The 131,021-nt window shown below is 38.1% G+C and overlaps 10 protein-coding genes across 12 annotated transcripts; 6 read left to right on the top strand and 4 right to left on the bottom strand.

Annotated features, from left to right (window-relative positions):
- Positions 1-17,060: 17,060 nt before the first annotated feature.
- LOC126597534 (serine/threonine-protein kinase RUNKEL-like) lies at positions 17,061-23,228 on the top strand. Its single transcript, XM_050264326.1, has 11 exons — positions 17,061-17,287; positions 17,394-17,483; positions 17,613-17,665; positions 17,788-17,863; positions 18,032-18,093; positions 18,193-18,271; positions 18,366-18,425; positions 18,537-20,183; positions 20,462-21,331; positions 21,835-22,957; positions 23,042-23,228. The coding sequence occupies exons 1-10, from the start codon at positions 17,240-17,242 to the stop codon at positions 22,945-22,947; spliced, it is 4,098 nt and encodes a 1,365-aa protein (XP_050120283.1). The 5' UTR covers positions 17,061-17,239; the 3' UTR covers positions 22,948-22,957; positions 23,042-23,228.
- Positions 23,229-26,163: 2,935 nt separating this feature from the next.
- LOC126596938 (classical arabinogalactan protein 27-like) lies at positions 26,164-26,790 on the top strand. Its single transcript, XM_050263647.1, has one exon. The coding sequence runs from the start codon at positions 26,223-26,225 to the stop codon at positions 26,649-26,651; it is 429 nt and encodes a 142-aa protein (XP_050119604.1). The 5' UTR covers positions 26,164-26,222; the 3' UTR covers positions 26,652-26,790.
- A 13,485-nt stretch (positions 26,791-40,275) lies between these two features.
- On the bottom strand, positions 40,276-42,939 carry LOC126596305 (acyl carrier protein 1, chloroplastic-like). Its single transcript, XM_050262847.1, has 4 exons — positions 42,746-42,939; positions 41,611-41,718; positions 40,862-40,984; positions 40,276-40,534 (listed from the first exon to the last, which is right to left on the bottom strand). The coding sequence occupies exons 1-4, from the start codon at positions 42,800-42,802 to the stop codon at positions 40,406-40,408; spliced, it is 417 nt and encodes a 138-aa protein (XP_050118804.1). The 5' UTR covers positions 42,803-42,939; the 3' UTR covers positions 40,276-40,405.
- Positions 42,940-46,190: 3,251 nt separating this feature from the next.
- On the top strand, positions 46,191-49,711 carry LOC126596304 (vesicle-associated protein 2-2-like). Of its 2 annotated transcripts, XM_050262844.1 has the most exons (8): positions 46,192-46,595; positions 46,747-46,817; positions 47,020-47,101; positions 47,496-47,611; positions 47,693-47,875; positions 48,213-48,545; positions 49,049-49,126; positions 49,393-49,711. In XM_050262844.1, the coding sequence occupies exons 1-8, from the start codon at positions 46,541-46,543 to the stop codon at positions 49,507-49,509; spliced, it is 1,035 nt and encodes a 344-aa protein (XP_050118801.1). In that variant the 5' UTR covers positions 46,192-46,540; the 3' UTR covers positions 49,510-49,711. The 2 variants fall into 2 exon arrangements, with proteins under 2 accessions (XP_050118802.1, XP_050118801.1); XM_050262845.1 differs by lacking the exons at positions 49,049-49,126; positions 49,393-49,711 and adding an exon at positions 48,672-49,021 and having other exon boundaries at positions 46,191-46,595.
- A 451-nt stretch (positions 49,712-50,162) lies between these two features.
- Positions 50,163-54,843, bottom strand: LOC126596302 (sodium/hydrogen exchanger 1-like). Of its 2 annotated transcripts, none has more exons than XM_050262842.1 (15): positions 54,570-54,843; positions 54,001-54,244; positions 53,657-53,775; positions 53,116-53,213; positions 52,822-52,881; positions 52,693-52,739; positions 52,411-52,605; positions 52,256-52,302; positions 52,019-52,085; positions 51,817-51,917; positions 51,599-51,700; positions 51,341-51,479; positions 51,188-51,250; positions 50,885-50,968; positions 50,163-50,784 (listed from the first exon to the last, which is right to left on the bottom strand). In XM_050262842.1, the coding sequence occupies exons 2-15, from the start codon at positions 54,175-54,177 to the stop codon at positions 50,404-50,406; spliced, it is 1,680 nt and encodes a 559-aa protein (XP_050118799.1). In that variant the 5' UTR covers positions 54,178-54,244; positions 54,570-54,843; the 3' UTR covers positions 50,163-50,403. The 2 variants fall into 2 exon arrangements, with proteins under 2 accessions (XP_050118799.1, XP_050118800.1); XM_050262843.1 differs by lacking the exon at positions 54,570-54,843 and adding an exon at positions 54,360-54,489.
- A 4,235-nt stretch (positions 54,844-59,078) lies between these two features.
- Positions 59,079-65,970, top strand: LOC126597028 (uncharacterized). The gene is made up of 13 exons (XM_050263780.1): positions 59,079-59,464; positions 59,742-59,964; positions 60,095-60,181; positions 60,457-60,503; positions 61,723-61,780; positions 62,247-62,360; positions 62,786-62,911; positions 63,372-63,483; positions 64,188-64,276; positions 64,750-64,833; positions 65,047-65,168; positions 65,298-65,511; positions 65,654-65,970. The coding sequence occupies exons 2-13, from the start codon at positions 59,883-59,885 to the stop codon at positions 65,704-65,706; spliced, it is 1,188 nt and encodes a 395-aa protein (XP_050119737.1). The 5' UTR covers positions 59,079-59,464; positions 59,742-59,882; the 3' UTR covers positions 65,707-65,970.
- Positions 65,971-70,469: 4,499 nt separating this feature from the next.
- Positions 70,470-73,617, top strand: LOC126596275 (tubby-like F-box protein 3). Its single transcript, XM_050262801.1, has 6 exons — positions 70,470-70,962; positions 71,648-71,735; positions 71,993-72,122; positions 72,211-72,390; positions 72,622-73,095; positions 73,330-73,617. Exons 1-5 carry the CDS (start codon positions 70,654-70,656, stop codon positions 73,091-73,093), a joined length of 1,179 nt encoding a protein of 392 aa, XP_050118758.1. The 5' UTR covers positions 70,470-70,653; the 3' UTR covers positions 73,094-73,095; positions 73,330-73,617.
- A 1,205-nt stretch (positions 73,618-74,822) lies between these two features.
- LOC126596274 (inactive beta-amylase 9-like) lies at positions 74,823-77,350 on the bottom strand. The gene is made up of 3 exons (XM_050262800.1): positions 76,961-77,350; positions 76,070-76,552; positions 74,823-75,969 (listed from the first exon to the last, which is right to left on the bottom strand). The coding sequence occupies exons 1-3, from the start codon at positions 77,183-77,185 to the stop codon at positions 75,088-75,090; spliced, it is 1,590 nt and encodes a 529-aa protein (XP_050118757.1). The 5' UTR covers positions 77,186-77,350; the 3' UTR covers positions 74,823-75,087.
- A 26,319-nt stretch (positions 77,351-103,669) lies between these two features.
- LOC126596011 (probable serine/threonine-protein kinase At1g54610) lies at positions 103,670-107,558 on the bottom strand. The gene is made up of 7 exons (XM_050262433.1): positions 106,874-107,558; positions 106,279-106,563; positions 105,838-106,155; positions 105,411-105,638; positions 105,128-105,228; positions 104,602-104,713; positions 103,670-104,272 (listed from the first exon to the last, which is right to left on the bottom strand). The coding sequence occupies exons 1-7, from the start codon at positions 107,252-107,254 to the stop codon at positions 103,976-103,978; spliced, it is 1,722 nt and encodes a 573-aa protein (XP_050118390.1). The 5' UTR covers positions 107,255-107,558; the 3' UTR covers positions 103,670-103,975.
- A 4,423-nt stretch (positions 107,559-111,981) lies between these two features.
- On the top strand, positions 111,982-114,920 carry LOC126596012 (uncharacterized). The gene is made up of 9 exons (XM_050262434.1): positions 111,982-112,201; positions 112,311-112,414; positions 112,512-112,684; positions 112,965-113,058; positions 113,258-113,369; positions 113,486-113,574; positions 113,708-113,793; positions 114,306-114,370; positions 114,469-114,920. Exons 1-9 carry the CDS (start codon positions 112,012-112,014, stop codon positions 114,573-114,575), a joined length of 1,020 nt encoding a protein of 339 aa, XP_050118391.1. The 5' UTR covers positions 111,982-112,011; the 3' UTR covers positions 114,576-114,920.
- Positions 114,921-131,021: the final 16,101 nt, after the last annotated feature.

Raw genomic sequence — 131,021 nt, 5'->3', positions numbered from 1 at the left:
CATCATGTAGAGGTTGAGGAAGTCAACTCGTTGACACTGATTTTGAGAACACACTATTCTTAATAAGGTAGGAACTTGCATAAGGAATTAAGTCTCACAAAAAGCCCTATGGCTGTGGTAAAAACCAGAGTAAGGATAATACCCATATTATAAGGAAAAATGTGTAAGCAATGCAAAGTCAAATGAAACGTCTACAGAACGTCATCAAGGATATGATCAACCCAAGGTGGGTGCCTCGTCAAAACCTCGTTATGTAGCAAAAACCCAGTGGGAAAAAATGCTCATAATCGTAGGGAAAAAGAGTACATTAAGATCAAGCAAGTATACTTCAGGATACTCCCCCTGAATTTAACATATTTTCAAAGAGAACTAGCAATGTTACAACTCAGAAAGTTTACGCATACCAATTCCTTGAACAAACTTATGAAACGTCGTCTTCGGTGCAATGTGCTTGGTGTTGTCTCATTTGATGTAACACTTCTTGAGTTATTCGATGCATGATGTGTTGTCTTCATAGATCGTTGTCAGGACATCAACGACGAGGTAAAGATCACAGGATCTTCAAATATGACCCACAACTACTCTCAACCAAAAGCATTCATAAGTTGCTTTATATAAGTTGAGAATTTCAGCATGGTTAAACGAAATGGCAATTAAGGTATGTCTAGTTGACCTACAAGAGATTGCGGTGCCTCAAACGGTAAAGACATCACCCGTTTCAGAACGCGCGTTGTACGGATCAAATAAGTATCATGTGTCAGTACAACTAACAAAGCGAGAATCAACTCGAGATAAGGGGGTGCAACATCACTCGAGGATTCGTAGGGATAAAATAAGCCCAGATCCGTAGTACCCTTAAGGTAACAGAAGATGTCTTTAACACCAGTCCAGTGTCTGCGTATTGGTGCATTACTGTATCTTACCAAAAGATTAACAGCAAATGAGATGTCGGGTCTAATGCATTGAGCTAAGTATAATAAAGCGTCTATCGTACTTAGATAAGGAACTTCAAATTCCAAAATATCTTCATCATCCTCATTCGGACGGAAGAGATCTAGTTTTGCATCTTGTGATTGAATGACCATAGGTGACACACCCTAACCTGGAATGTCCACCTGGACTCCGAATCGAGTTGTGATGGTCGACACCAGGAGGGTGATGAAGCCATAAAGTGTAGTGATGTGGAAAATGTAAATAAATTTAATTATCTAAAGATGCCTAAATATAAGAGTGCACTTGTGAGCGAGAATAAACTCATTTCACACGTGATATCAGAGCATACGTAAAGTACAATAAAATATGATGATAATTATACCGTCGGTAGTATTCCCGCAACAACAGTTTACCAAAAATCCTCGTCGACACAAAAGCTCAGCCATTAAAACCTGGAGGGGCGAAAAATAAGGGTAAGTGGGCCTAAAAATAAAGTTTTATAAAAACCTTTTTGAAAACGTAATAACCCCTCACCATAAAACAAGTATAGTTTCCAAAATATACATATTACGTATAGTAAGAAAATACTTACAGTAGCCTGCAAAATCTCAAGAATTCAATACAACACAATGTTTCGTAGGTAAGTACATGACGTATGTATTCACATAATCTCGCATTAGCAAACATACTATATCGAGTGTTCATCGACATATGCTGACACACGAGTTCATGCAGATATATTCTGACATGAACAAGACTGGGTGTAACAATGATATACGCTCTAGTACTACAATCACATAAAGACTGGCGCTATGCGCAGCACATACGAGTCCTAATTGCCTATAGCAATCTAGGAAATGACTGGCACTTACAATGGATCCAAAGTAAGCGTACGGTGCGATATGCACATACATGTGAAAGATTAGCCCTGACCCGGGCGAGTACTAACACTGGTGTAGCAAATGATGAGCAAATAACATAAATATAGTCGGGCCACAGTAATTTGATAATTCACATCGACATAATAGTAATAAATAAAATATTAATCATGGCCATAATTAAAACCCCATAAAAGTACACATACATGTGCATCCCATATGATTTATAATAATTTTGTAATTTTCCGTTATTTCGCTAATTCTTATAAACATTAGTCTAATCTAGGCATGCGTAGGAAATTCCTTTTCAAATGTATAAATGGAAACTAAATAAATATATAATATTTAAAAGCAAAGACCCACTCACAGATAATGTCGTCGGGTGTAACCCGCCTCGTAGGCATCGAAGATCCTTGTGATGTGTTTACCTAGAAACGAAAACATTTACGTAAATATAACGTACTAACGTAATTACGCATTTTCGTACAAAGTACGACTAATAAAGGAACTATTTTAAAATGGTTGAATTTTAGAAAATGGAAGACGAATTCAGGTCTAACACGTTGAGAAACCTAAGAAGGGACCTCAGGTTCCTCCACACGCCGCCACAAAGTGGCTACACTGGCAACCACGCACCGTACGCACCACCATGTTGTGGCTTCCCCACGCGCATTCTTCATGAAACCTGCAGTTTTTGCAGGTTGCAAGTCTAACTTCCCGAGCACCAAACAAGCTCATTTCTTAACCAAATTCGATGGTACAAAAACCAACTTGAAGATAGAAATGTAAGGAATCGATCTATACCTATTGGAAGCCCAATCATGGTTGGTGTTGGTTGTGAAATTGATCTGAAAGTGGTCAGATGGCCACGGTTTACATTTCCCAGAAAACTGGAAAATCCTCTCCCTCATCCAATCTACACCAAATATTTCCCTAAATCACATACAAAGGTTAAAAACGGTACCTAAACATGTTTAAAAGGAAAAAAAAAGAATGATTTCGAGACTTACATGGTTGCACAGAGAACAGAGAAAGAGCGAGAGAAAGTCCTTTAACATTTCTCTTCATAATAAACATCCACTCATCATTTCATCATCATCATCATCACCATTACCAACCTTCGAACCCAGTACATTGAGGAATCATGCAAGCGCAATTAACCACTATGTTAAAAAGAAGGCTAGTGATGGTGGTGCAGTGTCATTGTGCATGGTGAGTGCATAAAGAGTTGAGTTGAGAGAGTTTTAGAGAGATAGAGGTCCGAGAGAGTGTTGTAGAGAAAATGAGAGACTGAGACAGTGAGGATGCACCGGAGTGAGGGAATGAATGGTGTGGTTGGTTACTGCCCATTTTTGCCTCTCTACTTTCAAAGAAGAAGATGAAAGCAAAGGGAGAGAGAGTTTTAAAATAATAAACATAGTGAGGTGTCAACAAGAGTGTGCTCCAAGGGTTTAAAAGAAATGAGAGAGTTTGAAATAGAGGGATCAAGATTTTGGGAGAGAGATGACACGGGATATGAGGAAAAAGTGAGGAGTGGGTGTGGGACCCACAACATATAAATTCTTTATAGGAAAATAATAAAATAACTAAGGGTTAAATATCTGGAATTGTGAATTTACCAAAATGTCCTTCAACTTTGTAAATACATAAAATCTCCTTCGTAACTCCAAATTCGATTTGGTTTGCACTTACGTGTTCGTACCGTCGAGTAGTATAAAATATGCTAAAAGAATGAGTCATACGTCTCTTTAAACAATGGTCAACGGAAGTCAAAATCCTTGCCCCTGGGGGTATTTTCGTCAATTCATACTTTTAAACCGACATAGATTCTCATCATTCGCTGAGGCTCAATTTTTATACGTAAGGGCGGCGAAATCAACATATATACTGCACAACCAAAAATGTGCATATGCGATATGTCGGGTTCGTATCCGGTAACCAACTGAATAACGCTATATGGTTAGGTCGCAACATGCCTTAGGTAAACCAACATGGATACGTGCAATATTGCATAGCCCCAAGCAACAATCGAGAGCTTGGTACGTATGACCAACGATCAAGCAATCATTTGTAAGCGCTTAATGAATGCCTCTGCCAGGCCGTTCTAGGTGTGAACATGGGGTACTGGATATTCAACTTCAACCCCAACCAACATGCAATAGTCATCAAAAGTTTTAGATGTGAATTCTTCAGCATTATCCAATCCAATATATTTGATTGGATAATCAGGGTGGTGAGCCCTGAGCTTGATAACCTGAGCCAACAGTTTGGAGAATGCATCGTTCTTTGTGGACAACAAGCACACATGTGACCAACGTGTGGAAGCGTCAACCAAAACCATAAAATATCTAAATGGTCTGAATAGATGGTGAATCAGTCCACACATGTCCTCCTGAATCCTTTATAGAAAAATAGGAGGATTCGAACGAATCTTGTCATAACAATGCTTAATAATAAGTTTTCCCATGGAGTAGGTTTGACATGCGATTCCTTGAATCGAACATAAACTTCGGGTTAGTGGATGCCCGTGTGATGATTTGAGGATACGGCGCATCACTATTTGTCCAGGGTGTCCCAAACGATCATGCCAAAGTGTAATTTCGTGCGTGATCCCAGAGGTAGGGCCGGCCACATAGTGGCTTTCTATAGGGCATATGGTCATAGCATACAGATCACTCGGGATACGCTCCATCTTCTCTAAAGTATGCTTCTGGCCATATTCGTAGAAAGTTAAGCACATAAATTCAACTCCATTTTCTACATAGGTTTCAGCATGGTAATTATTATCTCTAATGTCCTTGAAACTCAACAATGTTCTTCCAAATCATTCGAGTGCCCCATCAATGGTCAAAATTGTACAATTGGACAACATTATACGTGCCTTACCGTATCATTCGATTAGGTTAGATGGGCCAGAGAAGGTTGTCAGAGGTGCATTCTTAGGTATGAAGTTAGTGAAATAGATATGTTCACGCAAAACGGTGTACGTGGTTGCACTATGTGACAAACAACTAACTTTCCCACTAGTCATACCTAGAATAAAAATTAATTTGAATCGGTCTCATGCATAAAAATTCTTAAAAACAAATATCCATTCAAAATAATTTAAGTATTCAAGGATGGTAATTAATTAAAAACTTAACATCTAAAAACAAATCACTAACAAATAATCCAAACATAAAGGAAAATTGTTCAAAAAATTAAACCAAATACAAAGGGGGGTTCGGCCACTAGGTGGAATTCGGCCCCATTGTCTAAATTTCAACTAGAAAAATAGTTTATGTCTAAGATTCTAATCTTCCATTGGGGTAATAGTTTCTTGAAAGTCAGAAACCTTCATCTTGGTACTCTCCAGTTTATCCACTTGCACAAAATTTGATTCAAACTTCTTACGACGAGAATGATATTCAGTTACAACCTTATGGGGAGCTAGGCAAACATGGGACCAATGGTCCTTTGAACCACATTGATAACACATGTCATCATCCATGGTTTCAAGTACTTTGCCCTTATTCTTGAAGTTTGGGGCCTTGGGAGCAAGGTTAGAGCGTTTTGGGCTCGGTTTCCTTCCTTAGATGGGCATTGCCTTTGTTGACCTTGACGGGGTGGCTTTTAGCCGCCCCTACCACATCTATTTTGGTGTTTTGGGAGTTTGGTTATGCTATAGTGTGTTTCAGGCACAACAGTCACCCCAATAGGTCGAGCTTAATGATTTTTCATCAACAACTGATTCTGTTTTTCAGCGATAAGTAAAACAGAGATCAAATTTGAAAACTTAGTGAACTTATGAGCCCTATATTGTTGATGCATAATAATATTTGTAGTAGAGAAGGTCGAATAAGTATTCTCCAAGAGATCCTCTTTGGTCAAAGTCTTGTTACAGAACTTAAGAAGTGATCGAATTTGACAAATTTCATAATTATATTCATTCACAGACTTAAAGTCTTGGAAGCGCAAATGTTGCCAATCATATTTTGCTTCACGCAAGAAGATGTCATTTTGGTGATCAAAACGATTAGCCAAAGCGACCCAGAGTGCTTGTGGATCCTCCTTAACAAGGTACTCGGTTTGTAGTACGTTATGAATATGTCTTTGGATGAAGATCATGGCAGTGGCTTTCTTTGCAATAAGGTGGAACTTCACATCTTGGACCCACTTGAGGTAGTTTCTTCCAAAGAAAAGCGGTAAAGTTGAGTTTGTTCAAATTCGACATGTTCCTATCACAAAATAAATGGATAAGATGTGATTAGTGTAATGGAGAAAAAAATTAATCCATTCACATAGGAGTAGAACATTCAGGTTCTAATAGACATGTATTGGTTTAAATTTGCATGAAAAAGCTTCGGGTTTTCATGGGTGATGTTTTTAAGGAAAACTTCAGGTTTTCAAACAAGGCATGTTTTTAGAAACTTCAGCTTTTGATATAATTATGAACTTCAGGTTCATATGTTCATGCAGACAAACACAAATATATATTTAAAAATATGCAACAAGAAAATATGCAAATAGAACTTCAGGTCTATAATTATAATGGAATTAATTATTTGGACTTCGAGCCAAATTTAAAGTGTGGGTGAAAAATTATAAAACCCAAAAGTACCTAAAAAAATAGGCAATTAACACTCGAGGCCCAAAAATTTGGACCAAAGTCCATGGGTGGGCTGAGTGAAATGGTGTCTCACAAGGTCCAGGCCCAAAACTAGGCTGGGGTAGGCACATGCTTAACATGTAGGCAGGCCCAGCATCATAGAAAACAGGTTGCAGGTGCAAGCCCAAAGACAAAGGCCCAAACGGGCTCTGATCTGGTGCTTCGTAAACATGTGTACCCGAGGGATGCAATCATGTGCGTCGTTGTACATGGGAGCTATAACAGCCACGCGGGATGTGATCCTCTGTGGTGCGAGACATGCGAACACCGCGGCCACAGAGGGTTGATGTTGGACCAAGAAGAGCTCCAAAGCCCAAAGGGCTAGTGGTCACCGATAACCGGCCAAGCTTAAGTGGGCTTGGGGTTTGAACCAGACACCCTAGCGCTTGCTAGGTGAACTCGTTGAAGAAAGAGATCGGAACCACCGCTTCAAGCAGTCGTGTCATGGTGCAACAATCACGGCAAAAAAACCGTGGGTTCGATGACGAGGTATAAAGGTAAACGGAGATTAGAGACTCTCAACGTGTTTAGAAAACCTAGAAAAATTAACTCGGAATTTCGAAGAAAAACTAATGAGATTCGAACGAATCTCAGTCAAAAACCCATCGGGGGACTATTTTCAGGTCGTCGAGACGAAGATCGAAGGTCAGGATGGGGCTGCAGGCCCACCTATGAGGGAGAAGACGCCATGCAAGGCGTTAGGTTTTTTTTCTGGGTTTCAAACCAAGAACCCATAGCTTCGGCTTCGTGGTCTCACATCTCAGCTTAGCCATACAGGCTGCAGGCCTGGGGCTAGTGGCTCGACGACTTGGCAGCTCACCAGCCACGGCTCACACGGTGGAGGAGTTTAGAACGAAACCCTAATCCATATTTTAATAAAAAAAATTCAATTTCAGATTAATTCAATGCATATTCATATAAATAATTTAATGCATGGACATATATTTGATACAATTCATGGCAATATCAAATTCATATAATTCAATAATTATGGATATAATGCATACACAATTTATGTAGAATCTAAAATTTGAAAAATATAAAGTTGAGTCATGCATTATGGTGAATGTTCATGCTATTAGGGCTGCAAAAATATCAAGATAAAAATCATTATTTTGGAAGAACCTGATTGCGTGATGATATTGGTGAACTGGTTTGATGCAGAAAGCTTCCACGTCAGATTCCTAGGCGCAGTGGTAGGAACGTGCTGATAACGTGTTGTGGCCTATGTTTCACTGACAGTGGAAGGGGTCGGCAACACAGAGAGAGAATAGAGAGATATGTGTTTGTATGGTTGTGTAGAGGATGTTGTTATTCCCCATACGCAGTGCCTTTATTTATAGTAATAAGAGATAAAAGAAATCATTCACCTCCAAGGAATACAGGTCGTAATAGGGAATAATAACTAGAATAAAATCTAATATAGGATTTACACAATCACACTTAAACAAGAAGTTTATAACAATAAATAATATTTAAGATAATACATCCAAAAATCAACTTAAAAAAAGTTAACAAAAATAAATAAAAAATTACCGCCGCTTAGTACTACGGTCTAGTGGTATTCCTCTTCACTTATAAGTGAGAGGTCTTAGGTTTGATGTTTGCCAAAGGTGAATTTGAATTATTGCTAGTCCACTGTAAGGCTAAACCTACCCCCTCCCCCTTAGTATAGATAATATCATTTGTTAAAAAAAAAAAATATTACCACGTAATCAAATTACTACGAGCTCGTTTGGATGTGCTTTTAAAATGACTGAAAACGATTTTGGTGAAAATGTTTTTAAAACCATTCTTTGGTAAAGATGCAAGTAAATCCTGAAAATGGATTTAAAGTGCTTTCTACAAGAAGCACATTATAAGTCAATCTTGTAGGCTTTTTTATTTTATTTACTAGGCCCATTTTCTCTGAGCATCATTCCCCTATGAAATTAAAATAAATAAATAAATAAATAAAATAAAAATTCGCATGTGGATCTACCTCTTGCCTGAGATTTATTGTAGTTGTTCGGGATCAGGGGGGGTTCCATTAGATTAAGTAAGAAGCATCTTTTTTAGAAGATATCTGGTTGTTCAAAAAGCTTCCCTCTGTCTTCTTGCCCTTTTTTATACGATGCGTGGCATGCGAGAGCCATGGTCAAATGGAATTTGTCCTTAAAATGATGCTTTTTCCAGGAAGCACTTTAATGGCGCGTTTACTAATCCATAATCAAATTGAAAGAAATTGAATTGAGGAGGAATTGAAATGAGGTGGAATCAGAATCAGATTCCTGTTGAAGTTGTTTACTAAAACTGTCTGAAATCGAAATACAATTCCATAAAGCTGTTTACTAATTCAGCAAAATCGGAATATAAACTAGTCTGATTACTAAAATGCCCTTGTCTCAAATCAAATATTTTATATACTTTTTTAATAACATTTGATATAGTATATAATAGTAAGAAAATTTTTAAACATTTTAAACCAATTTCACACTAGTATATATGTTTTAATTTACTTAAAATTCTAACTTCCATATGTTTATTTTCAATAGAACCTTTTTGTTTATTAAAGAGTAAAAGCTGAACAGAAAAAAAAAGGTTAAGCTTCTGGAACCTCTACGGTTCCACAAAACCCACTATTCTCTCCCTCTGCATCCTTCTCAATTTGTTTCTCCGATCATCCCCAAACGCCAACTCTCGCCACTCCCGATGCGTCAACCTCCCTTTGCATCTCTCTCTCTATCTCTCTCTCTCCTCTTTCGGACTTGGAACTGGGGCTATCGGGGGTTTGTTGGGTAGAATTTTGGGGTGGGTTGGTGATGGGTATTGGCAGTCTGGGAGGTGCTGCGGTGGTGTGTGTTGGTTCAGGAGTGGGGATGGGTGCGCTTTGAGTGGTTGAATCGCAGGAGGCAGATGGAAGAAGGGTATTTTCGGTTGAAAATTCTGATTCCGGATGTTGGCTTTATTCCGGAATTCAAATTCCTCATCGAAGTCGATAATTCAATTCTGGGAATATCAAGAGTTTGATTCCTGATTTTGGGTGGAGCCCACTAATATTTTGCATTCCCAAAATTTGGTAAACGCCGGAATCACCCACGGAAGAATTCCCTTTCTTCTACCTCCACCCCGGATGTGTAAACACGCCATAAGTACTTTTGGAACCCAAAAACATTTTCTTTAAAAGCATTTTCAATCATTTTAAAAGCACATCCAAACGAGTCATACATGAATAAATATATACGCCCATATAGAGCCCCGAAAGGTATGTAGCCCCTCTTTGGGAGAAATTCATTTTAGAGCCTCACATAATTATAGAGCTCTAAAATTGGCTATATCCATCACTTTTCCAGCCCCTATATAAAATTCTCATTGAGATGCTCTTAGTCCTGGAGGGGGCAAAACAGAAAGTGTGAGTGGGCAAAAACAAGCGTTTAATAAAATCTTGTTTTTCTTCTATACATAATAATCCTAGTTGTAAAAATTGTATAGTTACCAAAAAATCATACTAAGTATAAGTATGAAAATCAAGTACCGAATAAAACAATTATTTCCAAGTATACAGTAAAAACCACAATATTTTCAAGATAGCTACAACAATATATAGTATAGATTGAAAAAAAAAGCCCACTCACTCACAATAGTTGTAGCTGTCTTGTCACACCCTTAATTCGGGGTCGGTTGAGAACTCAAACCCAAATACATCGCGTGAGCTAAAAATTTAAAAAACAAACAAACAAACTTCTATTATACAATAACTCCAAAAGCCTTAATTGTTCAAAAATAAATAAAACTCTTAAATCCCTCGTCTAACACAACCTCAGCTCTTTTAGCACCTGTCTTGTCAAATAACTCATCTGAAAAATAAAAGGGTGATGAGTGAGCAACAACCACTGTCATCCAGTGAGTAGAATATGTACTATGTCAATCAAACTTGCCTTTTTACTCACACTGCAACATAATATAATATCAAAGTCTTCATCATATATCATGTCATGTCACATCATCCCTTCAAATGTTGGTTATCCTTCATAATATATAGCTCACCATATGAACCCTAAATAGTTCATTATGCCTTAATGTTGCCGTGTGCCATACATTTATTCCTTGGATAACCCAATACTAAAGTTCACATGCCCCATGAACAATTCCAAATAATTCACACCACATTATATAGTAACTCTGAAAGCAGTTCAACAAATCAAACATGCTTGTATAGAAAATATATGAACTTTGGGAAATAGAGAAACCCCACAATGGTTTGTGCTTTTCGTTTATCAGAAAATAAAAATATTTGAAACACATTACATAAACCACTCACCTTAATCGATAGCTAGAATCTCGGCAAAACAAGCCCACTAATAGTCTTCACACACAAGCTCACTAACCCTAGTCTCTGTCTATGTCTCTATCTTATATATATGTATTACGTGAGCTCCGGAGCATGCACTGCATGCTAGCTCAGCTCCTATTTATAGGGACATAAGAGCAACTCCACTCCTAAAAACCCTCTAGTCAAGAGTCAATTCAATCCACCAAAATGAATAGTAATTGATTGCAATGAATAGTAACTGCCCAATTGCATCTCCATCCATAAACTGAATAGCCTAGTCAATTCGTATTAATATATTATTAATTTTTTATAAAATAATTAAAAAATAATTTTATTTTTAATTTCGGATATGATTTTTAACTAACCTTGTAATGCCACATGTCGTTATCCAAAAGTACAATTTTTGTTGAAGATGGTTATGTAATTATATATCCAAAAAAAAATTTGCATTCTATTTTTATGTATTTTTAACACTTTTTATTAAGTTAATTAATATAGACCGTTGGATTTCAAAAAGATTGAAATCCAACAGCCTAAAAGTACACACATGGCAAATGGTAAGATTCTAACATTTTCTTTTTCTTTTAGGTAAAAAAATCTGGACCATTGATCTGGAAATCGAAAGGTCTAAATTTTACCACATCACTAACCGTCGGGTTTGACTTTCAAAATTTTTTTACCGTTGGAAATCCAACAACCATGGGTGTGCCAAGTTGCTTGTCTATCGAGTCCCCTTAGTGCACCTGCCAGCCTGGGGCCCACCTCTGAAACTCGTCAGGAATGTGCTCCCACTCAAGCGTGTTATCCGCGTTATTGGTGTAAAAAAAAAAAATTTTGCATGTGGCTGACGTCAGACTGGCGTCAGATTAACTGGGTATTGGGTCAGTGGATTTTCAACTGGTTGAGACACTGGGCTCTGTGTATGGGGTGGAGTGGGTTTTTTTTTTTTGGAGTTTTAACGAAAAGCCCGCGGTAATGTTCACTTTAACAAAAAACCACATTCTTACACTAAAAAGTCAATTATGGTACTATTCACTTTACCCTTTATTTTGTCCTTATCGTTAAAACTCAAAAGTTTTCAAGCCCTTTTCATTAGTTTTCCTTTTTTTTTGGGGGGGGGAGGGGAAATAGTCTTTTGCCACCACCAACTTGGTGCTAAACCTTTGTCGCTATGTAAGGACATCTCTAACTGAGGGCTGGCCCAGAGGGCTCGTTTTAGCCCTCTGGCCCTCCAAGATTCCCCAAGATATTAATATTTTAATGAACAGTACAGGGCCATATTGGCCTCCGTCTCCAACCGAGGGCCAAAGGGCTAGAGGGCTCGTTTTAGCCCTGTCACAAAAAACCGTCTCCAACCGAGGGCCAAAGGGCCATAGTGCCAAACATAATTTATTAATTAAAAACTACAATTTAAAATCAAATCTAACAGCTAAGTGACGTCAACGTGATGTCAGCTAGCCGTTGGTAGCTGACATCATGCTGACGTCAGCTAGCCGTTGGTAGCTGACGTCAGCTGACGTCAGCTAGCCGTTGGATTTGATTTTTTTTTTGCTATAAATAGGGTGGATATTGGGCTATAATTCATACAACTTTAAATTCAATCTATTTCAATTCAATCTCTTGCAATTCAATCTCTTTCAATTCAAGTTTGCAATGAATTCCAACTTTGGATCTTCATCCAATTCCAATTGGGGGTCCTCATCCAATTCCAAATTGGAAGTAAAATGGGCGCAAATGAGACGAGAAGATGAGGAGTCTGATGAAGAAGTTCAAGTAAGGCGCAACAAACAAAACATGGCAGCAGCCATGGCTGCGGCCATGGTGTGTCAGCCAACTGAGGAACAACCTCAATGGGGTGGCTCTGTTGCTGGTCGCTCTTACAAACCACGAAACAGAGCGATGACGCATGCCACTCTGATGAACAACTACTTCAACCCCAACTCGGTGTACACAGAAGAGGATTTCAGACGTCGCTTCCAGATAAGGCGTTATGTCTTCGAGCGTTTACTTCGTGATGTCCAGCAGGTCAATCCATACTTTCGACAGAAGCGGGACAGAGCAGGCCGCCCTGGTTTCTCACCTCATCAGAAGGTTACTATTACACTCCGAATGATGGCATATGGCTCCTCAGCTGATTCGATTGATGAAACCCATGGTATGTCTGAGTCTACATGTCTTAATACTCTTGAAGAATTTTGTAACACAATTGTTCAGGTTTACAAAGACGAGTACCTCCGAGAGCCAAATCAAGAAGATCTGAATCGGCTCCTTCACAAAGCTGAAGACCGTGGGTTTCCGAGCATGATAGGGTCATTAGACTGCATGCATTGGGATTGGAAGAATTGTCCCACTGGATGGCAATGAGGCTTTAGCGGAAGGTCGAGAAAGCCAACTGTTGTGTTAGAGGCAGTTGCCTCATATGACACAAGGATCTGGCATGCTTTCTTTGGAGTCCCTGGATCTCAAAATGACATTACAGTTCTTGGGCGTTCACCCTTCTTCAATAACTTGACGGAAGGTAAAGCACCTCAACTTGACTAGTACATCAACGGCCGTAAATACAATATGGGGTATTACTTGGCAGATGGCATCTACCCAAAGTGGGCGACACTTGTCCAAGCAATTCCAAACCCTAGGAATGATGTAGAAAAGTTGTTTACCTTACACCAAGAGGCATACCGGAAAGATATTAAGAGAGCTTTCGGTATTCTACAAGCACGGTGGAAGATTATCAGCGAACCGGCAAGAGGGTGGAGTCGAGAAAATTTGAACTCCATCATGATGTCTTGCATCATATTACACAATATGATAGTGGAGGATGAGCGAGATGGGTATATTGATGGAGAGTCCGATGATGACCAAGAAGATCCAAATAGGTCAAGAAGGGTTCTAACAAAAATATATGATGGGCCTAATTTGCCTTTCAATCCAAGAACTGGTAGTATCTCTATAAATGAGTATATGAGGCGCTATAGAATGATACGTTCTCGTGCCACAAATAAGTACCTACAACAGGATCTTGTTGCACATCTTTGGGCCAAAAGAAGCATGGAGTAGGCTTTTAAGTTTTATGTTGTTAAATGTTTTTAAAAATGTTGTTTAATTTCATGTTGTTAAATGTTTTTTTATGTTGTATAATTTGTATGTTGGTTAATGTTATTTAATGTTGTTTCATATTGTTTAATGTTGTTTCTTGTTACTTAATTTAATTTAATGTTGTATAAATGGCCTAGGAAGTTATAGGAAAAAAATAGAATTGAAAAAAAAATATGAAACAAATTTTGTGAAATAGAAGTTATAGGAAAAAAAATGGAATTTAAAAAAATATGAAACAAATTTTGTAAAATAGAAGTTATATGAAAAAAAAATATGAATCAAATTTTGTAAAATAGAAGTTATAGGAAAAAAATAGAATTTAAAAAAAAAATTGAAACAAATTTTGTGAAATAAAAGTTATAGGAAAAAAATGAAATTTAAAAAAAAATATGAAACAAATTTTGTAAAATAGAAGTTATAGGAAAAAAAATATGAATCAAATTTTGTAAAATAGAAGTTATAGGAAAAAAATAGAATTTAAAAAAAAATTGAAACAAATTTTGTGAAATAAAAGTTATAGGAAAAAAATGAAATTTAAAAAAAAATATGAAACAAATTTTGTAAAATAGAAGTTATAGGAAAAAAAATAGAATTTAAAAAAAAATTGAAACAAATTTTGTAAAATAGAATTGAAAAAAAATATGAAACAAAATTTGATTCATATGAAAAGGAAAAAAAAAAGGGAAAAAAAGAAGTTTAATTTCATAAAAAAAAAAAGTTAATACAACGGCTACTAGCCGTTATATTAAAAAAAATTCAAACTATTAGTGTCGGTTATAACCAACACTAATAGTAATTAAAAAGAAAAATTTTGCTTTTGAATAACTATTACTATCGGTTATAACCGACAATATTAAAAAATTCTTCTTTAATGTTGTCGGTTATAACTGACAGCAATCGGAAAACATTAAAAAAAAAATAGCCAGCCCGGGGCTGGCTAGCTGGCCGAAAGCAGCCAGCCCTCCAGCCCTCTCTGATCCCGTGGAGCCCTCCCAGATTCCAGAGCCCTCTGGCCTAGCCCTCGGTTGGAGACGGTTTTAGGACTATTTTCGGCCATCTGGCTCTCTGGACCATTCGGTTAGAAATGGCCTAAAATGACATTATCAACTCCGTGGCCAGCTCAAGTTACTTGCATGGAACTAATTGGTTTGCATAATTATGGATTGGACACCAAATTAAATAGGTGTCCATATAGCTTAGTCAAAGGTGGCATTTTGAACAGATTGTTCTTATTGTAGGGTAGGGTGTTGGGTTCTCACCCATGTGTCTCGGGTTTGAAACTGCCATTCCATTAAATTATTATATTAGTTTTGAATCCTCCCGCTCTCTTTAATAATAATACTTTTTTGAAAAAAGGTAGAAAGCAATCCGATGACAAGCAATTAAAACAACCAGGAGGATCCTTGCCGAATCCTCTTTGTGAGGATCTTGGAGATCCTCCAATTACATATGTTCATCGTACATCGTGCGGTCAGAAATCATTATAAGTCTTTTTATTTAAAATTGAATATAAACAGTACCTAACAAAAACTGGTCGCACGATGTACGATGAACATTTACGATTGGTGGATCCCCGGAATCCTCACAAAGAGGATCCGACGAGGATCCTTTCTCATAAAACAATTCAAACATAAATTTCTAGTATAATTCCCATGAGCTAAACAACTAACTTATAAGCTTACTTTAAAAATATAGGTTCTCGCACATCTTGCTAAACGCGCTAAAATAAACAACCCTTACTTAGTAAGTAAACGAAAACTATGAAGATTACCAAAAAAACAAAGATCAAGCTGCCAAAATCGGTATTCGAAAACCACCGACCGCTGCCATACACTGTCATGGGTCGCCACCACGCGCCGCCATGCACCAAGAGGTGGTCGACATGCGCCGGTGGCTGAGTTGATCAACGAAAATGCAATATTCTGTCACCGCACAAAATATTTCATTACCGGAAATGGAATATCTTGTCATAGGATGAAATACTCCGTCATAGTTAACAAAAATAGTTATAGAATATACCCGGAATATTTTGACCCGAATTCAGAAATGGGTCCGGGTGTCGGGTCGCTACCGGATTTAGACAGAGTATGGTTCAACTTGAGCCGAATCTGGTTTGCGGGTTCGCCAGATTCCCTGCCAGGTTTTTTTAGGCTTTAAAAATCTAGGAACACGTGACAATTTCATGCACACTCATAACATATTTTATGCATATTCCAACAAAAAAATAATAGGCCTAATTGGATAAATGGTCCCCGTGGTCATAAGGTATTCGGATGATAGCCCCTGTGGTAAAAAAATTCGGATTTAAACCCCTGTGGTCTAAGTCTGTTAGGATTTAAACCCATGTGGTCTAAATCTGTTAGGATTTAAACCTTTCTGTTAAATAATGCTGATGTGGCTGCCACGTGGCTGCCAAATGGCTGCCACGTGGCAAAATAATAATTTTTAATTTTTTTTTAAAAAAAACCTGAATTAAAAAAAAAAAAAAAAAAAAAAAAAAACAAACAAACAAACCGGATCTGCAAGAAGAAGAAGGAAGAGGGAGAGGGAGGAGGGCGCGAGGAGACGGCTCCGGCGAGGGGGGAGCTAGTCTCCGGCGGGAAGAAGAAGAAGAAGAAGAAGAAGAACAAGAAGAAGAAGAAGAAGAAGAAGAAGAAGAAGTCGCGCAGGGAGACCGGCGGGAAGAAGAAGAAGAAGGAAGAAGGAGAGGGAGGAGGGTCGCGCGGGGAGAGGGCTCCGTCGGGGGGGGGGGGGGAGCTGGTCTCCGGCGGGAAGAAGAAGAAGAAGAAGGAGAAGAAGTCCGGCGGGGTGGGGGAACGGGCGGAGGGCGGAGGGCGGAGGGCGGGGGGGATTTTCTGGGTTTCTGCGTTTTTTTTTTTTTTTTTTTTTTTTTTTTTTAATTCAGGTATTTTAAAAATTATTATTTTTGCCACGTGGCATATATGTGGCAACCACGTCAGCATTATTTAACCGAAGGGCATAAATCCTAACAGACTTAGACCACAGGGGTTTAAATCCGAATTTTTTTACCACAGGGGCTATCATCCGAATACCTGTTGACCACGGGAACCATTTATCCGATTAGGCCAAAATAATAATGTGTTTGTGCCACGTGGCAGTCATTACTGCACCCCATCTTTCAAAATTTAAAATTGAAACGGGTGGAAAGATACTGTTTGAGTGTTCGGATACAGCTCAAAAAGCGGGTTTTCTCTCTCTAAAAGTTCCTCGTTTAACATTTCAATGGGAATCCACATTCCCGCTCATTCCCTTGTGCCAAACATTTGACCTTTCTCTCTTTCTCTCTCTCTCTCTCTCTCTCTCTCTCTCTCAAATTTGAAATCTGCAAACCCTAGGAAGCAAAGCTCAGAGATGAACCAGTACCACATCTACGAAGCCATTGGCCACGGAAAATGCTCGGTAGGATTTGCTTCGCAAGCTCTTTTGCGTTTCTCCGAAATTGCCGATTCAGCGACTTTTAGTTCAATTTGTTGCTTAATTAATCCGATTGGCGTTGGATTTGCAGACTGTGTACAAAGGGAGGAAGAAGAAGACGATTGAGTACTTCGCGATTAAGAGCGTCGAGAAGTCACAGAAGAGCAAGCTTCTCCAAGAAGTAAGTGATTAAGTTTAGTAAGCAAACTATGAAACAAAATTCGGATTTAGCAATGTATGGGCTTTAATTTAGTTTGGATAATTCAAATTCGAAGACGATTTAGGTTATAGAGTTTTCCATTTGATGCAGGTGAAGATTCTTCACACTCTAGATCATCAAAATATCCTCAAGTTTTACTGGTGGTGAGAATTCTTCGTCGGATAATTGCTTGCGAAATATCAATACCTGTTTATCTTTGATTCGAGATAAGAATTGAATTGTTTATTTGCGAATTTCCTATTTTGTGTGCCGCTATAAAATGCAGGTATGAAACTTCTGCTCACTTGTGGTTGGTTTTGGAGTATTGCGTTGGGGGCAATTTGATGACACTATTAAACCAGGTAATTAATCACTTAATCTGAGCCTCGCATCAAAGTTATGTGTAGAGTTTGTGGATATATTATTTTGTACAGACGGAATCATTGCTAATTTGGTACCGGTGATAATGTTTTTATCGAGATGATTCTGTGTTTTTAGAACTGTGATACTGATAATGTATGGAAATGCAGGATAAGCAGCTACCTGAAGAGTCAATTCATGACCTTGGGTGTGACCTTGTTAGAGCTTTGCTGTAAGGACCTTGAATTGCTTCATTTTTTTGTCCTTGTTACGAGTCTCTATTTCTTTACTTCATTTAATTCATGTTCTCGAAATGTTCACTTCCGGTTAGGTTTTTACACTCAAAGGGAATCATATACTGTGACTTGAAACCATCAAATATCTTGTTAGACGAGAATGGCCGTACAAAGGTATAAGGCAGGCTATTGTCCTTGCATATTTCTCTCAATTTTTTTATATGTTTTTTTTTCTCTTCATCTGAACTAGTATGTTTGCACAATGCAGCTCTGTGATTTTGGATTGGCGAGAAAATTGAGTGATATATCACAAATACCTTCTTCTTCAGTAGGTTTTCTTGCCACAACATGTGATTTTTATTTTTTTTTTGGATAAAGTAATCTGAAATTAGAAAATATGAGAATATTAATGTAGCTTTCCCTTCTTGTATATGTTTAGTTGCCACAAGCGAAACGCGGGACACCTTGTTATATGGCTCCTGAGCTTTTTGAAGAAGGGGGTGTCCATTCATATGCATCTGATTTCTGGGCCCTTGGGTGTGTACTGTATGAGTGCTATGCTGGGAGGCCTCCTTTTGTGGGTAGGGAATTTACTCAGCTAGTAAAATCCATTATCTCAGATCCAACTCCGGCTCTACCTGGAACTCCTAGCCGTTCTTTTGTCAATCTAATAAATTTTTTACTCATAAAGGATCCAGCAGAAAGAATACAGTGGCCTGAACTTTGTGGTCATGCTTTCTGGAGGACTAAGTTAACTTTAGTGCCTCTACCTCCTCAGCCTGCTTTTGATAATATGCTTGAGCAATATGCTCGGCCGTGTCTGTCGGAGCGCAATGGTGATAAATCTTCCCAAATCAGAACTCCTAAATCTTGCCAAAAGGATGTTAAAGGAACTTTTAAGCAGGATGAGAATACTATTTTAGGAGCAAACGGTCATGAGACTCCAGTCAAGGGTACACCTGGAAGCCGCAGAACTCAAGCAAAGGTTTCTGGCAGAGGGGTTGGTGAAAAGCAAAAGGATCCTTCTGGTGCCACGAGGGGTGTGAATCTTTTGAGGCTCTCAAGAATTGCAAAACAGAACCTGCAGAGGGAAAATGAGAAGGAAAACTACCGCAGGCCAGTGTCTACTAATACTGAGAATGATTCTGAAGTCAAAATTGAGAACACGGACATGGAACTTGACTTTAATGAGAACACGGAAGATGACACACATGATGAATCTGATGGGTCTGATATCCAAGCTTGTCCACCCGACAACAAATTTTCAAGTCAGCACCAGGGTAAAATGGAAGAGATGGAAAACAACTTGAACCAATCAGATGCCCTGCCTGTGGTTAGTACACCTGCCTCAGATGAATCCGGAGTTCATGATCAGGAACCATCTCCCCAGAGTATTGAAATGGCTGCAATTCCACCCAGTGCTAGTCCTCAAATTAAAAATCAGAGATTTAAAGAAGGTTCAGGATCTGCAGTTGACTATGATTCTTCAAAATCTCCAAATAACCTTTCACAAGTTCTTTGGCATCCATCAGATCTCTCAGTCAGACCTGTGATGCCCAGCAGAAAATCTGACAAAAATTCGGAGGTAATTCCTTCTCTTCCCTTTGAGGCACTGCAAGCCTCTGACTTTGTGAAGATCTCTAAAGAGCAGTTGGATGCACTCAACAGTAAGATTATAGCCATTTTTAATGGGAACAGTAGCATTGGCGAGAAGCAGAATGTAATTAGATACCTTGAGATGTTAAGCAATAATGCTGATGCTGCAAATATCTTGACCAATGGACCTATCATGCTTCTGCTTGTTAAAATGCTCCGGTTGTCCAAGGCTTTGGCTTTGCGTGTCCAACTTGCTTCACTGGTTGGTTTGTTGATTAGACATTCTACTTTTATTCAAGATGATTTGGCAGATTCAGGAATTTTGGGTTCACTTGCTGATGGCCTCAGAGACAAGCAGGAAAAGGTGAGGAGGTTTTCAATGGCTGCTTTGGGTGAGTTGCTATTCTATATATCCACTCAAAGTGAGCATGCAGACAGCAATCCAGCAGAGTCTCCGTCAAAGGAAAGCCGGTCCACATCTGGGTGGCAGGTTAGTGTCGTAACTATTGCAACTTGTACCATTGCTCCTGATCATATAAAGATTGACTGTTATACTCTAAATAGCCTGTACTTTTATTCTTAACCGAGTGAAATCTGGAGTTGTATATGCTCTAGTAAACCCTCATTTTTTATTTCCTCATCAATTGGAGCTAAAGAGTATGTTCTACCAAGAGAACTGTTATTACTGGATGTCCTTGAGTACTTTCCCTTTTTTTCCCTTCACTTCTACTCAATTTTGTCACTGATAAGTTATCCTCCTTGGGGCAGGTTTCAAATGCATTGCTTTCATTGGTGTCATCAATTTTACGAAAAGGAGAGGATGACTTAACTCAGTTATATGCATTGAGGACAATAGAAAATATTTGCAGTCAAGCAGGGCCGTGGGCAGCTCGTTTGACTAGCCAGGACATGATTAATAACCTGTGTTATTTATATAGGGCTGCTGGAAAGCAGGAGAGCATGAGGCTCACAGCAGGATCATGCTTGGTCCGTCTTGTTCGTTTTAACCCACCTAGCATTCAACCAGTAATAGAGAAGCTCTCCTTAAAGGACATAGCATCGGCACTTGTGAAGGGCAGCCTGCGTGAGCAGCAAATAAGCTTAAACCTCTTAAACATGGCCATGCTTGGAAGTCATGTGTTCACGAATGTTGGCAGGTACCTCCTCCCATTGATGGAGGATAAGAATCTTGTCCCAAGTCTTGTGTCTCTTATTGATCAGGGAAGTGAGGTTTTGAAGGGAAAGGCACTTGTTTTTGTTGCTCTTCTTTGTAAGAGCAGTAGGAGGTGGCTGCCACATTTTTTTTGCCACGCCAAGTTGCTTTCTGCAGTGGACAGGTTGGTGAAAGAGAAGGACCGTTATGTGCAGCAGTGTTTAGAGGCATCTGTGTGTGTTGTGGCGTCTGCTATACCCAGTTTACTGGATACTATTACTGGAGATATTCAGAAAATGATGGGAGGTAGGCGCCATGGGTATCAATCTCCCCTTAACAGTAGAGCTGCTCCAAAGACCAATGTTTATACGTTTCCCGTAGTTCTCCATCTTCTTCGAAGCTTGTCATTTAAGCGCAAAGTGGTTAATGAACAGGTCCTGCAGCAGTTGGCAAATCTAATGAAACTCGTGGAGACACCATTTCAGGTTGGTAGCAGCCTAACCAGTCTGTTTAAGTCATTGCTAATCTTGTTGTTGCTATCACAATGCTTATAATTATGGTGTAAAAAACAGTAGTACTAAAATACTTTTGGCTGATTAGATCAACTAACTGTTAGTTACTGGAACTTGGGATGTTATGTAACTTTCCCAGTGCTTAGGTACAGTGTCTCGGCAAGTGATCCGAGGTTGTTATAGGTTGGTAAATGCCTGGGCAGGTGACAACCTGATCATTTCCACTATTTAACAGTCCCCTTTTTCTTCTTAATAAATCACTAGTAAAACCATGTCATTAGCTTTTAAGTTGGCATGTGGAAGGCTACAGCATAAAAGTCCATTAGCGTGGAGTCTGGACTTATGCTAAATTTCTACTATGTGGGGTGAAAGGTAGTTTAGTCCCAACTTATGACGAGAAAAAGTAACAGATTAATGAAAAGAGAACGTAATACGGTAACATTGATACTGATAAATAATTTGTTATTGATTCATAGGGCAGGGATGACTTTCAGATTACCCTTCTCCGAATTCTTGAGTCTGTCTCAGAGGAGTCGCATGTGATTCTTGAAAGCCCTGACATTTTTATTCGTGAGGTTCTCCCCAGTTTGGCTGTTCTTTATAAGGGTAACAAGGATGGTGATGCCAGGTTTCTGTGCTTGAAAATTTTGTTTGACGTGATGGTAATTTTTTTGAATGAACAATCTGAAGATCAACAAAGGTCCAAAGAACTGGAATCCATATCCAATAAGAATTTTCTTCCTCTCTACCCTTCCTTGATTGAAGATGAAGATCCGATTCCCTTGTACGCACAGAAGCTTCTTGTGATGCTTATTGAATTTAATTACATCAAAATTGCAGACATTCTAAATCTTAAGATAGTCTCACAATGCTTTGAGTTTTTGCTCGGCGATCTTTCAAGTGCAAATGTGAACAATGTCATGCTATGTCTGGCTCTGACATCGGCACCTGAGATGGAAACCAAGTTACTTTCTCAACTGAAGGTAGTTAGGAAAATAGGAAACCTTCTAGAGTTTGTATATGCAAAGGATATGGAAGATTTTCTGGAACCAACCCTTGGCCTATGTAGGGCTTTCCTTGTACGGTCAGTGAGTGGTAGAAAAGGCTTCATCTATTCAAAAGAACCTGATCTTCTGGGTGATGCGTCTTCTGAGGCAAGTGGTGCTGATCAGCAACAAGGCATTAGAGATATCATGGACTTCGGCAGCAATGTTGGCGTCTTACTAGAGTTGAGTAGATCATATGGAGGAAATGTGGCAGATCTGGCCTCAGAATGCGTTGTCTTGTTGCTCAAGGCAGCTCCAAGGGAAGCCACTGCTGGTCTGCTAACTAATCTTCCAAAAGTTACTGCAGTCCTCGAGTCTTGGCGTAGGGGCGCATCTCACTTATTGGTGCTGCGCATGCTGCATGCCCTTGGTTATTCCTGTAGGCAATATTTGTTACACGCAATGATACTGTCGATATCTATACCCGAGATCTCAAGAATTGAAGGCATAGTTTCTGAGATTAAAAGTTCAGGTGTACATGTTTTAGCCACTGCTGCTTTCCATGTGGCTGTGGAGTTGCAACGGCTGCCTCGCTGCCTGTAAAGCACTAGCGGTAACATGCTCGTTTCTTTCCCCTATTTCGTATCATCTTAATTATAATCTCTCGAGTTTAATGATTTCTTCTTTTCGCATGCAGTGCTATGCAAATCAATCGGCTTCTCCTGAGCGCTTGATAAAGGATTGACAACTTATGAAGGTGAGTTTATTTGTTCTGCATTATATTAAGGCCAATCCAGCTCTGGTTGGCTTGCCATTATACAATCTTTGTAAACTTTGTATCTCCATTGGAATACTGTTTCTTTTGAATATCTCTTTTTTCTTTCTTTCTGGAATTTACTTCACTGCAATTTGATCAAAACCTCGTATGCTAATCGGATAAATGCTGGTTAGTTGTGGTACGAAATTGTTTAGCTGTTCGATTAATCCCTTCAAATTTACCTAGGGGGTGTGAATCCATCAAATTTATGTGATCAGTGAAATCATGTACACGAAGGTTGTGCATTCCTTGCCTTTGTGACAACGCTTGTTCTAAATCCTTCTTGATTCCACTGATACACTGCTCATTGTATTTCACGCAAAGATTTTGTTGCGCGTATATTGGGCCCAAATGCACCAACGGTTAGCAATTGCTCACAAATGTGCCTGTACTGCGTAGTCGTATCATTACTTATTGGTGATTAACGTGTTTTTTTTTTTATTGGTGATACATCATTTAGTTTGCAAATTTAGTTTCCTTAGCATTATCCTTGTAACAATACAAATCAAATTAGATATCGACAACCTACAAAATTTAGATCCACTGCTCATGCAACGTTTCGATTTCATCCTGGAAAATTCCTTTGGTTGGAACGTCCGTTGTCAGTAAATGGTTCCTTTGATCTTATCTTTTTGGGACAAGGATTCTCTCCGGATCCTCTTTGTGGGGATCCGGGGATCAATTAATCGTATCTGTTCATCGTATATCATGTGGTCAGTTTTCTGTAAGTACTATTTATATTCAATTTCAAATTTCAAATTTAAAATAATTTCTAACCTCACGATGTACAATAAATAAACACGATTAATTGATCTTCCGAATTCACACAAAAAGAATATGGAGAGGATCCTATTCCTTTTTTTTGGGGTTGGGGTTTTGTTGAGGGGGGGGTGTTTGGGGTGATTGGCATGATTTATGTTCATTTTATACATTAAAATTTTTTAGAGTAAATTGTAGCAATGATCTCTCAACTAAAAATTCATTACCATTAGTCTCTCAACTCATCAAAATGTGTAGCTATGGTCTTTTTTGTCAACTTTGTTAGAATTTTGTTAAAATAAGTTATGTTGGAATGACCATTGTTACAATTGGGGTCCCTCAATCATTAAAACATGTAGCTATGGATCTATTTGTCAACTTTGTAATAATTATGTCAAAATGAGTTATGTTGAAATGATCATTTCTACAATTGGTTTAATGTTGAGGGACCATTGCTCCAATTAGGATAAAGTTGAGGGATTATTTCTCCAGTTTGATTAAAGTTGAGGGACCAATGGTAATGAATTTTTAGTTAAGAGACCATAGCTGCACATTTTGATAAGTTAAGGGATCAATGGTAATAAATCTTTAGTTAAGGGATCATTACTTCAATTGAATTAAAGTTAAAGGATCATTACTATAATTTACTCAAATTTCTTATGTTTAAAAAAATATAAACTGTCTCAAGGAAATCTAGTGATTGTTTAGCTCTTTGTTGTATCTGAATTTATAAGGGAAATAATTTTCTCACTCGCCTTTTATTCTCTTGCACTTTTACCAATGCTTGTCTTTGTCTCCTATTTATCGTTAATTTATTTAATTTTGTAGCTTGAAACAAGTGAAAAAGCGCAAATGAATAAAATACAAGTGTGGTAATTGTTTCGCTTTTGCAATTCTTGTTTTAAGATGGATTATATGGATTAACAAATTATGACATCAATCAACTTTTCCATGAAGTATTATCTTTAAACGTTCCCTAGTACTTTCCTACGATGCTCATGCCTTATAATCGTCAAGTAAATGATAATATGATTGGTGGAGTAAATGATAATATGATTAGATGGAGTAAAATTAACTCACCTAATAACGATTGTATAACATTTGTGCTTATAATACGCATTATATCAGTTGTACCATAATAAAATCTTTCTGATCTATGAGATGCACAACAATCAACAATTTACTCATATCTAAAAGTTCCAAACAAGAGGTTAATCAACTTGATGACCGTGCAATATGGGGTGAGTGATTGTTTTGTAACATTGAAGTAATCAAGTAGATTAGGACTTAGGGTTTCGGATTATCAGAAAAGCAAGGGGACAGCAAGGTCACAGACCAAAAGGGGAAAAAGAAAAAAATCATCTAATTCCAATTAAAAAATCTGGTCAAGTGATCTCCGATCTTTGATCTTTGTCTCTTCCCTACAAATGCCAACCTGTTTTGCTCAAATCCATCGAAACTCCACTCTACCCATGTGGCACATTGGTCCCACCCAAAACTTCTAATCATCTACAAGGTACTTGCTACTCAATTGTTAAGTGCATTTACCCGCACCAGAGTTCTTAAGTTCAATTATTTTTTTTTTTCACAAATAGTTTTGTATATAAATATAAAAAGTAATATTTCTAATCATTATTTTCTCTAGGGTAATCCTAACTTTACTATACTTAAGTGTCGTGAAATTTGTATTTGCTACTCTTAGTTTTTTTTGTCCTAGTTTCTTACCTAAACTTTGATTTTTATGATACTTTAATACTTCAGTTAATCTTCTTTTCATTAAGTTTTCCATTAAGTGATAATGTGTATAATTTTGGGCTACCACTTCTTGGCAAATATGGTGGGCCAAAATTATGTCACGTCATTATTTAATGGAAAACTAACAAAAAACCTAACAGAAATATTAAAGTGTCAGAAAAATAAAAGTTTAGGTATGAAACTGAGAAGAAAAAAACTAAGGGTTGCAAAGTGTGAATTTTCACAATACTTGAGAGAGTAAAGTGAGAATTATCTTTTTTTCTCTGTATACAAATGATATATTTACCTAAGGGGTGAGAGAATAAATTAGTATAGAATTTGTCAACCATTAAATTCGAACCTAAGAGTTCTTACTTATAATTGAGCATAAATAAATTGCTAGTACTAACTACTAAGACAACTTGTAGTCATCCTTTAAAAAATCCAATCATAACTTCCACCCAAAGTACTTTTTTCTTTGGTTAAACTCCAAAAGCACTTTCACTACACAAATATATAAACCACACTCCACTAAATTTTGTGAGCATTGATATCTTCATCATTAGAAATGGCCTCTTTTTGGTTAAATGTAGCCCTCATGATGGCTCTCATGGCCTCACCTCTTCTTTCCTTCAATTCAAAAGCGTCAAGCATCTCAGCTTCCCCAGCATTCTTCACCAATTCCCCTCCATCTTCTAATCTGCAAGGACTCGTACCTCCAGAAATAGCTCCACTTTTGCCATCTCCAGGTCCTGAGGTGCCTACCACTCCAACTGATTCCTCCATACCCACCATTCCCTCCAACCCGAGCCCTCTGAATCTCGACGACCCGCCTTACCCTGCACTTTCACCATTTGGGTCATTGCCAGCTTCTTCAGGAGCATCTGCAGATTTAGTTTGGACTCTAAAGGTTGCTACTTTTGCATTTTCAGCTGCATGTGTATTGGTTCATGCAGTTAGTTTCTTAGGGTGTAAGTATTTGTTGTGGGATACATGATTCAATTGTCATTGGTTGTAGTAAAAATTATCCAATATATACATGTATAGGTTAAGAATTTTTAATTGATGTTGAGTAATATTTAGAGTTTGTAGCTCGAATAATTAAGAGAATTTATTTTTGTGTTTGAGATGTTGCATTCAATTATCCAATTCTTCAACATCGATTCTATAAAACAGAAATGTTTTGTGTCCTGGTGTACTCTCACCACTCCCCAAAGACTATGAGTCAACAACACTCGTAAGTGATAGCCAAAAATATTTTCACACCTGAGAAAATTACAACACCAAAAAGTAAAGTGACACATAATTTTAACTAGATCGAAATCGGATAATTGAAAATAAATCTATTTGAAAGTGCATGTGACATCTTAAGATCTACAACAGCTAACGAGTCATATGTTGCCCTAATCAAAAGAAAAAATAATATTGGTGTTTTAGGTAATCTAATCTGTCTGTTTTTGCTGTCTTGATCCTTAAATACCAATAAGATTTGTTGATCCAAAAAGTAACGGCTGAATTTTAATATGAATGCATGTCTAGTGAATTGTCAGACGCCAATCAAAGTGGGTGGGTGGGGGCACAAATTTGAGCAAAGAAAATGTCCAACTTGGTGGGTCATGGGGCTTGATTCATCCAATGATTAAGTTTTCTTGCGTAAAATTTGAAGTGCATATATGAGTTAGGCTAACTCCGCCTATGTCTTACATGGCCGGTCCCAAGCCCGGATAAAGGAGGAGGGGGAGGGCGTCAGGTAGTCGACAGCCGGCACTCCATGATCACGTCGAATCCTTATGAAAATGAATCCAGAACAAAATCGCGCTAAAGCTAGGGCGTCACCCGTAAGTGGCGCGCTGTGTGGCCTGAGCACAGTGATAAGTGAGCAAGGGTCGCTGTATCTCCATCGGCACCCGGATGCAGTGTTAAATGAGCAAGGGTCCATAGAAACTTCTTTTCGAACGACTCCACTCAAAGTTGTTTGGGAGCATATGCTCCTATCAACTTTACCCGGGACACACAAAAGAAGTACTTTGATCCTATTAGACGGGGGAGGGTGAAGAAGCTAGGACAGAAGGGTAGAGTTCAAGAGAGCAAAATGCGTTTAGGAACGTGGAATATAGGAACCTTAACGGGAAAATCTATGGAAGTAGTGGAAGTTATGGTGAGGAGAAGGATAAATATTATGTGCCTACAAGAAACTAAGTGGGTTGGTAGTAAGGCAAAGGATCTAGAAAACTCAGGGTTTAAACTTTGGTATTCGGGCACAAATAGAACGAGAAACGGTGTTGGCATCATCGTGGACAAGACCTTGGTACAAGATGTTGTAGATGTCAAGAGGGTAGGAGATAGAATCATGGCAATCAAGATTGTAATAGGACAAGAACTTATCAATGTGATTAGTGCGTACGCACCTCAAGTAGGGTTGGATACGAGTTCGAAGGAGAAATTTTGGGAAGATCTTGGAGACTTGGTGCAAGGAATTGCTCAGACGGAGAAGTTATTTATAGGAGGAGATTTAAATGGACACGTGGGCAGGGAGACAGGCAACTATGGAGGTTTTCATGGTGGCCATGGTTTTGGGGAGAGAAACGAGGATGGGGAAGCTATCTTGGATTTTGCAATGGCATATGATCTCTTCTTAGCCAACACCTTCTTTAAGAAGAGAGAAGAACATGTGATCACCTACAAGAGTGGGTCGTCAAAAACACAAATAGATTTTCTTCTAATGAGGAAAGGGGATCGTATAACTTGTAAGGATTGCAAAGTTATACCAGGAGAGAGCGTGGCTAATCAACATCGCTTGTTGGTGATGGATGTACATATCAAAAGAGTAAGACAAAAGAACAAGACTTGGAAGTGCCCAAGGACTAGATGGTGGAATCTAAAAGAAGAAAAACAAGCCATTTTCAAAGAGAAGGTAATCACCCAATGTGTGTGGGATAGAGAGGGGGAAGCTAGCCAAATATGGGATTTCATGGCTAGTTGTATCCGAAAAGTAGCAAAAGAGGTATTAGGAGAGTCCAAGAGCTTTGCCCCACACCAAAAGGAATCTTGGTGGTGGAATGAGGAGGTACAAACAAAGGTGAAGGCTAAGAAGGAATGTTGTAAAGCCTTATACAAGGAGAGGACTGATGAAAATGGTGAAAGGTATAGAAAAGCGAAGCAAGAGGCGAAGAAAGCTGTCAGAGAAGCTAAGTTAGCGGCTTACGACGATATGTATAAACGACTAGATACCAAAGAAGGAGAGTTGGATATCTATAAACTATCTAGAGCAAGGGAAAAGAAGACAAGGGACCTAAACCAAGTGAGGTGCATCAAGGATGAGGATGGAAATGTTCTTGCTACAGAGAACGCGGTTAAAGACAGATGGAGAGGTTATTTTCATAATCTTTTCAATGAAGGACATGAAATGAGTGCTTCTTTAGGGGAGTTGAGTAACTCAGAAGAGTGTAGAAACTACTCTTTTTATCGTCGAATCCGGAAGGAAGAAGTGGTTGTAGCTTTGAAGAAGATGAAGCATAAAAAAGCAATAGGCCCAGACGATATACCAATCGAAGTGTGGAAACTTTTGGGAGAGACAGGTATAACATGGCTCACTGACCTTTTCAATAGGATTTTGAAAACGAAGAAGATGCCAAATGAGTGGCGAATGAGCACTTTGGTGCCTATCTACAAGAATAAGGGCGACGTACAAAATTGCATGAACTATAGGGGTATTAAGCTAATGAGTCATACAATGAAGCTCTGGGAGAGAGTCATTGAGCATAGATTGAGGCAAGAGACACGGGTTTCGGACAACCAATTCGGGTTCATGCCAGGGCGCTCAACCATGGAGGCAATCTATCTCTTACGAAGATTGATGGAAAGATATAGAGATGGGAAAAAGGATTTACACATGGTCTTTATAGATTTGGAAAAAGCGTATGATAGGGTCCCAAGAGACATTCTTTGGAGGATTTTAGAGAAGAAAGGAGTACGAGTAGCATATATCCAAGCTATAAAGGATATGTATGAAGGAGCAAAGACTGCCGTAAGAACTCATGAAGGACAAACCGAAAGCTTTCCCATAACTGTAGGATTACATCAAGGCTCATCCTTAAGTCCTTACCTTTTTGCGTTGGTAATGGATGAGTTAACACGACATATTCAAGATGATATTCCTTGGTGTATGCTTTTCGCAGACGATATAGTGTTGATAGATGAAACTCAGGAAGGGGTAAATGCAAAGCTTAACCTTTGGAGAGAAGTGTTGGAATCTAAAGGTCTTCGCCTAAGCCGATCAAAGACAAAATATATGGAGTGCAAGTTCAGTGTAAATGGAGGCCAAAACGAGTTAGGGGTGAGGATCGGAGATCAAGAAATACCAAAGAGCGACCGTTTTCGTTACCTAGGATTTATCTTGCAAAAGAACGGAGAATTAGATGGAGATCTCAACCATAGAATACAAGCTGGATGGATGAAGTGGAAGAGTGCATCCGGCGTGTTGTGTGACCGCCGTATGCCACTGAAGCTCAAGGGAAAATTTTATAGGACGGCAATAAGGCCGGCGATGCTGTATGGCACAGAATGTTGGGCGGTGTGTTGATGCACAAAACCGGAGGTCTTGGAACAACGTACATCCGACCGTGAATCTGCATGAAATGTAAATGACACAAGAGTTATCGTGGTTCACCCCAAGGTTTGGGCTACGTCCACACTGATTGTATTATATTTCTCTGTTGAAGAGGGAGAGAGAGCTTAGGGGATGTGAGGAGCTTTGAGAGGGGGTGAGAGGCTTCAGAAATGGCCTCTGAGAGTGAGAGTGAGGCCTCTCCAAATTGTGAGGGTGAGGGGTCCTTTTATAGAATAAGGACTCCTCACTTATTACATATTTGCCCCTTCCTTTATCCCATAATTACATTTAAGTCCCCTGAGTATTTGTACGAGATCTAAATACGAGGCCCTAAATATGGTATAAACAGTAGTCCCCCAAGTCTTCAGTCAAGAGAGTCTTTTGGCTGGAGACTTGAAATTCAGTCCATGTGTGGGCCGAAGTAACTAGATGTTATCTTGAACTGATGCTCGATATGAGACGGTGCTCAATCTGAAATGATGCTCAACTGTCACATGTTGCGAGGTTGCTCGGCTTGTGGCTTATATTGCCTTGGTTGGCTCGGCTTGTGGTGTTGAAGGTGAGGGAGTCCCTTTTATAGAATAAGGGCTCGTTCCTCAATACATAAATGATGGGCTAGAGTTGATGCTCGCGGCGAGGCGGTTGCTCAGCTGGCGGCGTTTCTCTCTAATGAAGGTGAGGGAGTCCCTTTTATAAAATAAGGGTTCACTCCTCAGTACATGAATAATGGGTGCTCTCTAATGAAAGTGAGGGATTCCCTTTTATAGAATAAGGGCTCACTCCTCAATACATAAGTGATGGGCTAGAGTCCCCCAAGTATTTTTCATGAGTGCTCTCTAAAAGTGAAGGAGTCCATTTTATAGAATAAGGGCTCGCTCCTCAATACATAAGTGATGGGCTAGAGTCTCCCAAGTATTTTTTATGAGGCCCAGTTGAGGCCCAATATATGGTACATAATGTAGTCCTCCAAGTCTTCGGTCAATAGAGTCTGTTGGCTGGAGACTTCAAATTGAATCCATGTATGGGCCGAAGTGGCGGTTGTTCGGAGGCGGTATTTGTATACCCTGCACTGAAGCTTTGTAGGTGAAGCTTTGTAGGTGAAGCTTTGCAAGTGAAGCTTTGAAGCTAGAGCTCTGTAAATGAAGCTTTTAAAGCTAGAGCTTTTGTAAATGAAGCTTTTGAAGCTAGAGCTCTGTAAATGAAGTCTTTGAAAGCTAGAGCTTTTGTAAATGAAGCTTTTGAAGCTAGAGCTCTTGTGAATGAAGCTTTTGAAGCTAGAGCTCTGTAAATGAAGTCTTTGAAGCTGATTTGACATGAGTGATGCTCATGCATGTTTATGTTGATTGACATGAGTGATGCTCATGGATGTTGACATGAGTGATGCTTATGGATGTTTATGTTGATTGACATGAGTGATGCTCATGGATGTTTATGTTGATTGACATGAGTGATGCTCATGGATGTTGACATGAGTGATGCTCATGAATGTTGACATGAGTGATGCTCATGAATGTTTATGTATGATTGACATGAGTAATGCTCATGTATGACTTGAAGTACTGGGCGTACTTTTGATCACCTGATTGGTGGTATTTTGGGCTTATGGGCCTTCGCCCTCCACACAACATTCCAGCCCATTTATTTTGGGCTTTGCCTTTTTTTTTTTTTTTTTTTTTTTTTTATTTTAACCCTCTGATGGGGTTTATACATATTACCCTCTGATGGGGTTTATACAGATGTTTCCGAAAGATAAGGAAAATAAATTACATCATTATGGTGGGGTGTTTATTCCATGCTTTTGCAGTGTTTTTCTGCTGCACTCTCTCTGTCTTTTCATCTGGCAGACAGAAGGAATCATAATAATAGGAAAATTTTTGCTTTTCTTCTTTTCTCTTTTCCTTTTCTTTTTCACTTTTGCTTTGCACCTCTGTCTTTGCTTTTCTCCAGACATCCCTTGTTTTTCTTTAAAGAAAAAGAATATGCATGATGAAAGTGTGGGTATCCTCTAGTCGACAAAAACCATCCATGTGGGTGGTCGATTAAATCCTTCAGACTCATCATTGCTCTAGTCCACTCATCTTTGACCACCATCTCTAAAAGTACAAACCCAGAGTCCTTAGGTGTAGACCGGATCTGTAATTGCAAGCGGGTCAACCCGGGCGAATCAGGAGGCGTCGCTGCCTCTCTCTTCAGATCTTCCTCGCAGTTTTGGCGAGAACGTGGTTGCGTCTCTCTTATTCCAACTTTCTCGATTTCATGCAATTCCTGAGCTTTAGACGCCATTTCCAAGTTTAAAGTTCAAAACTTTGGCCTCCAACCCCTTCTCGCGCTCCTCAACCTCCTGCTGCCGTGTCTGGAGCGAGTTCCGCTCCGAGTAAAAACCATCATAGAGCTCCTCGAACCGAGTCTTGGACGAGTCAATGCGGTCCAAGAAGTGTTTCCACTGCTGGGCCAGATTCCTCTGCTTCAACTCCGGTTCATCCTACCCGGACAACATCGATTCAATCGCTGGCGTTTCTGCAACTTCTGAGTTGCGATTTTCAGTTTTGCTGCAATACGACGATGTATCGGCTATGGCGGAAGCTTCAAGCTTTCTTTTCCAGCTCGACGTTCTCAGTCCCTCAGAGCATATGCAGTGCTCAGTGGGTTAATTAATTGCAAGATGTTGGATCGGGACGGTGTCGTTTTCGATTTGGTCTTCGTCGTCCTCGGAGTCGATGGCGGAGACTGGCTGGTAGAACTTGGCGGCGGGTGCATCGTCGTCGTCGTCGTCGATGTTGGTGTCAGAATCGCTTCCGTTCTGGTAATCTGTGATTTGGATGACGTCAGGCGGAGCTGTGGCGTTCATTGTCGTCGTTCCCACTTCCAGCGGTGAAGAGAACCAAAAATCTAAGAAGAGTGAAAGCGTTTTGGGGGAAATAGACCGGAAACAAAGCCTCTTTTCCTTTTCCCCATTACAGTGAGTAACAGATGCTCTTAGGCTCAGATCTGAACCAGATCTACCGCTGCGGCGCCGCCAGCAGAGTAATCGGTGGTGTTGGTCGCTACACCAACTGAAACCGAGCCACAAGTCGTGTCGCACATACAGAAAGTGGTACGTGCTCGGAGTTAGAGGTTGGATGCAAGATCCCAACCAGATGCGACGCCACCATAGAAGTGGTGGTCGGTGTTGGTCGCAGCACCAGGTGCAACCGAGTAATCGATGATGCTGGTCACAGTAGTAGCTGCAGCCGTGGTGGTGAGTGTGAGGCTTGTGAGCAGCAGATGCAGAAAACCCAGAAAAGGATTGGCCCGGAGGTTAGGGTCCTTGCGGTAGAGGATTAGCCCGGAGGTTCGGGGGAGATGGGGCCGGGTCGAATGTCTCCTGCGGATCCGGCGGCACCGAGAGAGAAACAAAACACACGATTTTTCCCTTGTTCGGTGACAGGGCTAAAGTCAAGGGTCTTGACGGCTTGCCTGTTCTTCTTCTTCGCATCAGACTTAGCAACCCTGAGGCTCTTATGGACGGCATTGAGCCTGGTGAGGGTTGGCTTTCTTGCTTCTCTATTTTGTGATCTGGGTTTTTCTTATTTTCTGGAGTTTCTTTTTGTTTTCGTAGTTGTTGGATGGAAGAAGAAAATCACAAAAAGTAAGAATCGTGAGAAGAGTTGTAAGGCAGCCATTTGATAGAACTGGAAGTTGTTTGCAGATTCACGGTGGAGGTGAAAAAATGAAAGAGAACCGACATAACTTTTTGTATCGATTCCCACAGACGGCGCCAAATGTTGATGCACAAAACCGGAGGTCTTGGAACAACGTACATCCGACCGTGAATCTGCATGAAATGTAAATGACACAAGAGTTATCGTGGTTCACCCCAAGGTTTGGGCTACGTCCACACTGATTGTATTATATTTCTCTGTTGAAGAGGGAGAGAGAGCTTAGGGGATGTGAGGAGCTTTGAGAGGGGGTGAGAGGCTTCAGAAATGGCCTCTGAGAGTGAGAGTGAGGCCTCTCCAAATTGTGAGGGTGAGGGGTCCTTTTATAGAATAAGGACTCCTCACTTATTACATATTTGCCCCTTCCTTTATCCCATAATTACATTTAAGTCCCCTGAGTATTTGTACGAGATCTAAATACGAGGCCCTAAATATGGTATAAACACGGTGAAACATCAACACGTACACAAAATGGGTGTAGCGGAGATGAGGATGCTTCGTTGGATGTGTGGGCACACGAGAAAGGATAAGATTAGGAATGAGGATATCCGGGGTAAAGTAGGAGTAGCCGAAATTGAAGGAAAGATGAGAGAAAATCGGTTACGGTGGTTTGGACATGTGCAAAGAAGGCCTACTGACGTTCCGATTAGAAGATGCGACTATGGGACAGAGGTTCAGGGCCGAAGGGGTAGAGGAAGACCTAGGAAAACTTTGGAAGAGACTCTAAGAAAAGACTTAGAGTACTTAGATCTAACGAAGGACATGACACAGGATCGAGCACAACGGCGTTCTAAGATTTATATAGCCGATCCCACTCAGTGACTTGGATTTTCCAAGTCTCCAACCGAGAAGTTTTCCTCACTCGGGAAATTAAGGGAACACTACCCCAACCTACATGCTCCACTCAGAAAGCTTCAACATACAAGCTTTAACAAAAGAAAATTCAAAGAACTTAGCGAATAAGGCTTTGGTGTATTTAACACAATACGTTGAAATGAAGGAAAGCTTATTTATTGATATCCCCGATAAGCTACAAATATGTACATATACATGAGTCAAAATAAGCACACAAGAGGGAGCCTTCACAAAGGTTGCTTAGGAGAAGTCTCAGCAGTCGGTAGAGCCCCAGAAAGAAAAGGCACCGGAGGGGGATCATTTGGAGCCTCAGTACTGGACAGAACCCTAGAAGGAGGAGGCATCAGAGGTTGATCATTTGGAGCTTCATTACGCGGTACAGCCCCAGAAGACGAAGGCAATAAATGCCTTTGGAACAAACCCACAAATCTCTGATGATCAAGTAAAACCTGACCATCAGTTTCCTTCATCTGGTCAAGCTTCTTCTTCATGTTTGTAGCATAGTCATGTGCGAGCCGGTGCAACTGTTTATTCTCATGCTTGAGCCCTCTAATCTCCTGTTTGAGACTCATCACTTCAGCCGCCAATGATTCAACTTGGCGGGTTCGAGCAAATAGGCGTTGGGCCATATTAGACACAGAACCTGCACACTGAACACTGAGAGCCAGCGAATCCTTAACAGCTAACTCATCAGACCGTTTGGAAAGTAGTCTGTTATCTTTGGGAGTGAGAAGGTTCCTGGCCACCACCGCAGCGGTCATATCATTCTTCATCACGGAATCCCCAACGGTAAGAGGACCAGTAGGGGAGACGAAGGATGGGCGCCATATGTTGTCTGGAAAAGGCGGGGCTGCCTCTTCAACAAGGTTCAAGTCAAAACGACGGTCGGAGGGGCCAGACATTTTCAAAGGTGTTGAAGAGAGAAGAGGTCGGACAAATCAAGATCTTAGAAGTGCAAGAATGAAGCTTCTACTGGTGGAGATTCAAGTGTGCTTTGGAACTTAATGCCAGCCCCTATAAAAATCTGCACTCGACGAAGCTTCAGAAATCGAAGAGGCGCCTGCTCAGAAATCGAAGAGGCGTTTGCTTTCTCAAAAGCTGGGCTGCTTAGAGATCACGAGGGTTGATCTCAGAAATCGAAGAGGCGTTTGCTTTCTCAAAAGTTGGGCTGCTCAAAGACCACGAAGGCCGATCTCAAAAATCGAAGAGGCGCTCGCTTTCTCAAAAGCTGGGCTCCCCAGAGACCACGAGGGTCGATCTCAGAAATCGAAGAGGCACCTACTTTTCCAGCCTTTTCCAGCCTTGTCAGCACCTGTCACACGCACACTCAGTTTTGCGGAAATTATGGGCATTCTGTCAAAGACTTCTGGGGAAGTAGAAAACACATGAATCTTACTGTTCAATCACCCACTTCTCACACGCAACAATAGCTCATGGGTACCACAGATAACTTTGCCACAGTTCTCTGCCAAAGTTGAGCATGTGAAGCTTGCAGCTCCCACTACATCGCTCTGACCAAGAAGGGTAAAAGAATAGCAAAGAAACAGCACTAACAAAGTTTAGACCCATAAATTTTGAAGGTCTAGCTACCATATTATTACCCACAAGGGTAAAGGAACAGTACCACTGCTGGATAATTGGAAAGTCCCTGTGTGTCAACCTCTGTGCTTCGTGGCAAGGTAGACTAGCAAACATGCCCAACCTTTACTCACATTCGAGAAAACACTCCCAATAAGATTGCTTGCTCCAAAATCGAAGAGGCACCGTTCTCCGAATCTCGAGAGCCAGACTCCCAACATGACTACTTTCTTAAAAATCGAAGAGAGGGTAAAGGAACAGTACCATTGCTGGATAATTGGAAAGTCCCTGTGTGTCAACCTCTGTGCTTCGTGGCAAGGTAGACTAGCAAACATGCCAAACCTTTACTCACATTCGAGAAAACACTCCCAACAAGATTGCTTGCTCCAAAATTGAAGAGGCACCGCCTTCCGAATCTCGAGAGCCAGACTCCCAACATGATTACTTTCTCAAAAATCGAAGAGACACTGCTCCCCGAATCTCGAGAGCCAGACCCCCAGCATGATTGCTTTCTCAAAAATCGATGAGGCATCGTTCTCCGAATCAATCGAAGATGCGCTCGCTTTCTCAAAAGCTGGGCTGCTCAGAGACCACGAGGGCCGATCTCAGAAATCGAAGAGGCACCTACTTTTCTAGCCTTGTCAGCACCTGTCACACGCACACTCAGCTTTGCAGAAATTATGGGCATTCTGTCGAAGACTTCTGGTGAAGTAGAAAGCACATGAATCTTACTGTTCAATCACCCACTTCCCACACGCAACAATAGCTCATGGGTACCACAAATAACTTTGCCAAAGTTCTCTGCCAAAGTTGAGCACGTGAAGCTTGCAGCTCCCACTACATCGCTCTGACCAAGAAAGGTAAAAGAATAGCAAAGAAACAGCACTAACAAAAGTTTAGACACATAAATTTTGAAGGTCTAGCTACCATATTATTACCCACAACTGTAAAGGAACAGTACCACTGCTGGATAATTGGAAAGTCTCTGTGTGTCAACCTCTGTGCTTCGTGGCAAGGTAGACTAGCAAACATGCCCAACCTTTACTCACATTCGAGAAAACACTCCCAATAAGATTGCTTGCTCCAAAATCGAAGAGGCACCGTCCTCCGAATCTCGAGAGCCAGACTCCTAACATGACTACTTTCTCAAAATCGAAGAGAGGGTAAAGGAACAGTACCATTGCTGGATAATTGGAAAGTCCCTGTGTGTCAACCTTTGTGCTTCGTGGCAAGGTAGACTAGCAAACATGCCCAACCTTTACTCACATTCGAGACAACACTCCCAACAAGATTGCTTGCTCCAAAATCGAAGAGGCACCGCCCTCCGAATCTCGAGAGCCAGACTCCCAACATGATTACTTCCTCAAAAATCGAAGAGACACTGCTCTCCGAATCTCGAGAGTCATACCCCCAGCATGATTGCTTTCTCAAAAATCGAAGAGGCATCGTTCTCCGAATCTCGAGAGCCAGATACCACAGACCACTTTTTCAAAGTGCTCTGACAGAGTTAAAACATGTGAAACTGGCAGCTCCCACTACCGTGCTATGACCAAGCAGGGTAAAGGAATAGCATTACTACTTGTTGTTAGGGAGACTCCTATATATGTCGACCTCCATCCCCAACGGACAGGCAGACCTGCAAAAATGCTCAACCCTTCATCATATCTGAGAGGGCACTCCCAACGAAGCCTTTCAAAATATTCAGCTTTCTTTCCCCCCGATAATACCTCTGCAAACAAGCTATACTAGAGCAAGAATATCTCATATCATCAGGGTTAAAAGCAAGAGTATCCCATATCATGCTTTTTCCCTGTCTTTTCTTTTGGCCTTGTTTTTACCTGCAAGACAAGGAGAAAGAGAGCAATCAGTCAGCACTTGGAATCAAGCTTCCAGCCAGGAACTGACTGCCTGGAACCCCTTACCTGATTACTTACCTGGCATTGCTCTCGAGTACTCATCTTCAACATCTTATGTTTCCAGGGAAGATTCCGCATCTGCTTGAGGAACAGATAGGGCAAGTGCGAAGGATACAAGGAAGCATGTGGAGACAAGCGTAACAGCACACGTGCCGATACATTCATTACTCTGTCAAAAGCAAAAGTATCCCATATCAGCAGGGTGGAACGTACTCTAGATTTGATGGACTTGTTTTGACCCTCAAATTCTTCAGTCGGCCTTATACTCTGGAGGAAACCAGAAAACCCTCCAGCTCAGTTCAAGAATAAGCCTGTGGAAAGTTACTTCTTCAAAAGCAAAAGTATCTCATATCATCTCTTCTCATTTTTCTTCTCTTTATCCTTCATGCTGCTGCAAGATGGGGAGAAGGTGAACAATCAGTCGGAGCTCTGATTGCTTACCTTGTCTGTCACCTCTTTCAGCAGACCCCCTAGCTCGGCGACTTGGGGGACTCCTACTACATGGTTTGTATCGCGCTTGACCAAGCCTGAAACTACAAGTAAGCTTCAAGTGAAATTGATACATTACCTTGTGCATCTCCACCAGTTAAAGATACCACCCCTGGATGGAGGAAGAGTACTTCCAGAGAAGATGCCACATCTACCTATGAGACAGATAAGGCAAGTCAAGACGACACCACACTCCGATACTTAGAAGTTTCGTGATTACGAGATCATTCTCCCACAATATTTCCTAATGTCATTTGTACTAAATCATTCACTTGTACTCACTAAATGAGAGCTTGAACCTATGTACTTGTGTAAACCCTTCACAATTAATGAGAACTCTTCTATTCCGTGGACGTAGCCAATCTGGGTGAACCACGTACATCTTGTGTTTGCTTTCCTATCTCTATCCATTTATATACTTATCCACACTAATGACCGGAGCAATCTAGCGAAGCTCACAAAAAGCGATCGTTTTCGCTACCTAGGATCTATCTTGCAAGAGAACGGAGAATTAGATGGAGATCTCAACCATAGAATACGAGCTGGATGGAAAGAGTGCATCCGGCGTGTTGTGTGACCGTCGTAGGCCACTGAAGCTCAAGGGAAAATTTTATAGGACGGCAATAAGGCTAGCGATGTTGTATGGCACAGAATGTTGGGTGGTGAAGCATCAACACGTACACAAAATGGGTGTAGCGGAGATGAGGATGCTTCGTGGGATGTGTGGGCACACGAGAAAGGATAAGATTGGGAATGAGGATATCCGAGGTAAAGTAGGAGTAGCCGAAATTGTAGGAAATATGAGAGAAAATCGGCTCCGGTGATTTTGAACATGTGCAAAGAAGGCCGACTGACGCTCCGGTTCGAAGATGTGACTACGGGACAGAGGTTCAGGGCCGAAGGGGTAGAGGAAGACCTAGGACAACTTTGGAAGAGACTCTAAGAAAAGACTTAGAGTACTTGGATCTAACGGAGGACATGACACAAAACCGAGCGCAATGGTGTTCTAGGATTCATATAGCCGACCCCACTTAGTGGGAAAAGGCTTTGTTGTTGTTGTTGTTGTTGTTGTTGTTGTATATATGAGTTAGGCTAGTTAGTCAACGATTTTGCATCCAAAGTCTGAATTTTCAAAATCATGTTACTTTCAAGGTGAGTGTTCGTCATTATGCACCCGAATCTGAACTCTGCAAACTCCTTTACTTGGTCAATTAGTCACCATGGTAATTTGTCCGTCATTCTGCACCCAAGTCTGTCATTCTGCACCCAAGTCTGAATCTCAGATCCCCTTCCCCGTAATTAATTAAAATAAGAATTTGATTTGTTGAAGGGGCTCTGAATTTGCACAAATTAGTGTTTGTTATTAAATCGTACAAGCTGGTGCTTGTGGCATTGAGAATTGTCTCGTCCATGAGATTTGAACTCAAACAATTTTCCATTGTTTTTCTCGAGATAAAAGTAAACAAATACAGAACATTAGAAACGCCACTAACGATCAACCTTCAAATTATGAAAGTACCAAAATCATAGTATAAAACTCATACAAAGAAACTAAAAAAGGGAGAAAAAGGGTCCACAGGTTTGTGTTGGTTCTCTCTAAAATTCATTAAGCACTCTTCTTCGCAACGAGATCCTCGATCAGGTCAGCTGCATCTTGAACAGTGGCGATGGTCTGGGCATTTTCTTCCTCCACGGTGATGCCAAACGCCTCCTCAAGTCCCATCACAATCTCAACCTGTATCAATGGGTGGGAATATCTCAATCAGGATAACCAAGTAAACACAGAAAAACAAACATCTGTAGCAAGTTGCAACCAGTTTTGCACAAAGAATCACGTCAAAGGACGTTGTAATCTGAAAGTTGCAAGGAAATTTACTCTCTAAAACTAATTAGAGAGGGTTTAGAGCAAATCGGATGCCATAGTCTGATGTATCCATCCACGCTATAACACCCCTATCATTCTATAATTCTAATTGCATTCTAGAAAAGGAAAAACAACAGAAAGCTAAGGATTAATTGACATCGTAGAAAATGAGAGCAACAAAAGATAATTGGTAATTACTGTGTCAAGAGAATCGGCGCCAAGTTCTGTAAATTTTGAGCCAGCAGACACATCGATGTCTTCAGCTAAGGCCAGCTGCTTCTTCACTATGCCACACACCTTGGTGATAGTCTCCGGTTTGGCCTGCAAAAAGTTTTTATACCATATTATTACAATTATTACACAATAGGCATCTGAGATATTTCATTATCATAGACCGCTAATCATTGTTACCTACTTATACTCGACAGAGTTAGTACCTCTAAAGAACACAGAAGCTTTCTTAGACAACACAAGGCTAAGCATCATATCACGTGGTTATGATATTCAAACAATAATTTGTTTCGTAGGTTAAAGACAACTATGGAAGAGTGTAGGAATCATAGCGAGCCAAGAGCAGATAGATACAAAGCACTGGCTATGCCATTATTTGTTATCAGGCCCTCCTTTAGCAAAATAAAGAAGACAATCTGAGGTCTGTGTTAGAAGAAACAGCACTCTGTGTCTTAAGAGGACCTCAACGGATAATTTCTTTAATTACAGAAATCTTCTAAAAAGTGGAGCGGAAATGTTATGGCAAAAAATGGATTTTCCAACATGTAGAACCAGCACTTTATTTTACCAATTCAAAAGAAAATGTACATTTATAAATTATAATCTAATGCCACATCACAGGAAATGAAGATACATCTAGAATGCAGAAATTTATGCACGAGACAGATGACAACAAAAGTAAAAGTTACAGTAGCTTTATGATCAATTAAGCTTACTGCACAAGAAACTTGGAAGCGCCCAGGTCGAGAACTGATGGATGGAAAGCGCTTTCCAGTAATGGAAAAGGAAACTGATTTCAAACCAGAGCTCCTGCTGCTGGGTGCCTGATTCAACATTCAACCATAAAAACAAAATGTCACGAATGAAATGTAACGTATGAACTTGAAAAAAGAGCAGCATCTAAGAAATGTTGCAAATATGAATTAAACAAAACAGCAAACTAACTACAAACAAAGTTCTAGAGGGAGAGAACTCATGGAGTGGAAGAAAACCAACTCAATACCATCTTCCCTGTCTCTTCGAACTCTTTAAAGTAATAAAACCATGAGAAACACATTGTATCCCTTCGGTAGTAATTGTACCATAAGATTCTCCAAGTTCAATACACGCAAGTGTCCTTTTAGAACTAATTAAAGTAAAAAAACACGAGAAACACAACATATCCGTTCAGCAGTACTTGTACCATGAGTTTCTCCAAGTAAAACGCATGCAACTGTCTTTCGATATCATTAGCTTCGATAAATCAATCACTGGCATTGGTTAATCTGAACTAATTGTGTAAACCAACTGAGCGAATTGTGTAAACCAAATATGATGTTTTGGTTAATCTAACTCAATGCATACAGCAACCAGCACAATCCAATAAACGATTTTCGAAACAAAGTTATTTACTGTTGTGCCCGAGCTAGAACTAAAACAAAATCATGAAGTTCAAAAGCTGCACCATCATATCAAAGACTGATAAATAGCTTCAAATCACCAACGGGACCCATCAAATGTCTAACCCAACTAGGAGCATGCAAACATTTTCCATTTCCAAACTTCAAATTAGCAGATCAAAAAATCAATTCAGTCATAAACGTTATACTCAAGCTACTCTCAGATCATTCAAAGCTCAAACTTTGTGATCAGAAAAATTAAAATTTCAAATCAAATCAATTTCAGTCAATCAGAAATGAAAGCAAAATCTTCTAGATTTACAGTTGACCAAAAACAACCAATACCCAGATTCACAAATTCCACAATCTGAGGATCCAAATATACACCCACAAACCCAAACCCAAATCCGAAACACAAAACAATAAAAATAAAGAGGAGGGGGGAAGAAAGACGGAAACTTTATCTAATTACCAGAGCGGGCTTGAAGGAGGTGGAAAGGGCAGTAGAAGCTCGGGCGAGGGAAGCCATTGGAGTCGACAGAGGAGAGATCTGATATCGAAAGAAGTGAGAAATGGAGGGGAGAGAGAGGGGCGGAGAGCACGAAGAGTGTGAGTATACCGTAGAGAGAGCGTGGGGGTTTATGATTTGGCAGGAAAAAGCGAGTCTTTAAACAGGGTTTTGTAAATGCAGTGGACTGCTTGTTTGTTGGTGTTTGTTGGGATTTGTGGGCCTTTTTCTCGCTCTGTTTTCATCGAAATTGGGGGATGTTTGGGCCCTTGGTCTTCTATTTTCTTTCTTGCTGTTTGGCTCCTGGTTCAGGATTCAGGGAGGGTTATATGGATATCATGATCTTCTGTTTGGCTCCCTTCATCTTCCCTATTTGCACCACCAAGTACTAACTATAAAGGAAAGTAATCATTTAAAGTGGTCTATGGTAAAAGGACTAACAATGAGGAGGAGCGCAACCATGTTAGCTTTGGCTTAAGGTTACTTGGTTTAAACGAAAGAAGTGATCTTTCTAGCGATTCAGTTTTCGAAGGATTTCAAACCTAACCTTCCAGTATGAGAGCAAACAAACAAACCTAGTGAAAAAAAATTAATCACACGAGGTGAGTATGATTTGTGCTATCCTCTTGCACTTCACCATCAACACTCTCCTCGTCATATATCCTTCATGTGTACATAATTTGATTCAAGTCGGTGATATATTCACACTAGGCACATAAATTGTTTAAAAATCTTCAATAAATGTACATACTTTTGTTTGCTTAGTTCAAATTGTGGGTGCATATAATTTGTTGCTTTAGAGCACAATGAAGTTAGGTAAACCAGAATTATATGGTGTGTAGCCTTTGGCTTTTGGTTGCTTTTAGCTATAAAATTCCTAATTAACCAACTGAACCGTGGCTTAAATGTTAAGGAAGATTGTCTAGTTGTTAGGAACGCCTAACTTTGCCTACACTTGCCTACATACATTGCCACCGCTTCCTTCCATAACAGTCTGTTATGATGGGAAAGCAATTTTGGCTCGTTTGGGAACTTGCAGTAAGATTAAAAGCTAATTTCAAGGGGAAAAGAACGTGAAAATTGGGGACGAAGATTCTCTGAGTTTAATTTCCGTTTAGATAGGTGAAATTTCACAATTTTAACTATGACGAGAATCGCAAATTCATATGAAAAAAAACCTTGCGCACATCAATTTTCATGCGTCAAATTTCACGATAAAATGGCTGCATAATTCACTCTGTTCACTCTCCAATCTTCACGATAAAGGGTGATGCTTTTTGTTGTGAGATATACCAAAGAGTGTTAGTAAGTGTGTTATTTTTGTGTGTGGAAATAGTTTTTTGTTATTAGACAAAATATATAGTTAAATGAAAGGATGTAATAAAAAAATTTAGAGACGCTGCTACATGTGCTGTCTTTTGCATACTTTATTCTTTGCAAGGGATCCAAAACTGATTTGCTTCTTTTGTCCACATAAGTACCTCTTGGTAAAGCATTGCTTAATTAAATATATAATTTGAGTTTTTTTTTTAACAAATTTAAATATTATTGGATTTGTAATCTACAAGTCAATTTGCACATATAGAATGTGAAGTAGCATCAAAGTGGAGATAAAAACACATATGAGTTTAGGGTAGTGCTTTCTACATACTCATTTTTATTTTTTACTCACCATTTTTAATTTTCACTCGTCGAATCGAAAAAATAGAAAAAAATTAAGAGAAAATTGTAGCAATGGTCCATCAACTTTAATCAAATTGGAGCAATGGTCTCTCAACTAAAAATTCATTACCATTGGTCCCTCAACTTATCAAAATGTGTAGCTATAGTCATTTCATCAATTTCGTCAAAATTTTGTCAAAATAAATTATGTTGGAATAACCATTTATATAATTAAGGTCCCTCAACTCATCAAAGTGTGTAATTACGATCCTTTTCGTAAACTACGTCAAAATTTTGTCAAAACAAGTTATGTTGGAAGGACCATTGTTACAATTGGGTTAAAGTTAAGGGACAATTTCTAGTTGATGGACCATTGCTCCAATTGAGTTAAAATTACAGGACCATATCTACAATTTACTCAAAAATTAATGACAAAAAAAAAAATAAGGGTACGTGGGAGGTAAAATTGAGTGTAACTAGCACCTTGCATGAGTTTAATGAATTAATATCTTTTGAACCGAGTTTTATTGGGTGCTACATGACACCACACGGCACCAATCCATGGACTGTTAAATTTCATCTAACGGTGGAGAATTAATGACCGGATGACCTTCTTCAGACTATTATAATGGAGCCATTAGGAAAGCTGGGAAAATCATCAGAGAATGGTCGAAATTCGTCTGTGCGCCAAATTGACAAACCCAACGGAGGATTTGACGATTTGTGAACATACAAGTCATTGAGTTACCATGTGGGGTTGTACAAAAGATGTAGTCACTGCTGTCTAGAATCCAACCCTCCCTCGCGACCCTTTCGTCATCAAATGAGTACCGCCACAACTTCAACCCATTCCAAAACAAAGAAAAATGACAAAATATTTGTAGCTCAAGTAATTATGAACGTATATCTCTGCATTTGAGATCCTGTGTTTAAATTATCCCTCATTTTTACAAAAATAAGGAAAATGAAAAGGAGGAAATTATTTAATTTTTGACTTCCAGCCTTTTCCTTAGAAAAAGGAGAGGAAAAAGGGCAGAAAAAGAAGAAGAAAAGCATTGTTATTTTTTTATGGCTTCTCCTTTTAAGCTTTTTACTTTCGGTGGGGTAAAAAGGGCAAGGGAGCTGTACAAGTCCATGTGGTGCACGCTGGCCAGCTGTCTTGTCTAAGTTTGGTGGCTTTGCCTTGCTACTTTTCTTTTACCCTTGAATAAGGCAACGTTAAGATTTGTGGTTAAAAACTTCTTAACAATGTCCGTGTGGTAAACTTCTTTTCTTCGTCTCACTTTCCATTCAAATGATTTCCAATTCGGATCAATATGTTCTTTCACTTTTAAGTGTAAAAAGTCGATGCAAGTCTAAATTTAAGATCCAACAGGTTTAGTAATATCTTTTATTCAAGCGATATTCTACTTTAAACTCATCTAAATCAAGAGAGTAGAAAAACTCTCGATCAAGTGCATAAGTCTATATAAGTTATATAAGCATACTATATGCGCTTATATATAGAGAAATACTCTTACGTAACAAGTGACGCTACATGACGAACATATATTAAAAGATTGAAGTAATTTTCGAACAAGTAACAAATATTCAATAGACGAGTGATGCTACTTGAACTATATGCATTGGTTACAATTAAAACGTAATCACAAGCATTTACCTCACCATTTTGGGGGGGGCAATTGGGTCAATTTGGATTGCTTGGGCGTTTGCTAAGAAAGAAAATGAAAGAGGGAAAAGCGGGTACAACCGTTCAACTTCAACAGTTGAGAGAGAGGAGAGAGGAGAGAGGGGAGAGAGAGAGAGAGAGAAGAGAGAGTGGCAGTGTTCAGTGGTGATATTTCAGCAACAGCACCACCATCAACATCTCCCCCACAAATCCTTACTTGCCTTTCACTGCTCTGCTTCACCTTCTTCAAATAGTCGTTCGCCATCACCAACCCACCAAACCCATTCCTCCACTCCAACACTTTCTCTCTCTAGAATCCCACACACACACACACACACACACACTCTCTCTCTCTCTCTCTCTCTCTCTCTCTCTAGTTTCTTCATCTGGGTTCTTCTCATCCGCCTGCATTCTCTCAAGAACTGCCGATGACGACGGCGCCAGAGCTTCTGGAAGTTCATCCCCGCGAGCTCAAATTCACATGTAATTTCCACCCCCACTTTTAATTTTCTGGGGTCGTAACTTTAATTAGTAAATTAGTATAATCTCCAAGAACCAAGTGATTGCACTTTCTTGTTTAATTATTACTATTATTGTTATTTAATCGTGTCTTAATTTTCTTTCCCGATTGCAGTTGAAGTGAAGAAGCAGAGTACGTGCTCGATTCAACTCGGAAACAAGTCCGACCACTATGTTGCTTTCAAGGTATTGCACTTCCTTCAATTTTTTTGAATTATTTATTGTTTTTTGTAGATTGTGTTTTGTGTGCATGGAAACATATATGATTAGTCACTTTTGATGAAAATGTGGCCAAAATTGAGATAAATTTGGGTTTGATTTGAGATTTAGGAGATCAATTGGGTGTGCTTAATGTTTTGGTTTGAAAATTGGCAAAATCTATATGCAGGTGAAAACCACTTCCCCAAAGAAATATTGTGTGCGGCCGAATGCAGGCATTGTAAAGCCCAAGACAACGTGTGATTTTACAGGTCTTGTGTTCATCTCTCTTCATCTTGGGTTTTTGTGTTTCTCTGTAATGTGTTGTTGTCGCTGTGGTTTCAATCCCAATGCATACATTGATGATATGTTGCTTCACGCAAAAGCATTATCCGTTATGTTGTTTGATTGTTAACACGGATCAAATGTTGGAACACAAATTTACTTGATTGGAATTGATGGCCTAGCAGCGTTTCACCATGCAACATGTACTGTAATGAGTTTGTTTTTATAATTAAAGTAGATGATCAAGGGCTGTACTGAATTAGTAGAAAATAATGTCAAGCCGAAACTTACATCCTCACTGTTTGTAGCCTGTTATGGCTGACCTAAAATCTAGTCTTGAAACTAAATGGATTTTCACTCTCACCTTTTTATTCAATGCAGTTACTATGCAAGCTCAGCGTGTTGCTCCACCTGATTTGCAGTGCAAAGACAAGTTCCTAATCCAGTGCACTGTTATTCCATTTGGGACAACTGAACAGGAGATAACATCCGAGATGGTAAGAAGTTACAAATTATTGGGTGTCTCTTGGTCTAAGTTGTTTGGTAAAATTCTCCTTTTAATGTCTCCTTTCTGGCAGTTTTCAAAAGGTAGTGGACGATACATTGAAGAAAGGAAGCTAAAAGTGGTGCTCGTTAGCCCGCCCCCATCCCCAGTATTTGTACCAGTTAATGGGGAGTCGAAGCAAGATCCATGCTATGAAACATCGGTGAAAAAGGATAGAGTTCTGACCGAAGTTGAAAACATACCTCCGAGTCATGGGGTAAGAGCAAAAGCAATAACGTTGTTCGTTGAACTGAATTCTTGACTGATCTCTTGTACTTCTTTATTTGTTTGGTATTCCTCTTTTATTTATAGTTTACTTGCTCTGTGTGTATGTGTTCGAATATTCATTTATCTTGATTATGTGCGTGTGTCTGTTAGTGCCAAACGATATCTGCAGTAACATTTTGATGTGGTGGGCAGAAAAATAGATCCAAACCCTGCTTTCTAGCAAGATCAGTTTGTATTGTAATCAGTTCTGAAATTAGACTTGTCAAAAAAGAGTTGTTCTCATATTGTAATAACCTTCGCACCATAATCTGTTTTCCTTGTGCCAGGTTGCTGAGGATGTTGACGTGTTTGAAACTTGTAAGGACATGGATGAGTCAAGAGCAGTTAAGGATGTGGTGGCATCGAAACCAGCCAAGGATGCGCAGGAATTGAAACCAGATAAGGATGTGGAGGAATCAAAACCAGCTAAACATATGGAGGAACTGAAACCAGTGAAAAATATGGAGGAACCGAATCCAACGAAAGATATGGACGAGTCGAAACCAGCCAAGGATACGGAGGAATTGAAACCAACTAGGGGTGCTGCAGTACTAAATTTAACAAAGGATTTTGAGGAACTGAAATCAAAGCTAAATACGGTGGATTCAAAGCTAAAAGAGGTCTGTTTTTCTCATCTAGATATCTTTATAGAATGGTAACCATGAAAAACTTATTTTTGATAAAAGGACTTGTAATTCTCATGAAAGGATAGTTGGAAAAAGATCTGAATTTAAGAAAGCTGACAGGAATAATGTGGGAAGAGGTTACTATTTAAACACGTTGAAGTGCTGTAGTTAACTGATATGCGAAATGTTGAGGATACATTCGACATTAAGATTTCTCACAGCCTCCCAACCCCGCTCACCCTCTCGTCCTTCCTCTTCCGCATTCCATATCCCATTGTGGTGGACTAGGCTTATAATGCATCAATTCTTCTCATTCCTGGGTAGGAAGATCATATGATTTTATCCCATACAGGGCCCAATTCCAGGTGTGCATGCTCCTCAAATTTCCATTGGGTGGAGCCGACTTTCTAGTACTCATTGTAATGCTAAAATTCGTATAACCCCTCCTTGAAACTGTAAGGAGAAGTGATTTCATATTTGTCATGTATTCTTTGCAGGCTGAACTCACCATCACGAAGTTAACTGAAGAGAGTAGCAGGTCCTCTCGAGAGAAGAGTATGCTTAAACATGAATTGGTGAGTAATTTATTCCGTGAATCCTTCGCTTTTCTATTATCTTAATCTGAGGATAGCTGCATAAGCTGTAAATGTAGTGTACGCTCTCGCCCATAACTGCCTTTGAATCAAATAGAATGAAGAATGGGAGAGATATGGATGAGTAGTCATTTTCCATCCAATCAATTCATTATTTTGTTTCAGTCTTCTTTTTTGTCATAATCAGAACCTTGCTGCTCTTTTGTGCCCCGGTCTGGAGATATGATGTTCGCCTTTTCTCTTTGTAGGAATCGTTGAGGAGGAGGAAGAACAATTTAAAAAGGGTTACGGTTGGCTTCCCTCTCTTTCATGTTTGTATGGTTGCCCTTATCAGTCTAGCATTCGGATACTACATCCATCCGTAGAGAAAATTTTCTGTGCCGAATATTAGACAGTAAAACAAAGTTGTTTCTCCTTCCGTGACTGAGTTAGAAGGATCTGCGTGCATGTTTCTGACGCCATAGATGTTCTTCAATGTGATGTGTAATATATGGATCCATCTGAATTCTCCATGTAAGAACTGCTCCTAAATAATGTTTTGTTTTGTAAAAAATATCTTTCTGTGGATGCCAAGTTTATTTGAAGCTTATGCTGCCAGAAATCGAGTGATCAGATGAGTGTGATTACTTTTTTGAATGTTAATAAAAACAGTTGATAAACATTCGAAATTGGGTTGAGAAGTACCACTAAACTAAGAGTTAGTCGGTAATCTCTCTTTTCGGCAAAGACGTTCGGCCAAAAGGGCATTTTCGTCCATTGATGATTGGTACAGACTACAGAGTGCCTTGGCATTCAACCATAGAACTAAGGGGCAATTTGTTTGATATCACGATATCTGAAAACGACAACTCATGTGTACAAACGACATTAATCTCTTCCATACACGATGCAAATGATGGCGACGAGCCGCAAGCCTTATCTTGTTTGTCATATAACGGTTGTCAAGATACATTAGATCCCTATATGCAAGATCTAGCCATTGATTTTTAAGATCACTCAGTAGTACGCACATGCAATCTCCGAAATCGAAAATTTGAAAGATCATAACAATAATATTCAGTACAACACCAATCGCACAACTTACAAGGCCATCAGCTGTGTTACGGAATTAACCTAATCAGCAACCTATGCAGACACGAAAATTTCAAAACCACCACACGAAACCAGCAGCTCGATAAACAAATGCACACCGCAGCCACTCCCAAGCCCGACCTATAAATTACATAAATTAGTGCTCATTTGTGAACGCGTGTAAATAGTTATACACGTGTGTTAGTTCCTTCTCGACGCCAATGATGACCAATTTCTTCAACAGGTGAGCCTGGAACGACAGGCACAAAACCCCGCCCGCCAAAAACAGGCCTCATGAAGGCATTGTCAAATCTTCGCCAGTAATGGTGGACAGTGTGAGAGGAAGCGCCTAGGAGCATTCGTAAACTAGTTGGACGGGGGATGTCCACGGGCCCTATGTTTGCCTCTGAATCTTCCACCCCGCGGTTCACTTCTGAATCTTGGCCATTGCTGAGTAGTGACGCAGTGATTGATTTAGGGCTAGATGGTTCAGAAGATATCATACTCGAGACGTGTTTTGATACAGGAAGCAAGATTCTCACAAGTGGTTTAGTCATCAAACCAAACACCTGCATAAACAAAAGGATAGTATACGAAACCAGTCATTTGCGGGTTTATATACAAAATGTGTCCCGAATGAGTCTGGTTTTTAAGTCGCCGGTGTCTTACCACTGTACTGAAAAGAACAACTGTGATGGTACTGGTGATCATGGTCGCATTCGCACGCAGGTCCGTGTGGCCAGAGCTTCTAAACTGCACACGCATTCACAACAAAATATCAACTTTAGTGTGACAAAACTTTCCCAAGCTTAAAACTGCTCAACCACATTGTAAGAGCAGCATAGAACAAGGATCACAAGTACACAGTCACGAATTTATTCTCACTTTCGTCCAACTGTCTTAAAACTCCCGAAGACTATAAATATCAGTTTCATAGGCAACAGAAAGGACTGCGTAACGTTCAACCTTTACCTGATTATAAGCAAGTGCCATAGAAACAGAGCCACGCATAAGGCCCGCCCACCAAACTGTAACCTGAAAACCGGGAAATGCATGGAGATCTGTAATATTTCATTTGATTCAAAGAATGTACACCAAAAGAGATCAAATAAGATAAACTCTTACTTGTTCCTTTAAACTGAGCTTGTCTTGTGGAGATTTTTTAGTCAAGTTGGATAAGAAAGATAAGGGGAAAACAAAGGCGGCTCTTCCAACCAGAACCAGCGCCAACAGAATCGAACTCACTGCTATGGATTTTCCGGGGCTGAACAAAGAAATGAAGCAAAGCAAAATTAACCTAATATCGGAGAACAAGTAAACATGATGTACATGACGTAATGAGTTTAGAAGGATGCCAGTTTCCATTTTATGCATGAATCATACCTATCACTCACAAATCTCCACTTGTCAATGTCCAGGGCATCCATGCCGACATAAAGAAAGATAAAGATCTCAGCCACAAATGACAGAGTGGCAAAAGTATGCCTGCATTAGTTTGTACAGAGAATTGAAACATCAGAAATGATTTCCATAGGTGTTGACGGATCGAATGAGAACGCCTCTCAATTGTCCAGGAAGATGTTTATGGATATTTAACGTACTTGGTTGTCACTCTTGAACTTTCAGTCACGTTATGCCATGTGTAGTGAGACATAACAATTCCACAAAAGAACACAGTGAGAATGGCACTCAAATAAAATAGCTGCAAGATAGATCAACATTTTATTTTATGGTCAGAGCTCCTTTTCGATAAGAAAAATAAATAAATAAATTAGATGATATACAAGTTGTTAGAAATCTTACTTCAGATAGTATGTATGAAAAGTAAGCCATGAGTATCATAAGAGCGACTTCGCGATCAGTTGAGTGCCTGATTATTGTAAATTAGAAAAAACAAGTATAAGAGCACTGCTCAAAGTCACATTGAAAACTAAGTCTTTCAGCGTAAAATTATACAAACTTGAGTTTGTTATTTTTGCTCTCATTGATTGAAAATGCTATTAGAAGAAAAATACCAGTAAGACACTAATTTTTACAAACCTGCCGAAGTAGAGCTTCTTGATGATATATGCACTCAATAGTCCAGCCTGCAGGAAAATGGCGTAAGAAAAAAAGAAATGTGTAGGGGGAGAGAGAGAGAGAGAGAGAGAGAGAGAGAGAGAGAGAGAGAGGGAGAGGGAGAGGGAGAGTCTTACTGCGACTCCTAGCATTGTACTTGCAGCAAACAAATACAAAAAGTTTCCAAAAAATTGCAAAGCAGTGCTTGTATTGATGTTAGAGAGGTCGAAGCTCTGGATTGCATTGAAAAGAACTATTGATGTAGCATCATTAACGACACCCTCCCCAAAAACCAGGCTGTACAACAAAGGCGTCTCATCCTGATTAAGCACCTGCATTCGACAGTCTAGATCAATTCAGTGGTCGTTACTAAGTCTAAAACAGGAGCACATCTTCACATGACACAAGACCATGCATACCTGTAAGGTGCAAACAGAATCGGTTGCAGAAAATATTGCGCCAAGTGCTGCAACCAAGGGACTGATCAACTTAAGCAGAAAGTAATGAAAGAAAAACAAACAGCAACCAATTGAAGTCATAAAGTATACCGAGATAATCTCCAATCTTGAGGGAACCAATATTGAACTTGTGAAAAAAGTGCATTGCACCTGGTTCAAAATAGAAAAGAATTCATGACCACAAGTAAAACCATGATTGAAATTATCCGCTGTTCAATCGAAATCGAAGAAGCTTGTTTGAAACCAATTATAGTGAAGAGGCAGTCCTGCTCAAACCTTAAATGATGTATTGTTTCAAACAAGTGTATATATATATAGTTATATACTCATATTTTAACGAATATCCTAACTACGAAATCTAAAATCCTCAGGTTGTTGAGTTACCTAAGGATATGATGGAAAACGATATGAGAGTGCCAGCAGCACCAAAAGTCATGATAGTCATGAAGTTACGAAAAAATTGCTTCTTCTTTACCTGGAACCTGATGACATATTGGAAAGAAATATCAATTATAATCTACTACCACCTGTTGAATAACAGTTCAAAACTAGATTTTTACAAAGTCCATTAATTTATTCTTTGAAAGATTTATACTGATCAATTCATTATGCAGTAACAGGCAATTTGCACTTCTAATTTGCATGATTAAATGATGACAAATCATTGGTAGCCTCTTTCCCAAAAATAGATACCCCTCATTGACTCATCGCTCGCGGCTCAATCATGGCACATGTTAAGCTTATAGCCGGAAGCTCCCGTTTTTTGAACAGAACTCTGGTCATTTCATACCATTTACGTTAATTAGAAAGTTGTCTAATTGTTTAGCAAACCATATACCAATTGTATACTTTGTGAAACTAATTACACCTAATAGACAAACCCGTAATTACAACAATTACATCCATAAAACCGAATTTAACTTACCCGGCATTGAAAATGATAGGCGGAAGCAGATATATAAAGAAGAGATCTTCACTGAACACTAATAAATGTGAGCTTTTTCCTCCAGTTGTGAGCAAAATTACAACTCCAGTGCACAGTCCCTGCCCACCAAAATAAAAAATTCCAACAATATGATTTCCAATGCTCCATAAAACACACACACACACACACACACACACACACACATACATAATACATATAAAGATACCAAAGTGATTTCCGCACATCCCTTTATTCTCCTTGCTCACCCTCTTTATTTCCGGCAGTTGTACTGAACATATATCAAAAAATCATATACAGATATCGAAAAACCAAGGCCGACTCACAATGGCAAGGGCTGTGATGGACTCATTCATCCATCGACTTTCCTCCAGCAAATGACCGAGTAGAATACAAGCGCAGAGAAGCGCCACGAAAAGGTTCATAGAAACCACCGATTTGTGGTCAGAGGACATCAGAATTCCCATTGATTCCGTTGCAATTGAGCTCGCATCGACCGCCATTACTGGCAGTACTAGAGCTCAATTCAATTCAAGTTCCACTCCAAGTCAAGCCTCCGCTTCAGGGAAGCTGAAATGTGGAAATTTGTAAGAAAAATATCTTAAACTTTTAATTTTATTCGAGCGATATTCTACGCTAAGTTAATCTATATTATTCGAACTTGAGTAATGCTGATCTGACTAACCCAAAAAGGAAGAGAATCTGAAATCAGATATTTTATCAGTGGAAAATATCTCCATTTGTGACTGTTGATAACCCCCAAGTCAAATTTTCCTCCATTTTCTCGCCAGCCAAACAGAGAACAACTATTTCACCTTAAATTGTGGAAATTGAATAAAAAACAATCAATTAAAGCTTAAAAAAACAGATAAACTCAGTTTTTTTATTCACTCACCAGTTTTTGGTGCTCAAAGTTTTGATCTTGAACAAGAAAATTGAGCAGACAAACGATCCAAATTTGGATCTGGATTCTGAAATTCCAATCGCAAAAGCTATCAAATTTCAAAGCTTTAGAGAGAGAAAGAGCAGAGCAGGAAAAGGAGGAGTGTTAAGATGAGGAGGAGAGACCGCCAGGGGGAGTTGGAGCAAAAGTGACCGTTGATTCAGCAGGCGGTATTGAGATGGAATCAAACAGGAAATATTTCAAGTTGTTTGTTCTGTTGTGCATCATTGATTCATTGTGTTTGTGTTCCCTTGAACGAAGGATCTTTTTACATTTTATTTATTTATTTTATTTTCTTGGTAGGTCACTTTTTTGTTTTTGCATGTCGACAAAACAGAGATTAAATTAAATTATTTTTTTAAGAAAGTTCGTTTTCATGCTTGCCATCTGCGCAGTCTAATGAATGAAATGGGGATCTTCAAAAGTTTTTTTTTTATTTTTTTATTTTATTCATTTCATTGTGCATGGTAATATGCTTTTGTTTTATGTCAAAAGCAATCATAATTGATAAATTTTAATAGGATTTGTCTTGAGTGGTTCTAATTCTAATTACGCTAAATGCTCTCTCGCTTATCATATTGTGCAAGTAATAAGACGTAAATTTAATACAATATCAATGTATTTAGTAGTAGACAACTGACTCGTCTACCTAAAATCTTAACAAAATCTAAGTAGGTTTTTCTCTCTAAATTATAGAGTAGGCAATGTGGCAATCACTATAAACTAAATTATCAAGTACAAACTAATAAAGGTACTAATAGCTTTTTTTAATGCCTAATTTGCAAAGTATGTATGAAAATATTGAGTAGAACCATTGAAGAATCTTAACGTATGGGCCAAGCCTTGCTCCCCCGCTTAACGGGTTCCGCACGTTCACAAGGCACGATGCTGGTGGAGGGTTCGTACAGCCACCATCATAGAAATCATAATACCCACACCAGTCTCATCAAAATATTTCCCACTTATTCTTTGGTGGTTAAATAATCGGTCAGACTATTTAAACACACAAAACTAGTACGTTTATTAACACGGACTCTAATATAGTGGAATTTACGTAGATATCAGACCATGATAAAGCTTATCTGTATTAAAAAATGTGTCGATTTTGTGTACTCAAATAATTTGTTTATAAATTGTGAGCCGTGACATTGACATTCTAAGGTAAGAGAAGACGGTAAAAAATGAGAAATTGAAGCTGATACCCTAAAATGAGAATTGTATGTTTATTAATTTGTGGTGCATGCTGCTTGATGATGCATTGATGCCCCATTTGTGGGTGCAAAGCTGTGATAACTGCTTAGCTTAATGCCGGAACCTTTAAAGATCGATCAATATATTTATATACAGTGGCCGATCGAGTAGTGGAAGAAGAAGAATCATCATTATATTGGATCAATCAATCGTATGGTCCACAATCATAACCATTCAATTGACACGTGGTTACGTATGCACGTCATTGGGTTAGAAAAATTTTCAGACGATCACACTATCACATGCAATGGCAGAGTCATAATTTTAAAACAATGAGGTCATGATTTCAACCAAGAAAAAAAATTTCATTGCACCATTCCGTCGAGCATTTGGTGATCGCTTATCCAAATTTACCAACATTCGTCAAAAGCTTGTGATGACATCTATCAATAACTCTTGTGTTCTTCTAACATCTGCATATGTCAAGGTGTGCCCAAGATAGCAGACTGTCAAGACCTGCTTGCCAAGACTTTTCTAGGGAAGCGTTATGTGGAGAATGTGGTGTGCACCACTAGGTTGCACACAAGAAAAAGGAGAAGGAAGACATGGGAAAGAATGAAGAAGCAACAATAGGTTTGTAATTCAACGTTGTTCACTCTCATTAGTTGCGGTCAAAGATAAATATACCCAAAAAAAAAAAAGAATTCATGGATGAGGAAGCTGTTGGGGTTATGAGCAGCCATTGACCTCAATCTAACTCCGCTACTAATTAATCACATAACGTGCTATAGAAATACTCACATTAGAATATAGTGATACATCATAAAAAGGTGTAAAGATCACATAAAGGAAAATTCGATTGGAGAAATTTTTGACGGGTAGAATGGCTTTAGGTGGAATGGGCTCACAGTTGTCACAGTGTTACAAACCACTAATACAAAGATAAGAGAGTTGTACCCATAACCTTGTATTAGTGACTCATGACACCGCTGACTCATGATGCCACTGTAACGGTGAACTCCTTTCATATAAGTCTCCCTCTTCTAATAGACCAATAGTAGTACATACTACATTGCATCATGCATGGACCCATTGTTTGCATGAGTTTCCTTCCTACCCAAGGTATACCATGAGGGGTACCCTATATCAACCAAAACCCTTCTCACTGATTCTGTTTCCCAATTATGCTTCTAGCATGGATATATGCCTAACCATGATTATTGTGTTGATCTTGTCTTTGACAACACTCCTAATTTTTTCATTGTTGGGGCGTGAGATTAAAAGTTATCTCCCCTTTTTGTGCATGATGTCAGAATTTTAAAATCCAGTGCTTCGATCTCTTCGACCAAACCTAAAGAAGACTTCGATAATTCAACTTTAGCTTCTGAAGGCGTAAAAAATGTGTACGCTGAGAGGGTTATCTCACATCATGAAAGTAAAATCTTGCATCGCATAATAAAATATAATTTCACTTGAATGTAGCATGTTTGCAGTCGTCAATCATCTGGACTGCTCCAACCAACTATAAATACACTATTTTATTATTCTATACCTCTCACGTATAATGCTGAAATCAAACGACTGTGAGAATAACAGTGTCATAAACATATGGAATTGGATCCTATCCGGATTCACTTTGTGGGGTCATTCATCGTGTATCATGCGGTTAGAAATCATTCAATTTTTTTATTTAAAATTAAATATAAATAGTATCTGACGAAAAATGACCACACGATGTACGATAAACTGCTAGAATGTGAGGTCAACGTGAATCCAGAGGGGATCCTCTTCCTAATCATATAAACATATTGTAATATGACACTAATAAGATTGCCCAAAAGCTAGATCTTATCATAATGGGCCTAAGAGGAACATCACGAAGACCAAATTCAACATAACTTCGTCACCATGGCCTTAACCAGCCCAGAAGGTTGATTTACCACCATCTTCAATGGGCTTGGATCCCATACTCCATGTCTAATAAGCCTGTATGGATACTTGTTGGGTTGGTTTACCACCATCTTCAAATTCCAATAAACTCAATTTGGTTTTCAACCCAAGAGAAATGAAGGTAAGAAAAAAAGAAAAGAAAAGTTGGCGTTGATGTATAAAACTGGGTAGACTTTGAAACAACGTAAAATGTTTAAATTGTGACATTCGATAGGTTGCTCCAGTCACCTAGTGAGAGTAATATGTAAAGATATGAAGATAGTTTTGTTTTGCAATTACATAAGTTTGGTATTTTGTGAAGGTAAAATTTATCGCGAAGAATGTTACAATTATGGTGTCAAAACAATGCTAGGATAAAAAGGTTTTACGAGAAGTAATCGTTGCGCTTCCTTATTGTATCTTTGCACTATTTTATTATTAGTATTATTTTTAAATTGAATAAATCAATGCAAATTTTAAAACAAAAACATAATTATGGGTACAAAAGCGCTGTGTATAATGCGGAGACGATAAAAAAGAGCTTACCAAATGTTATTACTATGAGAACAATTTACATGTCACAAATACACTGTCATACATCTCCTGCAACGAAACAAGGGCATATAAAAAAAATAAATATTTATAAATATTTTATTGTATTGGCATGAGAGTCAAAACATCACCCAATAGAATTGTTGCTATCTTTTTTTGCCACTTTTGTAGTTGCTGAAATTATGTGGTATGGTTCAACAACCATCCTGATTGAATTATTTGGTCCTACTCGTTATCAATAGGATCAAGAATATTTCTAACCAGAAACATATGGAAAAATTGATGCTTGGTTAGCTAAAAATCAAAGTTTAGTAATAGTGTATCGGTACTTCTCTTGAATTTATTTATTTATTTTTTCTAAAAAAAAGATTAGCCGGTGATTTCGGCATGACAATCCACCTCTTCAAAAGCCGGAAGACTCACAGAAGCATTTTAGCCTTCTGCTGGCCACCATCATATGATTTACTAACTCCAAGAATCAAACTCAGAATGCACCGTATAGAATATGGGCTAAAATTTATAGGAAAATTAATGAAAATGACTTGAAAACTACTCAACGATAAGGACAAAATAAAGGGTAAAATGAATAATAACAGGTTTGATTTTTTAGTGTAAAAATATGATTTTTCATTAAAGTGAACAGGATCGTGGATTTTTCGTTAAAACTCTCCAAATTTATCCCTAACCACTGTTCCTGGTGGTTCTTCTCCTGATATTTGTTTGAAAGCCGTGGGGGCCGAGGTACACGTGTCGGCAGTTGGCTTACAATTTCAAACGCGCAGCCAAACAAATTCAGGAAAAAGACAAACATCTCTCGGCCGTCCCCAGCTTTGCCACCTCTTCTTCTCTCCCTCTTTTCTTCTCCCCCTCTCTGTCGGAGGAGCAGAAAACGGAAAATACAGAAAACCCACCTACACTCAATCATCGTTTTCCAGTTTCAAATCTCACTCCAAAAAAAGAAACAAAAAAGAAAAGTGAAATTCTCTCTCCCCTTTCGTTCTAGGGTTTCCGCATTCGCGCATTCTCTTCCTGCTCCGCCACTGCGAGCATTGCCTGCTCCGAGCTCGCGGAGACTTTCGATTGCTGCCGATTTGGATTCTCCGATTCGGTGTCGTTTCCGATAATTGCGAGGGCTTTTGTTCGGAGGAATCTTGCGAGCGCGGACTGAGGTGTAGGTGAGGCTCATCGGCTGCTTTATTTTTTATTTCGATTGTTTGAAGTGGTTGATTAAGCATTTATTCGAATTGATCTTTAGGTTGAAGGTTTTGATAGGGTTTTGGATTGCGGTCGCACATTAATGAATCCCTTTTTTATTTATTTTTAGCTAAATTTGGGTTTAGAGTACGGGTTAATTTGAATTGCGAAAAAAGATGGATTCTTTCGTGCTTGTAATTGTGAATTGGCCATGCATTTTGAAATGTGCTTGCTATATGAATTTATTTTTACTCGCAGGCTCACAATCCGCGTAGTGATTTCGGTTCTTCTGTGGTAATGCAAGGCTGGATAATGTTCGTACGGTTTTACATGGACTCATTTTTTCGACAGTGGAAGTGAGTAGTGCTGATTGTTACCTACCAAAATATACGAGTCTCGATGGTCTGTCCACTTGGAAATGGGAGGATGGCCGTCATGGCAAGGCTTCTGGCGGGCGTGAATGTCTCACAGAGCATAACAGGTACTATATGACCTTTGCATGTAGTCTTGTTCATTATGTGGGATTTCTACACTCTGCCTCACTATAGTCTACGGCATTGCGTTGCCTGTTTGGTTTGTTATTAACCTCATTCCCTGTATGCTCCGTACAGAAGGAGTTGGCCATCACAAGTTTGCTGCTCAAATAATCTGCAGAGAATTAAGTGAGGCAAATGAAGCTAATTTACTTGATGAAGAAGGTGATATCTTTAATTAATTCGGACACGGCTTTAATAAAGAAGTGTACTTGTTCCACGGTCACGAGGTTAATGATAATCGACTAGGAACATCTTTTATTCGACATTAAAATACTATATATCCATAAACATAATTAAGACCATTTTGATCAACTTTAGCAGATTAATGTGCAACTTTAATTATTTTCATTCTGTTTCTAAAAATTTAGTTTTCCAGATGCATATGCATCACAGTTCTTGGTTCAATTTTGTTTAATGATTTCCATATGGGTCTGCAGATATGCATGTGTTTGGTTTGAAGCCGATGGATGATCCTCTACATTTGGTAAGGCTTAGATTACATGGATTTGCCCATGTATTCTGAGTATTTCTGCTTTTGCACAGAACAAACTTGTACCTAATCATGTACGTATGTAATACTGTTCAAGCTGGCACTTTCTTTATATCTCCAGTCATAAACATTAGAAACTTATATTTACTACCTACCTGTGTGCTTGTAATACAATAGCGGTCATAAGACTCATAACTTCCTCTTAACTGGAAATAAGGGAGACCTTAACCATCTGAGTCTCTAGTGACTTCTTTTGCTAATAAATGAACATGAATTTATTTTCTGGGGGTGAATAAACTTCAAGTAGTGGATAGTTGCAGTAACACATTGAAGAAAGTAAATGATCGCGAAGTCATCAAAATTCAAATTGAGTACACTGGATCAGTGTGATGATCAGCAATTACTATGGTCTCTGTCTGTAACAAAAAATAATTCGTTTTATGTATAAATAAGTCGATATGAATTATGGTGCAGTGACTGAGTGGAACTTTATACAGTTTTCTGTGTGATTGCTGTAGGAACCTTATGACTTCTTGGATACAGTAACTAATATGGAATATGATTTTGTGGTTAGCAGAAATGTAGGTAAAGTACCTTGGGGTTTATATCCAGGGACCAGGGGTTGAATCTGGCCTTTACCTTGGTTTGAGGTCTTGTGGATGGGAGAGGACTACCATCCACCGTCCTTTACTGCACTGAGAAATTAAGACATTTCTCTCAGGTTTAGATTTATATAGGTCAAACAAGTATCGTCACCCGATTAGTGACTACTTTAGCCTGTGAGAGTGTTTGTGGCAACTATAAGACGTCTGCTTCTATAATCTGAAGACACTGTTACTCCAAGTATTTATGTGAATGCATATAATGACTAAAATCTTTATCTGATCCCGAAGGGACAAAAGTACTTAAAGTTGCGCCTTTTGTCTCTCTATGGTCTATTAAGTATCAAAATGCCATGGTAGAATCTTCAAAAAAAAAAAAAAAAAAAACATGATATTTTGATTATGCACAAGGTGCCTTTACTAGATGGATTGTGTTAGATATGAATACTTTTGCGTTTTATATAACTTATCTACTTTAAGTAAAAATAAAATAAAAAAAGGTACCTAACTTTACCTAACTGATCTGTGTAATTGTTTATATCTATGTGTTTGTGTGGTTATATCTCTATGCATAACCTCTATCCAATTTGATTATTTAACATACTGTGAAGGTATGTTGCAATGCTTGTAAAAAACCGGTCAAGGCCAGTCAGTATGCAGCTCATGCAGGTTTGGAGGTCCTTTTTTCTGTTATTTCCTTCAAATAGTTTTTTTTGTGTTACTTAAACCTTTTATATGCAGACACACATGTTTTTTCCCCCTTGTTATATGTGTATGTGTGTCAGCGCAGTATTCTTGCGCGTTATAATTTGAAGCATGCTACCACGTAAAAAAGTACTCAATGCTAGCACCCAATGGAAACCTTTGGATGTGAAGTAGTTCTCTTCACAATATTTATTGCTCAAATGTTTGTATGTGGTGTGTTGCATGCTTGATGGAGAAAAAAAATGTGTTGCATGCTTGATGGAGAAAAAATGTGTTGCATGAATATTCACGTTCCAATCTAGGATCTCTCAATGTGGCAGAGACCTTATCCATGTTTATTGGACTGCATGTAGTGTTTGCTAATTGGTTCCTTCCTAACTCTTTAAGTCTGCTGGTTTAGCCTGGTGCTGAAATAGCCCGAAATTTTCAGAACTTTGCAGGTTATTAAATTCTACGCAGGAAACTACTTTGGAGCTTGATGGAAGTATGGGGCAAAGGAAGCCTCCAAGGAAGGAGAGGAAAAAGTCATCAACTGCTCATGCTAGTATCCTTCTTTTTATTTATTTATTTTTTTTTTGAGAAGAAACAATTTTATTAAAGAATAGAGAAATACACATAAGTGGATAAGAAGTCCACCAACTATATTAGAAAGGAAAATCCCAATAGGATTTGGCTACAGCAGCCATTTCTAGACCTAGCTCACTCCTTTTTATTTATTTTAATAGTAAAGTTTAGTGTTTCCTTGTTCTTTCTTACATTTCTTACTGATGCCTCATCTCATTTCTCTTATTCATTTCTACTTGAACCAAAGTGTAGTAAAGTGTTATGGAAGAGTTAATAGCAGTTATTATGTTAACACAATTTTCTGAGTGTTCTGCAAGTAGCATCTTGGTGGTATTTTTTTTTTCTGAATCAGAGGATACCGTTTTCTAATTGCGTAACAATTCAATGGTTCTTAACCTTTTCTAGACCAGTCCGCTTTAGTTGGAGAGCTAGAACGATCTGAATCTGTAGATGCAGACAATAACTCTGTGTCACAATTCCAGTTGGATGGGCAAATTGGAATGAATCCTGGCTCTTTTATGGAGGCAAAAAGTAACTCTTTCTTGCGCTTATTCTTGTCTTCAATTTGATATCTTGACTTTCCTCATTTCAAAATTCTGCTTTGTTTTATCACGTTTTTCCTTTCCTTTCCCCACTTGTTACTTTTTCACCATTAGGGTACAATTTGGCATTTAAATCATGTTCCTCAACAAATTAATCAGGCTATAACTTAGGGCCTGGTATGTGAAGTATTTGGCGTATTGCAGATTGTGTGTATATATAAGATTCTCCCTGGAGTTTAGTTCTATTCTTGGTATCATCTAGCAATGTCACTTTCTTAAGTTGATTTGCTCAAATCTGCACTCTTCCCTCCTTTATTTTCTTCACTAGGGAGGAGTGCATAATGACTTTTTCAGAGTGCAAAAAAGATCTCCCAAATAAAGTAATAAAATAAATTATTATACAGCTATTCTGCATAAAGATTTGTTCAATTATGTACCATTTCATACAGTGAATTCAGCTTATGCGGACGCAACGTACATGATGGATGGTTCTGGAGTTAGTCCAGGAAATACCAATGGCTCAACATCTGTGACCCTTCCACCGACAAAACGATTTAAAATGTATGTTTTTTATTCTTGTAACCATTAATCATCTTTGCATTATGATTATATATACATATCTTAAGTACCTAAAAAGTCTCTATTTGAACTTTGAACATATATTGCACATTACTGTTCTCACTGTTTTCCTTTAGTCAGTTTCTTTTGCTTCCCTAGTTCCTCTGATCTTATGCACAGCCAAGAACCACAGTCAATTTTCTTTCCCTCTTTTAAGGATTTTGAGTACTTGTGCATTGTGTTTCTGGAGCAATTTAGAGAAATGGACTTTTAGTGGCTTTTGACATATTTCCTGTAGTGGGGTTAGAATAATGTCTAGACAATGTGCGCTTAGGAATGTGATCTAGGTGAATTCTTCTTTTAATCGTTCCTGAACCTGTGCTTCCTTTGGCTTCTTCTAGAGATAAGGGCCGAGTTGCTACTTTTGTTGATGCCTTAAATTGCAAATTTTTTAATCTTTATTTATTTTTGTTTATTAGCTACCTACCAATGGTGGGTAGGGTGACGTTGCAAAGTTTCAAAAGTGGGATACATTCTTGCATCCTTTATATAAGTCAAATGCAATGGCTTATTGGAAATGTTCAGTTGATCTATTTCTTTTTATTTTTTATTTTTGTATTTATTATAGAAGAAGCCTTTATATGCTGTTAGATATTTGTCTTTCTTTTCCATTAAATGATGCAAAATGCCTTTTTCCCCACTTGTAGGATACCAGGTCATCAGCTGCCACCATCAGATGATATAGGAACAGCATCTGCTGTATCAAAACTTGCAAGTACTGAGGATGCATATCCTTGTGAGGATCTTTAATTCTTGGAATTTTTATATTACATTTTTATGTAGCTTGTCAATTATCGAATATCCAACCACTGTATTTTATATTATACTTTTAAATCCTCCCTACTCTTAAAATTTAAAATAGAGGGTCTTTGCATTTATAACTTTTCATGTATTGCTATCCTCATTACTTGGGAATGAGTATATCGCAACCATTTTTCATAGTATGAGAAGTTGGATATAGTTGATTTTGATGTTTGATTCTCATTACGCATTAATTCAAAGAACTTTTTGATTTCCACCCCACGCCCTAGAGGAAACGAAGAACTGAAATAGGGAATAAACTACAAATGGATTTCATTGTTTCATTATTTTATATATGCATAAATATGGTAACTATCACCTCTGGCGTAACTAAAACTTTATTGATTCTCTAGTTGCTTCTAAATTTATGGTGTATTCACTAGGTATGTATTTCTTGAATGTGTGCAGATAGGGATTCTCCAAAAGGAGCCATTTCTGCTCTTAAATATAAGAAGTCCGGGCAAGCCCTTGACTGCTGCCTGCCAATTAAAGGTATGCTAATAATAGTGTCCGTTTGGTCAGTTCTTTTACTTTCGATGCAAAGATTAACAATAAGGTCTTGGATTAAAGATGAATCATCATATGTACATTTTGAACTTCAATCAACTTCTTGGGAAAGTTTATCCTGATGACCATTCTTTCCCAATAATCTACTGTACGTGCTCTCTGCTCACACTATTTGACAAAGAGTTTTGTGTTAATCAGATTGTCCTCTTCCCCTGGCTACTAAAGTATATTACTCTCAAAGAGGCAATCGGCTCCGATCAGATCTTAGTCATCTATACCATGAGGCAATGGCATCAACTGAGGAGCTTTGTGGTGACATGGTGAGTCACTAGTATTAAGGTGTTAAATGAGTATCAAAACAAGATACGCAAAATTGTCTCCCCCTTTTTCCATCAAACTTTTTAGTGACAGGCAGCTACTCTGAGATATAATTACTTATTGTAAAACAGAGAGACTCACAACCTTTGCCTTCTTTGCGGAAACCTGACCAAATTCTCGCACAAAATTCAGAAGTTTGTTTGGAGAACTCAATAGGTTGCCTGCCTGATGGTGATTTCTCAAATCAGTTTCCTGTGGATAATGTTCCAAGGCCTCAGGTGGCTGGCGTTGGTTTAGCAAGAAGCAAAATTCTTTCAAAACCTTATTCTTTTGCGGGTAACTCAGGTATTCTTGAATCCTTTGTAAGATGTTTAGTCTAGTGTTTCGTTAGAAGTGTACATTAGATTCGATCATACTTGTTTGTTCTGTAACTACTTCCACAATGGTAAATAAATCCTTCACCCAGACAGTTTCATTGGTTTTGTAGGACAATCATTGGGGACCATGCAACAGAAAACTGGCAGCGTTCCCGTTATATAGGAGTCCTGGTAGGAATTTTTGCCTCGGTTAAGGTTTAATTTTGACCTAATACTTGAGGTTAGGACTTAGGCTTCATTTCGAAATTGACTAAACTCATCATTAAAATGTTCATTCTAGGCCTCTACATAATAGTCAACACTGAACCATGTTTGTATATCACTTGCTGTGCATGCTGTCCTAAGTTTCCGTCGAACAAATGCTACTCTTGAATTTGTAAATATGACTGCTTGGAATGTTTTAATTGATGCAATATTCTTTGTGTTACATTAGTTTCGTTAATATCGTCTTCCTTTTACTACAATTCTTCTGTACACTCTTCGATCTGTTACATGGAGAAACATTTCACCTCATCGGTTTTTTTTCCTCTCCCGTGGGCCTGTGGGTATGGAAAGTTTGGTGGAGATGGAGACATGTTGCTCCAATTCAATCTGAAATTAAGTGGGAATTCTCAGTTGGTGGGGCCCTGGTAAGTTTCCATTTGACATTTATGCAATGAAAGACGCACAGGCCTAATCCGTGATAACAGCAGACAGCACAAGACGTCTGTGACAGCAACAGATTTAGGCTGCTTCTTGTTATTGTGGTACGATATTTTTAAATATCTTGCTTAATTATAGAGGTATTTGTCAATTTCCCCCCACCCCATGAATTTGTATGGAGCTGCCAATTTTCTCCTTGAATTTTAATTTTAGCTAATTACGCTCCTGAACTTTTATAATTGGCCAATTTTCCCCTTGAACTTTAACTTTCATCGATTACGCCCCTAAAATTTTATAAATAACCAATTTCATCCAATTTTTCATTCTTTTTGCCCTCATACAATTGTCATGTGTTGTCTGCGTGATCAAAATGAATGGAAAATTGGATGAAATTTTTTGAAAATTTAGCATCAAGGGAAGATTTGGTTATTTACAAAAGTTTAGGGGTTACTCGGTTAAAATTAAAGTTCAAAGAGGAAATGGATAGCTATATATAAGTTTGGGAACAAATCGACAAATATGCCATAATTATATTCTAGATATTTTGATTCTTTAGATATAATGGCATGTCAGTTAAAGTAATGCTAAATTATGGCCGTCCCTATTCTTAGGTGTGTGATGGATCTTGTTTCCAAAAGCATGTCTAGATATCAAGATAAAAGAATTACCTAGAAATGCTAATCATGTCTTGGATCTCTTTAATTTGATGCTTTCATTTGTTTATTGGAACAAGAAATTGTTAATCAACATCTTTATCAGTACAACTTGCAGGAGCAATTATTTACATTCTAAAAAATTTATCCTGTGTTTTTCACTTGGGAAAACACACAGGAGAAGTTGCGTCTCAGAGAGTGCATGGTGAATTTTTTGGAGTGTCAATAAGAATTCCTTAAATTCTATACCAAGTGATTGAAAGATGATTTAAGGCTGATGTAGGTGTAGGTGAAGGATGCTTTGAGAATATCATGTTGGTCATGTGATTAATAAGACTGGCATCCTCTTTTTGCAATAGTGCCCCCATTTAAAAAGTTGGGGAGTGTCACTTTCCTAATCCTACCAATTGTTATGTGGGGCTCTCACTTTTTTTTGTGAGCAAATAAATGAAGAGTGGGTGGTTTTTGAGGGTATCAACACCCCTTTATGTTGTGGACAAATCACAATTTGACGTGTTAGAAACTTTTTTTTTTTTTGTGATTGTAATGACCTGTTTTTGTAACTTTTTCTTTTTGTGATCGTAATGACCTGTTTTTGCATCTGACTGTGATTTGCAGATGTCTCTAATGTAATATTCTTAAACAAGAGTCAAATACAAACCTTTGTGTAAATCCTAAATCCTAAATCCTCTCATGGGAGAAAAAGGTCAATTTTGTTCCTCTTCACATCAGGTTTGGCTCCTCCCAAAGAGGATCTCATATGTGTCTCAAAGCATTAGCATTTGCCAGTTGGTTTGTCTGGTGGTTTCTGATTTCAAGCGTCTCCGTTTAACAACCGACAAACTACGTGTTCCTCTCCAATTCAAGTGTCTTCATTTACACATGTTTTTTTTCTTCCCCTCATTTGTTTCCTTTTGTTTCATCCCTTTATCTTTACGAACTCTGCTTTCCGTTTAAGTCTCTTGTGGAGAGAACTTACATAGAACTAGTTCCCTGGTTCATGAGGTTTCGACGTAACAATATGCTTTGCCGTGCGTAAGTTTTTTCTTACGTGACAATCTGTATTGGACCGAGGTGCTAAAGATGTGATGAATTCATTCTATGTAAGTTGTTCTCGTGAGAAAAAAGGTCGAGTTTAAAATTCATAAAAAGAAATTAAACAATAAGATAAAATATGGAATTTAGGTTAGAGATTCCCGTCAAAATTTGTACTAGGGTCCTAGGTAATATGAAAAACAAAAATAAGGGCTGTCACACTCGTAGAGTACGTAAATTTCGGATGCTACTTTTGCAAGAAAACAAAAATTCTTGTGTGTATAAAGAGGAAGGGAAAGCCAATTTGTGGATTAGTCTGTAGACATTGTTTTATATTGCATAGATTCCACCTACTTGATCAGCCGGCAACTTTGTGCTATCCGCGGCTCCGCCCATCGAGTTAGACTGTGATTATATATCCATTTTGGGCGTTGTGTCTCTTGCCTAAGATTTTATCGCCTGACCGAGCTTGCGGATTTCATTTTCAAGGAACTTAACAAGATGTATAAAGTATGAATTGAATTTGAAATTTTCCATCTGACTTCTTGAATTGCATTTTCACCAGGCAGCAACTGAATTAAATGAGGCTATTAGACCAAATTATTATTATTATTATTTGGTTGGAGACCAAATTATTAGTTGAAATATGGGTTAGGCTTTGTCTTGCTTAGAGTATTTTCAACACCCTGGCTAAATGAGGCCTTTTGGCTGCTTTAACAAAAAAATGCAGAAAAATCAAGCTCCAACGGGCTAGGTAAATGACTAGCTATCTTATATAGTTAGGAGCAAGGTTTAAAATATCAATATTATCCCGATATTTCCTTTGAAATTTCCGTGTTTTTGGACTACCGATGTTTCCAATATTATCGATATTTTAGACTTTGATAGGAACTCTATGTGGTATTAAGTCACTCATGTATCTTACCATGCAATGTATAAAGTGTAAAATATTGTACTAATTCATTATATATAAATGATTATGGTGTGTTTAAACTTCTTTCATTAATTACTACATATTTTCTACACTCACAATGTTTGCCAGCTCGCTATATAATCAACTTAAATCAGTTAAATCCATCATGCAATGCATTTCCTTCCAATTTTTTGTGATAAACTAATAAATAATTGACTAAATAAACATCCTGCAAAGTTTCAATTAAAAATTCCAAATTTTTCTTACAATTTCCGTGGTTTTTATTCAATTTTTATCAATATCAATAATATCCCGATATTTCCGATATCATCGATATTTTAGACTTTGGTTAGGAGTAGAGATCCTTAATTTTTTGCTAAATATCTAAAAACTATAAAATTAGATTGTTTGTGGGTTTCGAGAGAAGAAAATGGGGTCTGGTTGTCAAGTTTTGAAAAAAATATAATACTATATTAACTTAAGCTAAAATAGCTAGTATTGCTGAAATTGGTGAAACCCAAATTAACATTTGATTTTTTTTGAATAAACGATTGTATTTACACTAAGGGGAGGGATTGGGTATAACTTCACAATGGACTAACAATAATGTGATTCAAATTCGTCTTTAGCGAGAATCGAACATAAGACCCCTCACTTACAAATGAAGAGGAATATAACTAAACCGTAAATATTAAGTGACAACATTTAATTCATTTAGCTAGCTACAATAATAAAAAAATTAATTAGTATTACTGGAGATGGTCTTACAAACGGGGAGAATGTAATTAATTTTTTTCTTTAGGGGGAAGATATTCTTCATTAACATTAAAGTAGGAAGGAAATCAACTAATTTGCATTGAAACAAATTTCCCCAAATTAAAACATACTGATTATTTATTCAAACACCAAACCAAAGTTAACCAAATCCGATTAGATTAGATTAGATAGCACTTAATTTGGTGAATTAGTTTGGTTAAATTGATTGGACTTCAATAATCTTACCTACCGCTGAAGTCCAACCTAATTAAACATCCATTCATTTTTGGAATAAAATTAGAGTACAAGTGCTATCATTTGATGTTACTAATTCCTTTATTACATAATGGTAAACAAAATTTTATATTTAAGAGTATGATTTTAATAAATAAAGAATAATGCGAGTCACAAAAAATTTCACTTTAAATTTGTGCATCAAATAATATGGCACAAAGCCAATTGATACTTCAATTTAAGTTGGAATTTGAAATTTATATGATGTCGAATGTGCTACATTAATTGGTACATGAATTTGGTGTACGTACCACTGTCCCTAAATAAAATATGCATTCTAACATAAGTAGTTTGTAACATGTTGGTTATGACGGTTACACCAAAAATTCACATACGTATACTTGGATAAATAAAAGAAAAACAGAAATTGAAAGGTGCATGTTATATAAAAGAAAATTATTTGTGACATGATAAAAATATGGTTGACATTGCCTAATCCATTTTTTTCCCACATCAGGAAGAATATAAAACAAAATCACGTTTTCCATTTCACAGATTTCATTTTTTGTTGAACAATTTTGAATAATTAAATTATAAAATCCCCCGCCCCCCACCACCCCAAAAAAATAATAATAATAATAATTAGAGAGTATAATAATATGGACCCCAGAAAAGAAAAACAAAAGCTTTTCCCACTCACCAAACAACAAATTAGAAACAGTATAAGATAACTGAGAAAAATTATGAAAAAATACGCCTAAGGTGCTCTGCCCGCTGGATTCTTGTTCAAAATTCCCACATCCTCCATTTGAAATCCAAGTCCAATTTCTCATCTCATCGTCTTCTTCTTTGTCCTGGAGTTTGAATCAGTTGGGAAATGTCGATAAGGAGTTTAATCCAGGACATCAGGTTCTCGCGGTCGCAGCGGGTGGTGCAGGTTTCGGCGGCGAGGCAGGCCGGCGAGGCGGTGGGGGAGCCGTTGAATCAGGTATGCTGGGCTCAGATGCCTCAGGAGTTGCTCAGAGAGGTGCTGGTGAGAATCGAGGCTTCCGAGGACGCTTGGCCGCTGCGGAAGAGCGTGGTCGCCTGCGCCGGTGTCTGCCGGAGTTGGAGGCACCTTACCAAGGAGATCGTCAAGGCGCCGGAGCTCTCTGGGAAGCTGACCTTCCCCATCTCCGTCAAGCAGGTCTCGCTCTCTCCCCCCTCTAGGAAAAAAAGGAAAAACTTTATATTGATTGAGTTCTTTTTCTTCTCTAATTGTTTGAGTCTGTGTCCAATATTTACATTTAGGGTGCAAATTTTATTGATTTATTGATTATGACTGCATTACAATTGGGTTTCGGTCGAAATTTCATTACTTGATTTGTTTGGGATGCTTCTGGAGTGTGATTGGAATTTGGAGTGAAACTTTTAGCATAATTCTTGGCCCTTACATGCAAATTTAGCCAAATTTTCAGTCGTTGTAATGTTTGGAAAGCAAATTTCTAGCCAATAAGTAGAGGTGGCAAATCAACCCATTGGGTTGTTAATGACTATCATCACCACTACCAATCTCACCTCTATATCATGGTGATATCAAATTAAACGGGTCTTAACGGCTACCCATTAACAACCATATGGGTTTATTTGCCACCTCTAGCTTTAAGTGGCTAAAATTGCAATTTTTAGTCTTTAGTTACCATGTAGTGTAAATGGATTAATAGGCGAGTGGAAGGGTGTAAAGATCATGTGAATCATGTTCCGAATTCTAATTATGTTGGATTTTCGGGTTGGAAAATCTTGGGTTTTCCAATTTTTTGATTTATTGTTTACTACCTTCGTAATCGCCGTTGTACATATGCTCAGTATATGTTTTTCTTTTCTGGTTGCAGCCTGGTCCGAGGGATGACCTCGTCCGATGCTTTATCAAACGGAACCGTTCCACCCAAACATATTATCTTTTTCTTGGTTTGACCCATGGTGAGCATTTTCTAACCGAAAAAGGAAGTTCCATTGTTTTGAGTACATTTTGAATTACGTGAAACTTTTCTAGGTTGTCTTTCAAAGATGTAGATTTTCCATATTTGCTCTAATTTTTTGTTAGGTCTTGTAGGTATTGATTCCTCTCTTAAGAAATCAATTTTGCTTTCTGTAAATAGTGGACCTGTCCTCTTCTGGTTTCCTCATTCAGCTATAAGTTTTTGTTAACTGTTTTGTTTGTCTGGTGTCAATGGCAGCTCTAACTGACGAAGGAAAGTTCTTACTTGCTGCGCGAAAGTTTAAACGCCCCACCTGCACTGATTATGTCGTCTCACTACATGTTGATAATATGTCTAAGGGGAGCAGTAACTATATCGGGAAACTGAGGTGTGCTGAAAGATGTATATGATTTAACTTTTTTCTTGTTCCCCATGAACATAATTGTTGACACACTTTCCCCCCTCTCTCTGTGAAGATCAAACTTTTTGGGAACAAAGTTCACAATCTTTGATGGGCAGCCGAGTCATTTGGGAGACAAGATTGCAAAAAGCCGCTCCACTAGGCTTGTCAATTTGAAACAAGTTTCCCCTAGGGTCCCTGCTGGCAACTATCCAGTGGCTCAAATCCAGTATGAACTAAATATGATGGGCTCTAGGTAAAATTTATGCTTCTATGACAAGTTATTGAACCATACTTTAGAAATGAAATTATAAGAGAACATCTAGATCTAGTATTCCATCTGCATAGGTGATGCTTTCATTTTTTTTCCTATAATTCTTCGCAATACTCGCAACAACATTGTGTGTGATCATAATGTTTTCGGTACACTTAGGGTGCATTTTCTTTTTTACAAACTGAGGATACTAAAGAAAATATTTATAAGCAGGGGTCCAAGGAGAATGCAGTGTACCATGGATTCGATTCCATCCTCTTCAGTTGAACCTGGAGGAGTGGCCACCACACAGGCAGAGTTTTCACATAATAATGCAGAATTATTTCCATCCCTCCCATTTTTCCGATCGAAATCAAACCGCGTGGAGAGTTTCCTGTCAGGGCCTTTGGCCAGACAGAAAGATGGGGTGCTGGTGTTAAGAAACAAGTCTCCTCGGTGGCATGAGCAACTTCAGTGTTGGTGTTTGAACTTTCATGGACGAGTAACAGTTGCTTCAGTGAAAAACTTTCAGTTGGTGGCTTCTCCAGAAAATGGACCCGCAGGACCAGAACACGAGAAGATCATCCTCCAATTTGGGAAAGTTGGCAAGGATTTATTTACCATGGATTACCGGTATCCAATATCAGCATTCCAGGCATTTTCAATCTGCCTCAGTAGCTTTGACACCAAGATTGCTTGTGAATAAAGGTATTGATTTATTAATTTGAAAGCTATTTTCTGTGATAGTAATTAGTTAAATTTGAACCTAACTTCACCAACTATTATATGCTTGAACACAACTCTTTCACCCTAGACACTCGTAACACTTCCAGAGTCCATACGATTGTTTGTGTTTGTAATGTTGATGGAGTTGGTTGATCTTTAGGTGCCAATATCTGTTTAAACGAGCATGATTAACCCTATCTTTTTCTTGCGGTCCAGGAGCAGCTATAGTGGGTTGATTCAATGAGGCTGTTCGCTGAAGGTGTCGTAGTGCTGGGATTGGCAGGCATGCAGCATGCTCAGACGCCCCAGCCCTTCTTGGATCATGATTTTGCCAAACCCCGGAGGAGTCCCGGAATTTGAAGGTGGAGAGCTTCGGTCCTTTGTCATCCACCATTTGCTGTAAATTTTACTTCTTAAATGTACATAGTAGCCTATTTTTACAAAACCCTGTTTACCTGAAATTTGACCACATTTGATTTTATATGTACATTTCGTTTCGTCCAAGTATAGGCTGTTCAATCCCCCGTTGGATTCAGACTTCCTTATAACTAGTTTGCTTTGCAAAGCTTCGTCGATGAAGGACGGTGGCTCTTCCACCGCTGTCCCAAACCTTGCCCGTCTTTTCTTGTAGTCTTTGCTATGTTAATGGAACGACGTGTGTTTCTGCTAACGTAGAAATTTATCAAAGAATCTACCGTATTTTGACAGTGGTACCGATTTTGCGAGTTTTCTGAACAGCGCCGAGTTGGGTTTTATGGGGTGATGAGGCACAGCATACTTGTTGATCAAACTCCAGCATTTGTGAAGTGTTTGCATGCCATTTGGTTAGATTAGGGTAATCATATTTAAATCCATTATTTTCTTTTGCACCCACTTATGTGGGATTCAACACTCATCCTCACGTGTAATCCCATTTAGTGGTTCACACGTGAAGATCCACATATCGTCAATTGAAACTCAGGTCGGCTATATGCTAAGAGTCCAGACTTGTTTTCAATGAAACTTAGAGGCTGGCTCTCTGTTAATAGTCCTGGCTTGTTCTTGGTGACAAGCTCATTGATTTGAGCGGCCCGAACCTTGGCTCTGATACCATATTAAAAAATTTTAGATTGACAGGGCCGGGAGAGCCTCACTCTAACAACATCGATATTGTTCCCAATTTTACCACATGCCTAATCCGTCAGGTGTGGAGTTTTACCACAAAAGACCTTGGTATTAGTTAGAGTAGGGTAATCATATTTAAACCCATTATTTTCTTTTGCACCCACCAATGTGGGATTCCAATAGTAGCTTGTACCAGAGAGAATAAAAGCCTAAATTTGCTCATATGACCATAGTTTTTGGTACAACGTAATGCTGTGATATGCTGCTGTTCTTGTTATGATTTGAATTATATCACTGCTCTACAAATCCCCAACTAGCGCTGCCTAGGCCCTACTTAGGCGCTAAGCGGTTAGTCACCGTTTCGATTAATGTTTAAACATTTGAAAATTAAGAAATGACACCTAGACCTGCTGAGGTGCCCACCTTGACCACCTAGGCACCCGCCTAGCTCATCCAAACTCATCTCGGTTGCAACTCACTTAGACAAAATTGGAAAACTTTCATTTTGCATTTTATTTTTTCAATAAATTATAAGAAACTTGTTGAATACTTAAATGAACACACATTATATGCTTGTTTTCCATGTTTTCATTATGTTCCAATACTTCATAATATATGTCATTCTATTTTGTAGTTTATAATAAAATTATATATATTTTAAGTATAGACACACAATTATTTACACGAAATATAATACATTTACTTAAATTCGTCTAGTCCACTTAGGAGCCTAAACATTAGGCCCCAATCCCCGCCCGACTAGCGCCTAGCGTGTTTTTAGGACCTTGAATTATATACAATTCTGAGTCGGATACACGTATAGGAGACAAGTTTTATATATAAAAATACAACCACAAATTCTAACTTGTATTAAGCGGTTTGCATGCGGACGACTGATTCCGAATTCGTAGGTACGGACTCAACAGCTTCTTCTTCAATTGGTAGATCGTCTGACTGCAGCTGCGGTTGGTTAAGGCTCCGAACAAACTCAGAAAACGAAGGAAAATGATCGGGCGAGAAGAAATCAGCTCCCATTCTCTGATAAGTGAACAGGTTGATTGCATTCTCTCCCAACAAATTCTTCTTTATCTGTTGAAAGCCTTCGCGAGCTCCCGAAACTGATGAGTTTTGGCCTGAAATCTCAACCCCATGCTTTCTGCAAGCGGTTTTAATTTGTGATAGTAATAACTCGGGACTCGAAAGGGAGTCCTGTGGCTGATGTTCGTCCGATAGGTCCATTCCAGGCAATATAATTTTGCACGAATTCCTTGCAAACATCTCGGCAACTGCTTGGTAACCATCTCTAGAGGATGTGTTATAGAACCCAGAAGTCAGCTCAGAAGGGTGAGACCTTGTTTTGTACCAAGAGTGCATTAGCGGGACCTTGCCACAAATTTCCACTTCAGTGTCACTGAAAGTTGAAGAGACAAGGTCGAGGAGGCGGTCTCCGTGAGAAATAAGCTGGTTTGAGTACCAGGAAAGGAAGAAATCACCATATGGAGACTCCCATGAACCGCCATCATCCTTGAAGAAGTTGTTTGCGTTTGGGGACTGGTCGTAGCTAGGAACATCATGAGGACCACCAAGACCCCACAAAGGGTTTCCGGCTGCTTCAGCGTGTTGCTTAAGCATGCTAAGCATGTTTTCATCATAACATTGGAATTCTCCAACCCCGGGAATCTTGTTCTTGCCTAGCCGGCGCTGAGATGGATATTGAAGCTCGCCATCTGGTCCTAAGCTCATTGAGATGCCCTGAAATTGACAAAACGGGAGAGATTGACAGTTTAGTACGCATACAAAACGTGAGACAACTAATGTTTCGTTATAAAGCTTAAGCATCATGGCTTCTTACCGCGATTGTGGAACCCAGGAAAGGCTCGAACGAAGATTTAAAGCTTTCACAGAAGTCTTGGTAAACTTGGGTTGGAGTCTTTCCATTCAGTACAGGAAGTTCATCCACAGCAAGCGATAAGCACTCTTTGTAATGCTGCCCCGACCGGTCCTTGAAAAAGATACTAGGCTGGGACGCGCCAAGGCGAGATACCCACGCAGGGAGTGGGATCTTGGGTTGTTTAGAAGCATGGAAGCAGAGTGAGACATGGAGCTCGAGGCCGGCTTTCTGAACCATCTCCGCAACGGCAAGATAGCCTGACCACTCATACTTCCCCATGGCTTCTTTCTCAACCATTCCCCACCAGACCGGGAGCTCAACGCCGTCCACCCCCAACAGCTTCAGAGCCTTCAATCCGGCCGCAATCGCTCTAGCATGGTTCACCGCGTTGCAGTCTGAAACCGTATCTAGAGGTAGCCCAACAAATAATCTCACTCCATCGTTCTGCATAGTATAGCACATCAGAAAAACAAGTCAATTAAGTTACACAAATCATGCCGGAAAATCAACAAATAAAACATTAGACTTCTCAAACATGAACAACTATATACTAAAGTTAAATTAAGGATTGTTTTGTTTGCTTCGAAAACATGTTCCAACTGAAATTCTAGTCTTCAAACGAACTAAGGACCTTAAATTCCTTTTATAATTTCATAATTTAAGATCAAATATATAATTTTATAAAAAAAGGTCAATTATATGAATCAAAATTTTAAATTTAACCACAATCTCACAAAAACAACTCCAACCTAAGCAGTTATTTGAAATTTAAATTCCTGTTCCATTTTCCTCCAATTTCTCAGAAACCAAACGAAAATCTAACACAACAAAATTGAAGAAGAAACCACTTACCGGTTTTGATTTTCTGGCAGGTCCCGAAACTTTACCGGACCGAACCGTTTCGGATTGTACGGCCCTCACAGTAAACTGAAGCCGGGGATTTTTCCAGCTCGTGCTCTGACCAAAACAGACGTTGGTCTTCAAATTTCCGTTCAATTCACAAAACCCAAGCTCCGTTCGCTCCAACTCGGTCTTTCCGATCGCCGCCTGAGAGCCGCGAAACACCGAAACCTCCATTTCCCAAACACCCGGCTACCCGAAAGACTCAAACTTTTCACAACCCAGAAAAGAAACAATTGAAAGATTGGTTTTTGTGGCTTTAACTTCTGAAAATCCAGAAAGTTTGAGAGCTTCCGAATGCAGATGATGACGAGTTTTGAGAAGTTAAGTAACGGCAACCTGGAAGCTGATATTTATATCCACCCCAAATGTATACGCGTCTTTTTTTATTTTTTATTTTTAAAGAAAAAAATTGAAATGCCAAAAGAATCTTCCACGTGTCGATCGCACAGGAAGCCATATAGGTGGTTTGAAAATTTCTTTTTTATCTTTCAAAATTTTGTGCTTGGATGCATTTTTGCTCACACCTTATTTATCATCGTTAGATGAGTTTAAATTTTATTATTTGTTTCTATTTAATACACATATCTCCATAATCTCCCAATTTAAATTCACCTATGGTGAGCATTATCGTCACCTGAAGGTGTCGAGTAAAAATATTCCACATAAATTTTGGTTATCCAATCCAAATGGTATTGTTAGGTTACTAATAATATAGGACAGTCATGTGGTTGTGGTTGTGTTGATATGTGGCATTGAGATTATGTGTTGTCTCATTTAAGATTTAGAACTGGTTTATCCATTTCTGTCATTCCAAAAACAAATAATATCCTTTCAACAAAATTTTGTGTACATCCGATGGATCTTGATACTATTATTAAGAATTCACGTTGTCATCTGTCAATCATGGTATATAAAGAGATATTATACAGATTTTGTCTGTGATACATTGGAAATATATGATAGAGTGAGAAAAATAGAACGAATAGACAAAGCTAAAGAATGAGGATTAACATCGCCAGCCTAAGAGAAAGCAAAAGTAATGCGTAAGAACCCATTGTCTTTGATAATATAGTCTACCAAGTAGTCTGACTTTTTAAATATTTTTCATTGTTCGATCTTTTAAAGTCAATTTTCACAATTTATTTCTCATACAACTAAGCAGTAAGAAAAACTGAATATATTTAACCAAAAATTCTGAAATTGTCATCCCATACTAGAATTCGAATTAATTAATAATTTTGTGAGTTGAGGTGTGGAATACATAGATATGTGGAGAGATATCATTTGTGGACATGGACAAAGATTAGAGGGAGAGTAGTCATAGTCAAGTAGTCATTTTTTTTTGGGACAAAGAAAACATTCCATTAATGTAAGGGAAAATACAATTTGTGAGAGATGGACCTAAGTTCAAACAAAACACAAAGCCTTACATAAAACAAAGCAGGACATAAAAGGTAAAACAAACCCAAACCAAGTAGAGCACCAACCCAAAACACAAAGGGAGACCCATACATCATTAGGCTCGTAGGCAGTAAAAGCAGAAAAGCAACAAAAACCCTAATCTTCAACATCTAAAAGACCGCTGCTGTCGCCACCGCAGCTTCCACTGCAATAAAATCCGTCGCCCTAAAAGAAAAAGAAAACCCGAACCATAAACTTGATCTGAGAGGGTTGTGCAGAATCTGTCCACCAAGAAACAAAGCCTCCACATCCACACCTGCAAGGAATGTCACAAAATGTAACAGGAGGAGGGGGAGGGCAAAGGGGGTGTGTAAAACACCCTTGTTCCGAAGAAAATCGTTCCACACTTCGCCCAAATTTTCCTGCAAGCCTGTTCGGCAGTGGGATGGGAAGGCTTGGTCTTGAGTAAAAGAAGAGCCCAAAACTCCATGATCTAAATCGTGGTTAAGAGTTGGAAAAGAAGAGTGGGAGCCAGAGGAAGGACGAAAAAGTGGGTGCGAAGGTGAGGGAAAATGGGGAGGCAGAGAGCAGCTTCTGGGTGAGAAGTGGGTAGAGATCTAAGACAAAAACTCAGAGATTTGAGTGGTGATCACAAACGAAAAGGCATGCCAAGGACCCACAAACCGGCGGAGCCGATTTGGAGCGGTGGAGGAAAGGAAGAAAAAAGAAGAGGACATCAAGAAAGACGGCTGAGGAAGGTGTAGGAAGGTGGGGAGGAGGCTAGGAGGAGGAGAGGAGAGGGTGCCACTAGCCTAAGCCGAAGCAAGGGCCAGTGGCGCCATGGATGCTAGGGTTTGGAGCTCTTTCAGAAAGAACAAGTAAAGTGAGAAGTCGGGATGGGTTGAAATTAGGACGCTGTTTTTAGTAAAGGCTCTCACTCTGACAGAGAGCTCAGTCAAGTAGTCATATATAGATTGAGCAATTTCTTGAATGAACCGTTAACTTGACACAAATATAATATGTTTCGAATTAATCTGTTAAGGAGTCTGGTTGTTATCGGGTCACCCGTTAAGACCTGTTAACTAGTCGGGTTGTTACCGATTCACCCGATACGATATCGTTTGCTTGATTTAGATACTAAGCATATCAATTTCTTGCATGACAGTTAACCTGACGCGACCCATTAACAAATTGCGTAGTTACGGGGTCATTTGTTAAGAACCCGTTAAGATAACATGTTTGACACGACAAGATCCGTTAAAATAACAAATATGACACAAAAACAACATAAACACGACAAACACGACTCATTTATCAAGCGTAATAATAGATTTTAAGTTGAGTTGGGTGGTGGTCTTGGTTTACATGGAATACTAGGCAGCCACCTCATTCCAAATTCCATCAACCACAAAAAACCCATTTCTCTTCTCTTTTTATTTTTATTCAGAAGTTATTCAATCATTGTATCTTGTTTTGGGATATTGGAATGGATGTTTGGATTGGCGTGGCGTCGCAACTGGTAAATAATTCAGGAAGCCAAGCAATTCTTTGCGGTGCTGACTCAGCTCCAAGCCAGACTGCTTCCTATTTTATTTTCATGGACACACTGAGTTCCTATTTTTGATGCTCAGTTTTTGTTTTTGTTTTTTTCCTTCTCTTTTTCGGATGAGTTTGATTAATTGCCAACCGCACACGTCTCCGTGATAAGAACGTGTATGATATACTATCGTTATGATGATGCTTTGTTTCAATAATGAAATGCGTTAAATATAAGTTTTTTATGATTTACTCATTTGTGCATATGAATTGTGTGCATAATTTGCGCACGATCCATGTAAATAAAGTATTGACACCGTAACTCCACCATATTAAAAAACGATCCTGGTTCCACCTCTGACCATATTAATAATATATATAGTAGTGATATGTCATCAATTCAGATCATGCGCACATAAGAAAATCTGTAAAAGAAAAATTCACTTTCACATGACCCACAGCATCACCAGCCCTCAGAGATGTTGTGGTTGTGGGTTTGAAAAGTTGGGATCGGAGTAGGAATAAATAAAAGAGAGAGCATCTGGATTTTGTTTGGTTACACATATCCAGTCATCACAAAGCAAATAATGCTTGCAATTAGCCCAACTGATGCCTGCAGTTTTGAGTGAAACTTCTGGAACATGTATTTTTAGCCTTAACTTGCAAACTCCGACATGATATCAGCCTCGATCAGCCACTTGTTTTCGACGTGTTTGTGGAAGGTTTGGTGCATTGTTTTTACTATCAATGCGATGAAATCTGAACTTTCTTCGAGATCATATATATAAATCTAGCTAACCCACGAGTATTAGGATCAAAAAGTTGTATTAATTACCATATCTCCTCATCTCTAGCTTACTGGGTTCAATTATCACCAGCATCATCGGTATTGTCTTTACTTAATTACCTATCGCTGCATGTAAGGTTTGTCATAATAGGGTTTGGTGTTAGCAGTTGTAGAATCTCCCATATATTAATTATATGTTATTTTGTCATATACCAGATGTGAGATTCTATTCTGCTTACAATATATGATAACTTCTTGGTACAAATAATGCAAGGTTATATGTGTTGGGAGCTAAATCACATATAGCGAGAGGCAAAGGAAACTTGCATTGCTACTTTGCATATTGCTGATTGATTTCTATCGTTATAATTTTGATTGTGATGCAAAACGTGAGTCGTCTTTCTAATAATTTCATGATGAAAATGATATAACACCAATTGCAATGGTGACAACGAGAACGTCAAGAAAGGTAAGCTCTGACGTTTGACACGAGTTTTACGTTGGATAAGGGATTGGCAAACTGTCGGCAAATGTTGCATTAGTACTTTTTCTATGCAATGTAACTATCGCTTTCCTTCTTCTATGCACATATTATGGCAAAGCATGTATCATCTTTCATATTTCTCTTGTTCTAATTAGTAGTGAGAGCGATCGAACTAAGAGATTAAAGTCTTGCATTAAGTGCTTAAAATATTATAATAAATATGAGTTGAGTCAGTTGATTATGGCAGTGTGTGATCCTTTGTATTCAAGTTCGAATCATTTTTATACAAATTACTATGTATATAAGAGCAGTTCCAGAGTGGGAGCCCTCCCTCCAAGCAATTCACTATTCAATCCACCTAGTGAACAGTAGTGTGGGAGCCCTTCCCCTGGTAATAGGTAATAAAATATTCGTATTTTATTTATTTATAAAATAATACAAAATAATTTTATTTGTAATTTCGGATAAGATTTTTAATCGTTCTCGTTGCGCCACGTGTCATAATCCGAAAAGTTATAAAATAATACAAAATAATTTTATTTGTAATTTCGGATAAGATTTTTAATCGTTCTCGTTACGCCACGTGTCATAATCCAAAAAAGACAATTATTGGTGATGGATTTCCGATAAGATTTTTAATCGTTCTCGTTGCACCACATGTCATTATCCAAAAAATACAATTATTAATGATGGATTTCCGATAAGATTATTAACCAATCACATCGCGCCACATGTCATAATATGTTTACAATCTTTGAGGATAGATTTCCATCAGATTTTTAACGAATGACGGAATGCCACGTGGCATTATCTACAACCTAATTCTTTCTGAATCCTCCATATAATCCACCATCGATCCTCACAAATCTCACACCAATTTTCTCAAGATCTCTATCATTATTCATAGTTTATGCTTCCTTATTCACCTAAATCTCTATCATTATTCATAGTTTTTGCTTCCTTCGTACAATGTCTTCTTCTTCCTCAAGGATGATGTGGGAAATCGATTAGTAAGAGAAAGAATTGATTAACCAATCAGAAGGAATGTTCAAATGTCAGGCGGCCCAAAATGAGAGGGAAAAGGATGAGGAGTGTAGACGGAGAGACGACGAATCAAGAATGGCAAGAGCCTCACATTCCCGTTGAGTCATCCAAGCTGTGGCTCAGATCTGCAGGCCCAGCCGTGCTGTAAACATAGAGATAGGCAACTCTCTTGGACGATTATTTTGTCCGTAACAGTGCATTCCCTGATCCGTACTTTAGACGTTGTTTTAGAATGGAACATCATTTGTTCAACAAAATCATGGGCGCTGTTTGCAACCATGATTCTTACTTTGTGCAAAAGTTGGATGCTTTTGGTGCTATGGGTCTCCTACCTGAGCAAAAAATTACTGCTGTCTTGCGGATGCTTGCATATGGAGCATCTGCAGACCAAGTGGATGAGATAGCAAGGATGGGAAAATCAACCATTCTTGAGTCCCTAATGAGGTTTTGCTCGGCAATCGAATCTATCTACACCGCATAGTACCTCCGGACACCTACTAATATGGACTTGGAAAAGCTTATGAAGAAGGGAGAGATGTGAGGTTTTCCAGGGATGATTGGAAGCATTGACTGTATGCACTGGACTTGGAAAAATTGTTCAAGTGCATGGCAAGGCGCTTCTGGGGACAGAAAATGATAAAAAAGTATCATTTTGGAGGCGGTGGCATCTTTTGATACATGGATTTGGCACACCTTTTTCGGGGTTCTAGGAGCTTAAAATGACCTCAACGTCCTCGCCCAATCCCCAGTGTTCAACGATGTCCTGCAAGGAAAGGCACCAAAAGTCACGTACTAGGTCAACATACGTATGTACGACGGGCCATACTACCTAGCAGACGACATTTACCCAAGGTGGACATCGTTTGTCAAAACAGTGCCACGTCCACGAAGTGCAAAGGAAAAACACTTTGCGAGCTGTTAGGAAGGGTGCAGGAAGGATGTGGAGCTTTGTTTTGGTATCCTCCAAGCTCGATGGGCGATTGTCAAGGGTGCTGCCAAAATGTTTGATGTAGAGTCACTCCGATCCATCATGATGACGTGCATCATTCTTCACAACATGATTGTGGAAGATGAGTACGATTATGATCCTATTGATGAATATGAGCCAGACACGATGAACAATTCAAGAACACATATATATTATGCTCATGACGGCACCGAAGAACCCGTGCAACATGAGCCATTAGAAATGGATGGACGTTACAATGAATTGGTCATTCAACAATATACTGCACTTTAAAGGCCATATATGTGGATCAAATTTCTTCCTCCTTGATCTTGGACAAAATTGCACCTACAAAACAATTAACACCTTAGGTCAAGGCTAAGAACCTCATGCGCCCACGATGAATGGGGGGGCTTTGGCTGAAGAACCTCTGATGCCAAAGTTAGAATTTAGAGAGAAAAGTGTTTGAGAATTCTAGAGAATTTTAGCAAGAGTTGGAAGTGTCTTTTGGAGAAGAGAATAGGGCTTTTATAGTGGAGTGTGGCTGGTCCCCTTTAGAGAAAAGGTGGCCGACCTTTAAGTGTTTTTTTGGGTGTTATTTGGTGATTCAATTAGCAGTTAATATATTAATTAGGTATATATATATTAATTGGCTAATTATCATAATAAAAGAAATGTTTTGGGAGGTTATGTAATGATAACTTAATTAATTAGATAAAGAAGGAAAGAAAGAGGTAAATATATATGGAATGAGGTAAGTTTTGGGAATTACCTTATAAGAGGGATTTGATGAGATGGTTTTTGAATTGTTACCTTTTTTGGGCACTTTTGACTTGGCTGAGAGATGATTGCTCGTTGCTCGCGCATAGGAATCCCGTTGTACCTTAAGGGTATTTTTGTCCTGTTTTGTCCAAAAATCCACGTGTCGCCTTGTGATTATTTTTGGCTCCACAAATGCCCCTACACCTGCTGGGTTGCTCATAGGAAAGCGCAGCATGTGTAGAGATCTTCTTGTTCTAGGAAACTTATGACTGCTTCTTGTTTTGATGTAGATTCCCTTTTTAATATGAAATTAGATCCTTCTAGGAAAGGGAAATAAATTTCTCTCAAATCTTATTTAAGTCTACCTTAAGTGGATTATTAAATCAACTTTTGAGAGCGATTTATTCTACCATACAAGAGAGAAAAAGCTTAGAGGATATTTGTTCCCCCTCCTCTAGCCATCTTTCACATCTTGCCTGTGCAAAGAATCGTCTTTCATTGCTTGCTTTGTCTTCTCCGTGCCGCACCAACGTAAGAAAAATTTAATTTTCCTTGTCTTCTTCTTGGGAGCTGCTGCCACGGGGCAGCCGTCAGGGTGGCGCGGCACATCGGCTGGCAGGGGCCAGGAGTCGACTTGGCATGTGCCAATGAGGTGGTGTGGCATGGGCCATTACTTATGCTGCTCGGCTTGATTGAAGCTAAAGATTGGCTCTACATGGGCCGAGAAAGTGGCGTGGCATGGGTAACGGTTTGGGGTGCCACATCTGGGCTACTTGCTAAAAATGAGGAAACTGCTTGAGTTTGATTTCTCAGCTGTCATAGATGGAGCAGTCAAGTATAAAGCTGCCAAGATCGGAGCTGCTGAAGATGAAGTGTCAGATGAGTGAACTGTTAAGTGCAAAAGTGGATGCTGCCCCCTGACCGTTTGCTGCCTAGTTGATCTTCAAGCATTCGATCTTTTAAACTATGTGGCCTTCTCGCACTAGAGAGCTTACCAAGATGGGTGTCAGGGATTTAGTTTACCCTCTCGCACTGGAGAGCAATTAGTTTAACTTCTCGCACTGGAGAGCAATTAGTTTACCCTCTTGCACTGGAGAGCAATTAGTTTATCCTCTCGCACTGGAGAGCAAACCTATATGGGTGTCGGGGAATTGGTTTACCCTCTCGCACTGGAGAGTAATTAGTTTATCCTCTCGCACTGGAGAGCAGACCCTTTTGGGTGTCGGGGAATCGGTGTCGGGGAATCGGTTTACCCTCTCCCACTGGAGAGTAATTAGTTTATCCTCTCGCACTGGAGAGCAGACCCTTTTGGGTGTCGGGGAATTGGTTTACCCTCTCGCACTGAAAAGCAATTAGTTTATCTTTTTGCACTGGAGAGTAGACCCTTTTTGGTGTCAGGGAATTGGTTTACCTTTTCGCACTTGAGAGCAATTAGTTTATCCTTTCACACTAGAGAGCATGGAAGTCGTTGTCGTGAGTGCAGCTGATGAAAGCTGGACTGGTGGACAACTGAATTAATCCTCATGTTGCGAGGTCTTGTTTGGCGAACTACTTGAGACTTCGAACTGTTTGTGGAATCCACGTAAGGGTATAAGCGCAGTGAGCTGCTTCTTGAATTATTGTACCATCATTAGGTGCTTCATCTTGTGCCTTTTTTAGGCTTGGTTGGTGCGAGAAATTATGTAATAGCTTGGTTAGGAGCCTTTCTACTTCTTCCTGAATTTTTCTTTGTTGGGGTGGCAGAGCTCTCGACTGCCCCCGATCGTGATGTGCTGGTCTCAGCTGTTCTTCCATATGTTCGGTTCGTCTATGCCACGGCTGCGGTGGGTGTGGTATGTTCTTAGTAGCCAAGCGTGTAATTCACAGGTTGCTGGTTGAACTTAAGCCGGATTGAGTGGCTGTTTCTTTCATTCTGTTGTGCTGCCTGCTCCGATGTGATGTGAAGGATACTCCTTGCGGGCCTAGCTGCGAACGAATACTTCACTTGGAAGACTGCTCATGTTGATTATCGGAGTGCGTCCTCAACCGTGAATGTATGCTTATCCATGGGCCTAATCGATAGTGCACACTCCTTAGCGCGCTAAGATGAAAGTATACGTTATCTCGATGGCCCAATCGGGAGTGTACTCTGCCCAAACGCTCGGTTCATGAATGGTCGAGTGGCTATTTACCGGGATGCTGCTGGAAAGGTTCTTTATCTGCCATTGTCCTACTTTGGGACACCTCGTTTGCGGTACGTTGCATCTTGGTGCGCTGCAAGAGTTGATTCATCAAAGTCGTCTGTTGTGTAAGGGCGCTCGCCAACTCTATGACTTGTCGAGACAAGTGTTGTTCGCCATTTAGATTGGAAGAGCTTGGAAGGAATGTGCCTCATTGAGCAGTGGAAGTGTGGTAGGCTCCGAGCGCGAGATTTGAATTGGGAAATGTCAAATCTACGAAGAAACGTGGTGGAAATGCCCCCAGTTCGATGGTTGGTTCGGATGGTTGAGATAGTCTTGGGCCGATTTGGGCTCCTTGGAATGCCACAGGAGCAGGTTAAGCCGCGAAAGCAGACTGGGCCACGAGAATGGGCTACTTGGCGGGAGCAGGCTGGGCCACGAGAATGAGATGCTCGGAGGGAGCAGGCTGGGCAAAGAGAGTGGGCTGCTCGGCGTACGATGCTCGCGAATGCGAGGCTTGAGCAAGGCTTGGCAACGCATTGGGCTCGTGTTAGGCATGGAGTGACAAGGCTCGGGTCATGGCTTTAGTGGCGTGGGCCTTGGATAGCACGGCTTGGGCAGTGGTGGTGGAGCCATAGACCTCGCAGCGGGTGATTGCCGTGGTGGCCATCGTGGTGGTTGCCATGGTGGAGCCTTGTGGTGGTGGTGCCGATCCCCCTAAGATTGCATTTAGTCTCGTGGATTGCCGTGGTCCCGTTTCTTGAATATTGGAATTTTCACTTGTGGAGTTTTTTACATTTCTAGCCATTGTATTTCTCTTTTACGTTTTATCAAAGAATTTTTGCAAAGAAAAAATTCTAATAATAAGAACGTACGAAAAATACAAGTGGACTAGAAAATAGAGAAAAAAACATTTTTGCGCGAGAGTCTTCTACGAGTATGAATCTCAACTTTCAATGAAAGCACCAATTTGTGGATGCAAATTTCTTCCTCTTTGATCTTGGACAAAATTGCACCTTCAAAACGATTAACACCGTCGGTCAATGTCAAGAACCTCATGCGCCCACGATGAATGAGGGGGGCTTTGGCTGAAGAAACTTCGATGCCAAAGTTAGAATTTAGAGAGAAAAGTGTTTGAGAATTCTAGAGAATTTTAGCAAGAGTTGGAAGTGTCTTTTGGAGAAGAGAATATGGCTTTTATAGGGGAGTGTGGCCGATCCCCTTTGGAGAAAAGGTGGCCGGCATTTGAGTGTTTTTTGGGGTGTTATTTGGTGATTCAATTAGCAATTAATATATTAATTAGGTATAAATATATTAATTGGCTAATTATCATAATAAAAGAAATGTTTTGGGAGGTTTTGGGAGGTTATGTAATGATAACTTAATTAATTAGATAAAAGAAGGAAAGAAAGAGGTAAATATATATGGAATGAGGTAGGTTTTGGGAATTACCTTGAAGAGGGATTTGATGAGATGGTTTTTGAATTGTTACCTTTTTTGGGCACTTTTGACTTGGCTGAGAGATGATTGCCCGCTGCTCGCGCGTAGGAATCTTGTTGTACCTCAAGGGTATTTTTGTCCTCTTTTGTCCAAAAATCCACGTGTCGCCTTGTGATTATTTTTGGCTCCACAATATATGCACAATGCCCGGCTATATGACTTGATAGAGCACCAGTAGGCATTGAAACAAGCTGAAGATAATTAAGTTCATTTAGTGTGTTTGGTTTTATTTGTTGTGTTTATTTAATTTTAGTTGGTGTGTTTTTTTAGTTCATTTTTTTTTATTATTTGGTATGTTTATGTAATTTTATTTGGTGTGTTGTTGTCATTTGAATAAATATTCTCTTAGTATAAATAACTTACCAAATTAAATAAATTTAATCTCACTTTAAATAAAGTACTGAATTCAATAAATTGGAAACAACATAAAGTACTCTATTCAATAAATAATAAATTACAACCCAAAGTGATTGGAAAATTATGGGCTCCGATTACAAAAACTACTGTATTCATCATCACTTAGCCAATTTGTGGTGCTAGGATGATCTTCTCTTGTCGTGCTAGGACCATCTTCTCTTGCTCTCGCTTCTCTTGCACGCCTCATTCGCACCACATCCACTTTCTTTGACTTCCAAAAATATTTAGAATTTGGAGACTTCCCTTCTAAAGGCGTGTTCATAATTTCACGATCTCGTTGAGCCATTCTTTCTTCTCTAGCATGTTCCATTTCTTGCCTAAGTAGCTCTCTTTCTCTATGATTAGCTTGAAATTCTCTCACAATAGCTGCAGCTTTTGCTTCCTCTCTAGCCTTATCAGCCTCAAACTTCGTCATTTCCTGCGCCAAAGTCAATTCACCTTGACAAGCAAGTTCTTCCATGTATTTTGCATAATCATTCTTGGAAGCACTCCCTTTTCTCTTTGAAGCCTTCTTACCTTCAGGCCTAATTGGATAACGGGTTGAACTCGACGCTTGTTCAGGGAGGGGCGTTTCGGGCACTTCTTATGCATCATCTTCATGAACATGCAAGCCATGATCGGGTGTAGAGTGTAGAGGGGTGTTGTTCATGAAAACTTCTGGACTGACAGACACAACTCTGAATTTAAGACAATCTTTGACAATATTCCAACATTCCCACCGGTTGAATGATTTATTTTTGCTTTTGGTTTTGGCACCATACCAAGCTTGTGCTTGAAGTTGCTACACAATGCGGAAGAAAAAATAATTATAATGAAAGTAGGTAACAAATAAATAATACAAACAAATAATTATAATGAAAGTAGGTAACAAATAAATAATACAAACAAATAATTAAAATGAAAGTAGGTAACAAATAAATAATACAAACAAATAATTATAATGTAAATTTGGGTATAGTACAAACAAATAAATAATATATTGTTACTTGATCCGTGTAATTTTCCCCACTTCGAAGATTAGTACTAGCTTGTGCCAAGGCGTCCACGTACTAAACGATTGGCTAAGTAATTTCCAACGATTGGACATCGATTCTTTGGTTCTTGTCCCACCCATTTTCTTAAGATAATTGGTATGAATAAGACTCCACATTTCTCGCAACTGCATCTCATTACTCGTAAGTGAACTATGAGTAACTTTAACGCAGCTAGTACACAACGCAACATCTTCAAGAAGCGACCAATTCGTACCTGTAGCAGTAGTCATTTTGTTGAAAAAAATTGGATTGAAACTTTGAGAGAAAGATAGGAATTTGATTGAAAGTAGTTGAGAAAATATGAAATTGTGGTGTAAGGTAGATGATAATGAGAAGGTATTTATAGAAAAGTAAAAACAATTTTTAAAAAAAAAAATCATTTTTTTTTCAGATTTTTTACAATTTTTTAAAATTTTTTATTGAACTAATTAATCTCTGCCGTTGGATTTTAAAAAAAATTGAATTCCAACACTTCAGATAGTGCCACGTGTCACAACGATACCTTTTTTTAATTTTAAAACTATTTTTTCTTTTATTTATTTATTTATAAAGCAAAATAATATCAACCGTTGATCTCAGATCCAACGGTTCATATTAAATAAGTTTATTTTTATTTTTATTACCGTTGCAAATCGGACGGTCCAATTTAAAGAGCCGTTGAGATCGAACGGATCGTGGTAAGCCACGTGGCTTCCTAACGGTAACATCGGCAGACTGCGACGCGGGCTCGACTTCTGAAAAGGTGTCGGCTGACGCGCCCCCACGCGCGGATGAGGTGCACGCACCTGACAGAAAAAAATATATAAAATTGGGTTGACGCCAAGATGACGTCAGCTCTGACGTCACATCCACTCGGGCTCGCGGGCTGGCAATTCCTCACATGCTTGTTGCTCGGGCCTGGCCTGTCCTGTCCTTCAGGCTCCCACATGCTGGAGCACTTCACTCGGGCTCTACAGCCCTATTCAGCCTTTCCCCTGAGCACCAGCCAATGCTGGAACTGCTCTAATAAGAACATCGTTTTGTTTAAAGAATTAAGTTCTTAAAAGATCTTAAGTCTCTCAACCAATTACCAATTGATTTTGGATTTGCTTAAAATATATCATTATGTGGCTAGTTTTGTACTTTTCTAGACAAATATTAGCTTCATTACTATTTTAAAATCTCACGTACATCTGTTGACAATTATTCATATGCGTGTGAACAATTAATCACACATCCAAGTTTAATATCTATGAAATCCACATCAATCAACGATCATGAGTCAATGATCAAACTAACCTATTTGGAAAATAGGGCTAAGTAATTAACTTAGAATACTTTAGGGGAACAAGAAAAAGAATGAGCAAGTGTAATCATTCTCTCCCTCCATGAGAGTGATCATTTTTCTGTATTTATTGCAAGTAAAGCAATGAAGAAGGATCCCGACCCATGAGACAGAGAAGGAGGAGTAGGTGGGCCAGGTGGCTCAAGGGAATCAAAAAGTGAGGCCAGAAGTGGGAGACAAGTGGGCCAGCCAGTCAGTTGAGGATGATGGCTAAAGCCCTAACTGGATGATGATTGATGAGATAGGTAACCACTGCGTTTTTTCTTTTTATATTATTGGATAAATTACATAAAACTACCTCAACTATTGGGTCAGTTACAATTTCATACCTCATCTTTAAAAAATTTCAATGTCATACCTCATCTTACGAATTTGTTACAATTTTATATCTTTCATCAGTTTGTCTGTCAATTCTTCCGTTAAATAGTGGCGTAACTTGAGACAGGATCCACTCTCTATTAAAAAGTTAATTAAATATTAAAAACTAAAAAAATAAAATCATTTAATAATTTTTTTTTTGCATGGGGGACCCACCCTTTCTTCCCAGCTCTCATCTTCCCCAAACCCAAAACCAAATCCCACCCCGCTTCCGAAATATCTTGCGTCGACCACTACCGCCACTATCCCTTCGACCTCCCCCATTGCTTCTATGGCTTTGCTAACCACCTTCATGAAGGAATTATTTTGAAAAACATGTTCATTTGAGCAACATCATATAGCATGCAATTAACAATTAAAAGGCGGAATCATGCTTGTATGTACTCAAAAACAAAACATGACCATGAAATTCAAAGCCTAGTAGATTGGTGAACCAATAATCAACTCAAAAATAAGTGAGTTGAAATTAATACCTTTGTAGATTCCTCTTTGCATAAGCAAAGGCTAATCACCCAAAGAGATAGGGCCTTCATTCCTTGCTTCTTAGATCCATGGATTTGGATGGAAGAATAGGTTCTCCAAGTTCCCAAAATTGAGAACCTCTAAGTCTCTACACCAAGGAGAGATTGGATGATGAATGAGTGACCTTGGAGGATTAGATGACTAGCTAATCACCTCCAAGGTGTTGGCCTCTTTAGAGAGAAAATGGAGAGACAATTCTCACCCATTTTCCCCAAAAATAAACCCTTATTTCACTTAATGAATATTTGGCTATAAAGTCATTTATATAGTCACTTCTTTAAGTGACCTAAATAACCAAAACCCTAATTCATTCCTTATGGCCGGCCATTTAGGGATTTTTGGGCTTTTGGGCTTTAATGAATCTTTATTCATTAAATTGTCATACAACTTAAGTTAATGGGCTTGACGTTCGAAGCCCATTGGGCCTTAAGGTCCAAAACTATCCCGTGGTCTTTAACGAACTTATTCGTTTGATTAATTAACATATTAATTAATCCTTGCCATAAATAATTAAACCATTCAATTAATCTTACTCATTTCATTTATTTCGTCCATCTCTACCTTACACGGTGTACGATCCATTAGGTTCCTTTTAGCGAGGTAGTGGGCGATTAAAACCATTTTACATCGATTGTGAATTGAAACTATTTTCAATTCTCCCTTTAGTGATTACACACGTTTAGGGCTTCCACAAACCATGAGTGACACCTAGCCGTATGTCATGGTTACCCAAGCTAATCAGAAGAGGTGGAGAACCTATTCAGTCTGGGATTACAAATGCAATACGGTCTTTCTCTAATCTAATACTCTTGACCACATTGTTTGGTTTGATAGTTTATTTTCTCATGTCTACTATCCAATGTGTGTCTTGTGCTTATATGATTACCTTGAATGTGATTAGGAACACATTCCCAAATCTCATTCATACTCTGGCCAGAGATTCAAATCATATCAGAGAGTATTCTCCCTCAAACAGTTTGAAGGTTAGAGATCCCTTGTTGCGCATTCACTTGTCTCCATAGCTAAGCGGCTTGACCCCAACGATGCCGTGGACACCCTCCTGGTGGGATGACTTTGACATAATCAAAGATCAAGGTCTTAACCACAAGACAACTATGATGCCTCAGGTCAAAGGACTACTTTGCATTATCCCAACCATGAGTTCTCATGTGACATGGAATATGAGAACTCTTCGTTGATCGCGTTCAGTGAACTCATTCTCTATTGAGCACCTACCGCACTTGTCTTGATGTCACACACACCAATGATTCGAGACTAATCACTCTCCCTGAGAGAAGACATAGTACGTACCGATCTTGACGGACTGTCAATGCCCAATTGGCAATCCTATGATCAGGAACGTTTAGGATGTGTCTACGAAAGAATGGTCTCAAGAATCTAACTTCATTAGATTACATTCTCCCAATCACAAATTCCTTGGACTTTATTGTTTAAGCATATAACATTTATATGAGACGGCTCAAACAATAATGTATGCCCTTTATATGTAAAACTAGATTAGTTTAACATGTGAAATGTCCGTAAAGTATCATCACATGATTGGCTTTAGGGCACATTTCCAACAATCTCCCACTTGCACTAGAGCCAATCAGCTTGATCATCAATGATGATATCTCTTCTGTAGTCATTTCATAAATGGCTGAATAGTAGGCCTAGGCAGTGGATATCTATATGTGTTATCCACAGAAGCAACCTTGAGAATAACAACGTCACCATTATACATGATTCTCAATCATGTGGTTCAGTCTCTCATTTGTGTTCGGATCTTGATGAGACCTTGATTCCCAGGCTTGAGCTATCGCCCCATTAGTGTCATACACTTTCTGGTTGGAACCGAATAGAGAGTTCATAAATGAACTTTCCCATCCAAACAACATTGTTGTAAACTTCTATATGGCAATATATCTTGCATTCATAATGGAACACACTAAAGTCATTACTTTAATGTTTCCATCCAAATATCTCTTTAGTCATAATAAAGAGATATCTGTTTATCTCTTCATTCATAATGAAGAAACATCCAATGATGGATTAGATTCATAATCTAATACATTTACGCTTCCATTACGTTACTTTGATTCTTTCTCGATCTTTGAGGAATTTATCCTTTAGTATTTCTTAAATACTTAAGGACTCACTTGACAGTTGCCATGGTTCTGATCCTGGGCTTGCACTGATATCATCTTGTACCGTTCTAGGTACAACTCATATCAATGTTTTTCATACAATATGAAATACATAAATCACCTTTCTGCGTATGCATAAAGGATTCTATTTACGCATTATTTCTTTGGGAGTCAAAGGGGCACGTTCCCTTTGAGAAGGGCAACTTGCTAGTCTCACTAGAATCGTCCTTCTTATTGAAGTTTATCATCATATGAGAAACTTCCTAGCATCCATTGTCTATTATTAGGCATTGATATAATCCAATTATATCATGAAATATATCATTATAGATTTCCATCCCATGTATATAGACTATATCTCCCATATACATTCTATCGTTATATAATGTATTAAAGTCATAACTTTAACAAAGAAGTATTCTTTTCATTTCCAAAATTAATATATCATATATATTTAAATTTTTAGGAACATGATTAACTCCCACTAATCTTTTGTAAAACTAGTAAACAAAAGATTCATTTACATCTTTATGAGAAATCAAACGATTTGAACCTTTTCTCATAAAATGCAAATAGCTCCCACTAACTTGCTAAGATCCATGATGGATGGATCTCTACAACTTACATGTCTTGTGATTCATAGTTTTAGACATATATTATCAAGACTATCTTAATAATGGTTTCGGAAACCCATATTATGTCAAAACATTGAATCACCATTTAGTTGTAGCTAGCAATCTTCGAATTTATTGAAACTAAGACTACGTCAAAAAATGGTTCCTTTAAAGTCAACCATTCTATTTGATTGTAGTCACCTTAAGCTACCAATTAGCTTTCAAGGTTTCATTATTTCGAGTCAAATGGTACCTTACCATTTCCTTGAGTATATATCGTATATGCACTCAATGTAGTCATAAAGTTCAAAACCATTCAACTGAGACGGTTTATAAATCTTTATCGACTACCTTGGAGCTTGTGGTATAGGAACTAGGTTGTTATATTTGTTGATTACTTTCTTGTCTCTCAAAGAACCCATTCTTTGAGTTCTATCTCTCGTTCATTTGCTTTTAGGCAAATCACATTGTAGAATTACAATGAACTATCCAACAAAACAACATTTGTTAGTTGGTTTATAGAAGCGATATCCAAAAGTTAATTTAAGGATATCATACAAGATTGTTATCAAACAAATATTGCTTGTTAGCACACAACCCCAAATCTTTAACATGCTTAAGATTTGTCTTTCTTTCCAACTACATCTTATGGAGTCATGAAAATATTGGAAGATCTTCTTATTGACAATCATATTGTTTTAGAAGTATATATCCTATATATGGGTAATAGATAACATCTAACGAACTAAATCTTATTCAAGTTCGTTCTTCTCCTAATGGAGAAATACATTATCTTATGATGCTATTTTCCTTGATATCTTTCAAGGAAACTTATCTAAAGTGTTACCTTTCCTTGGATCAAATCTAAGGAGGTAAATACTTTAGATGTCTTACTCATCAACTTACATTACTTGAATTCTTTGAAACATTTTGCAAAGTATTCGGACTTGTGTTTATTCAAAATAAACTATAGTCCAACCGAGAGTGATCTTCGGTGAATGTTATCCAACATGAGTAGTATTATGTTTGTGGACAAGTGCCACTAACATCTAAGTGAATTACCCTCAACAACTTTGTGATTCTTTCTTCTTTCCAAAAGAATAAAGATTCGAACATTTCGCCTCCATACAATTTTAACAAGAAGGTATTGGATCCGGATCTAACGATCCAAAGCATCCATCTTTCACCAACTCATAACTTATGTTTTTAGAGGTATCACAACTTTAGTTGGGATTAGTCACTACCTTGCAACCTTTTGGGTTTTAAGCATCATTATTTTCTAAACAGTTAACACTACCATATTATCTCTACTATAGAGACAATTAATTAGATTACCATAATCTAATCATTGATTAATAAAGAACATTGTTTTGTCAAACAAAACATTTATCCATTTCACATAGTGACGGAATTTAGTTCCTTAAAATTGGAATATAAAGACAATCTATGTTTTTCCAATTTCTTTGGTAGTTCATATGAGGAAGTAAGTACCATCTGCTTTCGCAGAGATCTACATTTGATTCACGTTTCGAATGTGAAGTACTTTCTCTTCTCTCATTTATCTTCTACTTCTTATTAGTCACACTTTTACAACGATTGTAAAACTTTGTTACTAATACGGAATCAAGCATTCAAGTAGAAGAACCAACTGTTTTGAACTATTCAAGAACAATTTACAACACCTTCGAAAGGTGTGTCCTTGATACTTGCAAGACATTTCTTGCAAATACCCCTTCCAATGTCCATCCTTTCATAAAGAAAGTTTGTTCCCTTGGAGTTATTTATCTTCTTTATTTGACTTTCACCTTTGACTACATTAGTCATGGTCCCTAAACTCCCACTATCTCTCTTGAAACCTTTTTCAATTGTGTTATACACATCAAACATTTTGGAGAGCATGTGGTTATTTTTCACTACATAGTTTACAATAAACTTAGTGAACGATTAGGATAGGGAAACAAAGGTGAAGTCCTTGCCTAGTTTCCGTCTCGTTAAGTGGTTTATCACTTCAACACTTAATGATTCAAAATCATCATAAGTCCATGTTAATGGACTATTTTTGTCAACCAACCATTATGTTCTAAACATAATTACAAACCTTCAAGAGTTGTACAAGGCAACTCTCATTTCTTCATACAACAATTGTAAATGAAGAATCATGGCACATTTAAGTGTTCATGCCTTTGTGCTTTCTTCTCAAGTTCTTTGTTCATTTAACAAAGAAACAAGCACTAAGTGTTTGCATTGACTAAGAGTTGTTCAAAGCAACTCCTATTTCTTCATACAACAATTTGTAATTGAAGAATTATGACATTAAAAGTGTTGTCCTCTTTATGATAGACCTTTTCTAACATATTCTTCTAATGATACATTATCAATAGTAAGATTGTGAGGATGAGACTACTTTGGTACTTTTACAAGCCATTAAAGACAATCTATGGTTTTGTAGTACCAAGTCCGTAAACTAAACGTTCGGTTTTGTCAAGTGTTGGATAGCGTTTGCAAATATATTGGTAAACAAATACATAACGAATATAGATTGATTGATTTTAAGCCATTTGATTCGGGTCTTTAAATCAAAATAGCACCACCCACTATTTTTGGCAAATTCCATATCCCTCATAGGAATTCGAGAGTTTTGGATGAAACTCCTAGTAGGTTATGGGAGGCTCACTATTACCAAGCCCACCTCACGATGATACGATATATGGCTAGCAACAATAATAATGAGAGAGTACGCTTACTCATTTGCAACTCATGCAAGTACCCATCTTATTTGGCCTCTAGAGAATGTAACCTCACAATGATATGATATTGGTTCCATTGCACTTAGTTAAGTTCTTCCCACCATGCTTAGTGTGTGAAGGGGTTCAAGAATAGCCTCACGATGATACGATATATGGCTATCCTCGTTGCCTACACTCACCTCATCATATGTATATGGATTCCTCCTGAGTATAAGCATGCACTGTGTACTCCCCCATGATAGGGTGAAGCCGGTGTACAAGTCATAAACGATTGGATCCCACCACGGTGGAAGGCCACGAAGAGATATTCTAAACATCTCTCGCTTATCAACTTAATATTAGTTTGATTGAGGGTTTTATGTCTCATCACATATAAACATACATTTTAATCTCTATTAAAACTATTTTGGTCCTATAACAACTATTGGTCCATCTCATTGTTTTAGTTGTACATAATACTCCCACTATGCTTTTAAAACGATTTTTAAAGCAAGAGTATATGATACTACTAACATAAACTTTGCATTCATTTGATGGACTACATAGTTGCCTTAGGGCCTAAGGATGATTATGAACCTTTGTTTAGATTCAACACGAGCCTTGTGTTGAACCTCAGTCTAGGAATGAAGATTGATTTTAGTTACGCGTTTAATCACATTAAGGCGTGTTGTCTTATGGGCGTTGGACCCAACTACTTCATTTTCATGCATATCGTATAAAGCAAGAAAGAAGTACTTCAAAGTAAAGGTGAGCTTATGCTCATTACAACATTTGCATATAACAAATTACTTTAAAGTAAAGAAGAGCTTAAGCCCTTTTACAACATTTGATCAAATCAAATTACAACCAAAATTTAATCTACACATTCCCATGGTTCAAACAAATTTGAAACGCCTTTCACATAGCTCAATTATATTAGGCTTAGGTTCATAATCACCCTTTAATTAATTAACACTTTAACTAATTAATTGAATGCAACATTTTCATTTGGTTTTTGTATCCATAAAATTGATTTAAATGGAGCTAAACAAAATGAAAATCCAATTCTCATTTAAAGAGACAAAACAATTTTGTTCTCATCCTATTTGGGCCATCTTGCAATTAACCTCAACTTTTGGGCCATATTGCAAATACAAAAACTTTTGGGGTCACTTTGTATAATACACAAAAGTCACAACTTCATGTAAATACAACTAGAACCCAAACTTTTAATAATGCAAAAACATCATTAAAGGAACAAAACAATTTGTCCTTTAGCGTTTTTGGACCTAAACGTAAAAACGTAAACTTTTGGGCCAAAGTGCAAATACACAAAAGTATCAAAACTTTATGTAATTGCATAAAAGCCCCAAAAGTACTCCCTTTGAGGGAGTGGCTGGTTTTAGGGAGGGATAAGGTTGGTGTGTGTGTTGATTTGTGAGTTTTGTCAAAAACATGCAAGTGTATGTAAGATAAGATATGTTTTTGAAATAATTCAAACACAATTATTTCAATCATCATTTATACAAATATTTAACACTTTAAATACATAATAAATCATTTAAAAACATATCACATATACTTTATGAAATAATTCAAAACTTTGAATCAAAACACCAAACCTTTTTGTTCTTGACAAGAACATCAAGAACAATGAAGAACATCCATGAAAAACCCAAATTTTTCCATGAACTTTTTCCACCCAAAAACATTCCAAAACCATTCTTACTTAAGGGAAATAACATCTAACCAAACTAGGGTACTTAGGGGTTCCAAAGAACACATTAAAACACTTTTAACAAGTCAAACAAGAACCCAAAAATTCACCCTTTGATTTTGGCCGAATTTTCCCAAAAGCATGGCACCAAATTTTAGCTCCAATATTCATGCTCATATGAACAACATCTACAACATTTGAGATAGCAAATTTTCCAACAAAATTTACTTTCAAAGAAGCAAGAATAAAGCTTGTAACAATTACAACTTTTAGATCACATACTATGAACTACAAAACCCAAAAGGATTCACCAACTACTAGACCTAGGCTCTGATACCACTTGAAGGAATTATTTTGAAAAACATGTTCATTTGAGCAACATCATATAGCATGCAATTAACAATTAAAAGGCGGAATCATGCTTGTATGTACTCAAAAACAAAACATGACCATGAAATTCAAAGCCTAGTAGATTGGTGAACCAATAATCAACTCAAAAATAAGTGAGTTGAAATTAATACCTTTGTAGATTCCTCTTTGCATAAGCAAAGGCTAATCACCCAAAGAGATAGGGCCTTCATTCCTTGCTTCTTAGATCCATGGATTTGGATGGAAGAATAGGTTCTCCAAGTTCCCAAAATTGAGAACCTCTAAGTCTCTACACCAAGGAGAGATTGGATGATGAATGAGTGACCTTGGAGGATTAGATGACTAGCTAATCACCTCCAAGGTGTTGGCCTCTTTAGAGAGAAAATGGAGAGACAATTCTCACCCATTTTCCCCAAAAATAAACCCTTATTTCACTTAATGAATATTTGGCTATAAAGTCATTTATATAGTCACTTCTTTAAGTGACCTAAATAACCAAAACCCTAATTCATTCCTTATGGCCGGCCATTTAGGGATTTTTGGGCTTTTGGGCTTTAATGAATCTTTATTCATTAAATTGTCATACAACTTAAGTTAATGGGCTTGACGTTCGAAGCCCATTGGGCCTTAAGGTCCAAAACTATCCCGTGGTCTTTAACGAACTTATTCGTTTGATTAATTAACATATTAATTAATCCTTGCCATAAATAATTAAACCATTCAATTAATCTTACTCATTTCATTTATTTCGTCCATCTCTACCTTACACGGTGTACGATCCATTAGGTTCCTTTTAGCGAGGTAGTGGGCGATTAAAACCATTTTACATCGATTGTGAATTGAAACTATTTTCAATTCTCCCTTTAGTGATTACACACGTTTAGGGCTTCCACAAACCATGAGTGACACCTAGCCGTATGTCATGGTTACCCAAGCTAATCAGAAGAGGTGGAGAACCTATTCAGTCTGGGATTACAAATGCAATACGGTCTTTCTCTAATCTAATACTCTTGACCACATTGTTTGGTTTGATAGTTTATTTTCTCATGTCTACTATCCAATGTGTGTCTTGTGCTTATATGATTACCTTGAATGTGATTAGGAACACATTCCCAAATCTCATTCATACTCTGGCCAGAGATTCAAATCATATCAGAGAGTATTCTCCCTCAAACAGTTTGAAGGTTAGAGATCCCTTGTTGCGCATTCACTTGTCTCCATAGCTAAGCGGCTTGACCCCAACGATGCCGTGGACACCCTCCTGGTGGGATGACTTTGACATAATCAAAGATCAAGGTCTTAACCACAAGACAACTATGATGCCTCAGGTCAAAGGACTACTTTGCATTATCCCAACCATGAGTTCTCATGTGACATGGAATATGAGAACTCTTCGTTGATCGCGTTCAGTGAACTCATTCTCTATTGAGCACCTACCGCACTTGTCTTGATGTCACACACACCAATGATTCGAGACTAATCACTCTCCCTGAGAGAAGACATAGTACGTACCGATCTTGACGGACTGTCAATGCCCAATTGGCAATCCTATGATCAGGAACGTTTAGGATGTGTCTACGAAAGAATGGTCTCAAGAATCTAACTTCATTAGATTACATTCTCCCAATCACAAATTCCTTGGACTTTATTGTTTAAGCATATAACATTTATATGAGACGGCTCAAACAATAATGTATGCCCTTTATATGTAAAACTAGATTAGTTTAACATGTGAAATGTCCGTAAAGTATCATCACATGATTGGCTTTAGGGCACATTTCCAACACTTCAACTGCCACTCACCCACGCCACGCCATCGCTCGATTATCTCCCTTCCTTCGTCCACACCACCCTCAAGGGCATCGCAGTCGACCTCGCCTTTGCACTTGAAACTCTATCATTTTACAAAACCAAGGGCAAAATCTTCATCTTCATCAACTGCCTCTCCCTCTGCTCCTCCCTCTGCGACCACACAATCACCATCTTCGACTGGCTCGCCCTCCTCAACGCCGCTGGTTCAGGACCTCAACCTATTCGATCTTCGTAAGAAGATCATCGATCTTTCCAGAGACATGAAGCAAGCTCACTTCACAGTAAGTGGTGACGTCAGTTCATCTTGTATTCGATGTGAATTTTGAAAATTGGGGGTTTTCAATCAGATTCTAGGTTGTGAAATTGGGGAAGAAATGGTGAAGAAAGGGTGAGGGGATAAGGGGTGGGTGAGTGGGATAAGGCGTGGCACAGGTGAGGTGGGTGAGTGACAGCTGAAGGTGCTCAACAAAGCCAAAGATGTGGCGGGGAAGGTCTAAAGGAGAGTGGCGGTAGTGATCAGCGCAGAGAAGACGAGAGAGGGGTGGGATCTAATTTTGGGTTTGGGGAAGCCGGGAGCAGGGAAGAAAGGGTGAGGGGGATAAGGGGTGGGTCCCCCATGCAAAAAAAAATTAAATGATTTAATTTTTTTAGTTTTTAATATCTAATTAATTTTTAAATAGAGTGGGCCTCGTATCAAGCCATGTCATTATTTAACGAAAGAATTAACAGACAAACTGACGGAAGGTAGGAAATTGTATCAAATTCGTAAGATGAGGTATGACATTGAATTTTTTTAAAGATGGGGTATAAAATTGTGACTGGCCCAATAGTTGAAGTAATTTTATGTAATTTACTCTATTTTATTTTTATCCAATAATACATTTACTAAGAAAAATTAAGAAATTTAGACTAAGCCACACAACCTGCATGCTATAATAATTTAGTAGTAAACTTGCCACAAGTGAGCGTCGAACTCACAACCTCACACTTTCAAATAACGTAGAATATCACTAGAGATAGTACCAAGAGCATCTCCAATAAAGTCCCTACAACCATATAGTATCTAAATATAAGGACAAATGACTTCTAATTGGCCAGAATTGAAGTCCTCAAAGTATTTCAATACATAGGGACTCGTCGGATATTTCAAAAGAATTCTCAAATACAAGGACTATAAGGACTCAAATAGTGGACTCCATATTAATTTGAGTAAATTATAGTTATGGTCCCTTAACTTTAACTGAATTGGAGCAATGGTCTCTCAACTAAAAATCCATTACCATTGGTCCCTCAACTCATCAAAACGTGCAGCTATGGTCCTTCAACTAAAAATCTATTACCATTGGTCCATCAACTTGAATTCAACTGGAGAAATGGTCCCTTAACTTTAACCCAATTGTAGCAATAGTTCTTCCAACATAACTCATTTTGACAAAAATTTTGACGTAGTTGACGAAAAAGACCATAATTACATACTTTGATGAGTTGAGGGACCCTAATTATATAAATGGTTATTCCAACATAACTTATTTTGACAAAATTTTGACGAAATTGATGAAAAAGACTATAGCTACACATTTTGATAAGTTGAGGGACCAATGATAATTCATTTTTAGTTGAGGGACCATTACTACAATTTGATTAAAGTTGAGGGACCATTCCTACAATTTACTCATATTAATTTTGAGTGAAAATGGCGATGCTCTTTATGTTTTTTTCCTTGTTTTTTGACCCCACACAAGTGGGGCAACTTCTCATTGACCTTTTTTCTAATTCTTGAAAAATCAATGGTAAAAATAGTTTTTTATTTTTATTGATGGTTATAATATTTCAATGAAACGAATCATAATTCTTTAATATTTTAGTTCCTATATTTAGGGATTATACTATAAGGAATTTCTATTGTAGACAATATTCTTTTAGAGACTCGAATATTCCTCTAAAGCTCATAAATGAGTCCTCAAAGGTGGTGGTCAGAGTCCCTAAGTAGGGACTTCCATTGGAGATGCTTTAAGCGACTCAGTTTTTTTCTTCAGATACAAGAGACGGTATATACTAAATTAATACCGAAGTTAGGCGCAGAAAAAAGAACACACTACTCTCTAGTTAGTTGTCCGGTCAGCTTTCCTTCATGTTGATGACAATTATGAATTAGAAAATCACCTTCATTCTTTTCTTAATGTGTTTGCTTTGCTTTGGCAAAACCCTGACAAATTGTTCTTGCTTTGTTAAGCATGACCACTCAACATGTTTCCTCCTTTCTATGGGAAGAGGATCCTCTCCTGAGCTTAGGATGGGGATCCTCCTGACCACGAAATCTGGGCCGTTCAAATTTAATCCAACGGCTCCAAACAGGGACCTTCTAAAAGTTATAATAATTGCAACCGTTGGATTAAATTTGAACGGTCTGGATTTCGTGATCCGGAGGATCCCCATCTTGAGCTCAAGAGAGGATCCTCTTCCCTTTGTACGACACTTTGTCCTCTCAAACCTCATTCACTTTTAATGCCACTACAATTAAAATACACAATAAACATAACTGCAAATTATAAGAAAAATGATTTTCGCACTCTTTTTCTACGTTCATGCATTTTTTTAGTTGTTTAATTGAATAAATCAAAAGAGAATAAAAAAATATATATAAACACATAAAGAAACGCAAAAAACGAATACAAGAATGCAAAAATCAATTCTAATTGAATCTCGTGTAAATTTAATCCCGACCCATTCACCCTACCCTCCCCTCCCTCACCACGAGATTAATTTGACATCTTACACATAAACGAACCAAAATCTGGCTAGTCTAACAGGCTGAACTTGAGATTTCTTTACCAACAATAACATTACTTTATCTCACTAAATGACGTCGGCTGTACAAATCCTAAAACGCCACTACACTTGATTTTGTGCCGAGTCTAGAAAATGTAGTTCACATCTTGCAACATATAACAAAATTGGGGACGAAAATGAAACAAAAAATTGAGTTACCAAGACAAGTTTATTGGAATTACAACTATATCCTAAAATACAAGTGTTCGAAGGCAGAGAGAGAAATATGAGGAAAAAAAATATACAATATAAATAAGCATCTCGTACAAAAAAAATACAGAACAAATGAGAAACTGAATTACAAGATACATAATTGTATATCACCTCTCCATGCAATTTGTATGGCTTTCCCGGCTCGGACGAATCGGCAGCATTTGCAGCCTCATGAAATTGTCTCACCAAATGACAGAAAGTTGTTCTAAATGCCATTTTTTCTAACTGATCCGAGCTGAACCCTCATCGTTTTGAGTCTTTCCTCGAGGGCTTCGACAGTGAATGAATTTGTCCGGATGAGTGTTTCTTTCTCCTTGGAGCCCCTACTGCAGCAGGGTCTACCAATGGGCCAGACCAAGTTTGGATGGATTCTTTTGAATACGAAAAGTTTGTGGAACTAAATGGAACATCCGGAGGATCAAAAGCAGGATCAATGTGATTTGATGAACCCAAAGGATAGCCAAGTGTTCCGTCTTGGTGTGGAGGAGGAAACTTCTCACTCTTGCTCTTTGCGTTTGCATGTGTGATTAGACGCCGCCTCTGCAATAAGACGAAACATAAAGAATGACAACTAGCAAGTGCTCAAGTTTAGGTAAAAAACCAGTTTAACTCCCCAAGTAGTGAATACACAGTCAAAGGTCACCATCAGCTGCAGTAACTGAATATTGAACCAAGTTCATTGATTTTAGTTTCAAGTATGAAATCTGAAAGCACGCCAAGAGGATATTTTAGATAACATTTTTCACTTGTCGAGAGAAACGTATGAGATACCATTTGATAAATTTACCGTCGCAAACTTAATTCTATGTTAATTATTAAACCTACAAAAGCAAATATTGTAGCTTAAAGAAGCTGATTAGATGACATACATCAAGATTGGCTTGAAGTTCAGCATTGGCTTCTGGAGCAGGAATTCCCTTGCGATCACGTGGTCGAGATTTCCTCACACCATCTGCGTTAGCTCTGCCAGCAGCTCTCAATCTACAATCATGAAACTCATTTCAGGTTGCATATAACAATCAATTTTTCCCTTTTGGATGGAGGTGAATTAGAGCGATTAGAAAAATGATGAAAGAACAACTACCTCATAAAGAAACATGAAAATAATAGCATCATTGAGATGATAAATATCAAAATTTAACCCAGATAAAAACGAATCAATAATCCAAAGGGACAAATGTGGAAACCAACATACAATCATACATGGAAATTCAATGGTCAAGGCAATACATTCGCTTCAACAAAATATTAGTGTGGATGATTCTGTACATTTTAAGATTTGGTGGTTTAAAACTCTGCAATGGTTCTAAATAATACTGTAAAGGTTCATGTGAGCTGTGCGCCATTAATCTAACTAAAAGAAAATTGGTTAGAAGAAAAATAAAATAATTCAACCTTCTAGCTTCTTCATCCCGTAGCTTAGCATCCATCTCTTTGCTGGGTGGATATTTTGGGAGGCTAGAAGGTTCGCAGGCATAAGGTTTGGTTGTGAAGAACTGCAAAAGACAGACAACCGTCACATGAAAATATTCAACATATAACAAATTGTAAGCAGATACAGGCTCAGGATGATAAACTACTACATTAAGATGAGAAACTACTCAAGATCCCATACAAGGCACTAAAGAAGAAAGGAAACTGAACAAGATCAATTTAATAGTGAAATATAAAATCTCACTTCATTCCTCAATGCAGCAGTGGCAGTCCGACGCTCAGCTGGGTCAATTGCAAGGAGTGTCTCGATTAGTGGCAATGATGATGGTGGAAAATCTTTAAATGTCTCGGCAATGCATCGTTTATATGATTGCTGAGGCTTAAAAATGGTTGCATGAGGCAACTTTGACTTTTTCCAGTAATCATCAGAAGGTGAACCGCATAACTTAAATATCTTGTGTAGCTGCTCCACCTATTTAAAGTAAAAGATAAATTAGGTGGAGTGGAAACATCCCTTTTATGCACAAACATAGTCAGAACACCAACAATTTAAATAATTCCATGAATCAAATAAAAAAAGCATCAAAGAAAACCTAAGCAAAGGATCTTCCGATGCCAAATACAGTGAAGTGAAGGAACTCAGTGAATAAACAGAAGCATTTAAAACATACTTCTGTGCGACCTGGCATGATCGGTTTTCCGGCCAACAGCTCAGCTAAAATGCAGCCAGCACTCCAGAGGTCCACACCTACACCATAATCAGTGGCACCTAGAAGAAGCTCTGGTGGTCGATACCATAAAGTGACCACTCTACTAGTCATTGGTTGCTTATAATTAGGGTCAAAGAAGGAAGCCAATCCAAAATCAGCAATCTTCAGGACCCCACCATTGTCAATAAGAAGATTGGACCCTTTGATATCACGATGAAGCACATAGCGGTTGTGACAGTGTTCCAGCCCTGATAATAGTTGGTTCATATAACACTTAACCTGCCATAGTTACATATAACAGATAAGAGAGAAGTTGCTCATTTTCCCAGCACAAGGGAAAAAATGGTTTCTTTATATGGCAACTAAACTAAATAAAATAAAAGCAAGAGACTTTTGCAAAACCTGAGGCTCTGTGAACTTGATTGCAGGGCTTGCAGCAAGTCCTGCCAAATCATGCTCCATATATTCAAATACAAGGTACAAACTACATGACATCCTTGAGGTCACTAAACCTTCCAATTTTACAACATTAGGATGATCAAGACGGCGCAGAATGAGGATCTCCCTGGCCATGAACTTTACACTCTCGGGCTCCAAATTATCAAACCGAACTTTCTTCAGCGCAACAATTTTCCCCGACAAAGCATCCCTAGCTTTGTACACATTACTATACGTCCCTTGCCCAATCTGTTCAAGATAGTACATGTATAAGTACAACTACTAAGCCATTCATTTCCGGGAAAGGTAAGAACTTAATAAGTAAATCGCTAAATACTTAATTTAAAGCTTAAGTAATCCATTCGCTAATGAAACTTACCAAATTGAGTTACTTGCTACTATTAGAAACCAAACATGTTCCATGAAAAAAAAAAAGAAAGATTCAAACTTTTGTTTCGTATAATTTCACATTAACCCTTTTTGTCTGCTTGCATTTTCTTTACAACCAAACGGTAATTAAGAAGCTCCAAAAACCATCAAACACTATATAAGCTCTCACCTTATCAAGCTTCTCGAATGTATCGGCGCGGCGGGGCGTCCAGCCATTGATGGCCTCGCCGGCGACGGCGGAGAGCCAGGAGGGCCAACCGGCGGCGACCTGCTCGCCAAGGAGGTGCTTGGGCGGATTGCTGAGCCTAGGATTGGGCTTGGAGGAGCGTCTCTTCTCCCCTTTAGGCCTCGAACTCCTCTCCTCCTCATTCTCCTTCCGATTACTGTTACTATCATCGTTACTAATACTATTATTCACACCATTCCTCACCTCACTGACCTCGCCGGCGGCGGCGGCAGTGGACTCTGCTTTCCTGGAAACCCTAATTTCACCATCTCCGTCATTCCCAACAGGGTTTGCGGACGGATGTCTGCTGAAGACGCACCCCATCTCCTCTCAGTCATTGACTCATTTCCTCTCTGCACATTCTGCTTCTGCAGCTATGGAGTCAGAACAGAGCAGAGGAGGGGAAGGGGAGAGGAAAAAACCCTAATGACTTGGGGGGAGGAATGGGGTGTGGGATGTGGGGTGTGTGGAGGAAGGAAGAGGAGAAGGGGAAAAGAGGGGTTTTGATTAAAGAGAGTGGGAATTGAGGAGAAGGGCTTAGCTTTTTTGAGACAAAAGTGGAGGTGAGCAATGATTTGGAAGGAGAGGAGAGAGAGAGAGCTGAGCTGCCCACAATTTATGGGGACACAAACACTACATAAAAAGGAAATAAAAGCAGGAAAAACAAAAGCAAGAAAAAGAGTAGAATTATTGTTGATTTTGTTTTTGAGACCAAAAAATTGTTGATTTTGTTTTTGTGTTTTTGGAGAGAGAAATTTCATTAGGAGCATTCCGTGGTCGAGTATGTAGAGCATGTTACAAAGAAGATGTTCATGATAGAGTGGGGCTAAGAAAGATGACGATTTTGTTTATTGGATTTTCTTCGTATTTGAATTGATGAGAAGTGATTCTCACACTTTTTTTTTACTTAAAGGTGAAAAGGGAATGCAGAAATTACTCCACTAAATATGGTACTGATAACAAACTGACGTCAAATTGTAGTTTAATCAAGGCTTATTACATATGATTAGTATTTCTAACTTTCATTTTAATTTTGAAACAAAAAAATATTTTAATTAAAATTTTGTACTTTGCTTTAATTTTTGTATATATTTTTTTCATAAATTAAAGTATAGTTTAATTTAATTTGTTGGTGAAGTTGGACTTCAAAGATTTAGTAAAAGAGAATGTTAGAAAAGAGTAAAAGATCATGGATTCATGTGGATCCTCCTTTCAAATTTTATGCACTTTCTCTTTCTGTGTTTTTTGACCCTCTCTCTGTCTCTATCATCTCTCTCTCTCTCTCTCTCTCTCTCTCTCAATTTATCAGATCAATATATATCTCCTTCTGATGTATTTGGTAGCAAAATGTCTAAATTCTAGCCAATTTATGGGTTTTTTTTAAGGGAGTCTATATTCTTTGCTGGTTTATTGCAAACATTTATTTTTATACAAACGATATTAGAGAAAGGAATTCAAACATATGACATCATGTTGAATTCGTTGTGTAAGGGTAAAGATTTGATCACTTGACCTGCACACTTAATGTCAAAATTTTGACGTATTAAACAACTCCTAACCTGGCTGGTCTAAACATAAGATCAAGTTTCGAAAATATCTGATAAATATCTATATATAACAAATCATGTTTCATGTCAAGGTTAGCTAAATGTCATTTGTTGTAGTTTGGTGAGAAGGTGCGATGGGTTCCACATGAATGTCCCATGTTGATTGAACTCTCTTGCCAAATATTCAAATGCTCTTCATGGAGATACGTATAAAAATGCTCATCTAATTTGTTTGAGATTGATTAGGTAAAAATGTACTCCCTTTTATTGTGTTATTTTTTTTGTCCAAACGGGGAATTCAGGGCTCGTTAAAAGTGTTTTTAAAACGATTGAAAAATGTTTTTGGTGAAAGTTTTTTAAACTTATCCTCAGTAAAATCTAAGTGGATCCCAGAAAAAACATTTTAAGTGTATCTTGCAAGAAGCACATATACTATGCTTCTTTCAAAAACACACATTATGTGCTTGTGTAATCCAAAATCAACTTCACCGAAATCGATTCTAAATGAATTGTTCTACACCAATAGTCACGTGTATGGTGAGTCCTCAAGACTTGCTTTATAGGCCAGTCTGCCTAGCAAACTCCTTGCCAATTTACAATTTATCTTTAGATTTTTTTTGTACAGTGAAGTTTACTAAAAGCTAAAAGAACTTGACGTACACACACAATTATTTAGTCCACCGTATTGCATGGGAATCTCGCTGCATGATATTATGATCCATCATTAATTATAATTAAGGAACAAGTATCCGCTACAAGGAGGAATTTTAAGGTAAATCAATTCAACCTAAAATATAAAATTAATAATACAGTCATGTGATTGTGTGACGAACACATTCATATATTTTACCAACTACAAGCCTTTTACAGAGTGTAGTTAATACAACAATTTTCATTAACGTCACTCTTGTTATATGGTATGATATATACATTTTTCATTAAGACATTTGTATAATCTCACGTGATCTGTTAATATCAACAAAATCGACGATTCACATTAAAAAATGTAAATTAATAATTTTATGTGAACGTGACAATTTGATCGTCAAACCCAAGTTTTTGCATTGATCATGTTTTTTTTTTCCTTTAAAAAAAAAAAAAACTAGCTGGTGGCTTGGTCACGGCAATCCACCATTTTGAGGTCGGAAAGACTCACAAAGGCATTCAACCTCCCTTAACCACCATCGTGCGATACACCAGTGCTAATAATCGAACTCAAGATGTGCCGTGTGAAAGACAGACTTGGAATTCGCCCCCAACCACGAAGTCGCCACGTGGTGATTAAATTGATAATGTTTATATATGCAATTATGTAATTAAGATTATCTTATTTCGAAGGGAGGACAAGTAATTTGTATTTTCAAAGGAGTAAAACTAACTTCTAGTTTCAAAAGGAAGAGGGTTAGACAAGGACGTGCATGGAAAGAAGGTTGTTAAGGTAGGTAATAGGTGAACATATAATTATCCCTTTCAATGATGTTAACATTGAAGCAAGTTAGACGTAAACAAAACACAGGACAATAACGAGATTAATTGTTGCCAAAGAAACCTCATTTAACACCAAAGAAGAAACCTCATTTAACACCAAAGCCAAAACAACAGCATGAGTTTATTACGTAAAATAATGAGATTAGATGTTAATTATCGTTAGTAAACTTGAGGATTACGAAATTAACATCACAAGTCGTGCCAAAGTCTCCCCCCCCAACACCCCAAAATCACTTTTTGGAAATTTTCCACCTAATTAAATTGAGGTCATCGCTAGTCAGATTACTAATTTGTATTTTGAAGGGAGGACTAAATTCTATTTGCAGAGGAGAGTACAAGAGACATGGAAAGAAGGTTGTTAAGGTAGCTAGGTGTAGGATATCAAATCTTGACTTTGAAGCAGCTTATAGACCTACTCAAAAAATAGGACAATCACGAGAAAATTGTAGAACTTGTCTATCAATTTTAACATAATTAGAGTAATGATCCCTCAACTAAAATTCATGGCTATTGGTTCCTTAACTCGTTAAAAAGTGTATCTATAATTATTTTCGTCAACTCCATCATAATTTTCTCAAAATGAGTCATGTTAGAAAAAATCATTGCTACAATTTGGTAATTGAGAGATTATTACTCATATTGGGTTAAAGTTGATGAACCATTTCCCCAATTGGGTCAAAGTTGAGAGACGAAACTACAATTTTTTTCATTTGTATTTTTATATTTGCCACTTGATTCAACCTCACAAGCGTGACACATGATTCATTTTGACGGAAGTTCTAACAGAGTTGACAAAAAAAAAACATAATTGCACGTTATGATGAGTAAAGGTAGCAAGGGTCATAGATTTTTGGTTGAGGTTACTCCAATTGAGTTAAAGTTAAAAGATTATTCCTACAATTTCCTCCAATATTGGTAAAGAAAAGATGCATATCAATTACTTAATATAACATTACGGCCAAAAAGAACTTGAGTAATTTTTCGATGTATCTAAAATATTATCATGTAGCGTTACAATTCCACTTAAATTATAAACGTGAATTTATTTTTTTATTAATATTCACACACATGGTTCCAGTTAACTTTGCCCGAATTTATTCTTGAGCTATGTAAAACAAAGACTTTTTTATTAACAAAAAATCTTGAACCAAAGTCTCCCTCCATAATCACCTTTTGAAATTTTCACCACAAGCACTCATATGTGTCTCGATTGAATTGGTTGATTTATTTCTCAAAAGAAGATCCCAAGAAGTGACGGTTTGGATCATTGCAAGACAATGAACTCTTAACTAATCCTTATTTTATTCGGGCTCATATTCACCGCTTAAGCTAACAACAAATGCTCAAATAAGCTTTAACATTGTGTCAACTAATACTTAAATCTTCATAAGTCCCTATTAGGTCCTCAAGTTTGAAACCCTCCATTCAAGTTTGAACTCATATGAAGACATTTTTTGGGGTGATCGACTTTGTTTTGGTTTACCATTTGACCTTAAGGTTAAAAGTACGTTGTTGTTTAATGAGTAATAAACTGAAGCAAGATTAATTTGTCATCAATGTGTGATGATATATTTATTACATTTAAAAAAACTTTATTATATAGTCTTGATTAAAAAATTTGGTAAATGAACAACTAGGAGTTAATTCAAATTTAGAAGGTTAAGCTAAAAAAATTAAGGCAAAAAATATTTGATTTCTAGCTTGGAAGTTTGAAGTTTTGACATGCACTCCATCTTAATCGAGCTTTGAACGTGACGGCAAACACTAACACCAAGAACCAAGTGCCACGTTCCCAATTAAACAAAGATCAAACGACGTCGTTTGTGGGTCCCGGTCGACTAACCCATCCCACCTACCAAAAAACAAAACGATAGAGAACCATACCTCCCATACCGTCCGATGAAAAATCTCCCAAACCGACGGCCACGATCACCTCCTCTTCCACCACGTTGCGATCAGTGATTGGTGGTGAGAAATGCCGGATAACCCATCCACACCTCGGCTTGCATTATCAAATCCTCCGAGAAGCCTCCGAGCTGGAAGACGATGGGCACCATTGCTGGCATTATCCTCACAACAACTCCGTTGACAAGACCTCGAGGACTCGTCGGGAATTTCCCGAATCTTCACTGCCCTTCCCTCAAATTTTCCCAATTCAGAACCACCCCCCACACAGCCATGGCGGCCGCGCCTTTCCATGTCTCCGCCGCCGCATCGTCGCCGTCATCCGCCATTGGTATAATCTCACTTTACTTTCTACATTTTCCCCTAATTTCTTCCCAAGCTTGTGAATTTTCAGTAATTTTGTATTTGTTTATGGTAATTTTTTGATGGGTCGGAGCCAGGTGAAGAGAAGGGGGTAACTTCTTCTGGGAAGGTGGGAGCCGATGACCTGCTGATTGTGGGGCCGGGAGTTCTTGGGCGCTTGGTGGCACAAAAATGGCGGGAGGTACTGATCTCATTATCTTAGCCTATCCGTATGTGATTATTTCAGTGATTAAGTTAATTTAGTAATGAATTAGTGGGTTAAGTATTAATGTTTGTAGGAGCATCCTGGGTGTGAAATATATGGGCAAACAGTGACCGTTGATCACCACGAGGAGCTGAGTGAGGAGGGTATTAATCCATGTTTGAAGGGGACTAAAATGACCCACAAGTTTCCTTATGTCATCTTTTGTGCGCCACCATCGAGAACCTCAGACTACCCTGGTGATGTTAGGTGAGTAATTTTTCCAGTTCAAGCCTCACACCGTCAAGTTTTATTACCAATCGACACGTTTTAAGTATATATGTGTACTAGCCTGTTGCTTAAGTACAAGACATATCAGCTCGCATGACAGTGTGACCGTCTTACTAAACAATTGCTCGTGGAAGTGATACCTGGGTAGTGAGAGATTGTTTTTTTTTAATTATTAGTAAGTAGTAGAATAGCTTGTAATGCTGGAAATGGTTTATTTAGTGTAAGAGATTTGGTTTGGACTTTTTTTTTTAATAAGCAGAATGGCTGCATTGAACTGGAACGGTGAAGGTTCTTTTCTGTTTACATCAAGCTCTGCACCTTATGATTGCAACGACAATGGTCCATGTGACGAGGTAGACACTTATTTCTGGTGGTGTTGCCATTTCTTTACTTTCTTCTTTGGCACAGAGAGGTTTCCGTGTCTACATTATTGTACTCAATCTGCCAAGTTGCTTTAGCAATATTCTTTAAACTTGTTGGATTTCATAGTCATGTTGGAGTTGGAATTTGGAGTGTTCTCTTTTGTCATAGTGGTCGTATTCCTTTTTGCAGGACACTCCAGTAGTGCCAATAGGGAGGAGCCCCAGGACCGATGTCCTACTTAAAGCAGAAGAAGTTGTGCTGGAGTTTGGCGGTGTTGTTCTTAGATTGGCGGGGCTTTACATATCCTTTATGAAAGTTGAACTCTGAAAGATTACTTGTACCAAAAAGGAAAACATTTCAGGATTTGGGGGATTTTGGTATTTTTTATATTTGAAAGTGTCCTTAATTATGCCTACAAATCAGATAGAGGTGCACATGTTTATTGGTTAAAGAAGGGGATCGTAGAAGCTCGTCCAGATCATTTCCTGAATCTTATACATTATGAGGTGATAGAATCATCCTACTGTATTTGTGTATAATTTCTTTTCTATTTAAATTTGGTAGGAGTTCAAATCATGTTTTAGATGATTACACTTTGTCACTGTCAGTAATATATTTCCTGGTTCACTGCATTGCCAGGATGCAGCTTCCCTCTCTGTTGTAATCTTGAAGAAGAGAATACGTAACCAGATCTTCTTGGGTTGTGACAATCATCCATTGTCCAGGTGTTCTAATCTGAACATTGCATCTTTCAATATTGTTCAGTTGCATTGACTTTATCACATCGTCAACAGGATCAACTGTTGCTGGTCTTCTCTGTGTGTGTGTGAGGGCTACGATCAATTCACTTTTATTTTTAATTTTTTGAAGGATTACTCTGTTTTTGGGCTTAAACAATAACCCCTAAGTCAAAATCTTTTCCATATAATGGTTTTCTATATTGTATCTTTTTGAAGTCGGTACATATTATGTGCATGATTAAACTGCTAATCCAATGGTTGAGTCAAACCTAAAACTGGCAAGTTTTGCACTGATGTCAGTTGATCTTGTCCTACACTTGCCTGCAAAGCACCCAGTTGCACCAGTTGTACGTACGTACACGCGTGCGCGCAAACACACACACACTGACTGCTAGATCACAGTTGATACCCAGATACTGTCATTTTGTTATTTTCTTCTTAATTATCTACGTGAACTAGTGACACGAGCATTTGTGGGCATGCCAATATCTTTGCAGGCAAGAAGTGATGGACTTGGTTGCTAAAAGTGGGAAATTCTCGAACACGTTTGAGGCCTTTACGGGTAAGCTTCTTGCTAATATTCCATTAAGAATATAAAGGGGATTCCGGTTTTAGGATATTTTGAAATACACCTCACACCAATGGATGCTGTTTGTGCAGGAACCAGTGATCCCTTGGGTAAGAGATTAAACAACTCAAAAACTCGTCAGGAAATAGGGTGGGAGCCAAAGTACCCCAGTTTCGCACACTTCCTCGAGAGCATCTGAATTACTGCCAGCATCTATCCGCATTGTTGGGATCTGATTTAGTGTTGAGAAGCATTGGTTTAAGGCAACCCAAGGAACATTCGCCATGGAGCTGCCAAAGAAGGTCTTGCATTTTTTGTCTATTCTGGAAATACTTGGTACAGTGGGATTGCTTATGTAGATAACGTACAATTCTTAACGTCTTCAATCTGAATTATCCAACCATTGAAGCTGTTCGACGGGTTTGAACATTTAACTTTATGTATCTCTGTACAGGTAGCCGATGTATGCAATTGGTCTCAAGTTCTGCGTGGGACTTGAGTACATGCATCACCCTCCATTTATCCAAATTTTTTCTGTGTTTAATTTGCTGTTGCATAATATTTCATCTTCTCATGTTGAACTGGAACAGAACATGTTTCTTCTTGATTTTTGCACGAATACTCGATGGTCGATTGCAATGCGACTCAGATATGATAAATGCAAGTAGCAATCACCCACCTGCGTGCGGTGACTCCCGGAGTCCCGGCCCTTGATGCCCTCCCTCGTGAACGACTGTCCCAGGCACTGCTCTCGTTACAATGTGTGTTTGTTTCATGTCGTAGGTGACTTTCTACATGCTTCTTAGCACCATGAACCATCAGCGGTTACATCAGCATAATACAGTAACATTATGCTAAACCGTTTATAATGATTTTTAGGGTTAACTCTTAAGTCATCTATGGAGCTTTTAATTTCTAAATCGACGCATTTTAGCCAAGTAAATTTACAGTTTAACTTGGTTAAGGGAGTTGATTTGAGAAATTAGAGCTCCAAAGACGGTGATTAGTTAAAACTAACGTTAGTATTTGTCCATTTCATCACTTAATTTTTGTAAAGTCATCACTTAATGCAAGTGATCGAATTTATGTCTAATTTTAAAATGTTAGGTAATTATTTGAAATGTTTTAAAAGGTTGAACTAATTTGAAATCACCCCAAAAGATTTGTTAGTTATCCGTACTTAACCCTAATTTTTAATTATTGCAATTCATGTAACAAGCAAGTTATATGCTTCTCTGATTTTGATTGAGACACGATCCCTTCTTCTTGAGTGTGTTTTTCAGTTTTTCTGAGATTGCTTTACGTTAATTATTTTATTATTAGGCTAATTACATGGATTAAAACGTTGCCCCTTATGATAATCACACTTTTATCTCTCAACTCCCCAATTTAACTCTCAAGAGGAACATCAAGTGGTTCTTCGAGCAAATAGTAAAGGCTACCAATATGTAAAATAAATCGAGCTCACCGACGAACAACTCCATTAGCTTGACAGCGAATGTGAGTAAAACAACTTCCTTTAGTAAATGAAACTTCCACATTTGCACCCACTAGCTGACCTAATTCACATTAATCTGGACTTTTATAACAAGTAATGAGTGTGCAGAAGTTGGCAAAATGTATCATCAATTGGTTAAGTTTGGAAATTAATTATCAAAGAGTCTTAACTTACTCCTTCGAGGCAACGCATGATTAGAATACTCCAAATATACAAGAGAAATGCGACGGAGACTCTATCAAAAGTGGACTTTTCACGGACGTTCTGCTATTTCATATTTTTGGCACAATGTTTTAAAATGTGGTACGAAAATTAACGCTAATCTATGAAGTGACAAAGAGTCGTGTAGAATCCCACTTTGAAAGATTCTTTTTAGCATTTCTCAATAGACAATTTATGTCAACTTGATTTCCTACTTTTATAAACTAGCACAAGTTGCGACACCAAATAAATCATCAAATTATTCATTCATTCATTCATTCCCCTCCCTCTCAAGTAATCTCATACTCCATTTCCAAAAGCTTTCAAGCTTTCAAGAACTTTTGCATTATATATAGCACATATTTATATAAAGTGATGGGGAAGTTTTGCTGCTTTGAATGCGATGAAGGTGGTCTTGATCTCACGGCAGTTCTGGTGGTGATTGTGGTAGCTCTTGTCATCATGACTGTTTTAGCTCCACAGCGGCGTGGCGCCGTGGTTGCCGTCTACCGCTGCTATTGAGTAGTTGACTTCTTTGAATGAGGGCCATGCCACACATATGTCAACCTCTCCTCTCCTCTCCTCTCCTCTCCTCTCCTCTCTCAGAAATTTTCTCATTTTTGCTGCATTGAGGTGCATGTAATAAATAAAAAATCATGTTTTTAGTGAATCATAATAATTGTTTAAATTTTGCTGTAAAAATTATGTGATAAGTGATTGTGACAAGGTCTTGGAATTATGAGCTCTTTTCCAATTGTAACCACAGATAATAATCTTATAAATTTATGTTTATTCCTCTCTCTCTCTTTCATGTTTTAGGCCAATTAAGTTGCATCACTAGTTGATGTAGTTTACTTGGAATTTCACTTTCGTGGTCTTTCTATACTTTGTTGTATTTCGTATTTTGCTTTAGTTTTAATATGTCAACTAAGTTCGAGTTTCATATATTTTTATGTCAACTAAGTTCGATTTTCATCTATTTTTTTTTCACATCTTCTCATTTGAAAAATTCAAGTTGGAAGGACCTTTTTTCCTTGTTTAATAGATTTGGCCAACTTTGGTAATAAAATTACAAGGACTAAAGTGTTACAATAAAACTTACAAAATGAGGGGAAGTGAAAAATCCAAATAAATTACAAGAACTACTAGTGCAATTCAGTTTTTTAAAAAATTAAAAGAACTGTTTTGTTTATGCTTTCATGTACATATGTACAATCCCTAGCGCCAGTTCATCCAGCTTCACAATATTCAGAGTTTTTTTTTTTTTGATACATATATTTTTATAGTTTGGTTTTTTTGTTTTGCTGAATTTGGTTTTATTAAAAAACAAAACTTGGGACAACTACTTATCAGATATATATTAACCAAATGAATGACAAATTAGCTAATAGGAACATTAGTAAACACATCGATATTTATAAATAATATTATAAAAATAGAATTGTTATTGACATTCTAAGCAAGTTAGCATGCACTCTTTTCTAATAAAAAAAAATTAAAAAAAGAAAGAAGTATATGAAGACTTTTTATAGTGTTAATAACAACTTTTTTTAAAAGAATTTCTTAAGAAAGAGGGGAAGATAAACAATCCCTATTTAAAGTCTCAATATTTCAAGTGGTTGTTTCAAAATTCTAATGGTTGGAAGATTTCCCACAAAGTTGTCCTAAGTTTGAAACTTTCCTTTGCCAGAGAAACTTCCTTAGTTGACTAACAAATTTGTGTCTTCAAGTCTTTTATTTTTAGGTAAGACTATGGAGACTACATTTGTAGATTAAATTTTGTAAACTAAATGATATGGAAGTTTTGATGATTGGATTATTAGTTAAGTATTGATTAACACGTTTATTTTTTTATTGGTGACACATCATTTAGTTTGCAAATTTAGTATTCCTAGCATTACTTGAATGTTAAACAAAAATAAAAGATCCATGTATGGAATGCATAAGTTAAGTTAGTCACATAACACAGAAATGTGAGTGAATTCAGTTGGTATATATTGATTGTATGACATTGACACTATAATAGAACCCACTTTTATTTAGAGTGTTAATATGTTCACCTCATAGTCTTATTTCTCCACCCATTTTAAAATTTTTCGTACCAAATTAAAATGTTCTCTTAAAAATTAAAAAGTTCTTCTAAAAATCAATCATCTTATATATTCATTGTAGTCAAAGAAAAAAAGGAATGGGAAAAAAAAAAAAAAAAAAAAAAAAAAAAAAAAAAAAAAAAAACTTAAATGAGAAACGAATCAAACCTCCCCATTTTGTCTCTTCACCCCTCACCTCTTTCGAACTCTTTTGACCCCTCCATCTTCTATATCTTCCGTCCACCTCACCTACACCAAATTCTCTCTTCTTTTCTCCTACTTTTCAACCCTTGCTTCTGAATTGAAATTCAATAATAAATATGGATATGAATCTTAAATTCAGCTTTGGTATGGGGGAAAAAGAGATAGAGAGGAATAAAGAAAGGAGAAGAAAAAGAAAGGAAGGTAACTTTTCTTGCGGAAAAGAGAACAAGAGTTGTCGTCGTCACGTATGGTGCCTGGTTGTGGTTGCTTTTGGCTGGGTTGGAGGGGGACGCTTGTGGCTGTTCCTTTTTCTTAAAATCTCCAAGATTTATTATTCTTTATATTTATTTTATCTAGAACTTAAAAGTATTAAGGATAGTTTAAGAATAAAACTGGGTAAGAAGAGAGTGTTTAATTTTTTTAAACTTTTTATGGTGGATGAAAATATATTGTGGGAGGAGAAATAAAACTATAGAGTGGACATGGTAGCTTTCTTTATTTATTCCTTTGTAATGACCCAAACCAAACTGATTTTAATTGGAAGAGAAAATTTGGGTATGTATTTGGTGAATATTGCACTTATTATGCACCCTTATTGAGATTGCTGATAGCAATTTGAAGTGGAAAAAATGTACCCTTCCAAATCAGAGCTCAATCAGCAGCACAACTCGTTTGGCTTGCAAGCCTGCATAAAACTGGTCCTAGAAATTGAGGTTGTGTTCTGAATTTGATTGGCAATAAAGTGAGTAATCTAACCGTTTATAAAGATATCAAGGTTCTTTGTTTTTTTAATGTGGAATAACACTACCTCCTTACGTGCCCTCTCACATATGGTGACACTAAAGTCATGCACATAAATAACACTCATCAGGTGCTGTGAGCACATGTGTTTGTTGAGCTTTCATATGATGGAAATCCTATTTTGATACAACAAAGAAAAATTGTGGTTCTCCATAAAATTAACCAAAAAAAAAAAAACTGAAATAATATGAGTGCAAATTTATTTTAGAGTACCCAAAAAGGCTTATTTAGTTTTTACGAAATAGTTTCATTTTTTTTTCGTCTTGGAAATTTCTTCCCCTCAGTTGTTAGTTTTGTAAAATTTTTATTAATTTCAACACGAGAAATGCACATGACTAACTTTACCCTGATTCGATCATAATTCTATGACAGATAGCAAGCGGTTCAATGTCTATTCTACTCCGGCCATTCCAAGGCCCGTTGATCGAAAACCAATTTGGGCTTTCGGTTCGGTTACTGAACCAGCCCAGCCCAGCCCAGCCCAGCCCTCAAGTACTTCATTACTTCATAGTTACACGTCATCTTTTTATCTCTCAGCTCCCCAATTTCACTATTGGCTTTTTATTCCAGTCAAAAAGCTTGATATAGACATGGATAGAGCTATGTTTGTTTGGTAATGATACTTTTTTTCTTTAAAATCTTGGTTTTAACATAAAGACTAAAGAGAAACGAGAGGCGGAGAAAAAGGAATAATATATAGGGAGATTATACTCACACACCCCAAATTACTTCTCTCATACTCTTTTAAATTTTTAATATTTTTCTATCAAGTGTTAGTGGTGTGTAGAAAATATTAAAAAATTAAAAAGGTATGGGAGAAGTAATTTAGAGTGTGTGAATATAATCTCTCTAATATATATACATATATATATATATATATATATATATATATATATATTGTTGTAAAAGCTGTGAATCAAAAGTGAAAAAGTAAGAAGGACTAAAAACAGTAGTATTGTCAGTTTTTCTGTTGTTGTATGACATGATTCTGACCATCAATCATTTTGATCATTCTGTGAAAAATCTTCATTAAATAGGGATAAAATGGAAAACATGCCTTCAATTTTTATCAAATCATTTTGGCCTATTGTTTATTAAATTGAGGGTAGTTTTATCATTTTAATATTTATTTAACATAACTAGTCACGAAAGGACCAAAATGATTGATGATGAACAATCTTAGGGACCACTTATATTGATTTCAAATTTCAGGGACCAAATTGAGGAGTTATGCAAATCTCAAGGACCAAATTTTAGCTAAAAAACAAATATTATTTGAGAACTGTTATTCTCACCCTAGTGTCTTATCTCCTCACCGACCTTTATAATAAAATTTTTAATACAATTTTGCTCATTTAAATAACAGATAAGAACCTTAATATATAATAATAATTTCACAGCCACATCTATACCACTAGCAGCACGTAAGAAATTTTTGCTTCTCGCTCAATTGAAAAATTTTGGTGTTTATTCATGATATGAAATTTTGGTTGTTCGGATGGTTCCAAGTTTATAATTTTCCAGTTTTGTTGGCTTCCAATAATGCTTGAAGACTTGGACGTTCATCTGCTTGTCGTTTTTCAGTAAACATGGCTTCCTCCAGACTTAGCCATACTTTTCCGCAAACCAGATGTTTCCTTATCCAAATCAACACTTATCTTGTTCTTCTCTTCAATCTCTAGCTCTGTCATATGTTTGGCCTTCTTCAAATCTTCAGTAAGCTTTTCAATTGCAACCAGATTTTCTACAACTTCTGAGACGTTCTGAGAAGAACAATATAAATGCATTTGTCAAGTCTTTGCTCTAATGACGATGCCATTACTTGGAATTTTTTTATGTTCTCATATTTCTCATTTATAACATTGAAAAACCTGTCTTTCTCTAGTCCAATGGCTTCCTCTCCATCCCCGTGATATTATTTTTGAGATTTTCTATGCATCTATTGTTTTCCTTCGCATTTCTTATAAGGTTCTTAGTGTTTTGTGTGAAAAATTATACTCTTGTATGTTTATTCATAATATGAAATTTTGGTACTTAATTATTCAAGAGCAAAGAAGAATTAATATAATGGGCTCTAGAAGTTGGGAAGGTCAATGGTTTTGTTATTGTGACATTACAATTGTGGAATCGGGCAAAGAAGTTATTTTATTTCTCCTAAGAGACAAGTTGACAATTTTAGATATATTAGAGGTTAGTTTAGGAATAATAGTAGGTGAGAAAATAATATTTCAATATTTTAACCTTTTACGGTGGGTGAAATTATAACGTGGGTGGAGAAATAAGATAATGAGGTGGGTCTAACAGCTCTCTATTATTTTCTTGTTAGTGTAGAGCTTTAAATAATTGTGTTTTTTAAAAAAATTATTGAAACAAAATTTTTTATTGGATGAAATGTTAGTGGAATAAGGGTCATACTATTAAACTTATAAAATTTAAAATTAACTCTAATGTCAAATTTAACTTCTCATCACAAAGACTTCAAATTCAATCAATAAATAACACTTTAGTTGAAATAACTCTTAATATTAAATATTCACAATGACAATCTACCTAAGATTTGAGGCTCTAAAAAAGAAGACTGCGATTGTAAAGGTAATCTAGAAACGTAGGATTAAACAATTCAAGTCAACTTGACTTGACTTCCTACTTTTATAAACCTTCAATTACTCAACAAATCATTCATTCATTTACGAGAGTTTTAACGAAAAGCTCGCGATACTGTTTACTTTAACGAAAAACCACATTTTTACACTAAAAAGTCAAACCTGATGCTATTCACTTTATCCTTTATTTTGTTCTTATTGTTAAAACTCAAAATTTTCAAACCATTTTCATTAGTTTTCTTTCATTCATTCCCTTCCCTCTCAATTAATCTCATACTCCATTTCCAAAAGCTTTCAAGCTTTCAAGAACTTGTGACATTATATATAGCATATATATTTATATAAACTGATGGGGAAGTATTACTGCTTGGTAGGCGATCTTAATCTCATGGCAGTTCTGGTGGTGATTGTTGTAGCTCTTTTCGTCATGACGGTTTTCGCTCCACCGCCGCGGCGTGGCACTATTATTGCTGTCTACCGCTGCTGTTGAGTAGTTAACTTCTTTCGAGTCCTCTTGCCATGCCACACATATATGCATCTCTCCTCTCCTCTCCTCTCCTCTCCTCTCCTCCCCTCTCTCAGTAGTTTTCTCATTTTTGCTGCTTTGAGTTGCTGGTAATAAATTAGTAATCATGTTTGTAATGAATCATAGTGTTATTTAAAGTTTGTTGTAAAAATTATGTGACATGTGTTTGTAACAAGCTCATGGAAAATTCGGTAAAATATATGTGATATGTGTTTGACGAGCTCATGGAAATTTTGAAAATAACCAAAATTTAGACACTATGGAGAATTATACCCACTCTTTATTTATTTAATTTTTTTTCTTTTAAAAAAGGGACTAGCTGATGCTTTTTTGAAATTTATGACGAGCTCAGACTGTAATATTTTTTTTTTTAAAATTTATGATAATTATAACAAAAATTAATATAAAAGTACTAATATACTCTTAGAGTCTCGTTTGACATCCGTATTTATTTTGCTTTGCACACAGATGAAATTCATGTAGCAGTGACGTTGCCTTTCCAAAAACCCATGTTGCTGCCACCATCCCAAATGGCATGCTGGAATGAGGAAACTAGTTAGCCGCCATTGTTTTGTTTTAAGAGTAATATTAGAGAGACCAAAATTTTAAATTAAATTTGCAAACTAAATGATATGGTTGTAAATGTTTGGATTATTGATTAAGTATCAATTAACGTGCTTGTTTTTTATTTGTGACACACCATTTGATTTGCAAATTTGATCTCTCTAATATTACCTTTTGTTTAATAGCAAAAATATTAAATTAGACTCTCCTTAACAACATGAATATGTCTTCCTCAAAAAAACAACATGAATATGTCTTTCTAGAGTTTTCTTTAGCAAAAATTTAATTTGACCTACTGTGATTTGGTTAGGATACTTTATTCGAACTTTTGTATGGGGTTTATTATTATTTTTAATTATTATGCATTTGTGTGGTTTTAAATGGGTATAAGCATGAGAAAATTCAATAACAAACAAGGACATGTCAAACTTTTGTATCTTTCCTTTTTTTTCTTATTCGATACAATACTAAACACAGTATAAATAACATATAGTTCGATATTACACCAAACACTTTACTCATACTATGTGATGATTATTTATCTTATTCGATTAAAATAATCAATACAGTTCGATTTGACAAATAGAGATTTAATGTACTACTACAGGAAGTCACCACTTGCATATAGGTAGACTCTATATAGGGTCCAAATTGTTATTGTTTTTCAAAATTTTCCCATGTGGAACTGCGTGACTCGTAGGGCTGGAAAAAAATCCTAAAAATCCCAAACTGAACCGAAAAATTCCCGAAACCAAACCGAAAAAATCCCAAACCGAAATTCCTGAAAATTTCGGTACGGGAATCGGTCTCAAGTTTTTGGGATTTCGGTATTCCCAAACCGAACCGAAAAAAAAAATATATATATATATATATATATTATTTAATTTCTAAATATATAGGAGCACATCTTTAAGGGGAACATCATCTACCTACAATAGTGAAAATTGAAATACTGAATGAGCATTGGAAATCGATGATGGACCGTATACATGAAGGAGCCCTAAGATAGATAGTGGAACATATGCAGAATTTTTAAATCACAGAAGATTGATAGATGGATACATAGATGCAGAATAAACACGGGAGATTGATAAATGGATACATGGATAGATTATAAGTTACAATTTGCTTGAGAAAACTTTACATCTATCTATAATATTTATATTATATATGTACATAAGTTTACTCAAGCATATATTAACGTTTAGACGTAATTTTGGGGACTGGCATGATTATAGATACTTGCACTAGTTTACTCAAGCACATATTAACGTTTCAGATTGGCAGATTGCTTTTGAATAGGTAGAAACAAATAGGCAGATACTAACTGGGCCTTGCCATTTGATTGGCAGATTTGTGTGCATAGATTAGTAGAAACAAATTGGTAGATTGAGTCTGCCTATATGTCAAATTTTCAATATAAAAGGTTGAATTTTAGCCCAAAAGCATAATATGTCAAATTTTAGTCCAAAAGCCCAAAACCATTTCGGGATTCCCGATTTGTCCCGAAATCCCGAAACTATTTCGGGATTCCCGAAAATTGGGATTCCCGAAAATTTCGGTTTGGGAATCGGGACAAGGGTTTCGGTATGGGATCCCATACCGAACCACCCCTAGTGACTCGAGCACGAAATCGAAGAGCAAATCAAGCAAATATAGTGTACCTTCGAACCCAATACAGAAACTGCATCTGGGTATCATTTTTTCGTGAATCAGAACACTTGTTCTTCTGTCGGGGCAAATTTGAGGGATTTTGGAGGGATTTGTAGCCTCTGCCTACAACCATGTTAAGATGAGAGGTGGTTGCTGGGTTTTGGTTTGTGTATGGAGGCTTCCTCGCCGACATGTTTTGATGGAGATTTTAGGAAAAGGAAGGTTGGATTTGTTAGAAATCGCAGAAAGAATAAAACTTTAATAACAAAAAAAATGGTAAAATTAATAGATGAATAAACCCAATAATAATAAAATTTGGAAAAGCATATCCAAAATGAAGTGTGTTTTCTAATTATTCATGCATTAGTGTTTAATAATATTGGTCAAATAGTACATGAATTATGTGGCAAGTATGCAGGGAAGAGAAAGACAATTGAAATTTGGGGATGTAAGAATTGTGGAAAAGAGAAGTTTGACAGTGCCTGCTGCAGCACTGTTAGTTTTTTCACAGTGAAAAGAAAATAAGAAAGTTTTTAGTCGTATATTAGTACTTTTATATCAACTTCTGTTAAATACTAGTTTTTTTTTTTGTTTGGCTTCCCTTGTCAAATCTTGTATTTGCTACCACATGCTCATAGTTTAGAGTTAGGGTGCAATGTTGATCTGGAATTACCATTGGGGATTGAACTTGTCAAAGCACCAACCATCCTCACTACAAAAGGTTTGAATCATACATTTACATATGCATGTTAAGCTTATTTTTTAAGATTCCTTTTGTCAAGTGTAGTTGTCTAGTCAGAATTTTCGTATGTTTTCTAGGTGTTTAGGCACACAAAATGAGATAGCCCACATGGGCCATCTGACACATTTTTCCGTGCGTACATCTCTCACCCTTGATCTGGGAAGGTCTCTTTGGCTCATGACACGTGTCTCCTTGTTCCCTTTGTTTGAAACATCCATCTTTTCCATTATAAGGGTTTTTAAGGTTTCATTTATGTTTGGTTAGGATTTTTAGATTTTCAGAAAATGAGTGCATTTAGCCTAGAGCTACCTCTTAAGCTTCTAAATCGAAACCCTAGCCACAAAACCATCTCATGCACAAACACTCAATCACTGCATATTAGAGTTGCATTGTTTTAATGGTTTTGCATTAAGCTTTTGGTCTAAACCTGCATTAAGCTTTTGGTCTAAACCTAAGGTTCTATATCCTTCATAGACTAATCTCTCGGATTCATGTTAGGTTCTTCTTCAACTGTTTGACTGAAGAACCTGACTGGTCAGTTGAATCCAAATCTCATGTGCATATCATAAATCATATCACATCATTAATTATGTTGATCTTGGTGCCACAATGTGAAGAGCTCAGGAAGAGCTGCCATCTTGTGAAGACCAAAAGAGTCCATCTCGTGTAAGGCAATATTGTATAAAGGTAAAACGGTTCCATAGATAGGGATCTAGGAATTGAGCTTGTGTGGTCTTTTTATGAACCTTTGTTTATACTAGTGGATTGGACTCAGTAGAGTCCCCGATTTTTTAATCCAGAGGTGGGTTTTTCTGGCAAAAAACTTGCTTATATTCATTACTTTACAAAGCCTTATTTATAACCTTGTTGGAATTCAACATTGTAGGGTTTACTAGTATTGACACTTTATTAACTAAGTGAACTTAACCCAAGTACTAAAATTAAGACTTAACTGAAGTTTACATTGTTAAGTTTTAACCTTTTAAGTTTGTTTATACCATATTTAAGGCCTCGTATTTAGATCTCGTATAAATACTCGGGAGACTTAAATGTAATTATGTAATAAAGGAAGGGGCAAATATGTAATTAGGGAATGAGCCCTTATTCTATAAAAGGGCATCCTCACCCTCACAAACCCTAAGCCTCTCCTATATAGAGCAAAGCTCTCACACTCTCTCCCTCACTTCTCAGAGAAATACAATACAATCAGTGTGGACGTAGCCGAAATCTTGGGGTGAACCACGATACATCTTGTGTTATTTACATTTCTTGCAGATTCACGGTCGGATTTACGTTGTACCAAAACCTCCGGTTTTGTGCATCAACATTTGGCGCCGTCTGTGGGAATCGACACAAAAAACTATGTCGGTTTTTTTCATTTTTTTTCATCAAATCTCACCACCGTGAATCTGCACAACCCAAAAACCCAAAAATCATGGGCTGCGTTTACTAATCCAAATCAAATGGCACATAGTGAATCCCTGTCGTCTGATTCTCTATCAGATCCATCCCTATCCCAAAACATTTCATTTAGTCGCCTCAACGACCAGGCCGTTGAGTTCGTCCCCAGTCGCACCCCCATCGCGCCAGCATCCGCACCAGCATCGTTTCCTACGGCTGCGGGTCAAGTCCACATTTACCCTCTACCGTGGCCTTCGAGCCCTTTCCATGTTCCGATCCAGGTCGTCCCCCTTCCTCTTCCACCTCAAGGGGTGCCGGGCCCAGTTCATCATCATCATCACTCGCCTGTCCAGTACCATCATCGCCACTAGTATCATTACTCTGGATTTGGAGACCAGGAAGTGGTCGTGCAGCAGAAACAGAAGCATCAACATCATCAGCAGCAGTTGGGCGAGCAATCTTAGGCGAAATTGAAGGAGTACGTCCTCACTCTCGACAGCCCCAACTTCGATGACACTGGCAGCAAGCACGACTTCATCATTGTCGAGTCCTACGCCCTTTGGTGTGGCCACTGCAATAAGCTCGCTCCTGGAGGTTTGTTCTGGCGACGAAAAAGAAGGGATTTGATGTGGTGGTGTTTGAGAAGGATTTGAGCGCTGTGAGAGGGGAGAGGTAGTACAAAGGTTCTATTCAGATACAGAATGATGGTAACTGTGGCGTTCGATCCGTACGGTCTCTAGACCTTCTTCGCCTCCTGCAGCAGCTGCTGATCTCGACCATGGGATCGATGAAGGTCAAGCTTCTGCTGTGCTATTTCATCATTTTCCTCCACTTTCCCAAGAAATTCAACTTTTCCCGGAAAATGGCTGCACTTTGATCGGTTCCCCGATTTCAGCTTGCTATTCAGCGCTAAAGACCAGAACCCATCTCAGGAACTCACTGTTCCCCTCGAAGTCGACGGGGTTCTTATGGATGCTTATCGGTTGGGGAACCGCCAAACCTTCAATGCAGCATTTAAAAAGCTTGGACTTGACTATGCAAGTTGGACAGAACCTGTTTACTTGGATCTCTTAAGGAAGAACACTGGTGATGAGCAAAAGATGGTGAATTTGTATTTTAATCGGATTGGTTGGTTGTATCGACGGTCGGTGGAGGTCAAGAGTTTATCGACGATTGCGGTGGTTGGTTCGCTCTAGCTACTGACAGTATGGCACAAAAATCTTAACAAGATGAAGTGGATGTCTACGGTTGTTCAGAGATGATGATTTGTCTGTTTCCTTCTCGCGAAACTCAACCTGCTGGAAGGAAGATGGAGGTGGACCCACCAAATTTTTTGAGTAATCAGAGTTAGTTGGCATCCCATGAATTTCTGGTGAAAAGAAGAGGCTTCGGATTTTGTATTGGTTTCGTTGATCCTTGGAGGTGAAGAAAATAAACAAAAAATGGAGCCATTAAATCAGAAGTCTCTGGAGATAGCTGTTTCCCAGAAGGCTTTGCAAATGGGGAGTTCATTTCCTTGTCAAATTTGTGTGGTGGGTTTTTCTGTGTGGAGTTTGCCTCACTTCTCTCTTTCTTACTGTATTCACTTCTCTTGGTACTTTTGAGTATGGAGGCCTTTCGTTTTCGTCGATTTCTGAGGGTTCTTCAGCTGGGAATTCAAGCTCAGAGTTCATCAAAGTTTTCAGTATTGGAACCTCCTCCTCCTCCTCCTCTTCCTCCCCCTCTGCCGCCGGTGGTAATGAAATGATTGCTCGTGACACTGGTAGCAAGTTGTTGAACCTCTACTCTGCCATCAACCAAGCGCTCCACATCGCCTTGGTAACTGATCCACGGAAATGAAAAGAAAAAGTAAAGCAAATCTGCAAAAGCAAAAGCAAGCCTGCCGTGGAGGTGGAGAGACAGAGAGGCGCAGTGAAAAAGAATATTTCAGACAGCAGGAAAAGCAAAAAAAAAAAAGAGAAAAAGAGAAGTGAGAATGGATGGGCACGACCAAAGCAAATGGGTTTGCAAGCAAAAGACCTTACAAAACAAGGTGGACAGAGAAGGAGCGGGGAGATCAAGAAAAGCAGACAGAAAGCAGAAAGCAAAAGCAAGGAATAAACACCTAACCAGAATGATATGATTTACTTTTCTTATTTCTGAATGGTGTAAATTATTTTTCTTGTCTTTCGGAGACATCTGTATAAACCCCATCAGAGGGTAATTAAAAAAAAAAAATGGCAAAGCTCAAATAAATGGGCTGGAATGTTGTGTGGAGGGCAAAGGCCCATAAACCCAAAATAGCACCAACCAGGTGATCAAAAGATAAGTATGTTTGATTTATATGCTTGTGGGATTCTAACAATCTGTACTCAATTGACTAGTATGTTTGACTAGTCAGTAAAGTTACTTTTAAGTTTTTATTGTAGGATATTCCATTTGGTACCAATTTCAATTGGTATCAGAGCCTTGCTCTAGACGTATAGAGTAATCTTTGGGATTTTACCGGTATTGGGTTGTCTCACATCATGGATCGTGATTGTGTTGCTGGATCGTGTAACTCTCTTCCATTCTTTGATGGCGTGAACTATGCAGCATAAAGTGAGAAGTTTCAAATATTCCTTAAGGCATATGATTTTCATGCGGTTGATTATCTTACTCTTGAGTGAAGGGCTCACTCTAGACAAGAAATGCCATTGTATCTGCTATATCGCCAACTCGGTTTACTCATATTCGATACTGCACAACTACCAAGCAAGCTTGAGATAAACTTTGAATCCTTTATGAAGGTGACAAACAAGTGAGAGATTTGAAGCTTCAAATGACCCTCTCAAAGTTTAAAATTTAAGAATGCTCGAGTCCGAAATCTTCTTAGCCTTCTATGAAAAGGTTGAAATGTTGACGAATGAAGCCTTGGAATTAGGGAAACCTACATGTGAAATAACAATTGTTCAAAAGATCTTGAGATCTTTGCCTAAGAGATTCCAAGCAAAGAAGGCTGTCATCCAAGAGTTTCAAGATTTAAATGAGATTAAGCTCGGAAAGTTAGTTGGGAAACTCATTAATTATGAGATGAAGCTTGAGATGGATGATGGTGTCACCAAAAAAGGAAAAGATGTTGCTCTTCAAAGTGTAGATAACGGCAACATTACAAGTGACTTTTGTGATTTGTTCTCTGAGGATGATCTTGCCCTATTTATCAAGCAATTCAGAAAAGGTCTCAAAAACAAAATAAGAGATGTCAAGTGGTCTGAGGGGTCATCAAACAATCATGAAAAACTACTATCTAGTGAGAAATATAGTGATTCTTTAAAAAAGAAAGACAAAAGTCTATCCAAAGTGTCTGGTCCTTGTTTTGCGTGTGGTGGAAGTGGGCACCATGCAGCTAAATGTGCCAACACTAGACTTTGTAGTAAGAAACGTGAAAATGCTATAATGACTACTTGGAGTGACAGTGATGAGCATGATTTTGTATCATCAGATGATGAAGATGAGATTGTTGCATTTGTTGCATCTGTTGATGAAACATCCTTTAGAGGAAAATACAAAGTATTGGATGAGACCAATGTGTTATCATCTCAAGAGTTGCCTAGCTTGTATGAATCTTTATTTGATGAGATGTGTGTTGAAATATTGGATAATCCAGAACTTGTCAAAAAGCTGTTTGTGTGACAAGAAGAGGTTGAGTCTTTTAGTCTGGTTAGAACAAAATTGAGTGACAAGGTCACATGGTTGGAAGCTGAACTTCACATGTTGAATGAAAGAGGCTCATTCTAGGGTGATGATGATGAAATTGATGACTTAATAGCCTCTATTGAAGATCATGATAAGAGTTTGATGATATCGCATGAAAGCCTACTTTAATAAACTCATATATTGCGAGAAAACAATGAATTGTATTGGGAAGATAATTTGGAGCTGACTTCTGAATTGAATGAGGCTACATGCAAGTTAAATTATCTGTCTATGGGTGCAGACTCATTAGAAAGTGTATTCGTTATTGTAATTAGTTTAAAGGTCATGAAAGCAGTTCAAGTTCCATGGGTGTGAACATGCATGCTTCTAAGGAACTTCGTCTTATATCTCTATTGGCTGACTCTACTTCAGGATCTAGATTCATCCTCTAATGTCATCATTGTGGTGATCTTGGCCACATTAGACCTAAGTGTAGAAAACTACATCTGGAAAGGAAAAATGATCTAAAGGAACAAATGAATTGTTTAACCATAGAGGTAAGCAGAATGTCCAATATTGTTAATTCTTCAAGCTTAAGAAATGTCAAGTCAAGTTCAAGTGGCTTTCAATGTGGATTTAGGAAGTGTTTGATTGCTCAAAGTTCAGCATCGTCCATGCTTTTTTATCTCTTGGTATGATTAAGTTTGG

Source organism: Malus sylvestris, chromosome 13 (assembly GCF_916048215.2).
Source record: "Malus sylvestris chromosome 13, drMalSylv7.2, whole genome shotgun sequence".
Classification (NCBI taxonomy): domain Eukaryota; kingdom Viridiplantae; phylum Streptophyta; class Magnoliopsida; order Rosales; family Rosaceae; genus Malus; species Malus sylvestris.
The sequence above is the reverse complement of the archived record's forward strand: the minus strand, read 5'-3'. Positions and strand labels throughout refer to the sequence as shown.

Bases quoted from the DNA above. Each gene is read 5' to 3' on its own strand.
- LOC126597534 (XM_050264326.1), top strand. From the start codon at position 17,240: ATGAACCAGTACCACATCTACGAAGCCATTGGCCACGGAAAATGCTCG. The intron at 17,864-18,031 runs GTAATTAATCAC...ATGGAAATGCAG, and splicing joins TGATGACACTATTAAACCAG to GATAAGCAGCTACCTGAAGA. The intron at 18,426-18,536 runs GTAGGTTTTCTT...GTATATGTTTAG, and splicing joins CACAAATACCTTCTTCTTCA to TTGCCACAAGCGAAACGCGG.
- LOC126596938 (XM_050263647.1), top strand. From the start codon at position 26,223: ATGGCCTCTTTTTGGTTAAATGTAGCCCTCATGATGGCTCTCATGGCC.
- LOC126596305 (XM_050262847.1), bottom strand. From the start codon at position 42,802: ATGGCTTCCCTCGCCCGAGCTTCTACTGCCCTTTCCACCTCCTTCAAG. The intron at 41,719-42,745 runs GTAATTAGATAA...ATGTTGAATCAG, and splicing joins CCTCCTTCAAGCCCGCTCTG to GCACCCAGCAGCAGGAGCTC. The intron at 40,535-40,861 runs GTAATTACCAAT...CCATTGATACAG, and splicing joins GCGCCGATTCTCTTGACACA to GTTGAGATTGTGATGGGACT.
- LOC126596304 (XM_050262844.1), top strand. From the start codon at position 46,541: ATGACGACGGCGCCAGAGCTTCTGGAAGTTCATCCCCGCGAGCTCAAA. The intron at 47,102-47,495 runs GTCTTGTGTTCA...TATTCAATGCAG, and splicing joins GACAACGTGTGATTTTACAG to TTACTATGCAAGCTCAGCGT. The intron at 49,127-49,392 runs GTGAGTAATTTA...TTCTCTTTGTAG, and splicing joins GTATGCTTAAACATGAATTG to GAATCGTTGAGGAGGAGGAA.
- LOC126596302 (XM_050262842.1), bottom strand. From the start codon at position 54,177: ATGGCGGTCGATGCGAGCTCAATTGCAACGGAATCAATGGGAATTCTG. The intron at 52,882-53,115 runs GTAACTCAACAA...ATTTTGAACCAG, and splicing joins GTTTTCCATCATATCCTTAG to GTGCAATGCACTTTTTTCAC. The intron at 50,969-51,187 runs GTAAAGGTTGAA...ATGCGTGTGCAG, and splicing joins TGGCACTTGCTTATAATCAG to TTTAGAAGCTCTGGCCACAC.
- LOC126597028 (XM_050263780.1), top strand. From the start codon at position 59,883: ATGGTCTGTCCACTTGGAAATGGGAGGATGGCCGTCATGGCAAGGCTT. The intron at 59,965-60,094 runs GTACTATATGAC...TGCTCCGTACAG, and splicing joins TGTCTCACAGAGCATAACAG to AAGGAGTTGGCCATCACAAG. The intron at 65,169-65,297 runs GTGAGTCACTAG...ATTGTAAAACAG, and splicing joins AGGAGCTTTGTGGTGACATG to AGAGACTCACAACCTTTGCC.
- LOC126596275 (XM_050262801.1), top strand. From the start codon at position 70,654: ATGTCGATAAGGAGTTTAATCCAGGACATCAGGTTCTCGCGGTCGCAG. The intron at 71,736-71,992 runs GTGAGCATTTTC...TGTCAATGGCAG, and splicing joins TTTTCTTGGTTTGACCCATG to CTCTAACTGACGAAGGAAAG. The intron at 72,123-72,210 runs GTGTGCTGAAAG...CTCTCTGTGAAG, and splicing joins AACTATATCGGGAAACTGAG to ATCAAACTTTTTGGGAACAA.
- LOC126596274 (XM_050262800.1), bottom strand. From the start codon at position 77,185: ATGGAGGTTTCGGTGTTTCGCGGCTCTCAGGCGGCGATCGGAAAGACC. The intron at 76,553-76,960 runs GTAAGTGGTTTC...TATACTATGCAG, and splicing joins CTGCCAGAAAATCAAAACCG to AACGATGGAGTGAGATTATT. The intron at 75,970-76,069 runs GTAAGAAGCCAT...TGTCAATTTCAG, and splicing joins TCCTGGGTTCCACAATCGCG to GGCATCTCAATGAGCTTAGG.
- LOC126596011 (XM_050262433.1), bottom strand. From the start codon at position 107,254: ATGGGGTGCGTCTTCAGCAGACATCCGTCCGCAAACCCTGTTGGGAAT. The intron at 106,564-106,873 runs GTGAGAGCTTAT...TATCTTGAACAG, and splicing joins CATTCGAGAAGCTTGATAAG to ATTGGGCAAGGGACGTATAG. The intron at 105,229-105,410 runs GTGAGATTTTAT...TGTCTTTTGCAG, and splicing joins CTGCTGCATTGAGGAATGAA to TTCTTCACAACCAAACCTTA.
- LOC126596012 (XM_050262434.1), top strand. From the start codon at position 112,012: ATGGGCACCATTGCTGGCATTATCCTCACAACAACTCCGTTGACAAGA. The intron at 112,202-112,310 runs GTATAATCTCAC...GGTCGGAGCCAG, and splicing joins GTCGCCGTCATCCGCCATTG to GTGAAGAGAAGGGGGTAACT. The intron at 112,415-112,511 runs GTACTGATCTCA...TAATGTTTGTAG, and splicing joins TGGCACAAAAATGGCGGGAG to GAGCATCCTGGGTGTGAAAT.